Source organism: Podarcis filfolensis, assembly GCF_964270895.1.
Source record: "Podarcis filfolensis genome assembly, chromosome: 6".
NCBI classification, from domain to species: Eukaryota; Metazoa; Chordata; class Lepidosauria; order Squamata; family Lacertidae; genus Podarcis; species Podarcis filfolensis.
This window is the reverse complement of record NC_139609.1, coordinates 31279940-31424118: the sequence shown is the minus strand read 5'-3', so window position 1 is coordinate 31424118 and position 144179 is coordinate 31279940. Positions and strand designations below refer to the sequence as shown.

The 144179-nt window shown below is 44.3% G+C and overlaps 1 protein-coding gene and 1 long non-coding RNA gene across 7 annotated transcripts; one reads left to right on the top strand and one right to left on the bottom strand.

Annotated features, from left to right (window-relative positions):
• Nucleotides 1-54952: 54952 nt before the first annotated feature.
• On the bottom strand, nt 54953-134968 carry TTLL7 (tubulin tyrosine ligase like 7). Of its 5 annotated transcripts, none has more exons than XM_083620812.1 (21): nt 134853-134968; nt 103618-103795; nt 102664-102795; nt 100681-100802; nt 98713-98780; nt 93933-94091; nt 91916-92132; nt 90935-91099; nt 90297-90455; nt 86862-86956; nt 83743-83890; nt 83569-83642; nt 81098-81233; nt 79959-80045; nt 77921-78110; nt 76426-76700; nt 73244-73372; nt 70256-70336; nt 65275-65435; nt 63340-63513; nt 54953-55265 (listed from the first exon to the last, which is right to left on the bottom strand). In XM_083620812.1, exons 2-21 carry the CDS (start codon nt 103640-103642, stop codon nt 55151-55153), a joined length of 2712 nt encoding a protein of 903 aa, XP_083476938.1. In that variant the 5' UTR covers nt 103643-103795; nt 134853-134968; the 3' UTR covers nt 54953-55150. The 5 variants fall into 5 exon arrangements, with proteins under 5 accessions (XP_083476938.1, XP_083476939.1, XP_083476937.1 ...); XM_083620813.1 differs by having other exon boundaries at nt 76513-76700; XM_083620811.1 differs by lacking the exon at nt 134853-134968 and adding an exon at nt 128715-128942.
• Nucleotides 63521-66134, top strand: LOC310765639. Of its 2 annotated transcripts, none has more exons than XR_014549692.1 (2): nt 63521-63677; nt 65926-66134. It is a non-coding gene; the product is annotated as an uncharacterized lncRNA (long non-coding RNA). The 2 variants fall into 2 exon arrangements; XR_014549693.1 differs by having other exon boundaries at nt 63521-63701.
• Nucleotides 134969-144179: the final 9211 nt, after the last annotated feature.

Sequence of the window (144179 nt, the reverse complement as noted above, 5' to 3'; positions counted from 1 at the left end):
AGTTATTGGCCCATCTAACTCAGTATTGTCTATGCCCTATGCTGACTGGCATTGACTCTCCAGGAAGTCTGGATAAGCCCTTAGAAAATGGAGGACACAACATTCCATCCCATTTTGACTTTCTCGTAATGCAGGCCTGCATCTTGCCCACTAGACTCAAATCAGCTTGAAAGGCATGGGAGGGTAGAGGCTGTTTTCTTGGCTGTCACTGCAATCCTTTCTCCCTTTATCCCGAACTTATTGAGTCCGTCTCAATTAGTCAACACCCTGCACCATTATTATGAACTAAATTATTATGAAGTCCCAACTCTCTAGCATCTAGTTGAAATCTAATGACTGCGGGTACATAATATTTTGAGGGAGCACTCCACAAGTGTCCAGATTTTCTGGTGGTCAAATTGTTTTGGACTCTGTGTGTGTGTGTATGTATACCAAATTTCAGCTTTCTGGCTCAGGCAAGAGCCCCCAAACAATTTTGATGCCCAAGTGATTTGATTCCTGAACATTACGCTCATATAATATGCCTTGTTAGAAGTCAGTCCACAGGCTCTCTAAGGGGACGTGTATGAATTGTGCAGCGGATATATGAGTCCACCAGGAATTACTCCTTATCATTAAAAAAGAAAATAAAAGGAAACTACCCCTGCATATGGATTTTATGACAGAAAGAACTGGGCCTTGTTCTTGAATGCAATTTTTCACAGTCAAAGACACAGATCAAAGAAGGCAAGCAGGCAGACCCCGCAACACCGCTGACCCAGAGCTGGTTCCAAAAAGTAGTTGCAGAACTAATAACCCAGCCTGCCAAGGTATAGGCCCTAGTGATGGAGAGTGGGGAGAAAAATCTGTTCCATGGTCTCCTGCAAATGTCAGCATACACCCTCGCTCTGTTTGGGCACATCTGTTGATTCATGACTTGAGAATAGCAAAACCGGGGGGGGGAGGGGGGAGCAGCCAGCGTCTTGATGGTAGCATACTTTTTCCAAGCTCGGCTTTTGAGAAACACAATTGTGAATGAGTGAAAGTGATGCCTTGCAGGTTTGGTGAAGAAGATTGAGGACCATTTGGCATTGATCTGCTTTGCCTTGCATGTGGGTATGTGGAACTTCACTTCTGCTTTCTGCTCACACGGGCACCAGAGAAAGACGACACTCTGACTGCTTTTGCACATTTTCAGTCACCAGGATGGTGGGGCAGCTGAGTACAGGGAGAGAAATCTTTCATTTTCTCAGAAACCCATACGTTCAATATATCTGTCTTGCCTTTTGAGCCTGGTTTGTGAGAGGAAAACTCGCAACCTGGCACAGGGATTGAAGAAACAGAGAGAAAATCCCAATTGACACTTTAAATTAGACATGTTTTGCAGGCTCACCTGAGATGGCAATTACCCCAGCTGCAGATCCTACAGACGGATTGCAGGCAAGAGTACTGACTGCTACCAGGTAATTCTACCTGCTAATTACTTGGAAGGATTCAGATTCTAAACAACTGACCTGAATGTATTCTTGGGTTCTGGGACCTATTAAAGAGGGGGGGATACTTTTTAAAAGGCACACAGTGATGTTGACAGAAACTCTGGAGCTGTTGAAAACCTATCAAAAATGTTCTTGCCGCTTAATGATGAGAGTGCTTCAGCCAGCTGGAGATTCCCCAGACATTTGTGTTTGCTAGTAGTTAACAATAAGGAAAACTTTATTAGTGGCAGGCAGAGGGGGTTTTTATTATTATTTTAATGCTGACTGTTTAAAAATTAAAAAAACAAACAAACCACTAAGCTATGTTCAGTGTATGCCAAGTGCAGTGAGAATTGTAAAATGGGGAGCTTTGACTATGTGGTCATCAAGCTTTGCTGGGCCACAACCCAGAGATTCCCCCAATACTTTTAAATTTGCTACTGAATTGGGAGACGAAACAGCTCCATCTTCTTCCACAAGGACTGCCAGCTGACCACAAGGTAGACAGAACCAAGAGGTGAAGCATTTCAAAGCATGGAGTAGCTACAGTGTCAGACTAGGACTGGGGAGACCAGGGTTCAAATTCCCACTCAGCCATGAAGCTCACTGGGTGGTCTTGGGCCAGTCACTGCCTCTCAGACTAACCTACCTCACAGAGTTGTTGTGGGTACTACTTTCCCCCCACCCACCCCCCAAGAAAAAGTTGTGGCAGTAGGTTGCCAGGCAACTCAGAGCAGCCCTGAGCAGATGTCGGTTTGACAACAGCTGCGTTCACCGCCTGTGGTGGTGCTAAAAGCTATGGCATGCTTTCTCCCTAGCTTGTTTGGGGGGTTGCCCCTGGTTCTGGTGCAGGTCAAATAAATGTGCCCCCGCCTTCCTTGTTCTCTTCAGGCAAATGGCTAGGGCAGCTCAGAAGGGCCCTCACGCAAACACACACACAAGCAATGGTAGAGGCCTAGCTGGAAAGCGTAAAGCCCCTTGCCGCTACACGGGAGATGGATTGAAGAAAAGGAAATACAAATTGGCCCTGCCTCTTTGATTAAGCAATCACAACTAGGAGTGGCTAGGAGCTAGGTGGAGTCATAGATCTAAAAAGGAATGTAGAATCACACACACTGCCCAGTTTCCATTTTGACTTGAAATGTTTGTTTTGGGCTTCTCATAAGTACGTTAAGGCAAGAAGCAGGTGTGGCGGGAGTGCTGGCTCGCAATGGTGCCCACCTGAGAGGTGCCAGAACTGCACTATGGCCGGGAAAAAGCACTGGTTGTGGGGATTAAATGAGGAAGGGGATAACCATGCATGCCACCTCAAGCTCCTTGGGGGGAAGGTGGGCTATAAATGCAATAATTAAAATAACTAAATGGAAAAACCTACTAATGTCTGCAAGCCATGCTATTCTTGAAGGCACAAGATCAGGGCCTGGTTCAAAAAGTTGGCAACCTGTTTACCACTAGTATGGCCAGATGCAATAGGAAACAGGGCTACAACACCTTTAATAGTTGTGTAGAAGAGGGAATTGAAACAGGTACATCTTGTAATGCAAAGACTAGCGAAAGTTCTCAGTTCGCACATCCCTAAATAGCCAACAAATTCTACCTAAAGCAAAACAAAAAACAAATTCAGAGATTCCTGTTGAGGCAGAAACAACCAAGTGATTTCAAGGGAAACCAAGGGAATCTTAAGAAGACTAGTGAGACCCAGCCACAGCAGAGTGGCTTTGCAACGGCAACCATCCCTCAAACATAACATGATTTGGCCCTGATTTAAAACCTCACCTGTGTATTTGCCACCCAGACAGAAATTCTTCCAACACCCTATTTATGTCTTGTGCATGGAACCATAAGATGCACCAGGCTTGGGGCAAAAGAGGAAGGAGCAGAAAATCATTCATAGTTTCATCCCTCTGGAAAGGTGAGAACAATGCTGGACTCCTGCTCATCTGGTACCTCCTTGACCAGAGGTGCTCAATCTTCTACCACAGAGGCAGCCTGCTGTTTATAATCTCATAAGTATTTCTGAGTGATTAAGTACAGCAATGCGCAAGGGAAGGGTGCATTATTTACTGTGAAAAGAGACGGCTTGCGATGACAGTTATTACTTTTCAGTAACCCTCCTCAGGAAATACCAGAGAGCGACGCATCTCTCCACAAGGACTTGCCTAACATTACAAATTCACCAGACCAGTGAAGTGTGGGAGAATTTGTACACTCTCGCACTCTTCTCTCGCTGTTAGCCCGTTGAAAGACAGAATCACTCCCTTTGTGAAAGGAAATGTGCGAGCAAAGCAATGCAAAGGACGCAGTATCTACTTAACAGAAATTCCCCACTCCCCAAAGAAAATGCCCCTCTGGCTGTTGTCTATATGCTGCGCTCCTCACAATTGCACTGCTGACTGTTGTTTTAAGATTCCATTACCTGTTTTATGACTCATTTCCTACCTCCGTATCAAAAATGCATGTCCCGATACCTCTGAGCCAGCCACTGGAAATGGCCTGTTCAACAGCCTGCAAAAGTATTTACCACCTTGAACGTCTACGGAGTATTTAGAAACATTTTGTACAGCTCTAAAGAAGCACGAAGTTCAGGCTTGCGCTGCCTGGCAGAAATGAGGGTCCAGGAGAAACGGTGCGTTCATCTTCACTATTGCCCAAAGTTTTAGGTTCTGTTTGTGTTAGGGGGACAAAGAAGCCACAACAGGTGTATTTGTTCCCAATGTCTGCTCAGTTTGCCAGACTCTGGAAGGAATGGGTCTTTGGGGAAATACGACTTGGTTGTCATATCTGGTACCTGGATATTATAAATTTTGTGTGGTTAATGAGGGAGAAATGGGGGCGGGAAATTGGTGGGCCAATTTCCTTAGAACAATGAAGTAAAGTACTAGCTGGCAACCAGAATACATCTTCATCCACATGGTTGCAGCTGACTCTGTTCAAAAATGTACACAGACTGTAACAAACTCTTACATGAACTGCAGCCAAAGACCTAAACTACTGGCCTGGTAGAGATGCAGTACATCAGCAGATCATTGGTCCAGCTAGATGGATATCTAACTCCCTAAGGCCTCCAGAACATGCTTTCCCCCTGCTACTTGAGAGACCTTTAGGTTGACACCCCAGGTGTAATGATCTTTGGCAGGCAATCAAGCCCCAAAAAGAAGTAATGACTCTCCAGCAGTTTTAGGTACAGTGGTACCTCATGTTACAAACACTTCAGGTTACATACGCTTCAGGTTACAGACTCCGCTAACCCAGAAATAGTACCTCGGGTTAAGAACTTTGCTTCAGGATGAGAACAGAAATTGCACATTGGCGGTGCGGCGGCAGCGGGAAGCCCCATTAGCTAAAGTGGTGCTTCAGGTTAAGAACAGTTTCAGGTTAAGAACGGACCTCCGGAACGACTTAAGTTCTTAACCCGAGGTACCACTTTATGTTTATTTACACAAAGGCACATCCAGAGCACGGCTTCTCACCTGCTCGCATTGACGATAGTTGGTCAGTCTGAATTTTCACCCCACCCACAGCAGGAAGGACGCCAAACTCCTGTCTTTCCCCTCTTGCCCTTCCTTTGCCATCTGATCTCATCCAGACGCCTAGCACGGGGATTGAGAGGGTAGCCTGTCCCCTCCCCACTGCTACTCGACACAGACTCAGACCTCTGCTTATCTGCTGATTGCCTAGCAATGCTCTGGCTGTCTTCCAATTCTTCTTCTTCTTGCAAGCTAACAGAGTCTTCCCCAGGAAGGGGGTTGAACTGTCCTTTCTTGACTCTGTCAGCCAACTCTCATCTGCAGAGTCAGTCCCTCGTTCATTTAGTTCGATTTCTGAGTCTAACTCTTCTCCTGCGCTCTGGGGGCCATGTTCCTGACACCAGGGATCAAACCTGGGACTTTTCCCAAGTGAAGCATGTTCTCTAACCCTGAGCCTCGGTGTTCATGAGTTGCTCTTCTCTCCTGCTCCATCAGCAGTCGGTGACAGCAGCCACTAACTGTAACCAGTCCAACAGTACTTGAATGTGCTTAGTTTGGATGTGTGATCACCTAGATTCACATTTGTTTCAAAGCTCCTTTTCTGTTCCCCTCCGCCATTCAGAACACCACCGAGATGTATCTTCTTAGAGGAATCTGTAAAGAAAGAAGGCTTGGGGAGCAAACTTGCAGGGATACAAAATATGTGAGCTGGACCACGTAGCAAGGGAAGGGTGTGTGTGCCCACAGAACTTGTAGACAAGGTGAGGCTATGTTGGTTCAGAAAAAGCACATTTTCTGGGGGGTCAGATTTAAGTGAGGATTTTATATCTACTGCTTTTGGTTGTTGTTTTTTACTGTCCCTACGATAATTGCTTTTATTTCTAATGTTTTTGATCCGTTGCATATTTGCTTTACGGTTCTCTTTGGTAAAGCTATCTGGAAAATCTAGATTTAAATACACATTTTCAAATAAATAAAATAAAATAAAGATTTAAATGAGGAGAGGGGGCATACACAAAGGTAATTTTTGGCCATGGGCTTAACAGATGTATTAGACGGTATATTGCTTCACTTACTCCAAAAAATGTTGATAAGACAGCCTTGCTTGCTGCATGCTGTGGTCTTCCTGCTCATTTTGCCGATTATGAGGGTTATTATAATTTTCAAGAGCTTAGAGCTCAGCCAGAGCCTCCCAGCTCTTGTCAGTTTACTAGTACATGGTCTTTTAACCTGGGCTGGATCTACACCTACTTTTTGAACGTTGTTGGAATGATATTAGAAACAGCGTTCTAAAATGTCAGGACCAGGAAAATCCTCTTTGGTTTCTCTTTCGCTTTGTTTCCATACCATCTACCTGGTTTCTGGTAGCTGGTATCACATTTTAATAATGCATAACAAGAACATATATGATAGAATCATTCCTTTACTCTTTTTTAAGTATTAAAAACCAGGAGAGTAGATCCACCCCGGTGACTAAAAAGTATGGTGGGATAAAGGCATAGACTGGACTTAGGGTGTTGGTGGTGCACACAGAATTTAAAAAAAAAACAAGCCCCACATATTAAAAGCACTATCCTAGATGTTAAGAGGGTAAGGCAATAGGCAGCTTCCCTTTTCTACTCTGCGGGTGGCAGCCTTATCTACATGGAAATTTTGCTGGCAGAAAGTCAGGTACAAGGCTTCTAGCCTCTCTGCGACATCTACTGAGCCAAGTGCTACATGCAGCGGGTCGGTTGTGTGGTTTTCTGCGAACTCTCCACATTGGCTGGAATGGCAAAACTAGTCAGATAAAACATGACATATAAATCACTTAAAATAACTGGTGCGAACAAAGCAGCATTATTACAGTGGTAAATTGTGCATGAACCAGGTGACTTCGTGGAGCTTGCATCGTTCCTGGCAAAACATCTGAGTTTGCTTTCATCACTGCAAAAACATCTGCCTGTCACTGGGCTGTTGCACAGCTGGCTGCGAGGCCTGCAGCAGGGAGCATAGGAATGCCCTCCCATTAGACCGAAATGGAAAGTCTGTAAGCTTCCATGGCACAGGAACACAGGAAGATGTCTTGCAGTCCGTCAGAGTCATGGTCCCTCTTGCTCAATACTGTCTGCTTCGACTGGCAGAGGCTTTCCAAGGTTTTGGCATGAATCTTTCTGTGTGATATTTACAATGCAGTCAAACCAACAATGCATGTTTGCTAGATAGGCTCAGGATGGGAGCTGAAGCTCAAAGAGTTTTCCTGTAAGTGTGCTAGAGAGAACTCTGAGAGACACTCCCAATGTGCCCTGACAGGGGGAAAGCATAGCCACATATCATCTCTTCACCTGGCTGGGCACTTTCTCTTTGCTCTTTGCTCTTTCACCTCATTCCAGCAATGTAGAACATATGCTAAGTCTGAGCCACAGCTCACACTCAGTCTTGAACTAGGCCAAAGTATGTAACTGGATCACCATTTTAAGTCTGCCTAAACAAAGCTGCTGTATCTGTTAATCTTCGACAAGTATTCCGAGTGAGTGTATGTTACTTGTTGCCTTTTACAACAGTGCTTTCCAAACCGTGTGTCACGACACGTCAGTGTGTCGGCTGCAGTGTGTAGATGTGTCGCATGAATGCTCCTTGTGCTCCTCCCGGGAAAAGGAGTTAGTGTAAGGAGTTTGCAAGTAAAACTGAATTACTGTGTTGCGAAATGGTGCACATCTAAAAAGTGTGTCGCCAACATGAAACATTTGGAAAGCTCTGTTTTACAAGATTGTTTGTGTGATTATTGTTTTAAGGGGGAGAAAATGCCAGGAGAATCCAGTCTGCCTCAAAGCATCCTGGATTACTTAAGCTAAAAGGCTAAAAGTAGCCGGTCTAAGCTTCCCTTTTAAGCTGCAAAGGGATGTGCTCTGCTGAACTCACAAACATAAGGAAGGAAGGATCATATATGTCAGAGCTGCCCGAGATCCCAGCTCACAAAGGACCAACGCCGCTTCGTTGTTAAGTACGAAAGTCTTTATTGAAGTTCAGTTTCACTTCCACAGCCGCAGCGTGCAGCTCTACGTCTCAAACTCTAGACCGCTGAAGCTCCGCCTGAATCTCCTCCCCCCAGACACCAGTTTAAGACTCTAGCCTTGCTCCACCTCTTCCTCTGCTCTTTCCTCCTCTGGTTCCGCCTGTCCGTCGGGGTCTCGCCCTTTCTAGACTCTTCTGACGCTGAATCCCCTGAGCCTTCCCCCTCCCTCCGACGGGCTTTAGGAGCTGGTTCCCAATCCGGGTCTCCTGCTGTCCCTCGCGCCTGTACATTTGAACTTGGCGCGCGCGCCCAGCCGGCAACTTTCCTCCTGACCGTTTCACTGCTGCTGTCACTGCTTCCCCCTTCGGGGAGGCTAGCTGCAACTGACCTCCCCTCTGTTCCCCCACTCTCCGATGGAGGCGTGGTCAGCCCTGACTCATCTTCTCTCCCCGCTGGAGGAGACGCTGGTCCTGACACATGTGACTCTTCCCCCCCACTACGCTCTGGTGGGGAAACTGGTCCTGATCCCCCGCTGCTGCTTTGGGGGTCCCCGCTGGCTCCTTGTTTCTGGTGCGTCCCCCCTGGGACCCCCCTTGCCCTGACCATCGGCGCCCCCTTCTGGGAATCTTCTGATTCGCTGGAGAAGCTCATGGAATCTCTCGGGTCACTGTCATACTCCCCTACGCTGCCCTCGGATTCTTCCCCTTCGCTCTCCATTTCCTCTCTCCCCTGTGCTCCTGCTCCCGAGCCCCTGACAATATATAATAAATATATCTTCTCCTGGCATCTATACGCATCCCTACACTTTACCTGCCTTACCTGAAGATGCCAAGGACTGAACTTCAGACCCATTCATGCAAGGCATGCATTCTACCCCTGGACCACAGCCCTTCCCCCAAATGGCATTAGCAAACACTGTGTGATACCCCAATTCCATTCTCTGTTGCTCCCAGACTCACGCAGCTGGGGCTGCCAGTTGGCTGGTTCAGAAGCCCAGCAAAATTTGACATCTAAAGATGGTGGTGTGAGTGTGTTGTACTGTCAAGAAACAGATGAAACATAATTGGGGGAGCTGCTGGAAGTATAAACAAGTAGATGGACTTGTAAGAAAATGAGGGCATTTTGGGAAATGATATATGATGAGATGAAAAAGATGTTTAAAGTGCTTATACTTTTTAAAAAAACCAAAACCCTGAAGCTTTACTCTTAGGGATTATAGGGACAGAAGTTCAGAAAAGATTATTAAGCTTTTTATGTATGTAATGACAGCAGGTAGGATTCTTCATACACAAAAATGGAAGGAAGAAGAACTTCCCACCAAAGAAGAATGGATAAGTAAAGTGATATTTTATGTGGAATCAGCAAAGCTAACAGCTCAAGTAAGAGAACCAAATGATGATTGTTTTGTAAAAGAATGGAAGCCTTTTTCAGACTATTTAAAGGAATATTATAGCATGATGAATTCACAAGTAGGATTTTAACTGTGAGCAACAGAATGATTGATTGTTGTATTATTATTATTGTTTAAGAGAGAGAAGATGGGGTACAGAAAGGGGGAGAAATTAAAAACACCATGGAAAATGGGATGGGACGTCAACAAAGCAAAAGGTGGAAAACACTATGTATTGGAATGTCTATGTGATTATTTTAAATAAAATGTAAGTGGGGGGAAAAGAATTGGAGGGCATGAAAAAGAGGTATATTCAAGTCTGAAATAAATAAAATCAACAGTGCCTCTGCCTTACCACTTTCAATGCCCTGACCACAAAAATTGTCTCCAGCCAACATTCAGAGGCATTTCAGAAGCTAAATGCAATTAAGTATGTGTTGAGATGATGAGCGGCTGCATGGAAATGAAGGCTGGATTTCTTCTGTGTACATCCTCTCCATCCTGTGCTCATAGGTAGAAACTGCAAATTCACGGGTCCCAGGGCAGCACCATTCAATGTTAGCAGGAGTGCTCTGGTAGAAGGCAGCTGTGGGTTGCAGTTTGACATCCCATAACACATTATTCCAGGGAGATTGATTTCAACGGAACATGGAAACAAATTTGACTGGACTCAGAACTGCAGCCACGCTTTTTAAATCTCTTCTTGGGGTTTTCATTCATTTATATTGATATCCAGTGCTTTTTTTCTGGGGGGACGCAAGGGTACACATACCCCAAAACATTTTGTGAATCTAAGTTTGGCCTCATTTAGGGACAGTATTTCAATATGAGTAGGAAAATGAGAGTACCCCTAAACATTTTTTAGAAAAAAAGCATAGGGATTAAAAAAAATGGCTGCTGGGAAATAAAAAAAGAATCAAGCCGAGAGTACAGAGAACATGTAAAATAAAATGTGAGGCTCAGATCAGAAATGCCAAACACAAGACAGGGTTCTTTGTATTTAAAAATAATAATCATAAATTTAACTGTCCTGGCATCTTGTTTCAATTTGGGAGGCCTGGTAATTATTAGACAAATCCAGCCATATTTAGTCATGGCTCTGGGTGTACTGTCTCATATTCATTACGACACACAAGATGACAGACAAAACTGTGATTTTTCCTGTATCTGTGGTTGGCGTGTACGTGTTCTGGAGCTTCCTGAAGTTTCCGGGTTTTCTCCTCAACTGCTGACATAGCAAGGTGTGAGGTGATTAAAGTCTGCCTTGTTCTGTTCCACCCCCAGCCTCTCTTTCTCCACATTTATTTCCTAATAATGATCCTAAATACTACACGGGGGCAGTAGGGGGCTGAGTGAGTGGTTTGGCCTGCAGCTATTTAGCTGAGGGGTCCATTTGTCCTAGGCCCCAGAGACTCTTAGTTGTATGTAAGAAAGAGATTTATTTATTTTTATGCAAGGTAGGATACAGGCTGAGCAGCAGACACAGGGCCCAGGCATACAGTTCAAGAGCTCAAAAGGAGGGCAAGAAGCTTAGAAGTGACGAAGGTGTCCTAACAAGTTTCCATACCCTGCCCGCCAACTTTTTAAAGATGAAGTACGGCAGGCTCACTTGTGGGAATGTCGGGGTTGCAAACAAATGCTCTGTTGGGGTGCGTGGGTAGGTCTGCACCCACTGCCATAAACCCTAGAGAGGCACTGCCAGTCAGAGTTGACGATATGGACCCAGGTGGACCAATGTCCTCAATCAGTAGACGTCAGCTTCCTTATGTTCGTATCTCTTTTTATTTGACTGTATACCACCATCAGCACATATTAATGGCACCATAAGCTGCAGGCACACTTTTGTATTTCTCACCAAAAAGGATGTGACAGGTAAAATGTTCAATATGCTATTCTTTGCAAATAAACATTTTTTAATACAAAAAGCTACATGTAAACTTTTATTAACATCGTTCAATGTGTATGTCTACCAAGGTCCTGCTACAGCTGTGCTGCCTGTCTGTCCTTCTTTGCTTTTCTGGACCTTGTGCTGGATGTGCACAGAGGGCAGTGGACAAGTTGGTACATGCTGCTACTGAAAGGCAGCTCTCAAAATGGTTAGTTCTACCTGGGTGTATATAAAAACAGGCCACTTGCCAATCACAGCTCTGACACCACTCATTGGCTAAAAGCCTGGAAGGTGGGAACTACAAACCAATCATTTTACAGAAACTGTGGGGTGGAGGGGAGAACACATTTCAGCTTATAACTTTTGAGTATGTAGGAACTGACTTCTTAAAAAAATGGAAGCCAAGACTCTGAGGCACCTGTTGGGCTTGGGCCAATCTTTAGTAAATGCTGACAATAAATTTTCTCCGATTAAACATGGCAACTTCACCATCTCAGTCAAATCCAGTAATTTTAACAACCATTCCTCCACAGTTGGTCATGATGAGTCTTTCCATCTTCATGCATATAAAAGTCTCGCTGTTGTAATTGTATATTGAAATAAAGTTACAAAGTCTTTTTCTAATTGTATATAATAATAACAACAACAACAACAACAACAATAATTTATTATTTATACCCTGCCCATCTGGCTGAGTTTCCCCAGCCACTCTGGGCAGCTTCCAATCAAGTGTTAAAAACAATACAGCATTAAATATTAAAAATTTCCCTAAGCAGGAGTTATATCCATAACTCCTGGCAGGGTTCTGGTTTTGAGTTGAAAATTAGTCTTCAGAATTCTCTGTATCAGTGTATGCATTTGTATCCATTTTTTAAAGCTTTTTTACACGTCCACCAAACATGATAAAATGTCTCTTCATGTTCAGAAAAGGACAACAGTGACTTTGAAAAAGAGTGGGAAGCTTTTATATTATATCTGCAGAAACAAAAAAGAACATTGACTTGATGGCAGGATTTAAATAAACATACACATTTTTCATATAGAACATTTAAAACAAAAATCGGTGGATTGGTGGAAACAGCAGTATATGATAAGGGTGTAACAAACCAGAAATGGGAGCTAGGGGAAGCCTGGAAGGGAAGGGGATGAAGATTTGTAACATGTATGTTATTGATATGAGATGTTTGTTAAAATACAAAAGAAAGTTATAAAAAAATTTATTTTTTTTTAAAAAAATGTCTCTACATGTTCTTTACACTTCCTACAAGTATTTGAGATGGAATCCCATTTTCTATACTGTTTGCAGCTGCGAAGGTTTTGGGGCTGATCACACTGCTGATTTCCAACCACCACATGTCCCACAGCTTCATGCAGAAATCATGTAATATTTTATACCACAGATGTTTCAGCTTATTTTCGTGCCCTGCCTTTGTTGCTCTATGGTGCACACAGCAATGATTGCAGTAACACTGGGGAAGCACCACAAAACAAAAATTACAGTCGGATGGTGTGTGGACTTTCCACTATAAACCCAACACTATTATTGCATCAATGACATATTGCAGAAAAACGTCGGTCGGGGGGGGCACTATGGTCACATCCCTTTAAAGTAGAAGCTCCTTGCTATCAGGCATGGAAAATAAGAACAAATCCAAGTTATGTTTTGGAACTGCTGTTTCCAAGATCACAGTATATGTTGCCATGACACTGTTGTAGAGTTAAGCTTACGCAAAAGAGCTGGGTCACATAGTAGCGATGAAACAGATTTATCTCAGATGTGTGTTCTCCAGATTTCCCCTAATTTCCATTTCCTTTCTTATAAACCTTTCTTATGTATAGAATTCTGCTTTTGCAAAGCTAAGCACATATTCATGTTCCACTTGAAACCTTTGCAAATGCAAACTGCCAGAGAAATATAAAAGAGGAGTAAAAAAATGGATTGGGTGGGTGCGGGGGGGAGCAGTTGTTTCCTGATAAAATGATAATTAAAAGGTATTTCCCTCTGTGCTTCAGAGAATTTTAGAAGCACACAAAAAGGAAGTTGTTTTCCTTGGCTGTGTATTCCCAATACGAAAACAAGACGTGGGACAAAGATGAGAACGTGCAAACACTGAGGAGTGACCCTGCTGTGGAAGCACACACATAGAAGAGAAGAAGAAGAAGAATTTGGATTTGATATCCCACTTTATCACTATCCAAAGGAGTCTCAAAGCGGCTAACATTCTCCTTTCCCTTCCTCCCCAACAACAAACACTCTGTGAGGTGAGTGGGGCTAAGAGACTTCAGAGAAGTGTGACTAGCCCAAGGTCACCCAGCAGCTGCATGTGGAGGAGTGGGGAAGGGAACCCGGTTCCCCAGATTATGAGACTACCACTCTTAACCACTGCACCACAAAGGCTCCACACTGGTACATAGCAATGTACCAGCTTCTTCTCTGAATCCAGCTGCAGTGGGATAGTTGAGCAGAATTTGGATTTGTGACAGGAATTTTTGTCTGAACAGTGTGACAAGGCTTTTAAAATTTTTTTTTATATATATAAATTTTTTATTGGTTTTTCAACACATAATAAAAGACAATACAACACAATACATAAACAAACAAACATATAAACACGTATAATTTCTTAACCTTTCTTTCCTTAAACCTTCTTTCAGCGACTTCCCCATACCTCCCCTTTCTGCATCCCTGTTTTAAATCATTCCAGCAACCCCTAATTTCAATTTCTTATAGCACTTTCTTTAAATCTTTTTTCTCATATCCAATTGTTTATCACTGCAATTCTATTTTGCGTTACCCAAGACATTTTAACATTCATTAATTTTACAACAGTTCTTAAGATAAACTTTGAATTTCTTCCAATCTTCTTCCACCGTCTCTTTCCCTTGGTCACGGATTCTGCCAGTCATCTCTGCCAGTCCCATGTAGTCGATCACCTTGGTCTGCCATTCTTCCAGTGTGGGTAGCTCTTGTGTCTTCCAATACTTTGCTAAGAGTACTCTTGCTGCTGTTGTAGCATACATAAAAAACGTCCTATCTTTCTTTGACACCAATTGGCCTACCATGCCCAGGAGGAAGGCTTCTGGTTTCTTCACGAAAGTGCATTTAAGCACCTTTTTCATTTCATTATAAATCATTTCCCAGAAGACCTTGATCCTTGGGCACGTCCACCAAAGGTGGTAGAAAGTACCTTCAGTTTCCTTACATTTCCAGCATTTATTATTGGGCGTATGATAGATTTTTGCAAGCTTGACTGGGGTCATGTACCACCTATAAATCATTTTCATAATGTTCTCTCTTAAGGCATTGCATGCCGTAAACTTTATACCGGTAGTCCATAACTGTTCCCAGTCAGCAAACATAATGTCATGCCCAATGTCTTGTGCCCATTTAATCATAGCTGATTTAACCGTCTCATCCTGTGTATTCCATTTCAACAGCAAGTTATACATTCTTGACAAATTCTTAGTATTGGGTTCCAATAGCTCTGTTTCTAGTTTTGACCTCTCCACCTGGAAGCCAATTTTCCTGTCCAGTTTAAAAACTTCATTTATCTGGTAATAATGAAGCCAGTCTCTTACTTTTAACTTCAATTTCTCATAGCTCTGCAATTTCACTTTTCCCTCCTCATGTTCTATAATTTCCCAATATTTTGGCCATTTGGATTCCATATTAAGTTTTTTCACTTCCTTAGCTTCCATTGGTGACAACCACCTAGGGGTTTTGTTTTCCAACAAATCTTTGTACCGAATCCAAACATTATATAATGCTTTCCTAACAATATGGTTTTTGAAACCTTGATGAGTTTTAACCTTGTCATACCATATGTATGCATGCCAGCCAAATCTGTTATTGAACCCTTCCAAATCCAAAATGTCTGTGTTTTCAAGAAGCAGCCAGCTTTTCAGCCAGCAGAAAGCCGCTGATTCATAATACAACTTTAAGTCCGGCAGGGCAAACCCCCCTCTTTCTTTTGCATCAGTTAGTATCTTAAATTTTATTCTGGGCTTTTTGCCCTGCCAGACAAATCTAGATATGTCTTTTTGCCACCTCTTGAAACAATCCATTTTATCCAAAATCTGCAATGTTTGAAACAAAAACAACATTCTCGGCAAGACATTCATCTTAATAACAGCGATTCGGCCTAACAAGGAAAGTCTCAAATTTGACCATACTTCTAAATCTTTCTTAACTTCTGACCAACATTTCTCATAGTTATCTTTAAATAAATTCACATTCTTAGATGTCAAGTTAATCCCCAGGTATTTCACCTTCTTTGCTACCAAAGGCTTTTAAAAATCTTGGTCCTATCAGGGGCGGGTTCCATTTGGGATCCAGTTGCATACCCTCCAACATTTCTCCCATGGAAATAGGGGTGTCCTATATAATAATAATAATAATACCCTGCCCGCCTGGCTGAGGTTGTATAGCTACTTGGTTCAGGGGTCACATAACACCATACCCTCCAATATTTCTCCTCTGATTGGACTAAGGACGTCCTAATGAAAAGTGGGACATTCTGGGATCAAATTAGAAACAGGTATGGCTTTTGTAAATCTTGGACTGTCCCTGGAAAACAGGGACACTTGGAGGGTCTGCAGTTGAGTTAAGAAAATTATAAAGCTGCTGTATACTGAAACAGACCATTGGTCCATCTGGGTCAGAACTGTCTGCAATGAGTTGCCACAGCTCTTCAAAGCTTCAGAAAGGAGTCTTTTGCAGACCACCACCACCACCCCAAAAAAAGTCAGGAATTGAACTTGGGATTTTGGTGTGCTTTACCACTGAGATACAACAATTCCAATTCTTATTCTTAACAATAAATCTTAACACGTGTAGGTGTCAAGTGTTCTTCCAAATTAAACTCGGGGGTGAGGAGTGTTTGGTCTAGACTGGTCTAAAATACAAGGGATTTTAGCAGGGTTGCAAGCTTCAGGTTACAGCCCTCTACACACTTATGCTGGAGCATAGGTATATTATTCTACTGTCAATTGGTATTACTGGTTGGTTAACCAACTAGTTGACTAATCTATGGGATTGTGAATTAAAGACACTTGTTTGCATTTGAGACTCCTTGCTTCTGATTTGCAGAAAATATTGCAGATGGGTTTTCTTTCTAACAAAAAAGGCTTTTGTTATTTCACACTCGTTGCAATAGCTTAAACAGGCACCAGTATGGAGAATTTCCAACAGGTAGCATAAAAATCTACTTCCATTTAAGTAAACAATCCTCGGATTAATCAGTGTACAGGCTCCTATGACTTATTTGGGACACAAGGACTTAATTTGGGTTGTATAATTTGTATTTTACTTTTTCCTCCTTCCTTGAAACACTGTAACTTTTAAGTCGTTAAATAAGAAGGCTTACTTTGAGCATCTCTGTTTTTAACATAGAAGAAAAAGCAAAAAAAGTGTTAGAAATGCAAATGAGCATTCTAGCTAGCATAGGCTTGCATTCAAACTCAAAAACAAGAGTCACTTTAAGTCTTGTGCTTTATAATAAAACAAAAACAAAAAAACCCACCCTCAGGGCCTGCCCTACCATTAGGCAAACTGAAGCAACTGCCTCAGGTGACAGGAAATATGGGCACAAGAGAGATGTTGGAAAACAGCTGTGTCTTCCTGCCCCAAACTAGCCTGCTGGAAGAAGCTGTCCCTTCACTAGTGTCTATGATTCAACTGTCATTTTGGTCAGATTCCACAAGGGATAGGAGAGGGGCGCCATCTTGTCTTTCGCCCAAGCAGCAAAATGCCAACTCTGAATTCCCTTAGTTGCAAATACAAGTTCTGAACTGAGTTTTGCTCCAGCTGGCAGTTATTTGAGCTATATGAGAATGTACTTGTTGTTAGGAAGTAGAAACAGGCCTGGGAATTTCCAGCTGCTCTGGCAAAGAGTTATATACCAGTTCATCAAGCTGGGCAACTACTTTCAAGGGCAAAAGTTTCCATTTCACCTCATACAGGCCTCAGACATGAAAGAAGGAAACAAGAGGTATAACTCTAGATTCCCCCAAGCAGCAGCATGACAAGCCAGTTCAAACTTTAGCTCCTGCAATTATGGCACATTAGGACCTACCGCATTTCACTGCTTGCACCCCGCATAACTTCCTACTGACTGTGGAATAGTAACTTCCTGCAGACAATCAACATCCCGGGTACTCCTAGTTATAGGCTGTTGCCAGGCAAAGCCCATTTGCACTTTGCAGAAAAAGGGAGGGAGAAAGAGAAAAGCCCGCTTGCTCTCTCCGTCTAGTAAATAAAACAGAAAAACCCTGCCAGATTCCACCATTGTTAATCTGCTCTCCTCAAGAAAAGTGAGGTGGAAAGTAATATAGATGGTAAATTCTTTGTCCCAGCTGGAAAGCTCAGTTCAGCCGCACTCTGTGTCACTTGTGAGGATGTGGTGTGATTTGTTAACAGCCATGATGGGTTTTAGAAAAAGGGAAGAGCGGGGAGAGACAGAGAGAGAGATGCTTTCTCCAAGCAATACACAGTCAGAGATACATCTGCCTTGTTTGCATTCCCCCTGTTACTTCATAAGGGACGTCGCCTGCCCTGGAATCTCTCTTTTCTAGCCGCCAAGTGTTTGATGAGGGCCGTTCCTTGTTTAAGCTCAAAGAACCGGCAGGATTTTCATTCCCTCCTGCCGAGTGGCTGCCACGGCCTCAGTCGTCGGCAGAGTCGCACACATAAAACATACAGTCATGGTCCATTTGCACTAGGCATGAACCTCCTTCCTGGGATTTACCTGCGGCTGTCGCAGTTGACAAGCACTCGCTGTTGGGAACGTGCGGGAGTCAAGTGTCCAGAGGAGCTTACAAGCAGCCGCCGCTGCAGAAAGCGTGGGGCCTGACTCTGGAGATGAGCTCGACAAAAAGGGCAATTTCGTTTATGGGTATTAGAAGCCTGGCTGCGCTGAGGACTAAGATGCCTACCAAAACCAAAATGGAACGCTGAAACAGGGATTACATGGGATCTGGATGTTTATAAATTCCTGCCGTTTAGCCTCTTTCTGCGCCAACAGTGTTCAGAATGTTTAAGGGACGTGGTGCCAAACCAAAATGGCTTATATTCAATTCTGCTTATATTCTGCTTTTAAAAAAATATATTATTATTATTATTATTATTCATTCATTCAATTTATGTCCCTCCCTCCCGCCCCAAAGAGCCCAGTGTGGCAAATGCACAGATATGTGTATCAACTGGTTGTTCATATTTTTCACCTCAGTTTGTGATTATCCCCCCCACCCCTTAAGTACTCATAAAAATTCACCAGCATTTTAGTGCGAATTTCTCCTAAGATATGTGTTTGAATGCAATGCTGCATAACATAATTGATTTTGTATGTTATTTTCATGAATACATGAAGTTTATATATACTATACCACAGCATATGCATTTTTATACACATTACTTGGCTAGAGAACCATGTTGCAAAATTCAGAAAAAGGCGAATTGTGAAGGATCGCAATGTTTCAATTCACTTTTCCCCCCCAGAAAATAAAAATGAGACTGGTTTGCCTTTTGACGTGAAACAATTTTCTATCCCATCCTTAGTATCATCACTGTTCAATGGGTCTCAGTTATGCCGTGCATACAATTATGTACAAATATATGCCAGCATACTTTACTCTGCTTTTACTAGCAACTGAATGGGCAACTACTTAGAGAAGGCAATGAAGGCCACAGGCCACTGTCGATGTGCATTTGAAGCTCCATGTGATTTTTAAAATCAGAGGTCCTGCCTGGGGCCTGTTCATTTGTTCTATATGCTGAACAGCTATTGTTAAGAGCAAGCGAATGAGTCTGTCTACCAGGTATATAGTCCAAAGGCACAACCCCTCTCTGCTTTTCAAAAAAAGGAAAGAAAATGGAGGTGATTGTTTCACCGGTGTTGATAACATTGCTATGGTTACTAAGGGGTATGGAAAAGTAACCACAACAAATATTCTTCATACACTGGGGTTTTCGTCTGCAATTTGATTTTGAATCTAAAAGTGGACTTTTAAACCTTGCTGAGAATTATTCATTCCCACCACACACACATGCTGAAATCCAAAACTCTCACTGGTTGCCTACTTAACAACATAAAGCAGATTCAAGCCCAAATCCAGCTCTAAAAATGCTTCTAATCTAAGCCTTTGATCCTTTGAGGCTGCTTTAAGATGTCCTGTTCACCTAATGACTTTGCCAACCAACCACCACAAGGAAACTCAGGTGCTTCTATAGCATTATGCCAATTCATGACAGTTTTCTTCTCCTCTTCAATGCTGACGGCTTCTGTGTTTATTGGGCTTGTTCTGCACTGACAGACCAATCTTACGCATGCAGGCGCATACATAGAACTAAGACCCACTGAGTCTGAAAGCCTTCATTCCCAAACAAGGGCAACCTGGGATCTCTTACTTCCTGGTCCCATGTTCAATGGCCCCATATACCGGGAAGCTAGACATGTATACTTGAAGGTGCATGGGAGATTCCATTTTCCAATGTGCTGGATTGTATCTACTGGAGTTTGTACATTTAGTGATACATACATAGGCTCCATGCGAATGTGTCTGGGGAAAGGCCAGCAGTCCCTACTCTGCTGGTCAACTCTCTGGCCTCCATGCATTTCTCATGTACCCAAATAAATGCCTGAACAGAGCTTATGGTCCTTTCTTGCATGGATAATTCCTGGTAGATGTTTTTGTGAGCACCGCTTAATCTTTAGATACATCCAAGAAGCCACCTCAAACCAGAGTATTATTTCCACCAAATTAATCAAGCATCTACACATGAAGGAATGGAAACACAAAATCTGAAAGCCTATTAGTGCAAAGGTTCAAATCAAAGGACGCAGCTGTGTTCTTGCTTTCTAGACTGGAAATAAGAGTAAAGCATTGGGTTTAAATGAAAGATATTGAAAGGGAGAGAAGGGACACAATTTATGCCCGCCCGCCCCCAAAAAAGTAAGTTCGTGTTTAGCAGATCATGACATGAGATAAATAAATGCTGGGTGTGTGACATCACCCCAAGTACTGCAGTTTCAAAGTCAGCGATGAAGAAAGTAAAGACCAAACTAGATGGCTGGAGAGACCTATGAAAAATTCATATGTTTTTAAATAATTTACATCATTGGACTACTGACCTTAAAGTCTTGCGTTAAAAATTAAGAAGCTCGTGGAAATATTATTTCATATACTCAGAATTTGACCCTAAATGCATAATGTAGCTTTAGCAAAAATTAAATTTGCCTTTGTAATTAGAAAGAAACAGTTTGTTGTCCACAATCACACATAAACATATATTATTCTGGGCATTGAGACAAAACATTCCATGGTTGTAGTTTGTGTAGCTGTGTACGCAATACAGCTACAAATCTGAACAGTACAAATCCACGCAAATAATTGCACATGTGTAGAGAAACTTTGTGTTTCTACACATGTACAGATGGATATATCACAGAATAAGAATACTTTTAACCACTTTCATTAAAAGCAAACCTGAACCAAAATGTTTTTTAGAGACCATCTAAACTCTACCAAGGAGAACACTGATGGTATATCTTGTTGGAGGGAATTTCATGGCTGTGAGGACATGCAGGCCTCACCCTTTCTACCCACAAGCCTGACTTCCCTTCCTCTGTTGATTCTGCTCTAAAAATGTCCCCAAACATTTTATGATATTGTACATACTGGGCACCTGCAATTTTACTATTTGTACATTTGTTTCAGTTTTGCGATCCCAAGAGATGAGGGTGTTCCACTTGCCAGCCACTGCTCCCAAACCACAGTACCATGGCTGCCAAAGCTACCTTACAAGAGTGAAAACTCTTGTGCCGGCTGCTGCCTCAGCAATAGCAAAAGTGCTGTGCTAGGCACGAATTCAAGGTGCCTATTGATATGATTTAGTCTTGGTCCTCCTGACCTAAGAGACAACAAGCTTAGGGGCCGTATGTATTTGGGGAAAAGAGAGAAAACCACATTATAGTAGGAATGAAACATACGAACCAAATTAAGGGCACACGGGCTGCATTAGATTAAACCACAATTTTTCCCCCACATCAAAGTAGTCATCACTTGAAAGAAAGCTTGATTAGTCATAAAGCTAAAATTGTACAGGCAAAAAACAAAGTGTCAGTCCTTTATACATACTTCTGCCTGCCTTTTACAGATCTTTGTTGAGCAGTGCTATGGCCTACAGCCCTGGGCATACAAACCTGGCAACTTCCACGTGACCTATTTTTTTATCCCTACTTGTTCGCAGGTAGGCCATATGCATTAAGCAATTGTGGTCCCACATGTCCCCATAGCTTTCCTTACTCCAGAGGTTTTTGGAAGCAGGTTTGTTGCACAAGAGCCCCAAATCCCCTTTCATCGTGCCGTCTAAATTTCCTGGCAAGTGACTGAATCCCACCACAAAATAGTGACGGTCTGGAGGTGTCCTAAGTCTCACGGCTAGGTTAGGCAGGGCACGCTAGGCCCCCCCAAAACACAGGGCTTTAAACAGCCATGCCTGAAGCTCAGCTTGTCAGGTCTACTACATACATACACAAACATACGTCCTTCCCTTGGCCCATGCTCTGTGCTGGTGGAGATAGGAAAGGCAGAACATCGAATAATCATGCAAACTATAGTTTCTTAAGATTGCTGAGAGTTCTTAGGAGGTGAGGTTGAAAGAGCACGGAGTACCATCTTCGCTTGGAACTTTCCCCTGGTTTTGCTTCCTACAAATTGAAGTGCTTTACTATGTTAGGGAGAAATATTATGGGCCAAAGTCTCCAGATCTTAATCTTCCCTGGTTTCCTGTTTTGCTTTTTTTTTGATTATTTTTATCTTACATTCCTGTGTAGGTGGCTGCTGCTTATATAAAGAACTTTAGTTCTTAACAGCACTAAGGATCATTGAGAAATCCTGTCTGCAAAAGAAATCAGCATTATAGGATTAGCGTGCTCAAAAAATGCCAAGCCCTAAATGCTACAGGAAACATAGCAACAGGCCATCTGTAGCACCAAGGTCAGCCGCTGCATTCCTGGCCAGGGAAAGAAAGTGGGTTTTCTGTATATCATCAAAGAGACAACAATTGGTTTCTTAGTCTAGGAGAGGCACTTCACTAAGATATTTTCTAATATCATTAAATGATGTCCCAGAAAGCGAACCTGAGTGAAGCCTGCAAATCTAAGGTCTGCTCCCCCAAGCTCCACCCCCCAGGCCGCTGTGGATTGGTGGAATTCAAACCGAGGGGCAGCTGGGGAGGACCCAACAGTCAGGGCAACGTGGTGAGGCTCCAAGGGCTCACGGAGGCACCATGACGGGCCGCAACCGCCACTCACAGTGAAGAGGGGTAAGCGGCCATTCTAAATAACAACAGTGAGAGGGGGAGGAGAAAGGGATGCAGAAAGCTGCCGTTTGGTCTGCAATCAGCAAATTCAGGAATACTCAGAAATGTTAAACCTGGAGAACTTCATCATTCCTGAAGGGGGAAAGAGACAGCTGCTGTGTTTTAAACCATTGTGGTTTTATTCTTTGTCAATACGTCAAAATACCACATCACGCAAAAAATGTATGTTCTTATCTAGCAGTCCCCAAGTGGCTTAATCTAGCAGATAGCCTGCTGGATGTGTAGCCAGGAGATATTAATTTAGCTCAGGCTGCCCTAAACTCACTTGGTTATCAGAAGTACATCTTTCCTTTAGATTTCCTTTTGAAATTATCAGTGATCTACCTTTTAGGAATTTTATGAGAACGAAGCAGTTACTGTAAAGCACTGTTTATGCCACAAATGCACTGGAGTGCTGCTTGCTGGTGAAATTCTCTATGGGAACCAACATTTGGTTGGTATGGGAGCCCTGTTCTCCTTTCTAACTCATACAAATGCACTCCTTGAGCTGGGACCCAACTGCTTCACCAGAGGGTTCTTGATATCCACTGTGAGATAGGGGGCTACAGGAGTTGCCAGAAGGGGTCATACAAGGCGCAATCCAACTGTCTTAGGGACTCCCTTCTGGATTTGTGTCAGGTTACTCCTTAGCCCTTTCTTCTCCCAAAGATATCCTGCAAGGCAGCGGAAGTTTAGGGTCAGAGTTTTCCTTCTCCAAGATGAGCTACCTTCCCAGCTTGATGCCTCCCATCTGCCCCTTGCATCCCTCTACAGAACAAGCAGAAACCAACTTCTTGGTCATTGAACCCAATATTGGTCTCACCGGCTGAAGCCGCCAGAGCGGAGTTCCTAGCCCATTGATGGTTTGAGAGCCATCTGCTACCGTCACCTGGTTTAGCCAGCCAGTCGAAGCTGTTTCCCAGGGTGTTGCCGCTGTCACATGCTGACAGTTTCTAGGAGCCACAGGTGAGAGCTGAGTGCTGGGTGGGGACCAAAGGTGGACAAACTACCCCAGGAGGAGCATGACGTGCCCCCCACCAGAGGTACTACCCCTCCCTTAACACCCCATACACCTTTACTCTTTCTGGAGGAATCATACAACTGGATTTTAGCTATCTGACAATAATCCAGTAAGGAGGCAAGTACTGTCACAAATCACTGCAGGGGTTGATACCTTGAACATTGTTTCCCAGGAAACCAGGGTAAAGGGCTGGCCAGCAGCTTACATGTTTGTTTGTTTGTTTGTTTGTTTGTTTGTTTGTTTGTGTGTGTGTGTCTATCTGTCTGTCTGTTTTGCATTCAACTGAATTTTTTTGCATATGTAACATGTTTACAGATTTGCCACAAATAAAGATTTTTTTAAATGCGAAAGACAGGTAGGTGGAGGGAGGTTTGCAGAGAGGGCAGAGGGGAGGGTGGTGGTTCTGAAGTTGTCATTGTTGTTTCCAAGGAAATGAGTTCACTTCCAGGTGTGCTGTGTGCCTTGGATGTGCATGAGCTGTTGAAAGTAGAAGGAGGGACAGGTCTAAGGGTGGGCGGAAGGACAAAAAACCAAAATAAGCAAGTGCGCACCATATGCTCCTTGAAACTTCAGGTTGGAAAACTGGTGTGATTCGTGTGCAAAATGTTGAGGGCAAAAGAGGATGAATCAAATGTAGATTTTCAGTTGTAGTATGAATGAACCCAGGATGATGTCACACAGGTACATTTGCACCCTTCTGTCCGAGGAAGAGACTTCCTTCATTTTCCCTGTGTGGCATCTCATGGGCCATATAAAAGCCACAAAATCCAGAAGAGCTTTGGGGTGAACAGGCTGTGGAATGGCACTGGGTGCCTTCCATCTTCCGTCTGGCCAAGTAGGCAACTGTGACACAATCCAACCAACCCTCCAGACTCCACTGCTCCTATGGACAAAATATTCTTTGGGCTGCTCACGCTCAGTTTATTCGCTGGCGTAATCCTTCGCTTTCGTTGCGACTGTGCCTCTTTAAGTGATCATTAAATGGCGCACTAAGTTTGCGGACACCGAAGCAAAAGCCTAAATAAAAGAGCAGCATGACTTCCAGCCTGGCCTTTTAAGACGCCCACTATCAAAGGGCTTTGGGGGCTTAACAGGGATTAGATATCAAGGCCCATCTGCCAGATTATTATGTAAGCAAACTCAACATGTGTGGCCCCCTAATCGTATGGGATGTCTCAGAGGGCCTTCTGAATGAGATACAGTCAGGCCGCACGACATTTTCTGGAGGTTTATACATACTTCCCTCAATAAGTAAAGCCTGGCGAATTCCCTTAGCTGAGGACAGGAGCGCTGTGACAGCAAGGAAGTACATGGAGCCACGGGCCTGGATTTAAAGGCATACGTGCACTCTTGCCACCTACGGAACAGATTGTGTGGCAGGCTGAGGACTTAGGGGGTTGGGCCATCGCAGCTCTAGCACAGAGAAATCGGGGAGGATCATGATGGAATATAAAGAGCTAAGATGAAACATGAAATGGTAATTCACGTTATATTGCAGTAATGTGCTTAAAAGGTTTAATGTCTCTGTAAATCCTCTGAAAGCTTTCGGAGCCAAGCAAAATAATGTCACCGGACTCTGCCACTTTGAGTGCACAAGCATCGGGCCCTTCCCGGCAACATCTCTGTGCTTGCGGTAAAGGGCATCAGTGTCAGCCAAGGTGCTGCTGGATGCACTCTTCGTGACCGCCTGTTCAGGGCTTGCCAGAACAAAGGCAGGTGGCAGGAATGACTTCAGGCGCAGCCGACAAGCTGTGGCTTTATTAAAATACTCCTAAGGAAGCAAGCAAGCACCTGCCCTAATACATCACCTGGGATCTTGAATGTTTCAGCGCCTGGCTACAGGCTATCCTTCAGCGCAGATAATTCCACTCCTTGAGCTTCATCATTTTCACAGAATCATACACTTGTTAAAATTGAAAGGAACCTGGAAGGTGTCCAGGGAAGGCCACCCCCTGCTGCCGCCCTTGCAGAAAGGGTAGCTCTGACTAGATTAAGTCGTAGAACTCAGATTATGCTGTGTGTGTGTGTGCGTGTGCATGTGCATGTGTACATGTGCACATGCACACACAGATCAGAGCAAAACAATGAGTGACAAGCATCATGCCAGGTAGATCAATGAGTATATTTTGTGTGTGTATATATACATATCTACTTTAGTGCAGAGCTGTGTAAGTACACTGTGCTTTTGGTGTTGATGGGAAGTAGCATCACAATTCTGATTTATACAAGTTGGAGAAATGTTACATTCTGCAACATGTATAAAGCATGCAATATTGCATATTATTTTACATCTTTATTCTGCAATGTATTTCTTCTCACTCAGAGCAGCTATGTCAGGCACTAATAGCCTGCCCCCGCCGCCACCCCTTCACACCTGCCCCTTGACCTCTGGAAATGTCTTTCAGCGATCTTTTCCCTTCAAAGGTTTTAAACCACGTACCGCCACACACTTTTCAAGCACAGCATCATGATCGCAGTGGCAAATAACTTGGTTTTGAACAAACATGATGCTTTTCGGATTTGCAATTGAGCAGAACTATGGCGTGCCCAGAGAGATGCTCTATGCCACTGCCTAGGGAAACAGAACTTAAAACAGTGTAGCTAGCATAGGTGCCATCTCACACCAAAGGTTGTGGGCGCCCGCAACAAAGGGCTTCAACTTTGCCCATTGACTTGGGGGGCCCAGCCCCCATGAATATATTATTGTGGGTGCCAAAGCACCTACAGCCCCCTGGGTTGGCTGCAGTGGTAGCTAGTCTACTGATTCCACAGTTGTATGTCTCCTTCCAGCAACTCCTGCAGCCAATGGTGCCCAACATGTTCCTTTGTTTTCCTTTAGACCACTAATGGAAGACTGAGAAGAGAGTCTTGTCATCTGGGCAGACCAGGACCTCCATATACACTGCTCAGGCTTGCGCCCCAGGGAGCTCACTTTGGTTCTGCTAATGCAGCGGTTTGACTTCATCCCTGGAAGTGCACTCCATTGTCTCTTGAGACAGACAGATGCCAACAACAGCAACACATTTTATTTGCCTCATGAAAATAAGCCAGTGTGGTATGGTGATTGAGGTTGTCAAACTTGGACTGTGGAAAACGCAGGCTCAAAGCCCCACGAGTTCATTGGGTGACCTTGAATCAGTCACTCTCCCTCAACCTAGTCTGCCTCGTGGGATCGTTCTGGGGCATAAAACAGGGTGGCAAGAACTTTGAACAATACCCTATGCTCTTTTGAAGAAAGGTGGAACAAAGATGTAATAACAAATATATCAAAACTCGCAGGCAACGCTTTATGCTTAAAGGTTAATTAGATGGCTGCTATCATATCAGCATAATAAACAGTGGCAATCAACCATACTTTCCCACTTTGTGTAATGATAGATCTGCAAACCAACTCCAGTTGCTAGGAATACTTATCATTTAATTAGGATTTTTAAAGGACAGCCCTCCTAAAAAGAGTCTTGGAATAAAATAAAATAAAATAAAACTCCATTTTATTAACATAAGATACAGAACAGCAAGTATGACCTACCAGCTCCTACCTTTAAAAAAGAGTGTGTATTGTTTCTAGCTCATGTGAATAGAAGTAACTCTAGAATATTATGTGGTAGGCACTTGCAATGCTGTAGGACCACCCAGAGAATTTTTAGGCAGGTCAGCCTGTACCAAAATTTGATTTCGAAATTTGTCAGCATTCAAGTGCTATGACATGAGTAATAATTGTGCCGTGACATGAAAAGGTTTTTCTGAGCCACATGAAAGGGGGGGGGAGTAGAATTAGGAATTAGTGCAGTAGAGTCTCTACAGCATGCATGCTCCTTTTTAAGAGCATGCATTTAGCATTTAAGAGCATGCATTTTAAGAGCATGCATTTAGCATTTAGAGCATGCTACAAATACATGCATTTCACCTGCCAGACTTTGCCATTGATTTGTTTGGTTCCCTTTCCCCAACACAAGGCACCTCAAAAAGCAGGCCTGGAACCCCCACATTTGTCAGGGAAGCCTTTCCCATAGGAGGGTTAACCTCGTTCCAAATTAGAAATGCAAAAATTCATTGTTTTCCATTATGCCCTGCATTCTCACTATGCAGCGCTGTTTCCGTTCCACTGCAGTTTCTTATCTGTCCCGCTGTCCACTGTTAGGAAATTATGTAAATTGCATGCATCACAAGATCATGTTATTGCATTTGTTTCAGTGCAAAGGCAACGTGATACGAATGCAGCAGGGGGTGGAATGTTACATATCATTTACGGGCTGGAAGCAACAACAGCAATAGGTACTGACTGTTTTCACTGGAATGATTTCCGTTCGTTCCAGACATGGAACTTAGCAAGTTCCACTTCCATTTCTGTTTTCTCTGACTTTCCTAGTTCTGCTACTAGTACCTGATCCCATGTTTGACTATAAGAGGACCAATTTCCATACATTTTGGTACCAGTGGTCTATGTCTACTTCCGATATGTATGGGAAACTGCCCTACTAGAGAAGTTAACCAATGAACTTAGACTAGCATGGGGACAAGCAAAGGAAGACGCCTTCATCCCAGTATGGTTCCCAGTATGGTTCCCCTTCATCACATTCACAGCACAAGACAATGACCTATCCTCACCTCCACTCCACAGCATACAAACCAATATGGCTACCCTGACCCAACAACCCCACCCCACCCCTCACACATACAAACAAACCACACAGCAACCAACTGAACACAACCAACCAAACTCTGGACCCTCCAACCCCTTGCAATGCCAATAAAGATAAATAAATACATACAGTAAATTGAGGACCTACCCAGGTGATGCCAACACACCTCCCCACACAAGCACTAAGCAAAAGAAAACCATGCATCACAAAAGTGTCATGGTGCTCTTGCTGCACTGTCGGAACCCTGGAGGTCACGTGGCAAGGACTGATGGCATGAAAACAGTAGGTACCAGTGACATGGGAAGGGTAACCAAAACGACTGGTTAGAACATCATTCCTCCGAGGAAAAATTAAAGCACTGGGGGCATTTTAGCTTGGGGTAGGGGAGGGAGGAAGGGAGAGAATACCACTAAGCAAGAACATGAGAGAGGCTTGTAAAACAATGCTTGGAGTGGAGGAAATGTCTAGAGAGATGTTTTTCTATTTCATAAAAATAGAACTCTGGGTCATCCAGTAAAACTAACTGGCAGGAGATTCAGGATCAACAAAAGAAAGCAACTTCATCCCATAATACGCAACTAATGTTTGGAATTTGCTGCCACACTTTATAGGGATGGCTGCTGGCTAAGAAGTGCAACTGATCTACTCAACAGTTAACTCCTCTTGAGTTGAGTGTGGCTTAGTCCCAAATATGTCAGCACAGGACTGCAGGCTTGATGGCTTTCCCTTCTCGCCCCCCCCATAAGAAAAAACAGAGAACAGCATACCTGGTTACTTTCATCAGAAACAAAGAGTCCAAAATTAACAGAGCTATGCAATAATTTAAATTCCATGCTATTGCATTGTATTTGCTAGAACTGGGGGGGGGGGGGGGAATGGCCCGAGGGGAGAAACCCACACATTTAGCTTGTTCAGAAAATGCATTAACTCAGCATCAAATTGTCAAAATTTTCTGTTACTCTATAAGTATTCCAAAATTACACTAATAGATGTCAGTTTTGGGGGAGGGGGGAATCTCTGTGGAATCACTTCTTCCTTCCCATGCCTGCTTATAAGTCATAATCATGCATTTTTTCCTTTTCCACTTAGAGTTGGCATAACAGTTTCCATGCCCTGGCCTACAGAACATGTGTCATGATCAACCTAGATGACTTTAGAAGAAGAATTGACAAATTCCTAAAAGGCCATGTCTATCAACAGCTATTGGTCATGACAGTTATAGGAATCTCTCGGTTTAGAGAGAGGCTAGAGTATCCATTGACCATCCATTGTTAAGGAGCTACCATAGGACCTGCCCTTTGACCACGGAGAAATAGGCCAATAGGGACCTTTAATCTGATCCAGGTTGCCTTTTCTTGTGCATTACAGTGCAAATCCATTAACAGATTTGCAAGGCTAGGAGGGGTGTTTTTGTTTTTTCAGGTTCCTTGAGTATGTCTGTGTGTGACCAGAACAGCCGCCGTGTTTCAACAAACACATAAACACGTATCTTAAATGAAATCATAATGAACGAGGAAACATTGTACGTATAAAGAAAAGCTGAAAGACAAAAAATATGATCCATAAAACATACATCATCAACAGCTATAACCCTAACTAATAATTGCAGCACATCCATCAAATTCAGAGGCAGGTAAAATAATAACCTCTAAAAACAGCAAGCCGTATATGTTCCTGCGTAGGAGCGTGGAGGGCTGCCTGCAAACTGGTAAGTTTGCAAAAATGTGCTTAGATTGCTCTCTCTTGGTGAAAAGGGAGTACTGATCGAGTTTCTCAGTGGTGGCATTCCAGTCCTTTGTTCCTTGCATATTTCATTCCACTGTCTGCTTAACCCTATACACCATTTAAAAATTAATAGAGTAATGAAAGCTCAGACTCCAAAAGGTAAGCCTTGCTTCATCTAATTCTTTCCATTGCTAAGTTTTAAAAAGCTAGACTGCCATATATATGAATGACGTTAAGGAAGACAGCCACACACACACACACACACACACACACACACACACACAAATTGCCAGAAACACATACAAATTGGCAAAACACCCCAGACAAGCTGACGCCTCAACTCTCTTATAGATGCTATTGTAATGTTTCACCTCCATATTTCTCTCTTCACCCCGCAAAATCATAGGTACACTTTTTGAGGGCAGAAGGAAGGCAGCTGAGGATTTTGATGTGAGAGTGGCGTGAGAGAGCTTTGCTGCTGTAGAGGCAAGAAGAAACAAAGCAGTACAATCTGTAAACAATGATTTTGTAGAGACAGACACTTCGGAGATGTGCCACTTAAACCAAACTGTTCCAAACGCCACACACTCGAAATTATAGGGTAATTCGCAGCACTAGAGCACTTCCTTCCAAACAAGACCCTCTCTTCTTCTTTTTTAGCACAGACAGAGGGCATTTCCAGATGACCTATCTATGGAGCATTCGTCTTGAATTGTTTGCAGGAAAGTTAGGTGGCATTGCATCAAAGCAAGTGTTATCTCACACCGTTCAGGGCATTTTCCTCCTACTTTCCTTATCACAGAAAATCCAATCTTTTAGAGAATGTTGAGCAAGACCTCCCAATCTGCTGATGGGGGCAGATGGCCAATGCCTCTACTAAAACAGCTGCACAGGCGGCTCATACGCTACTAGTTCAGTGTTCAAGGCTTTTGTGTTGCTAAAGCCCTGAACAACCTGAGTCCAGAATACCTTAAGGACCACCTAAGCTCTTATATCCCAACTTGATCACTGTAAGAGCGTTGCTAACTGTTCTCCATGTTACAAAGACCTGACTGTCCTCAAGTAGAAGTTGGGCATTTGGTGTCACTGGCCCCGTGCTATGGAAAATTCTTCCAGCAAATATTTGAACAGGCATCTTGGTTTTTGACTTTCAGGCATGTCTGGAAGACCATTTTATGTCAACAGGGCTAGGCAGTTGCTGAAAACTTTCTCAATTAACCAGTCATCTTAATGACTATTTTGTACTGTTTTTTAAATGACAGTTTATGTTTCGTTATATACATATTGCACACTGCCCTGATATCTTAGGAGATGGCGGTGTGGAAATCCTTTTGTGCATAAATAAAAACAGCTACAATTGCACAACCTGAACGCGCTGATACGTGATCGAATCCCACTCTGAAATGCAGACCATCTGGAAGCACCCTTACATGCTAACACCCCACTTTTCCCCAAACCTATCACTCCCCATAAATTCTCCGTATGAAGCACCTGTCAGCTGTCGTCTTCCTGAGCTGCTTTGTCTGCTCTGTGCTAGACAGTTTGCATGTACTTTTGCTGCCCCTTCTCGGTAGTGGCACCCGCCCTGTGGAACGCCCTCTCCTCAGATGTCAAGGAAATAAACAACTACAGTGGTACCTCGGGTTAAGTACTTAATTCGTTCCGGAGGTCCGTACTTAACCTGAAACTGTTCTTAACCTGAAGCACCACTTTAGCTAATGGGGCCTCCTGCTGCAGCCGCGCTGCCGGAGCACGATTTCTGTTCTCATCCTGAAGCAAAGTTCCTAACCTGAAGCACTATTTCTGGGTTAGCGGAGTCTGTAACCTGAAGCGTATGTAACCTGAAGCATATGTAACCTGAGGTACCACTGTATCTGACTTTTAGAAGACATCTGAAGGCAGCCCTGCTTAGGGAAGTTATTAATGTTTGATGTTTTATCGTGTTTTTAATATTCTGTTGGGAGCCGCCCAGAGTGGCTGGGGAAACCCAGCCGGATGGGCGGGGTATAAATTTATTTATTTAGTTTGTTGTTGTTGTTGTTGTTGTTGTTGTTGTTGTTACAATTCCCCTTGTTCTTGCACTTGACCTCAGGCAGCTATTTCAGAACTGTGCTCCAGAGTGATTTCTCTTCACAGTGAGGCCTCATTCACCAAGGATAGCTTAGAAGTTGGGGCGCCATGTCCTGTTTCTCCACATGAGGCAAACTCACAGCTATTGCTTGCCTTGAATCGTCCACCAAAAAAGCATCTAGTAGATAAGAGAAGCCCAAGCATTTGCCTCAACTCTCCACATTGCACAGAGAGTCCAGCTGCCCCTATATACTGCGGCTCGTTTTTTGTTTCTCTGGTGAATCACTGTCTCTCGCTGTGTGTTTTGGGGAGGTGTTAGAGAAGCCTTTTTTAAACAGTGTTAGCTTGAATCGCAAGCCACTGTTTCAGAGCCCAGCTTCTGCCATTGAGGAAGGTCTATAGCTCAGCGGTAGAGAGTGCATGTTTTTGTTAAGTATAATGATTTAACTGACACAGAAATGAAAAACGTGTATTTATTAATGAAGGTTTAAAATAGCGAAATGTGTATTGCTAACACTGGGGTTTTTTCACAAGAGTTTTTCTAAAGGACTCTGAGCTCTTGCAGAGTTAATGATAAACTGATTTTCATTCTCCAGTAGTTAAAAAGTGAGGGCTCTAAATCTGGGATCATGTGAGAGGTATTGGGCTACAATCTCCATTTTGAAAGGAGTTGGTTTTGAGTCTTTTTTTCCTTCTTGAAGATGCAAATGGAGTCATCTCTCTGAATGCCACAGGGAGAACAATGTATGTAAATGGCTCTCCTGAAGGGAGAGCAAACAGCCTGGAGGCTGGAAAGCAGGCTGGAGAGAGACCTTTGCTTATACAGTCATACCTCAGAAGTCAAATGGAATCTGTTCCAGAAGTCCGTTCGACTTCTAAGACGTTCGGAAACCAAGTCGCAGCTTCCGATTGGCTGCAGGAAGTTCCTGCAGCCAATCGGAAGCCACGACGGACATTCGGGTTCCAAAGAACGTTTGCAAACAGCCACGCTCACTTCCAGGTTTGCGGGGTTTAGGAGCCAAAATGTTCAACTAGCAAAGTGATCAACTTCTGCGGTACGACTATAGGTCTGTTTGGATTATTTTATAAGATGCTGAGCCTGGGCTGGAGATCAGCCCTGAGTGCTCACTGGAAGGACAGATCCTGAAGCTGAGGCTCCAATACTTTGGCCACCTCATGAGAAGACTCCCTGGAAAAGACCCTGATGTTGGGAAAGATGGAGGGCACAAGGAGAAGGGGATGACAGAGGACGAGATGGTTGGACAGTGTTCTCAAAGCTACAAACGTGAGTCTGACCAAACTGCAGGAGGCAGTGGAGGACCGGAGGGCCTGGCGTGCTCTGGTCCATGGAGTCACGAAGAGTCAGACACGACTAAACAACTTAACAACAACAAATCAATGTCTGCTAGCTTTCTCTCAGTTCAGAGATTGGGGGGGGTATTGTGCAGCCCTATTTGAGCCACCCATTCCTGGCAAGCCTAGTGACAAAACTATTTGTAATTTTACAGAAGGGGTGGGGAGCAGGAAGGAAACAATCAGATGTATAAAAAAGCTGGACTATTCCTGATTCACTGTTACAATGGGTATAGGATACCTCTGCTTAACAATCCATTCGAGGAGTTCTGTCTTTACAGCTAGGAACTGCAATTAAAAACATCAAATACTCAGGAAGCTCAGCCAATTTTCTGTTTTTGTTTCTACAATCTGAGCTCAGATTTCTGTTGTTGTTAAAGCAGTCAGATAAGAAGGGGAAAAAATCTTCCTGCTTTAATTGCCAGTAAACAGCATCTCTTATCAAGACCAGAAATGAGGAACACTCCAATCATGAACACATTAACTTGAAAGTAAGCTCCACTGATTCCAGTGGAACTTAACTTCCGCAGAAGTGTGCTCAAGATCGAAGTCTCAAGGTCAACAGCAGTGGAGTTGTCTTCATATCAGATAGAGAACAAAAAAATCAAAGTAGCACAAAGGCTGAATATTAATATCTACATTTAATTAAAACCTTAAACTGCATAGTTGAGTACTTCTGTTTCAGCTTCTGCACTTTGTGAAGTTTAGGGATTTATAAAGAACAAAATATTTACTGCTTCTTAGCCCTGCTCCTACTAGGGGTGGGGGAGAAATTCAGTTTTGTTTGCCTTTTAAGGAGAAACTACCCAATTCACACTTTTTGAATCAGTATGTGAATGAAGACCATCTATCTTGCGAAATGTGCTCTGCTCTGAATTTTGCAGTGCAGTTTTCCAGTCAAGTAATGTGTACAAAAGAATGTGTATATTTGGGCATGTATGCATATACACAAGTGAAAATAACATACAAAAATGTGTTACACTAGGGAACACTGCTTTGCAAAATAAAAAAAGAAAAGAAAATGTATACAGCATTATGAAAACTGCCAACAGGTTCAGTATCTAGACAATCCAGTTAGGAAGACCAGGTATGAGGCAGTGCCAGCTTCAGATTGGCAAACTGTCTTCTGGAAGGTCCCCCTTTTATCTGGTGGGTTTTCCTGCTGGCAGGAGCTGCCACATTTCATGATCTGGGGCATTGTGAGAAATTAAAATGGCCGCCCTGAGGCCCAATCCTGACAGTAAGAGCTGTTCGACAGTGGAACTTCCTGACAGTAAGAGCACCAAATTTCTCAGATTAGTTTATATATTTGGATTACTCTAGGAGTTCCTTAGACGTATTTATTGATTTTATTTTCACTTTGCTACTTCTTGCATTTTAAAATATAAATGCAAGTTCGACTCCATATTGCGTGGTTTGTTTGTTTGTTTGTTTGTTTGTTTTTTAAAAAATTGTTTCATATAAACTTCTTTTGCAATGACTTATAGAGAAGATTATAATCTCATCGATTGTGCTTGGCATTCAAGTGATTTCCCCACTGTATTACTGATAGGAACATATTTCTCCTTCTCTGTCAATAACATTACAATCTTAATCTTCTTACGTCACTTGTCGTCCGTCTCTCTCTCTCTCTCTCTCGTCCCATCCCGCTTTTCATTCTGACACTTGAACGAAGCAGCTCCAGCTGTTCTTATTATTACAGCATATCTAACATCCTTTGGTCCCCAAAATGCACCATTGTTTTGATTTCTTTTCACAGTCTGTCACAAAGAAATACATGGAGTAATTAATTAAAATGGCTGTATTCCTGCCCCAGAGGTCTGGCGCTGTTTATAAATTACCCCACGATGCTGTCAGCATTCATGGCTTCAGCGAGATCATTTGACTGAAATATGGCTCAATTAATCTCTCTCTCCCTCCCTCCCTCTCTCTCTCCCTCCCTCCCTCCCTCCCTCTCTCTCCAGCCCCCCTCCATAATTTATATGTAATAATTAATTCATTTTAAAATTTCGAGCACTGGGATCGTCACATTGAGGCATAACATCTTCAAGTGAGTCCTGGGGCACGAGGTGCTTCTGGAATACTAAGCAGCTGAACAATCATACATTGGTGTGGCGGATAATCTCAGCTACAGCCACTTAAAATGAGCCATAACAAGTGTTCGTGCAATGACTCCGGAGTAAGCCTATTAAACATGCGCCGCCGATTTATTGAAGCATGGCAATACCCAAGATCCCTATGCGTTTGGGGCTACACAGCCCTTCATCAGGGAGGTATTGCTTATTAAATGTACGACAAGAGAAACGCTCTGCTTGGCATCACCACCTTCAATCAGAGACCCCAGGAAGGAACATCAGAAGCTGTCTTCTACTAGGTTAGCCTACTGGTCCATCTAGCGTCATATTATCTCTGTAGATTGGCAGCAGCTTTCCAGGGTTTCAGGCAGGGAGCCTTCCCAGCCCTGTCTGGGTATGCCAAGGATGGAAACTGAGACTTTTAAAATAAAAATTTGCCTATAAAACTGTTGCAGATAATAAATATTGTGTGATTTGAAGCAACCGGAAGCATAAGAACTGACTCCTTTGGAAACAAAGCATTGTCCAGGCCTGTAGGAAATATTCCAATTTTCCCCGGCAGAACTTTCTTTAAAACAGAATGAAAATATCCATACAATATCTTGTGCAAACATTGATAGACACCTGTCATTTATTCATCTCTTTCCTTTTTAAGGTCAACTAAGCCATCACACATATGGGCCCCATTGAGGTGCTATATAATCCCTCAAACAATAAGGGAAAGTGTTGATTGGTATGCTAGCCCTCTGCCCCCAGCTTTCCGTTGCCTTCACTGTTGCTTTCCATGAGTCAGATGGATAACTTCTGAAGCAAGAAGTCTTTTATATTTGTGTAGATTCTCCACATGATTTAGAAACCTTTATTTTCTAAAGCATGCAGGGAGCCTAAATGAGTACAGCAGCTACTCCATTGTAGACATTTGCCTCAAACTCATGGAAGGCATGGAAGTGAGAGCGGGACCATAAAGAAGGCTAATCACCGAAGAATTGATGCTTTTGAATTATGGTGCTGGAGGAGACTCTTGAGAGTCCCATGGACTGCAAGAAGATCAAACCTATCCATTCTTAAGGAAATCAGCCCTGAGTGCTCACTGGAAGGACAGATCCTGAAGCTGAGGCTCCAATACTTTGGCCACCTCATGAGAAGACTCCCTGGAAAAGACCCTGATGTTGGGAAAGATGGAGGGCACAAGGAGAAGGGGACGACAGAGGACGAGATGGTTGGACAGTGTTCTCGAAGCTACCAGCATGAGTTTGACCAAACTGCAGGAGGCAGTGGAAGTGCCTGGCGTGCTCTGGTCCATGGGGTCACAAAGAGTCGGACACGACTAAACAAATAAACAACAACAGCATGGAAAGCACTACTGACGGAAGCCGGTATGCATGGGTTTGTATCCCATCTCTCCATCAGGTGGTTCTAATCTCTCAGGGGATCAGAACTGTGGGAAATTGTAGTCAAGCATAAATATGCATGGATGCTAGTTTGTGCACAAAAGGGGTCAAGACCAGAGAGAGGTATGTTCCTAGACTCAGCTAGGTCACATCCCCTTGTTTCCACTGCGGGAGGAAGGGAAGCCTTCTTTTCCTATTCCTTCTCCGCACCATGTAACTGACCAAGGAAGACATGCCTAAGCAAGCTCCAAGCTTGGAGCACGTGTTTGAAGCTATCTTTCTGTATTTCCTACCCAAGTGTTCTGCCTGTGTTCTCCTTGCTGCTGCTTGGATAAAGACATGAATCTGACCTTTGCAACACTTTGTAAGTAAAGTGTTTTTAAACTTACTTAACAGTGTGTGGTCTGTTCATTGCAAGAGAGGTAGAAAGAGAGCTGCGCAGTTTGCAAGCAGACTAAAAGAATCTAAGAACCTATATTCCTAACGCTATACCGTTGCTTGCCTTTTGTGAGTTTAAACTCTGCTACTGAGGGCTCTCTCCTGCTGAAGAATGAGTTTAGCACTGTGTTTTGAATCCAGGCACCCAGCCAATTCTTTTGTTATTTACTCCATACATGTGGGCCACAGGGATTTGATTTTCCTCCCAAAAGAACACACAAAGGGAAGTAGTATGGCAGCAGCTTCCATAAGTTAGTTATGTATTGACTGAAGGAGTAGTTCTTTGCCTGTCCTAAACCTGCTGCCAATCAATTTCATTGAGTAACCCCAAATTCTAGTATTATGGGGGACAGTGACAAAAATTATCTATCCTCTCTTTCTCCTAACCACACAGAATATTATAAACTACTATCAAATTTGTCCCTGCTCCTCCAAACGTCTCCCCCCACTAAACTCCTCCACATGCAGCTGCTGGGTGACCTTGGGCTAGTCACACTTCTCTGAAGTCTCTCAGTCACCTCACAGAGTGTTTGTTGTGAGGGAAGAAGGGAAAGGAGAATGTTAGCCGCTTTGAGACTCCTTCGGGTAGTGATAAAGCAGGATATCAAATCCAAACTCTCTCTCTCTCTCTCTCTCTCTCTCTCTCTCTCGTAGTGTCCCACAACTCCTCCGCTTTTGCAGATAGGAAAGGTATTCTACATCATTTTTGATGCACCTACTTGTACATTCTCCTCCTCTACAACAATATGTTTTGGGGCATGTGGTGACAAGAGTCATACACAGTATTGCGAACATATCTGCACCATGGATACATGAAGTGGGATTACAGTGCCGGTGATCTTTTTCAAATACATACACACACATTAAATACATGGGATTTGGCACACAATTATATCTATCTTATTTCCACATTTCTCCTCTACACAGAATGTCACAATCCTAACACTTTAGAAAGAACATCTTTCAACAAGTACATTTTGCCCGCTGAGCAATGGAATTCACGCAAAACTTAATCATCTGAAGAGTTCAAAAGGCCTAGATGAGTTCCAAAAGGTCCTTCATTTTCAGGACATTTCAAGTTTCTTAAAAGAATGATGTCAACAGTATGGTGCCTTCAGACAACCGTAAAGGTCATTGAACAATGAGAAAATACTGTTAATCAAAATCTGCCTTTTAGCATCCAGAGAATGTTTAATAAAAGAGGTGAGCAGAAAAAAGAAACTTTGTATTGGGGAACATCTAGTTTTAGGAACAAAGAGCCCCAAAGCTTCCAGCATATAAATGAGAGAGTTGTGCTGTCAGCGTAACTTCGCAGCCTACTATCACTTGTTAAACAGCTTTGATTATCAGTCTTACAGCAAAGGAGCTCCCTCCCTCTCTCCCTAATCCATTTTCAAAGCATCTCACATTTTAAATGGCCTTAACCCACCCACCCCATTCCATGTCATGTTTTGCCCCTTTTTAACCACTGTGAGCTTTAGTGAGCCACTGTGAGAACAGGATGCCGGATCAAAAGGACCTTTGGCTTGATCCAGCAACTCTGCTCTTCTGATCTTAAGGACCACTCACCACGAGCCAGAGGGAAGTGGCAGGTAGCAGTCTGGTGCAGCGATAGTGGTGGGGCAGTCTTTCAAGGGGAGCACGTCACTGGCTCCTTCGCCAGACACGCTGGCTGCTGGAGCTCGCCCACAGTTGCAGCCAAATGTGCATGAGCTAGTGGCTCGGTTTGGGAGCAAACCAAAGGGGAAACTTCTTCCCTCTGGTCTGCTCCTTGACTATAATAGCCAGCAGCGCCCAGAACAGTAGGCAGCAGATAAGGAATTGGGTTGGATCCTTAGTCTAGGCGGATTGGTGGGGTGTTGGGAGCCCCATCCCACCCCACTCAACGGGTGTCCTGTTAAAGGGATTCAGGGGGAGGTGCTACTTTCCAGACACGCAGATGGGGGCTGACAGGCCATACCACCAATGGTGGTCTTGGATGAGTGGCCCAAATATGATGTATGTCATAGAATGATCCTTAACCCTTGTTGTTAACACTGTCAAATAATCAACCAGCAGATGGGTTAGTTAATTAATTTAACAACGACGACAATAATTTTATTATTTATACCCCACCCATCTGGCTGGGTTTCCTCAGCCACTCCGAGTGGCTTCCACCACATATAAAAGCATCAAACATTAAGAACTTCCCAATACAGGGCTACCTTCAGATATCTTCTAAAAGTTGCGTAGTTCTTTATCTCCTTGAGATTTAGTGGGATGGTGTTCCACAGGGTTTGCCACACACCCAATGTCTGTGCCAAAATATGCTGACATCGGTAATCAACAAAGCTGTGGCCTGTTTCAATCCCCAAAAAAGTTTGTCCTGTGTTTATTGCAACTTTACCATGCCTCGGCCCCGCCACTCACGGCATCACTGCGCCTGGACCTGCAATATCCAATCCACCCTTTCTCACAACGTTGCAACCTTTCTACCCACTGTTGATGCAAAAGCACATGTCACGGACGGTCCCCTGTGAAGGATGCTGCTGTATTTAAATTCCCTGGAGCACCATCTGGCTTTGCAATCAACGTTAGCACATTTACGAGTTACAGATCAAACCATTATGATGCCAGATGTCCACAACATCAGTTGGCCAAGGGGAGGGCCTTTGGACAACTGCTTTTGTTTCATCTCCTGCTTCAAACGCCAGCCTTTATTGGGCAGCTATAATAAAGGGGAGAAGGAACGGGATTGCACCTTGGGCCTCGTCAGAACACCAGATGGGATCACTGTTACTCTCCTCAGAGCTCACGAGCTGCATATTCTCTGCACCCAGTGCACATGTGAAATGCATTTCCTCCCAGCCTTTTCTGTGACCCTTTTAAAGCCATCTTACCCTAAACATTACCAATCTCTCGGCCTTCGCATTATTACGAGTCAGTAGAGCCTAACTAAATTTCTGCTGGCGATCCATCATGACAGCTTTCAGCGCAACCTGCTAGCTTTAGACTGAAGCCTTAAACCCATTCACACCTTCCGCACAAATGGGGTCCTTTTCAACAGCTTAGCTACCTATAGCTTTCACAGCCTCACCAAAGCTGTTCAGAGAGTGACATCACACGGTGACAGCTTAACAGGTGATTGTGCTGCTGCCAGGTTTAGGAGGCAGACAGACATTTATCCCCTTAAGAGCAGGCTTTGGTAGACAACGCCTCGTAGGGTGGCAGGGATTTCTAAAACTATTTCCACCACAGATTTGTCCACAAAGGCGCTGGATCATGAGAGTCAGGGTTGACAGCACTGAGCTGGAGAGACCAGTGGTCACAGCAACACCATAATTTTAAATAATTTTACACCATCTATGGCTTCCCCCTAATAACTACAGGTTGTATAGTTAAGGGTGCTGAGAGTTGTTTTGTTGTTGTTGTTTAGTCGTTTAGTTGTGTCCGACTCTTCATGACCCCATGGACCAGAGCACGCCAGGCACCCCTGTCTTCCACTGCCTCCCACAGTTCCGTCAAACTCATGCTGGTAGCTTCGAGAACACTGTCCAACCATCTCGTCCTCTGTCGTCCCCTTCTCCTTGTGCCCTCCATCTTTCCTAACATCAGGGTGGAGACGCCTATTTCCTTCCTGGAGCTACAATTCTCACAGTGGTTTAATAGTCAACATTTCTTCACAGGGTACTCTGAAAATAGTAGCTCTGTGAAAGAAATGGGGGGGGGCTCCTAACAACTCTCAGAACCCTTAACAAACTACAGCTCCCAGAATTCTTTGGGGGGGAGCCATGCCTGTTTAAAGTGGTATCACAATGCTTTAAATGTATGGTGTGAGTGTGGTCTCTGCGTAAGGCAATTTTCTGTGTTCCTTTGTCTTAAAAGCCCAAACTTATTTCCTGACCTTAGCATGCATTGCACAAGCAAGCTAAATTATGTTTCTTGCAATGGTTGTGTACCACTGAAAGATAGTCTTGGATGGAACAAAGGGTATGATTCTACTGTGTAGTGAATCACACCACGATTCAATTAAGGGGGGGGAGAGGCCACTTTCCCCCTCAGAATAATCTCAGTGGCAGCAATTCAGGAGTGGGGGATCTTCAGCCTTCCAGATGTTGCTGGAATTCAGCTCCCTGACTATTGGCCATAGTGCTAGGGGTTGATGGAAACTGGAGCCCAACAACATGTAGACGGCCACAAGTTCACCATCACAGCAGTTAAGTCAGCTGCGTAGGTTTTCTAGACCATCCCTCTTCCTTCCCAACAAATCTCTGCAAACAGCAGCCCAGACTACATCTTGACAGGAAGAGAAACATTTGTCTCTGGTCCGTCTTCCCAGAGTGACATCTGTAACAAAGCACTGCTTCCAGGTGGATTTGGAAGTGGATCTGCTTGGCTTCAGCTGCCTCATGCTAACTTCCAGAGTGATGTCCCGAGAGAGGAATGCCATATCAATGTTCAACCCAGTGCCAAACTTGGGTTGTCAGAGTTTCTGGTTAACTCTGTGGTGAGTGAAAACAAGCATGCACACAGAAAACAAACCCTGATGTGTTCCAAAGCGATACCATGGCTCTTTTGAGTTAAAAAAAATAAATAAACAGAAACACAGCAGATGGATGCCTGGTGCAGCGAAGGCCTTTATCGCAAACTAAAAGCAGCCAAATCAAGAAGACTCAACAATTCTTAGGCAATGTTCTCAGACAACAAGCTAATTCTTGCTTTTCTCCAGGAGGAGTGGTCCAATATATTTTCCAGACAGAGGCAAAGGACAATATGGCACCCTCCCTTCCATGTACAGATGCCCACCTGACCGGCAGCTTCTGCACTGGTGTCAAGACACCATCCGCTGTCATGCATGAGGGGAGAATACTAGCTTAGGGGGTGCAAGAGAGGCTGCCAGACACATGCAGCTCTGTGCTACCAACACCTCACCATTGCTCTCTGCAGCCAGCAACTGTCACCTGAGATTGCTGCCTCACTTTGTCTCCTGTTAGAACCGATCCTGTTCTCCAGTAGTTTGGGCCTGGTACATCTCATGCTGGCAGGAGATATTTTGGCTGCCACCAATAACAGTTTCATATCTAATCTCCCATCTCCCTGACAATTTCTAAGCATACTCACCATATTATATGATGCCATCACACTACACTTTCCCCCTAACACCTCACACACAGGGGTGCCATACGTCCGGAATTTCCCAGACATAGCCAGCAATCGGGTGCCGGAAACAGCGTCCAGGCAGAAATCGCTGGAACATCTGGGAAAATCTGGATGTATGGCAACCCATGTTGGCAGTGTCATTTTTGCCAATTTCCCTTAAAATAGCTCCAAAACTTCAGTTGCTCAGTCTTTGAAATATGGCAACCCTACTCAGTCATCAAAGAAGTGAAGTGAAGGTGGGAAGCTAGTGGTGAATATCCTAAACTTTACAGAATGAAAGGAAACACTAAGCTAATTTGCCATAATATTCAGTTCTAGCCTAAAGCCTAATGGGAATTACCATATTTTCCCATGTATAAGACAAGGTTTTTTCCCTAAAAAAAATAATGTCAAAAATTAGGGATACTTCAGTGTCAGGGAGTTATCCCATTGGGAATGGTTGATGGCTCACCCCATTGGGCAGCTGCACACAGAACTGAAGCTTCCTGATTCTAACCTTGGTGGTAACCAAGAGACACCAGTGACTTTATAATTGTCTGCGTGACTCAGGCTTTAGACCATGGGCAAAGCAAGCCGACCTTAAATCTACAATTAAGTTGTGTTTTTGGATGGCTTATTCACTATGCAATTGCATGATAGGATATAAACGTATTTCCAGCTGATACTTGGCATGTGCCAAATTAAAGCTCTTAACTCTTAAATAACAGAAATGCTGATAGCACAACACAATCTTTGGCTTAAATTAATTCTTCCGGGTGTTGACATTATGCAGACTGCAAAATGAAAAATAAGCAAGTGGCCTTTTGAAACAGACCCCATTGTAGCCAACGCATTCAGAAACCCATCCAATTATATTGGCTTTATAATAGCATTCAGAACTGTCCCCATAATGCTGTTTCAGGGCCTTATGAGAAGATGAGCATTACTATGAAATATATCACATCTGTCTGAATGTTTAATTGGAAGGCAAACGTTTTCGCCACCAAGAGCAATGGCAAGGGTTTGTATAACATAAGGCTGCTTGGGGAGTGGGGGCAGATTTCCTTCCTGTAACTGTATTTCACTACTTTGTGTGTAATTGAATAATTGAAATAAGCCCTCTCTTTCAATCTATCATATGCAAGAGCCTGTCAGAACTGTGTTAATTACATAGGAGGCTGACATTTCAAGCGCATTCTGAATATTCGTATTCCAACACCAGAAGGGATGCCCAAGGGAATTAAAAAACAAATTGCTATCAACTGTATGCTCAAATCCAGACTATGCAATAGGTTATTTCTTGCAGAGAATACCAGGGGTGGCCAGCATGGCACCATTCAGTTGTTGTTGGACTCTCAACTCCCATCAGCTCCAGCTAGCCAGGCCAATGGTGTCCTATTTAGAATCCATGTGGGTTGTTGTTGTAGGCATCTATCTTTGAGAGACAATGGAGTGCACCTCCGGGGGTGAAGTCAAACTGCTGCGTTACCAGCACCGAAGTGACTTCCACAGGGCACAAGCCTGGCCAGTGTGTATGGAGGTCCTGGGCTGCCCAGACAAAGAGACCTCACTCCTCTTGGCCCTGCTGTTGTGGTCCAAAGGAAAGCAGAGCAATACATTTGGCACCAGCTTGGCTGCTGGAGTTGCAAGAAGGAGGCATACAAGGCGCCATCCAAGCATCTTAAGAACTCCATTCTGGATTTGTGTAGGGTTTACTCCCTAGCCTTTTCTTCTCCCAAAGATATCCCACAAGGCATCCAGAAGCTCAGGATCAGAGTTGCCCTTCTCCAAGATGGGCTACCTTCCCAGGTTGGTGACCCCCACCTGTTCCTCATTCCCTCTACAGCACATGCAGAAACTGCCTTCTTGACCGTTGGACCCACTTTTGGTCTCGTCCACTCAATCCACAGGTGCCACTCCTTGCTTTCAGGGGAAGTCCCTAACTCACAGAGGGTTGGAAAGCTACCCTCACCAGGTTTGGCCGCCCAATGGAAGCTGTTACTGGGGTGCGGCCGCTGTCACATGCTGACAGCTTCTAGGAACCACAGGTAAGAGCTGAGTACAGCATGGGGACCAAAGGTGGACAAACTACCCCAGAAGGAGCATGACATGTCCCCCACCAGAGATACAAACCCTTCCTGAACATCCCACTGGTTGCTCCTTTAATATATTATAGTTATCATCTTATGCCCCAGTTTACCACAGGGAGGGTGTTCTAATGTTTGCTTGCCAAGAAGAAAATGAAATTATATTCAGATCTCTTTCCAACGTTACCTCAGAGGTATGGAAGCCACTACAACCACTTCCCCATTCCACACTTCTCCTATATGTCAAAAGTCCCACACCATATATTAAGAGGTTAGTTTCTTTCCATGCCAATATTGCCAATTGTGAGTAGCAGCCATTATAAAGACTCTTATATGACCTCAGATTTCTGATATTGCTGGACTGGTAAATGGGGGAGGAGGTGTACAGCTCAGTGTAAGAAGAAATTCCAGCCCATCAGATAAAATAAAACATTTTGGGGGCAAAATGACCACAAACCTAGAGGCATTCATTTTAAGATACACACTGATTTCACTCCAAAAATGGTCTTCTTAGTTGAGAAGCAATTTCAAACTTATGGGACGGTGTTTACTCTCTCTTATCTATATAGCTTGGAATGCCTTCAGGGAGTCAGTTGACCAGGCCTTGAAGATTATCTGGTCAGGTTTACCCAAGCCTTCCAAGTTGTTTATTTCTTAGTGAATAACTGGTGGTTAGCTTTCATCCTCTCTTCAAAGAACTGTTTTTTACTCCTTCCCCCTACCCTCTGTCAGCTTCTTTTCCAACCTAAAACACCCTTCTCCAATCTTCCCTCTTCAATCCTTTCAATTCTTTTAAAAGAGCATCTTAGACTAAGAATCTCAAATCATAATGGGCATTCAGACCACTGCAATATACTATCAAAGTCCAGTGCTTTTTTTTCTGGGGATACGCAGAGGTACGCATACCCCTAAACATTTTGTGAATCTAAGTTTGGACTCATTGAGGAGCAGTATTTCAATACAGTGGTACCTCAGGTTAAGAACTTAATTCATTCCGGAGGTCCGTACTTAGCCTGAAACTGTTCTTAACCTGAAGCACCACTTTAGCTAATGGGGCCTGCTGCTGCCGCCACACCGCCGGAGCACGATTTCTGTTCTCATCCTGAAGCAAAGTTCTTAACCTGAAGCACTATTTCTGGGTTAGCGGAGTCTGTAACCTGAAGCGTATGTAACCTGAAGCGTATGTAACCTGAGGTACCACTGTAATGTATTTTCTCTGGGCAAGAAATAAAAAAGGGTATCACACAATATTAAAATGGAATAACAAAGCCAATAGCACAAGAACATGCCCATGGGGGAGGGAGATAAAACCAGTTGGGCAGCACAAATACACAATATGCTACACATCAGGCATTGTAAGTGTCACAAATTTCTTTAGAGGGCCTTGGCTGTAGATGGTATTGCTCAATAGCATGTACCGTTGCCACATTAAGGTCTTCTGCATAGGGACATAGTGTCTGGCACCAACTCTGTATATATTTAGATGGCACGTAAAGCCGTACTTTTTTTACTCAAGCTTTTGGGAACGCTGAATGATGATTTATCCTTCTGTTTTGTAATTTTATACTGTCTATGGTTTCAGTGATTTAAATTGTTTTTCCATTATTATGAAATACGATATTGTTTTTCCCGTTTTTTAATCCACCCTGGGACCTTTTAGTGAAGGGCGAGTAATAAATATATGTAATTAATAAATGAAACAGCATGCTTAGTTCCATAAACAGATATACCAAGCAGGCGGCGGCAACAAGGCCCTGGTACCACAGCAAAACCAATTCTATCCAACCAGCTAGAGAGAACACCCAAAAAACATTTCGGGAGCTTTGCACGGATCTAACACTGTCCTGGGCCCATGCAGGAGGCAGAACGTCCAGATTAATAACTAGGGAGTATAGGTAACTATGGTGTGGTGTGGGAAAGGGCATGATATAAACCGACACAATTGCTGTGAATAAAAAACATTTCTAAACAGCTTCACAAAGCAAAGCTGATTGTAAAAGACAGTAACTGGTCAATGTGCCAGCCACAAAAGGCACCCAGCCCAATTCTTCTTCCCCTGATTGCAGCAATAAGCGATCTCTTACAAATCTAGTTGTTCCGGGCACTTTAGTTTGCCATGAATGAGAAATGTAGCTGTTCCCCTTCCTCTTTATCGTGGGAACCCTTGCTTTTTGCCTGCAGTGAAATTCCACCTCTCTGCAAAGGATCAGCACAAAAGTGAGCCTAGTGTGTGTGTGTTCTAAAGTGGGCTTGAAGCTGTTTTGGAGACCTTGGGGAACGTTTTCCAAAGGCACAAACGATACTTGAACGGCTCATCCTCTTTGGCATTTGCACTACCCATGGATTTTAGACTCCTTGGTTCTGGCATTACTTCTGTCCCCCATAAAACAAAGACACGTCAGTCAAACTTTTTAAGTTGTGAAGTGCCAATTCAAGCAGGAATAACATCTTACCAACAGGACAAATGCCAATATTTTTCTTGACAAGTAATAAATTGGCACTGCTTGTCGAAAGTCGGAAAATAAGCTTGAGCTAGCAGTGTAACGGTACCAAATAGATCGTTTAAAAACCCCACTGAGGAATGCTGCAGTGACAGAATGATTGTCTATCATCTAAATTGGCTGTGTTCACACATCATACAGAAACATGATTTTTATCTTCCTTTTTCATTATCGTTACAAGGATGATGCATAGCGAGCCACAGGCTCACACACTCCCTGCCCCCTCCCAGTGCAGATACAAGGAGATTGGAAGCTTCCACTTCTGTTTTGCTCAACCACAGTTTGATGTACCTTCTGAACCCTAAACTATGGTTTATTGTAACTAGGGCTTTTTATCAGCCAGAGCACCTCTCAGGTGGGCGCCATTGCCATTCTAAGAGAACAAGGGAGAAGTTCATGGTGAGCTTGGGCACCTCTTTTTTTCTAGAAAAATAGCGTGGATTGTAACTATGCGAGCTTGTATCTCTGGAATTTATCTTTAATTTTTTAGAAAGTTGCAAAGGCCACTGATGGAAAACAAGGGAAACTTACGGTATTGCACAACTATGGTTAGTGAAAACAGGCTAGTTTCATAAACCACAGCTGTGTCCTTGATAACAAAGTCCAAGGACTAACATCTTTGTAGCAAAAAAAAATGTAGATTTTTCTCAGTTTGGAATCATTGACACTCATCCTCAGCATGCAGATATTAATATAGATTGATTCTAGATCCTGCTTAACACAAGCACGGGTGCAGTTACTTGAAATGTATTTGAACTCCCTCTTAGTTAGGTTATCACTTTTCCTCTCTGTACATGCCTCAGGTGAATGAAGGAAGTGGAGATAGTGATCTTGGTATATTTCCACCCACAACACCATTGGGAAGGTATGGATACATCTGTTCCATTGCCAGACCTGCCTACATCTGTTTTCAAATAGACACACTGCAGTGTAAGGCAGGCTCCATCTTCAAGGAGCTTTTATTAATTTATTTATTTTAGAATGGAGCCATTTCTCAATAAGCATTTTACAGGGGCAAAAAAAAAATAGTCAACAGTTCTAGCCTGTGTATAGGTAAGCTAAAGAGACCCCTGACCATTAGGTCCAGTCGTAACCGACTCTGGGGTTGCGGCGCTCATCTCGCTTTATTGGCCGAGGGAGCCGGCGTTTGTCCACAGACAGCTTCTGGGTCATGTGGCCAGCATGACCAAGCTGCTTCTGGAGAACCAGAGCAGCGCATGGAAACGCAGTTTACCTTCCCGCCAGAGTGGTACCTATTTATCTACTTGCACTTTGATGTGCTTTCGAACTGCTAGGTTGGCAGGAGCAGGGACCGAGCAACAGGAGCTCACCCCATCACGGGGATTCAAACCACCGACCTTCTGATTGACAAATCCTAAGCTCTGTGGTTTAACCCACAGTGCCACCCACGTCCTTATTTGTTGTTTAGTCGTTTAGTCATGTCCGACTCTTCGTGACTCCATGGACCAGAGCACGCCAGGCCCTCCGGTCCTCCACTGCCTCCCGCAGTTTGGTCAGACTCATGTTTGTAGGCTCGAGAACACTGTCCAACCATCTCATCCTCCGTAGTCCCCTTCTCCTTGTGCCCTCAATCTTTCCCAACATCAGGGTCTTTTCCAGGGAGTCTTCTCTTCTCATGAGGTGGCCAAAGTACTGGAGCCTCAGCTTCACGATCTGTCCTTCCAGTGAGCGTTCAGGGCTAATTTCCTTAAGAATGGATGTGTTTGATCTTCTTGCAGTCCATGGGACTCTCAAGAGTCTCCTCCAGCATCATAATTCAAAAGCATCAATTCTTCAGCGATCAGCCTTCTTTATGGTCCAGCTCTCACTTCCATACATCACTACTGGGAAAACCATGGCTTTAACTATACGGACCTTTGTTGGCAAGGTGATGTCTCTGCTTTTTAAGATGCTGTCTAGGTTTGTCATCGCCTTTCTCCCAAGGAGCAGGCTTCTTTTAATTTCGTGACTGCTGTCACCATCTGCAGTGATCATGGAGCCCAAGAAAGTAAAATCTCTCACTGCCTCCATTTCTTCCCCTTCTATTTGCCAGGAGGTGATGGGCCCAGTGGCCATAATCTTCGGGGTTTTTGATGTTGAGCTTCAGACCATATTTTGCGCTCTCCTCTTTCACCCTCATTAAAAGGTTCTTTAATTCCTCCTCACTTTCTGCCATCAAGGTTGTGTCATCTGCATATCTGAGGTTGTTGATACTTCTTCTGGCAATCTTAATTCCGGCGATCTTAATTCGCGTCCCTATAGCCTGTGTATAAACTATGCATTAAAAACAAGTGTTCTAGTGTCCCTTGATTCTGGAACAAAACGTTTGTACGTAGCCCAAGTTTCAATATCCATGCTGCTTCCAGGTTTGGTTAGTGTGTATATGTATGACTGAGGAGAGGAAGGGAAAGGCAGGGCAGAGTCACTGCTAATCGTATTGACCCCCTTGCCTTGCAGAAAAATAGTGACTAGTTAGAAATGCAGAGTTCTACAATAGTAGAGGCAGCAAAATGAGTCAGAGGAACAGCTGTAGGTAGGAGGCGCCTCAGAAAAAAACCCACCCAGAAAGTTAAAAGTAACAATAATGAATATCATCAGGGAGTTTCTAGCCAAGTTCGTTCTGATTACAATGAGTTTTCACAAAGGGAAACATTCAAAAATGTGCAATCGCATCTGCATTTTGAAACGATAACAGTCTGTTCTACCACCTCAAGGGTTGATTTGTTTCATTATCCTGCAACTGGCCAGGCCTAAAAGGTGAGCAGGCATCATGAAAACAATTGCCTCCTCTCCCCGCTACAGTTATAAACCTTAGGAAAAGGTCATTCATAAAAGTACATCACACATCCAAAGGTGGGGTTGGGGAGAATGCAACACTTACTGAGAAGAGAAAATTGGAAATATGCATAAAAATGGAACATCGTATTTGTATGCTTCCTTCACCATCACAGCCATTAGTTGCTGACAACAGGACCCCGCTTTTGATTTGCAATACTGGTCAATCTCCCTTCTACTGTTGCCTCAATTCCGCTAGTTATTTTCAAGACCTGTCACAAACTGGCAGGATGACAGGGAGGAGGAAGAGGATCCCAGCGAGGGGCATAGCCAGGACTGGGACACACTGGAGCAAGCTGGGGATGGAGAAGTACTCACAAGCTGACAGAGGATGGCAAGGGGGTGGAGGTCAGCGCACATGAAGCACGGCAGCAGGAACCATCACCAGAGCCAGAGAGGAGGCCTTGTCTCCACAAACACAGTGGGCTCTGAGGCCTAGGGAGCAACAGGAGTGGTGCTCTAGGAGGCTGAGGCAGGCAAGGGCCCCCAGCTCAGGCCAGGTGGGGCTCGCTAGCTCTGGGAGGAAGTGTTTGATTCTTCAGCTGGAGTAGGCTCAGCACAGGTGAGGATCACCTGCCTCGTCAAGCCCAGATGCTGCAGTCAGCATGCAAAGTACAAAGGGGAAGCAGAAATAAGGTGCTCGTTCTGCTCAACTGCCCATGTTGGTGCACCTTGGCTTGGATGCTCCTGGACCTTTACGGGACTGTGCTTTGGGTTTGACTCTGGTCTGTATCCTGACTGTATCCTGACCCTGGACTGTTGTTTCCTGGACTTTGCTTGTGTGACTTGGCCCCCGGACTTAGACTAAGACAACTTTTTTGCTGCCAGGGGTTGAGGACAGTACTGCTTTGCTCCCCGGTGTTCCAAACCATCACACCAACACTTTACTTTCTCTGTAGAATGAGTATTTCTCTAGGCACACACTTTTTTTTTTTAAGAAAGTAAAATCTGATGTGATAATTTGACTTTGTTCACCTTTTTGTCCCTACTCCTGTCATGGGCAGATCTGAGAAAATGTTCCTGACTCTTTCACAGTGCTATATTCCCTAATATCAAGCAAGGCCATGTTCCTCTGAACCCGCCCTAGTTTCTGGAAATGATTCACCATCTGGAAACCGCTGTATTCGTTTATCAAGCCCTCTAACATGCCATCTTTTAGGCAAGGGCAAGTAACATGGCAGTTTTCTTGACCCTGCACTGGAAAAACAGAGCTGAAATGCGAGTTGCTTTAGACAGAGAGGTGCCATGTGGCAGTTTTCCCACGGGTCCATAACCAATTATGTGTTCTTTCCTCATGATGGCCACCATCTTCTGCTCATGAAGCTACTTTTCATTGGCATCTCTATGGCCAGCGTTAACACGTGACCTGACTCTGTCTGTATTATAAAACAGAGGTGAGCAGCCTATGCTTTTTGGCCTAATTTCGTGAGGCCGCCCCCAACCCAATGACACGTGGGCAGCAAGTTGGGGGGTGAGGGAAAGGGTGGCAGAGAGAAAGAAATGTAGGTATTAATATAAACCATGCTTCTTTTAAACAGCTACGATTTAATATTTGGCTATGCTGACAGAGGCAAAACGTTCAAGAGATTTGGCAGAACTCCTGTGGATGATTTGCAAACTACCTCCTGTCATTTCTGCACGTTGTCACCTATACCTTATGTGTCACATTCAATTCCTTAACCCGTTTTCTCATCTGGAAAACCAATTCTTTCTAAGAGGGGAAAAATAATCCACTAGACAATTACATTTCCAAAACCATTCTTCATAGTTTCTGCGAGAAAATGCCACGTCAGAGGATTTCTTCCACAACACAATGCAGCGCACCTCTTTGCACAAATACACTGCTTTATAAGATTTAAAGAGGATGTTGTCGGCAACAGCGTCGTTCTGGAAGATGTCTGCTTTCTCAATTAGTCAGTAGATATTTTGCATGATTCCAACGACATTGCAAATATCTACCTGCCCCGGGGAGAAACCAGAAAGCTCAAGACACACACAAAAAAGACAATAAGACATTAACCACTGTTGGCTGTTTTTATTACAAGGCTCCAGTTAGAAACTGTATGTCAGACCTCATGGTTTTGAATAATTTACCCAGTGGATTGTCGTCACTTAAGCTAAGAGATCTCAGCATGCCCTTACTGGGGGGAAATAAAATTACACATTTCTCATCATTCTCTTAACATTACAAAATATGCCAGAAAGTACACCAGATTTTGGCTTGTACCGGTTTCTCTTTAGGTAGAATCATAGAACTGTAGAACTGGAAGGGACCCCGTGGGTCATCTAGCCCAACCCTCTGGAATCAAAGAATCAGGAACCAAGTAAGCAATGGGAAGTGCCATATTTAGTAATTAACCACTTCCCTCTCTCCCAGTCCTTTTAGTTTATCCTGACAACACATGTGGAGACAAACAAGAGGCTTTACATAAATGTTTCCAGTCCAAAAGCATCATGACTATGAAATAATGTTACTGTAATAGGTTCCCCCCAAATCAATTCAACTGCGAAGAGCAATCCTATACTCAGCCGTACACCAAGACAAAAGAGATACCCCTCTGCTATGCCAGCAGAGCGGCCACCATATCCAATGCATGATCAGCCCAGGAGAGGCCAGGGAGAGAAATGGAGTAGGAAATACAAAAAGGCAAACAAAATAAGACCCACAAGCATCCCTGGAAACACTGCTGAAACCCACCACTCAGGTAGGGTGCTGGCAATGGGATCTGTGGAGGGAGCCAATCCTTACAGGCTATTTGTGAGGTCTCAGTTCAATTGGCTGGCATCCAGAGTACCCTGGATCAGAGGGACCGTTCTCCAACACCAGAGATGGTCACCCTGGCTGCTCCAGGCATGGAGGAACCATTGCTCTGAGCCATCCCCCTCACCTCCGCCCATGCAGATGACAGTCCCGAGTCCTTGCCACTCCCTTTCTATATGGCTATTCTCCTTCCCGCCCTGACCCCCATCTCCTGCTCCTCCCTTCCCTCCAACCAGTTATTTCCTCCAGAAGCTCTCTTTCCCTAGCAGCCAGTGTCTGGTTCTTTCCTTGGCCCAATGGCTTGTCTGTGCCCCCTTTTCCCAGGGTGTGTGGCCTGCCTAGTCGGTAAAAGAAGCATCCCTTCTTTTACGGTGTGCTTCCCTACAGAGCCAGGTGAGGACGATTTGGAACCTTCATCTCGCCTGTGTAGCAAGTCTCCTCTGCTACAATGAGTTGCTGTTTGCGAATAAATTGAAGTTCTCCCAACTCCTCCTGCGTCCTGGCCCATCGCAAGGTTTCCTCACACACCGAGTACCTTTCCCAAACCCATGGGATGCTCTACAACCAGCTTCCCATACAGGTGAGGCAGGATAGGTAATGGGCCCCTTGGGTGCAGTTCTTCCTGTGGCTTTTGCGCGCCTTTGTGAACCGCTAACAGCCCTCTGCTTACCCAACCTGGATTGGCCGTACTGCTCCAGCTCACACAACCCGAAAAGAGGTCCAGCACCTGTTTTCCTGTCTCATACTGAGGCAGCAAGGGAACACTATCCACGGTCTGTTTCCCCTTCGCCCTGCTATGAGTGACGTGATAACGGGGTTCCTTGCAAAACACCTTGGGTGGGGTGGTGGTGAGTCTGGAAACATTATAGACTTTTTTTCACCTATAGCTAAGTGTGTGGGACCTTCAGACTTTTCCCATCCCCACGCTAAGGGGAGTGTGTGAAGGTGAGAAAAATTATGGGGGGCAGTTGCAGCAGTTACAGTTTGCATCATGTGCTCCCCCTTCCCTGGCTTGCCTGTGTGAGTCCCAAGGAGCAGAGTGGAGTTTGGTGTTTGTGTCCAGTGCCCCAAGGCGAGTGACCTATCAGGGTTCGAAGCAGAGAAGAGCTAGCAAGGCGCTCAGCACCCTACGAGTGCTCTGGGGACAGGCTGTTTGCCAAGTGTTCCCTTTGTGGGTGAACTGTCTGTTTCCCCTCAACAAAGCTCCCCATTTTGGGATGTTAACTATGTGTGACTTGAGGCCAGAGAGCTATTGTTTGAATTGTGGGCTTCCTAGGTCCGGTCAATAGGCTGGCGGTGCTGTGCTGTGAAATGGACGCCGAGTTACACCCAATCTAGGACTCCAGAGTTTGTCAACATGGCACTCTCTGGACTGTGGGAAGTGTCAGGGTGCAGCTCAGCTTCCACTGTAGGCTGATGTACCTACATGAGAAAGGGTAGATAGAGAGGAAAGCTTCCTAGACTGTCCACCTTGTGCTGACGGATTAATCTTCCTTCAGTGTTAGGAGGATAATCTTAGGTTTGCTGATGTCACATCCTACCTTCCTTGTCTCCATGCCCCCTCTTAGAGCAGGTGTACTTGGAGCATTCTCTCTCTCTCTCCTCTCTCTCTCTCTCTCTCTCTCTCTCTCTCTCTCTCTCTTTCCTGTTGGCTCAGTGCATCTCCACCTTAGTTAGAGCTTTCCTACCAACGTGAATCCCCAAAAATAAACATTAGCTTTCCTATGCTCCTAGACCCAGAGTCTCTCTGTGATTGTATGCAGGGTAGAATGTGCTGCTCTCACAGGGATTCCGAATTCAGCTCAACGTCTGCTGAGCATTCCACTCCAAAGTCATACAGGTGTTGTTGTCAACAACCCTCACCATCCTTTGACCATTTTGGGCTGTACTGGCTGGGACTTCTAGGAAATGGGAGTCCAACAACAATCTGGAGAGTACCGCATTGGCTCCCCTTGCTATACTTTGCCATGGTTCTCAATATGGGAGCAGCTAGTTTTCCATTGTCCGCCTTCCATTAAAGCCAATGAGAGAGAAACTCCCTCCGCTGAGTCTGTGGCTGACGTGTGTTGCACTGTCGAAAGGAGTGTGGCAGTGGATTAAAGGAGTATATGATATAATGCTAAGTGTGCTCGCCCCCCTGAGCTGCCCATGCCCTGGCCACATCTTCTTCGCCAGTGAAATTACTCCATCAGTTCTGCCAACATATGAGGAGAGTTCGGCTGGTGTATCCGCCTGGCCAAGGGTGCATTTGGCGTTCCACCAGCATTTGGGAACGTCTTCCAGATCCTAAAGCTCCTTAAGCTGATGGATCTTTCGTATAGGATTGCGTCCTTATAGTGACTCCACAGTAAGAAACCTACCAAGATCTGGGCATTCGTATCTCTCTGTAAACATTTTGAGAAGGTTTATTACATTTCCAGAAAGGTTAAGTGTTTACAGCAGGTTTTTGCGCTACATTTTTATATACTGTAATAAATATATAACAGTGCCAGGGTTCAGTTCCATCGCACATTTGAAATTGAGAAGAAAAAAATAAAATAAATTGCCCATTATATATAACAACATTCCCTTTCGCTTCTTCATGAGTGGTCGTATCTAGGTGTAAACAAAACAGAGCGAGTCATTCCAGATGAGCTACATCCAAAACCGGTGGAGGGTTTCATGATGAACTGCAAAGGCCCTGGCAGTGAGTACCTGAAAGAAAGGAAGGAAAGCACGAGAATTCAACAAATATATTCATTTCAGTAACATGAAATCACTGAACAAGGGCACAACCCAGTAGAGGGATGTGTGCTGGTTCATTATAAGAACACCTGCAGCATTGGTTAAATAATACCTTCATTTATTGGCTGGCTAAAATAAAGGTGTTAAGTTACTGGCCCTGTCATTTTTAGGCACATCTAAGGGTAGAACAGTACCACATCCAAGCATGTGGAGATGAAGAGGTGTGGTGGGCACACGCTAGGTAGAATCCAATCATCTGTTTTTAAAAAAACAAAACAAAACACAGAAGTTGATTTCCTGCTTCCCACACTGGTGTGACCCCGATTTGGCAGCCTCTGCAACATGAGCACCTTGTCTTCAACTGTGAAGTGCTACTCCATCTAAAGTCTTTGTAGACATCGCCAGGACATCGAATGCAGAAGAAGCAGTGGCTATTTAGGAAAGTGAACTGGGCCTGGAATGCAAGCACAGGCAACGACCGATTTAGGCACGTCCGGAATGGAGCCTCCGGCAAAATGAGGATTGCCTGTCTGTACTGAGCAGAGTGAATGTATATTTACCCTGGAGAAAATGGCCCTCCAGATGTTTCTCAACTGGCATGCTTGATGAGGCTGTTGGAAGTGGTAGTTCAGCAGTATCTGGAGGGCCAAATGTTATCCGTACCTGATTTATACCATGTCCCCTGTACATAACATGGTTCGTCTGTGTGTTCCCCCTTTCCTGCTATATCTATATTTATGATCTACTTTCTTATTTCAAGGAGTTCAGGGTGGCATACATAGGGCCTACCCACGCTCCCCCACCCCATTTTATCCTCATTAGGAGGATAGGTAGGTGAATATGATTTAATAGAGTTGGAAGGGGCCATGACAGTCACTTACTCCAACCCCCTGCAATGCAGGAATCTTTTGCCCAACATGAGGATCAAACCCATGACCTTGAGATTAAGAGTCTTGTGCTCTACTGATGGCGAGATCTACTAGGATACCAAGTAGGCTTCAGGGCCAAGAGGAGATGTAAACTGAGGTCTCCCCAATCTATAACCAAAGCTCTTGCTACTATATAATTCTGCTTCTGTAGGAGGCACATAATGCCCTCGAGTCAAGGGGTTTAAGGGTACAGTCAAATGCTATACTTCCAATGATCCTAAGAGGACTCTAGCATGCCTACCTTTATCTGAGAGGAGCCCCAAATCCTGCATTTGCCGTATTGCCTTCATACCGCTGAAGAAATCATTGAAGGATAGAGCAGAACCAAATCTTTTTTCAACAAAGTTGCATAATTTAAAACATTGGTGTGTGTTTTTTGGTGTGGTGTTTTTTTTTTGTTTGTTTGTTTTGCATTGCATTCATTTTAATGTAAAGTTTACTTTACATTTGAAAAACTAGGTATTTGAAACTCAAAGAAGTCCTGGCCATTTTTTTATGATTTGCAATTGCAAGGTTATGAACATTGTTGATCTAACTTGCATTCAATTAAATTTTGTCTCCATGCCGACATAGCAACACAGGGCAATGTGTATGTAACTATTATAAATAACTATTATACCTAAAAACTATTATACCAATCTGGGGAAAGAGGGGAGGATTTTTTACGTTTCACAAACCTCCTTCAACACAGAGGACTAGAAGAATGTTTACTTCTGCTGCAATCCTATACCCGCTTATTGGGGAATAAGTCAATGAGGCTAACTTCTGAAAAGACAGGTATAGAATTCAGCTGTTAAATCTCTCCCTGCTGTGCTAATTTCCTAAGTATAAGGAATTTCAAATATGGCTAAGCATTCAAGTGGGCATTCTTCCCACCTGCTTTGAAGTTGTACAATCCCAAGAGGGATGTACCACCACATGCTTCTTCTCAACAGGTAGGTCTTTTTTCAGTCGAGGAGAATGGAGAAGAAAATTCGAGTGGAGATAAGTCAGGAAATTTGGGAGACGGGTGAAGGCTTCAAAGTGTTAATCACTTTGGAGAAGGGAAGGTGGGAGATGGGACATTGATGAGTTGAGATCAAAGGGGAGATTTTTTAAAACAACAACAACATCGTAGTGCAATGTATTTGTTGCCTACAGAACCAAGTCATTCCACACCTGTCATCTAGGGGCATCCTCCACACTTAAGTGTGCTAGACTCGCATGCAACCGCGCATATGCACGGAACCAGGAAATGATTAAATAATTCCATCCAAACCTGGAAATGGGGAAAGAGACCTGGAGAGTCTTTGTGCCTCATAAGGAGACCCTCCCCAGAGCCTGAAGAGGACATCTATGAAGGGGGAGGAAGCCCCAAAGAGACCTGAGGCACAATGGGGCTTCCCCGCCCCCACTGCTCAGCCTCCCCGCCTAACAGATGGCGAGGCAGTGCAGCAGCAGAAGCCGCCGATGCAATTTCCACGCATCCTCCAGCCCCCTGCCAGCCCCAGAGCTTCAATTCTAGTTGTGGGTATTTTTGGATACAGTCTTTTGGGTATGGATTGAAGAGAGAGCGACAGAGAGGACGTTTAGAGGGTGCTCCCCACTTTTTGCGATTTCACTTAGACACGTGGGGGCCCGGAAGTGGGGTGATGCCTGTACACCGCAGCAAGAGCCAGTCTCACCAAGTATTGCAAAGATGCATTCCTAGCAGTGTGAGAATGTTGGTGCCCATGCCATGAGCGCTGCCCGCTTGAAAAGGCCTCCTCTGGACCCTTCTGCACTTGGGAAATGCTAATCATACCTGCCAGTTTCAATACCTTGAAGACAGGAGCAGCTTCTAGGAATCCACCTGGCACTTACAACCTCCCCCCCCTTTTTCTGGGGGGACAGGGAATGCTGAAAATATACTCCCCTCCAGGTCACATATCTCTCACGTGGAATTCACCTTTCCACCCCTGAGCTCAAACCACAAATTGTGGTTTCTGCGAAAATACCATCTTTAACCCCAGCTACTGCACTCAGTGTGGCTGTCCTTGTGTAGTGCCCAGCATCACTTAGGACAAGAGACACAAGACTTCCATCTGCACCAAATGCCTGCACAATTTTTGTACTGCTTTCTGAAGTTTAAAAAACAGCCACCCTCTGCCACATCAGCCATATCTATATTGATCATCCATCCATCCCTCTTCCAATTCAAGAACCATTCCTCCAGTTTTGTCACACACTGAAATGCTTAACTCTCTTCTCTAATTTTATATAAAGGGGCAACCAGGCTTCTGTCGCCCTTTATCTTGCTGCAGCAGCAACAGGATCAGGTCGAGCGAAGGCAAAGAACTAAGGATCAAGCAGTTCCCGTTACGAAAATAAACAAATGCCCGCACAAAGCCCTACAAGCCAGAAACGCCATTAACACATTTAGGTACATTAGACTAAACCGGACTGTTATTTAATGAAGTTGTGACATAACCACCACCTCATTATCATGATTTTAGCAAATTGCTAATTTGCCATTCATCAATGACTACTCTGATTTATTTGCTTAAAAAGCAGGCAATAAGCAGAAGGGGAACTGGAATAAAATCCTACAAACAATAATTTATCACGCATTGTCTAATGATCACCCTTTAATCTATTTCCCATTACGGATGTACTATAATTACGGGCAGTTATTAGATAAATGCGCCAAAAGTACATAAAAATAACACCTACACTAAGTGGAAGCTGCGTGACGAGCAATGCATTATGCTAGAATTGATTGCGACCACCGCACATAAATAGAGCCCACTGTTAGAAAAGGGTTACATCATGGAATGGGAGCCCTATTGATGAATGAATACTGAGCACACTCTGAAACAGTCGCAATGATTAATCCTACAAAATTACTGGGCAGCGCCGTGAGACTGTATGATGAAGTCAAGCCATTGCTTCCCAAGGCCTCTCGCAAATTTAATGCAAACAAAGACCCCGTTCTAGTGGGACGTTGTGCATGTTCAGGGTTTCCTTCCTACCACACCAAATCCAACGAAGTGCGTAAAATGGCAGCGTTACTGACTCAGGGTGCATTCAAAGACCATTAAATAGCCAATGGAAAGACCGTATTCTTTCTAATGTCACTAGGTTAGGGAGGAATTCTGAGTTACACCAAAAGTGTGTGTGTGAGTGGGGGGAGCTCTGTAAAAAGTTGAAAAATAAAAGGGAGGGTGTTTTTAAGAAATCACACTGTCCTTACGAATGAAAGAACCCTCTCCGTGGGATTTTAGCAGGCGGAGTTCAATACAAGAGGTATCTTCATGCTTTTTGCGAATAGATGACGGTTAGCTACAGTGCGTAAGGCTGATCTGTTTGATCCGAGCACAAAATTTCCATTAAAATAATTCCTTTTTACATTAATGATGAAAAGCAAGAACAATCTTTGGTCACAGCTGATCAAAATTAGATTACTTCTCTACTGTGATAGCATATTAATACCACACATGTTTTGTTTTGCCGCAGCAGAGTTCTCTCTGCCCTACCAAATACTTCTCTCTCTTTTTTCCAGCTGGAATTAATTTACTTCCTCACTGGTGGAAAGAATTACACGATAAAACAGCAAGCAAACTTCGGATACCCGAGGAACAGGTCTGACACCTATTGTCTCGAATAATGCTAAAGCAGCCGGCTCAGCCTTAAAAAGGTTTTCGAATTTATAACTCCGCAAATAGATGCAATCTGTAGGAATTGCAGGTATCGGTTACCTACAGGAATTAAAATGGCTGCCCTGAATGCTCCCAAATAGCCTGGGCAAAGGTATTAAGCAGCATAAGCCATAACACTCCATGTCAATGCCTTTAGGTCACAACCACTGGTTAACCAGCGTTCCAGATGTCAAAAGGCTGAACTTCCCTTCAAAGCAGAAGCACTTTTATAGCTCCATGTTGATTCACTCCACCCCTGCTCAAAAACAGCGGACTTAAGAGCCGCCACACATAATGGGTGGTAGCCAACTAACATGTCCGGTCAGCTCAAGGATTTATGCTTGTGCAACAAAACTTTCCTCCCCTTGTCTCGTCCCCACCCCCACCCCACCCGTGCACACTCTGCACTTCCCCCCATCTGCTTCAGATGGTTGGGGAAACCCTGGAACAGATTTAAAGCATATACACCTGAAAGTGTACACTCATCAAATGTGCACGCTATATTATAGGCATCCCTACAGGCAGCTGTGGTTACAACTGCCTACTGACTTTATGTGCAGTGTCTTGTAACATGGCCCTCAGCTGAACTGAACGGGTTGGAGAAAAGGGATTCTAAAAATAAAAGTGAAAAAAGGCACCACACTTGGCATAAGAAAGACAAAGGGGAGTTCCTCAGGAGCAAGCCTAAACTCTGCTCCACTAAAGATTTTCATTAGTCCTTGTAGGCCAAAGGTGGCTCATGTAATCCGCAAAGAGCACCAAGTTAGGAAGCATCTTTGAAGAGAGGGATCAAGATGCATAAATAAGGACAAGAATGGAGATGTCGTGCAGAATAAATTAGACGATCCCATGAGCTGAAATAAGAGAAATGGATTAATACGACAGTGCAAAGCGTAGCTCGGTGCAGGAGGGAGCCTGTGCCATTTTTAAAAGCCAGCTCTTCAGGCACTGCAAAAATGTTTTCTCTGCAAATTTTTTCACAAGATTTATATACCGCTTGGACTGTAATAAAACCTCAAAGCAGTTTTAGGAGAGGCCACTTGAGGACAGAGCAGAACGTTCACCCTGTGCCTGCACACACATGTGTCATTTGCACCAGCACAGATGGTCGGGTAGAAATTAAACTGGAGTCAAACTTATGCAGAGTGGTAGAGCAGTATGAAGTTCAGCAAAAACAAAACCAAAAAAACTTCCTGAATTACATGTGGAGAACCCTGCATTTCGAAACCCTTAGATCAGGCATGGCCAAATTTGGCCCTGCACATGTTTTGGGACTACAATTCCCATCATCCCTGACCACTGGTCCTGTTAGCTAGGGATGATGGGAGTTGTAGTCCCAAAACATCTGGAGGGCCAAGTTTGGCCATGCTTGCCTTAGATGAACAAAAAGAAGGTACCTTATCCAGAGACAAACCACCGAGCCATATAGCCAAATCCTGTCTCTTTCAACAACCAGTAGCAATCCAACACTCTCTTTTCACTGACGATGTCAAGACCTTATTATGCAAAAAAATGCCTAGCGCCAAAAAATGACAGCCCATTTCCCAAATGCTCATTCGTCCACGAGACACACACTTCCACACCCAAATCTGATTTTGGCCATTTCAAGTTTACGATCCGCGAGACCTAAATTTGTCTTTTTGTGTAGTTTTGTTGTGCATGGGAAAACAGGAGGTGGGGAGAGAAAGTAGACACATACTTTCCTATGCCCACTTGAAAAGCAATTTGGCAAATGCACCTAGAAGACTATCTATTTTCCCTTCAATAAGAGCAAAGGCAGCCACGCTAGAATCCAGTCTTGAGATCTGAGAGTCAACAAACGACGATTAAAACTCATTTCCAATGGAAATGCTGGTGACTAAATGCATGGTTGATTAACTGCCAGGAAGAAATGGAAAAGGGACATATAACACTAAAATTTCTGAGTACTTAAGGGTGGGAGTGGGCATTTTGCAGACAGGAAGTTAAGGAGAGGAATCCAATGAGCAGATCTTAAAATGCTTTATCACATGATAAGCAGGTTTGGAGCAACAGGAATTCCATTTCCTCTCCTCCTGTACCCCCTCAAAAACACACACCATGCAACAGAGGGTCCCTCAGCACACTGGAGACTATTTTGAGGGCATTTGGGGAGCTGAAAAGGGTGGAAGAGGAAGCTGTGTTGCATTCATGGTAGTCTGTTGTGCAAGAGGAGCTGCAAGGCTGTTGCATGCAGCTCTTGTAGGTCATCTATAAGATGGTGGAATTCTGATCCCAACAGACCACTGCTCATCCCCGTTATCTTTCTTAAGGCAAACTTAAGAGTGTTTCTTTTTAAGCTAGGTTTTTCTATGAATTACTAGTGGAGCTGCTCTTCCTCTCCTCAGTTTGTTTGGGGAATTATTATTTTTTTAAAGCCAACATGTGGTATGGCATGGTCATTTCGAAATGCATGATGTTGCTACTTTATCCCTGTGTTGCATCTTCTGCCGGTTTTAAACTTAGGCCGCATCCAAAAGAACCACAAGTTACAGCGTTTCGTCAGGAAGCCAAGGGGCATGCACCAAACAAAACTGTAGGACCGCAGGCACAAACCCAACACCTTCATGAATACCATGCTGAATGCACAATAATGGGTTTTGTGTTTTTTTTAAAAAGATGTCTGGAGGGGCCCTCAATCTCACACACAAATGAAGCACCAGCTAAAGAAAAACAAACTCACACTTCACATAGCCTAGCCTGGAGTGGTTTTGCATCAAAAGGCTCCCTCATGTGGTGGAAGCACTCCATGACTTATGAGAAAGTCTAGACAGGAGACTGGCAGAGTCCCACACTTGTTCCTGGCAGTTCTAGAATGGCTCTCTGGGACTCATGGTCCTTTCCGACCAGGCAAGACAGTGCTTCTAAGCCATCACTATGTGTGCTTCAGGGCTGATTTGTTGAGTGCGCAGAAGAACATATTCATTTAAAATCAGGGGTGGGGAACCTGTGGCGCTCTATAGACTTCAAGCCCCATCCTCCCTGACCACTGGCTGGGTGTGATGGAAGTCGGGAATCCAACATCTGAGGGAGGGCATATCTCTCACCCCCATTTATATGGGCCTGTTGTTCCACAGTCTGTTTTCGTGAGGGAAGAAATGAGCAAGCTCCCTTGCAGTGGATTGCCATACGCTAAACCAGGGTCTCCAGCTGTTTCTGGACTACAACTCCCATCACCCCTAGCTAGCAGGGCCAGTGGTCAGGGATGATAGGAATTGTAGTCCAAAAAACAGCCAGAGACCCAAGTTCGGGAAACCCCGAAAGTATGCCCTGTAAACAACTGTTAGGCTGAAACATCTGTTGATGTGTTATTTGTGTGCTTTCCAACCTGAGATGGAAAAAAAAATTAAAACACATAGAGCAACCTAATCAAATCCTTGCCACCCTGCATTGCAACTAATGTTAGATTATATGAAGCCAAAATAAAGGAGGTGTGTATACCTTGTGTCATCCCAGTCTGGGTAAACTCCAGTGAGGGACCCTCTGGAATCGGCAGAGTATTTGTAAACCACTAGCAGGCACTGTTTACAAAGATCTACTATTCGTTGGCAACACTGGATCTGATCGTCAGTCACCGCTTCTGTGCTTCTACTGAATATCGTCTCCCAGGAGCTCCTGTTGGCATGGAAACAGACATGACCTCATGTTTTCTGTCACAAATAGCAATCTAAAAGCTTTACTGCTCTACAGGAGAGATTTAGCCATGGAAGAAGGAAGAGGAATAATGCACGACCTTGCCCGTTTACAGTAAAGAGCCTACCCTATTTCACCAGCAGACGGTAGGAAATATAAAACACAAATGAGTAAGTTAACCTTCGGCTTTCGGGGGGAGAGGGAGAAGCCCACAAGCCAGTTGTTCGGCGAGCGTCTCGAAGCTTCAATGGCAGAACCCTTTAGTGTCGGCATAAGATACGCCACACTGACGTTGCTTTCATAAAATGCAGGACGCAGATCAAGGGTTTGTGCAACCATCTGAAGTCTCTGATGGAGCATCATAACAGTTGCTAAACAAAAGCATGACTGGAATACAGACCTTCATGTTGGACAGCCATTATATTAGCTTATAAAGGGAACAACAACAAAAGCAATGTTTTACTGGAATAAAAAAACAACAACCCTAAATGTGATGTGTCTGTAAAGGATCCTTGTTGCTGAGTTGGATCCTCCGGAGAAGCATCCAACTGGATAAGCTTTGGTTGGTACATGCCAGTCATAAGAGCGGATGGCCCAGTTTTTGCTCAGCGAAGTCACAAAGCTTGCCCTTCTGTTCTTACCAATAGATTTCCCAATATATTGGTCTGATACATGGACCAATAGATCCCAACTCTGACTGCTTGGAAGCCTATTTTGGCATTGTTGTTTAGTCGTTTAGTTGTGTCCGACTCTTCGTGACCCCATGGACCAGAGCACGCCAGGCACTCCTGTCTTCCACTGCCTCCCACAGTTTAGTCAAACTCATGCTGGTAGCTTCGAGAACACTGTCCAACCATCTCGTCCTCTGTCGTCCCCTTCTCCTTGTGCCCTCCATCTTTCCCAACATCAGGGTCTTTTCCAGAGAGTCTTCTCTTCTCATGAGGTGGCCAAAGTATTGCAGTCTCAGCTTCAGGATCTGTCCTTCCAGTGAGCACTCAGGGCTGATTTCCTTAAGAATGGATAGGTAATCAGCCCTGAGTGCTCACTGGAAGGACAGATCCTGAAGCTGATACTCCATTTTTTCTAAGCGCTGTTTAATAAATATGTGCATGAACTGATGTTTACCAGAAAGAGTATTTGTGCAAACATGCTTAGGGTTGCACGGCCGGTCTCTCCCAAAAGATAATGTACTCCACAGTTGCCTTTTCTTCGCCACTGGTGCTCTAATGGCCAGGGGGGAGAGAAGCAACTGAAAAGTGGATTGAAGGAAGATTTGGATACTGCATATTCCCTCAACATATCCCTAAGAAGGTAGGGGAAATAAATATGCCAGGCCCTGGAGCTGCCACACTTCTTTCCCATCCAGCCACACATACACATGCCTCTCTTGCCCTAGCCAACATCCACTCTGCCTGCCATAGGGACAGAGCAGCAGGGATTCTGGTTGCAAAAGTTAAGGCAGCCAAGCAGTAAAACACCCTAATCTGTGCGGTCTTAGCGCAGACCATTAAATCGAACAGGACACAGATGCTGAGGAGTTCAAGGATGTCCCATCCATCCTTATCAAAAGTTCTAAACCATCACCATTCTAGGACTGGAAGAAAATTCTGAGAACATTTAAGATTTAGTAAGGAACTCACTATGAGAAAATAATAATAATAATAAACCCGCAGCACTAAAAAAAATGGTGCTTTTATGTTAAGGAAAGTCATGACAGTTACAAGGTAATATATTGCTTCTTACCCTGAATTGCAGAAACAGTTCCACAGACCTTGACCATGGCTCCATAGCAGGCGATTAAACACACGATTAAGGAGTCGGTACAAATGTAAACATTCAACATCTGAAACTCCCCAGACACGCTGCAGAACTGAGCGGGTGCTCGCTTTCACAATATCTAAAACCTGGGGAAAGAATTATAGTAAGCAGATAAATAAGTAAATAAAGGAATACTTAAAAAACAAAAACAAAAACTCGAAGACCAATGTTGTGCCAGCAAGCCTCTAGGAATAAATACTTAAAATACCAACGACAAAAAGACAACGATGAAAGGCTAGGTTTTAAAATTTGACACATGGTTATGACAAGTGCCTGCAATCGAAACAAATGAGATCAGATCAAAATTTTATTAGGCGTGTGAAGAACATTTTATCTCACTCATTTGCAAGGAGAATAACAAAAGTACTTTTTGTGGATAAGAAAGGGATATTCATAAGGAGGATGAACAGGTTTCGACAAACTCTGCGTACACTTTGATTTCTCTGAATTGTGTATCAAAACTTTCTACTAATCACAACTAATCACTCCCACAGGGGTGCTTCCAGACTTACATAACTTGAGTGGTGAGCCCATTTACCATGTTTTGCTGAGATGTGTTCATTTTTTTTCTTAAAGGATCGACTTCAAAGGAACCCCATTCTTCCTGTTTTTCAGCCTAAAGCAGCTAAACCCAGCACTGAGAAGCCTGCAATGTCATGAGATCAATTCCCCCTCCGTCTCCAGAGCAGGTTTTCAACGTTTACAAAACCTGAAATGCTTCTGTTGGCTGTATTTGCATGCGTTCTTTGTTTTTAAATAAAGCAAGGAATGAACGTTCACTTGAATTAATTTTGTGCTGCACTTCGTTGTTGTTTTTAAAAAAGGCAAACAGCCTGTGCTTGACACACAGAGGAAGGAACAAGATAACCAAGCAATTAATTAGCGTTTAATTTGCTGATCATTATATCGCTGGCATTTTAAGCACAGGTGAAAAATAGGCTCGCCCCGTTGCGAAAATATATACTTCCGGTTCCTGTTTTCTGTTACTCGAGTACCGGGAGGAGGTCTCCTGGTGGGACAGAACCACAGCAACAGCCCTCAAACAACAGCAGCACTGTTGCTTACTAGTAAGAGGAGGGAGAGGGAGGGACGAGAGGGAGGGGGAACGTCAGGGCTGCTTGAATGAATGCACCACTGCGAGGACCAGATTGGCTCTGCCAAGGCATTCACACAGCCCCTACCTAACCCCATTTTCTCCTGGTAGGTGGCAGAGGATGCTGCTGTCAGGAATCTATTGCTGTGGCTCGCCCCTCTGGGAGAACCACTCCTCTTCTGCACCTACCCTTAATTGCATTTTACAGACTAGCACTACAGTGCTTGTTTTCAAAGTTTCAGTGCTGTCTTTCCACCTAAAATAGTGCCCACATCCAGTTTAACAGAAGGAAACGATGGTCTAATGCAGCCAAACCCTATACAGTGGTACCTCGGGTTAAGTACTTAATTCGTTCCGGAGGTCCGTTCTTAACCTGAAACTGTTCTTAACCTGAAGCACCACTTTAGCTAATGGGGCCTCCTGCTGCCGCCACACCGCCGGAGCATGATTTCTGTTCTCATCCTGAAGCAAAGTTCTTAACCTGAAGCACTATTTCTGGGTTAGCGGAGTCTGTAACCTGAAGCGTATGTAACCCGAGGTACCACTGTATACTATTTTTTAAAAAAAACACAAATAAACTGAACTGGGAATTTCTTACCACTGTGTTCGGCTTATAAGAGAAGCCGGGGAGAAAAGAGCTGTAAGGTTCTCGTATAAACTCTAATTTGCCTTTCCTTTTTTTGTGTGTGTTTCAACATGTACCACACGGTCATCAAGCTCAAGCCAATCTTTTTAGCAATTCAGCGTAGTTCTACCTCTTTTTCCACAACCCAGCTAATAACGTAACTGTGGGCCATAGGGCTGGTTTCTTGGACTAAGGTTGCAATGCCAAACCTGCTTACTTGGGGACAAGCACCAAAGAACTCAGTGGGACTTAGTTCTGAGTAAACATCTATGGGATTGTTCTGTGAGTGGCATAGCAAGGCGCTTTAAACGGCGTGTGAACTTTTGCCACAGGAATCTACCCCGGGGATACATGCAGAGCTTGGGAAGATAAATTGAAACTCCCTTCACATGAAATCAACTCACTTTGCCTTAGGACACTAGCTTCCTCATTTCAATTCATTTCAGTGTGTTGACTACAAGTCACTGACTCAGTTCTTGGCACAATTAACTTATCAATTCCAATCTTCTGTAAATGAGGGTTAGAGGTTCATAGGCTAAACGCTGGACCAACAGCTTCCACTCAACATCAAAATGTGAAACCATAAGCATAAGATGATTGCAGGGACCATTCTGTGCCTCTAAGGCTAATTGCATATGAATTTAACTAAAGATTCTGATTTCAAGAGAAACTTATTTAGGAAGGCATTCAGCCAAAAAGGGGGGGGGGCAGGGAAGCTGGCAGGGTGGGGAAGGTAAATTAGCACTTCTTAAACAGACCAGTATAGATGGATGTCAGGATTCACAGAAGCCTGAACATCCACAGGTAAGTTTATATACAATGTACAGGAATTAACATTCACAAGGGGAAAGGCCACTGCACAATTTTTGCAATTGTGTTTTCTATTGTGATTTCCACCTTCTGCAAAAAGAAAGGATATTTCGCCCCCCAAACATGAAAGATTGTAGAACAGCACGCATATGTGCTTTGTAACTACAATCTGCTGTCATTTATAAAAGAAAAAGAAGGAAATTGTCCTTTTTTATTTAACTTTCCTGCAGATTGCAGATTACAGTCAAGCTGAAAGGTGCCGAAATCGGAATACAAAACCGCACTGGAATCCTGCTTGTGCAGAACCTTCACAAGAACAATCTCTCCACATTTAAGCGCCTACACAAGGAAGCCTTGCCCTTTTGATCCATCTCTATTTTTTTACGGCAGGCAGATTGTGAGGCCTGCTTTGCACAGCCATTTTTACAGTACTAAACCGTGGCTGATATTAATGGCTCTGCTTGTGAGTGGAAGGGATACGAAAGTCCTGAGATTCGCTCCCACAACGATCACATGTACCTCCTGTGCGCAAGAACCAGGAGAAAACCCTCACCCAACTATCCAAGCTTGCAAGATAACCTGCGCATAGTTTTCTTGCTAAGGTGACCTGCTCAAGTAATGCCGCCATTTATCCAACTATTAATACTTTCCAATGTACTGCACCTTTATACATCCTCTGGGCAATAATGCATCATCTCTAGCATTGCATCCTTGGGATAATGTGCACAGGCACATTCTCAGATTATCCACGTTGCCCAGAAGATGTGCAAAAGTCTGCTGGAGAATGCATGCGTTGAATCAGGAAATGTGCACAATGACCTGTTCGTGGAGAAACAATGTGCATATTCTCCTCAATAATATGTGCATATTAGTCATTCAGCTCACCTTACCCCTAACACATAAACCAGCAGGTGATGGACCATTTAGTGTATCTGCTAGATCACTCTGCAGCTAGAGTGTCTGCCTCCATCTTATATGCTATGCCACTACTAGCTACGCCCCTTAATTGAAATCTTTTAAAAAAGCCTTCGACTATATTTGTTACTGTTGCCTGCCCTTCTCCCCATCAGTTCCCTTCCCATATGGTGGCATATGGACAGGCCGAGCTTCTGTACTTTTGCGTCACGCTCGGAAAACCTTGGGCCTCAAGGTCAATGCGAAACCTTAAGCGATCTGTTTAACTGCATCCTTAAAAATGACTCTGATTGCTCAAAGAGGTTAGGATTAAACACACGGAGAAGCCTACGGCAAGGCACTGCTGCCAAAAGACGTCGAGAGCTCATCAGCGCTTCAGGTAATATTAGCCCCCTGAGTCATCAGGCATGTCTTTGCAAGCTGAACAAAGACATCCGCCATTTGCAGAAGTGCCATTTTTCTTCGTAATGACCTAGTATATCATCTTGACCCAGACTGTGTGCCTGGGGTACCACTTATACTTGTCAGAGGAAGAAAGCAGATACACTTACTGTTTGGGGGGAGGGTGTGTGTGTGTGTGTGTGTGTGTGTTCATCCTACACGGAAAACACAGTCTACAGTGCTTTTAAGAACAGCCTTGCACTGGAGAAAACTGGATGGTTGAATATGCAATTCTGAAGAGCTATGCAAGACGAAGCAGAACTACAGGAATCAGTGCAATCAGTGAAATACTTCTAACCTAGTAGTTCATAGAATAGTAGACTTGGAAGGGACACTGAGGATCATCTAGTTCAACCCTCTGCAATGCAGGAATATGCAGCTGTCCCATCAGGGGATCAAACCTGCAACCTTGCTGTTATCAGCACCATGATCTAACCAACTGAGCCATCCAGGCTGATCCCCCCACACACAAAAACCCTGCTGATTGTGACACTCCAGTTCCTTGGACCAGAGAACTACTTTTGGCTTCCAGTACTATAAACCATGGTTTGTTTAAACTCTTGTTAATAAGAGCAAGTCAAGATTAAACCGTGGTTTCGGGATCTAATTTGCTCACCAGCTAGAGTTGAAGCAAACCACAGTTTCCAGAGTTCAGGTGCCACAGGGAACAGTGTTGTAGAAATATGATTTTGTTTAAAATAAAAACAGTCTCCTCGTTGTAGGTGTGTCAGAGGAAGGAAAGGGAAAGGCCTGTGAACAAGATGCTTATTGCGGATCATTCTTCTAGTGAGGCACCCTGGTTTCTTGCTACATCTGAACTGACCTATGGATTTGGCAACCTAAACGACCTTTAAAAATGGGCACAATACTTACTGCTTCTTACTGACCCTCAAGAATACCAAATTTTTAAAAGTTCAACTGAGATAAGACATTACCAGATAAATGACCAATGCAGTTAAGAATTCATTAAAAGTGTTATTTCTAATGGCTAACACACTATGAGAGGAGTATGCACCACTCACCTTCCTCTGTTTTGCAGAGTCTAGTTTAATTAACCAATATGAGGCCACTTTTGATTTATGGAATTTCCAATTATCCATAATCTGTATAAAAGACAAAAAAAAATCAATTAAAATGATGTTATTTCTGAAGAAATCAAACTACTGCCATAGGTACAATAAGATGTTTCCCCATCGGTGCAACTGCTCTAATGGGGACAAATGCCAGCCACCATAAAGCAAGGGAAATGGCAGCCATGCACATGTGAAAATAGTCTGAAAATAAGCCCATACAGTTAGGGCCAAACTGCGTACCTCCTAATGCGTCCCACTTTTGAAACTGTTGCTTTGTAGCACACATTTGTGGACTGCAAGGTGGGGTTTTTTTAATGTGAGTCTTTTAAAAGAGGCCCTGTAGAACATGTGTATTCTGTATCCACAGGGCCTCTTTTAAAGGACTCACCCTGTACTTCGCAGTACAGTGGTACCTCAGGTTAAGTACTTAATTTATTCCGGAGGTCCGTTCTTAACCTGAAACTGTTCTTAACCTGAGGCACCACTTTAGCTTATGGGGCCTCCTGCTGCCACCGCGCCGCTGGAGAACAATTTCTGTTCTCATCCTGAAGCAAAGTACTATTTCTGGGTTAGCAGAGTCTATAACCTGAAGCGTCTGTAACCCGAGATACCACTGTACAGAAGCCTGTTAAGGATCTGTAGTTCTACCGAGTAGTATTTCAAGCTGCACCACCAGATGGTGCAAAGAGTAACTGAGAAAGATTGTGGGGGTGGTTTAAAAACTAGCCGTAAGGATGGTGGGTGAAGAAGGGAGGGGGATCATTTGAAATGTCCCAGTTTACAGGTCAAAGGGACGGAAGAGCAAAAGGAAAAGAAAAACAATACTGTTAGGCTTATGGACCTTTTCTGCTGCTAAACAACAACAGGAGGAGTAAAAAGCCACTGGGTGAGAACAGCCTAGCAAGGTTCGGAACTAAACTTTTTCCCCCAGGTGTCAAAAAAGGTTATTTATGTATGCCACTACTGTGGCCCGTGTTTCGTTAGCCCAAAAATGGAAAACGAGCAATGTCCCAACCAAAGAAGAATGGTAACTTAAGTTGACGGAATTTGCGCAGCTTGCAGACTTAACATATAGAATAAGGGAACAAGAAGAACATATGTTTAGAGAAGATTAGAAAACGTTTATTGGATATATGGGATAGAATTGTGTACAGCTGAAAACGCAGGCAGCATTAAGATAAATTCAACAGTGTAAATAAGTTTTGACGGATGCAATAATGGAATACTGAATGGTATAGTTTTTGTAAAATATGCAGGGCTTTATGGTATGTAAAATGAACCATGGGAAAGAGAAGAAAGGAAGTCAGAGATATTTTAAAGATGTAAAAATGAATACTTTAAAGTGTAAAACAAAAAATTCAATAAAAATTATATACCAAAAAAAAAAAAGGAACGGAAGTTTCAAAAAGATGCCAACGTCAGAAGAAGTGAACCGCAGGGGAGTACATTTGGCATTTTACAGAAGGTCAAATCGATAGCCTGGTGTCTGTTTTGTCAAAGGTATTAAGAAGTCTGGGAAGGGTGGCTGGTCTGATCAACTTGGTACCATCCTGTTAGCTCTCACTGCAATTCCTCCAGCACGTCAGCTGCCCAAACCCTGCCTTCCGTACAATCTTATGGGTAACATAGAGTGCCCATGAGTACGGCCATAGCAGTTGCTGTTAAGGGTGGCATCTAGAGAAAAGTTCTCGCGGTCACCTGTGAGTGTGGAAACAGCTGCATGTGTGCATGCATGGTTTGATAGCCGGCATGGCTAAGGAAATGGCGCAGCTGCTGCTTCCACATGGAGGGAACTATGTTGAACTGGCTTTTGGAGGGGCGGGTGCATCTACGAGTCATTGTCTAACCACTGGCCCAAAGTCAGGATCTTCTTCTGCCAAAATCTCAAGAGGGAAAACCTTACATGATCCAGATCTCCAAAGGTGCTTGAAGAACCAACCACGAAACATGGGAAGCTGCTTTATACCAGGTCAGGCTATCTGTCCATCTATGGGAGGCCAACGTTTTGTTCTCCTGATGGTGTTGGACGCAAACTCCTATCAGCCCAGTTAGTGTGGCCAATGGCCAGGGATAATGGGAGGACTAGCTAACCTACACTGGTCAGTTCAAGTGTTAAAAATGTGTTATAAAAATGTGACACCAGAGGGCACTGCAGAGCAGTGATCCGTCATCAATGGGAAATTGCATTGAGAGATACATTACAGGTTTTTTTAAGTGTTTTTTTCAAATCAGTGTCGATCCGGCTGTAGTCCAGTAATTATCTGGAGAGCACCACACTGGCTAAAATGAATCTGGCTCAATGTTGTCTACTCTGACGGGCAGCCTCTCAAGCAAACAAAAGTCTTTTCCACCCATTGATCCTCCCCCGCCAAGAGATGTGCCTAGCTTCGAAGTTACAGAGTTCCATATGACTCAGGCAAGTAAGCCAAGCCGTGTGGCCCAAGAAGAAGTTTATTAGGATTATTTTATTGTTTTGCTGTGCGTATTCTTATGCTATGTGCTATGTTTTCATTATTATGCTGTGTGAATTATGTTCTTAATACCCTGGGGGTCTTTGGATAAAGGGCAGGATATAAACTGTACCAAAAAAATGTCCTGGAGAAAATTCCTTTCCAACATCAAATCGTGATTTCAGCAAAACTCATCAAGCAGGATAGGTAAGGGCTGGAACAAAGGTTGCTTGGGGATGCTAAAGCCCCTCGTTTCTCTGACCATGTTTACTGTGTGAATGTTTTTCACTGTTATATTACACATACGCAGTGATGGCTATGGAGACAGTGTGGTGCAGAGGCAGAGGATTCTGCTACTGAGTGGGAACCCGGGGTGTGGGTAAGGAACATGTCCTCATTAAAGAGTGTCACCTCGTCCATCACCTTTGTAGCCTCGTCGTCAAATAAACACCCGGTTGCTTATAATTTTCCCTTCTCCGATACTCACGTCTTCAAGTATTAATTCTGCGTCTTCATTATTTTTCCCTGGGTATCGGATCTTCATACTAGTGAAAATGACCAGCGACTCCTTTGTGAGGGCCTCTTCTTGCTCTTTGGCTCTCTGTTGTCTTTCCGTCTGCCAAGAGAGAAGAGTGTTATCTGGCTGTGTGGCGGGGTGGGATTTCAAAGTCACATGAGAAGCAGAGGTGAGGAACACTTTTCTTGCTAATGTTCTGCTTAGAAGAACCGAGCAGGGAAATTCAAAACCAAAATACATAAACAAAATGTTGGGATTGCGGGGGGTATGCTACTGAATTCAATGGATCTTGGATTTCACTGCCTTTTGTGGAAAAGAACCTTTGCAAACATGAATCAAAACACAGACACATTCCAGGAGGAGGAGGAGGAGGAGGAGACTTCAGGCAAAGGCATGTTTGTATTGATCAGTACATTATAGTGCATAAAATGATTAATAACTTGGAAGATCTCTCTCTGTGTGTGCTGTTTTTATGGATCTTAAAAAGGGCCTTTGATACAGTAAATGAAATATATAGAATCGAAAGTATATGATGCATCTGCAAGATTTCTAATGCTGAAGCAAGAGATCGTAACGAAGCAATATATAGTACTGGACTTAACAACATGTTTTGTAGGATGTGTGTACAGTAAAACAGCTCTGAAAATGATGCAGAATGTATTGCTTTGACATTAGCGTCTGCTTTGCTGGCATTTATATATTCCTCAATATTTATAGCAGTGCCCTAACCACTTTTCTTCGGAGGTAAATCCAATTGATTTAACTGACACGTGTTTCCAACTAAGTGTGTTTGGGATCATCACCTCAGTTTCTGCTGATCTGTGGAAGCGGTATTTAATCTAACAGCAACGACTCACTAAATCTATTTTATCTCACAATTCACAACAAACATTTTATCTTTACCAAATGATTAGTTTTCCAGCAATCTAAATTTTTTTTAAAAAAATCGATTTTTTTTCATGCTGTTGGTCAGCTGCAGTACATTATTCTTAATTACACAACAATAACGTAAAACTATAAGCTCGTTGTCAGTATTTAGCCCTCCTACTTTGCAAGTGATTTTGTTCACATTATTAAAAGAAATACGTCTCTTGCTCTGTCAGATAAATAACACGGGCCTCAAGCAGGATCTCTCTACCAGAAGATGTAGCACTCCATATTTTTAAAAAAGAAGAGTCACTAAATATTCATTTAAATGGGCATCACATTTTCAGTACATTGTTACAATGACAGAAGGGTTCCATATAGGTGACAGACTTCATTTTAAAGCCTTGTTATACTCTCACCTAGAACCACATTAACTCATATGAAAAACCTCGGCTGGCTTAAAGATCGCTTTGGGTTACTTTTAACTTTCAATTTTCCATAACAGAAGGGTTGTTCTATTTTATTGTTGGTTACATTTATTTGCTGCAGTTGCAGTCCTCTGATTATCGCAGGAACCAATTTCTGTTTTTATCCTATCCTACAAGCCTCCATTGGGGTCCCATAGAACCATGAGGTCATAATAAAAATGTCAACATACATACACGGCCACACGGAATGATTCAGTCACCTCACACATTTGCTCCCTCACCACAGCAATTAGGAAGCCAGCCTCTGGAGAGAACAACCTACAAAACCTGGAGCTATAGATAGAATCACAGAATCTTAGAGCTGGAAGGGACCCAAGGGTCATCTAGTCCAACCCTCTGCAATGCAAGGATCTCAGCTAAAGCATTCGGCTTTAAGTGATGATTCCCATCCCCTCTGCAGTCCCAAATCTGGGTTGAGTACCAAAGCTCCACACTTGCTGGCCTCCAGCTCCACAATGTCATGTCCCTGTGGAGGAAGCCTATGGAGCAAGGCAGGCTGTTCGTTGCAGCACCACGGAGAGCTACTGGTGAGCAACTTGCTCCAGCTAAGGTTGGCAGCAAAGCAGTCCCCTTTGACCTTCTGTCTCCAATCCACCTCTCCTAGCCTCTGTCCCCTTGTGGAAAAGATAAGTTTCTTCAAGGGCCAACCCTCTGGTCTGAAGATGTCTCCTACATTCCATGGCCTCTATCCTGGTGCACTCCTTGTGGGAGTGTGGGAGACATGTGGTTCCTTGGGCCCACTGGAAGGTACCCATGGGGCTCTGGCTCAAAAGGTTCCAGTGCTCTGGCAGCTGGTTCAGTGGGCTCCTGCCTGCCAGCTTCAGGGTCAGTGGCCCCCTGATTACCAGTGTCCTCGTTATTGCTGGGCTCTAGAACCTGAACATTCCCTGCAGCTTCTTCACGGACCACTCTGGTAAAAGATGGCTTGAAGGAAGCTTGTGGGTGAGGGAGGTAAGAACATTTATTTGCATGCAAATATCATTCATCTTGCCTCATCCAACCTCCACCCCAGTGTGGTTGTGCAGCCATTGAACAATTGAGTATGTTTATATGTACTGGTGTAAGAAACCACAAGAAAATATTCTGCCACATATATTATTAGGAAATCTGTAGAACACTGGGCTGTAAAACACATATAATGGTTGTTGGGAAGATTTGAACGGATAAATGTGTCTTCTCATTCTCCTATCAATAACAACAACAACAACAACATCTCTATAATCATCATGATCTGTATTTGGTCATTTGGCTGTGCCTGAATTTCTGGCTTCCTTTGATTAAATTCTGTAATTTACTGTAGTAGCCGAAACAACAGCATCATTTTTCAATGTTCTAATGCTGTACATATAAAAGTAGCAATTGAGAAGCAAGGTTAGTTGTAATCACCAGTGCTACAGAACAAATCTATGCTGATTTGGAATCAGTTCAACAGATTTTTCAAAATAAACCACAACCAACATCACTTGAAAAATATTTGGGAAAACATCACCAAAATAACATTCAGACACAATAAAATCCCACACCCATTATCCAAACCGTGGCTGTGTGAATTAACCAAATTCAGCATATCTGAATAACACCTTTTGAGTTTCCAAAATGGATTGGATATATCTCATTTGGTGTGTATAATAGGATGCTTAAATAATCTTTAGTTAACATTTATGAATCTTAAACTCATTTGGGTTAAGTTACCTGTGAATTGCTGGTTGCAGAACTAGAAATTTTAGGCTTGGATAATAAGAGGACACCACACCAAATCCCAAACAATTCACCTCCAGGTGTGATTTGCTAACTTACCACAGGAGAATGTACAGTACCCAGGTTGGCAGTATGAGACATTTTGCCCGCAGATGAACCTCTGTTTAAAGAGTGTGACCTACTCACAGAAGACGGGCGAGAAAGCTGCACCAAATTCTTGGCTGAGAAAGGGCGGTTTTCGGCGCCTTGCATTTGCATAGACAAGACTGAAATGGAGCGAGGGCAGCTCACAGAACGCCTCATAGGACCTGACAACGGCGTGGGCGATACGTAAGAAGGGACTTTCTTAAGAGGCCGCTTCCAATGCATTCTGCCTGCAAAGAGATACAACGCAGTAAATGAAAAGCGAAACACCCCTTTTTCCCTTTCTCAAACCAATGTGTTTTTTGTGTGTTTTTTTAAACAGGGATTCCCAACCTCTTCACCTGTCCAGGACATTTCTGGGATCCCTCTTTTCCCTTACAGAGTCCCAGTTCTGCTTGGGTGCCTTGTCTACCCACACTTCTCCTGCTGACATGCGCCAGGCAAGAGCCAAGATGCACTACACTGCTGAGGAAGAGCCAATCAGAGGCATGTTCGCTCCCTTCCTGACATCCTTCCCCCTTCTTCTAACGCCCCAGTTCTTTGCCTCGGAAGTAAGCACTGAGCGGCGGGGATGGGTGAAGGAAAACCGAGAAGCCAAAGTTTCTGGTCCTTACGCAAAGAATTTGTTATCGCCTCTAAAGTCCAAAATGGCTTAGGACCAGAAGACTGCCTCCTCCAACCTCCCAATCAATCCCCAGCAATATAGTGATAATATATTGGTGAGGCCCTTCTCTGCATCCCACTGGCTTGTGAGATACAGTTGGCAGGGTTGTCCAACAGAGCCTTTTCTGCTGAGGCCCCCACAACATGGAAACTTCCTACCCTAGGAGGTTCACTTGGCCCTCTATTTACCAGTGTGCCACTGTAGACTCAAAACGTTGTTACTTGAGAAAGCTTTTGGTGTGACTAGAGCTTGAATTTCTTTGTTTACTGTCTGTTTATCGTTCTGTTTCTTTCTTTCTTCCCCCGCCCCCCCCCCCGATGCCTTTTGGCTGTTTCATCATTGACTGTTAGATTGGTTTTTACTGATATGAGTCACCCCAAGCGTTTCCTTAGAAATGGAAAAAAGCAAAATAGGTTTTCTAACGAAAAGACACATACAGGCAGGAAAGAGAAAGACGTGACTTTCCGTGAGACTGAAAGCAGGCAGAGCTGAAACTGTGAGACTCTCAAATTATAATGGGGCTGTACTCCATAGATATTTTGAGAAGCGCTAAAATGATTCAGGATGCATTTTTGTGTTATACACGTGGAAAGAGGTGGGGACACAGAAGAGATAGTTGAGTAAGGGGGTAGTTCAGAAGACCTCACATTCTCAGTATCTCAGATCCATAAATGGTCCCCAGTGGCTTTTTCAGATTTAGCAACCATGTGCACACATTTTGAAAAATAATAATAATAATGCATGCTTTCTGCAAAACTTCATTAGCTTTGTATTTATCTAACTTACTGGATCGTTCTATTAATTTTCTGTCTTCAACATCAAATGAGACATTCCTCTCTTTCTTTGCATTTTCATATTCTTTTTCGGGTTCCTCCTCCCATTCAGATAGATCACTGCTGCTTTCACAGCTACTGCCGCTGCTGTTGTTCTTGGTCTTTTTCAAGAACTGCGCACTCTCTGGCATGGAATACAAGGGCTGGAGAGAAATTTGGAGAGGGGGGAGGAAAAAAAATGTATTAACATTTCTCTCCCGCCACTTTCACTGTAACCTACTTCATTCTGGGGGGGTTGGGAGCCTCTGTGACACTGCAAGGGACTGGGTCAGGCCCAATACATTTTGCTTCCTGCACTGGAGAAGCAAATGGTGCCCCCTTCCCCACCCAAGTCAAGGTGTATAATTTTGGTACCTGAGGCAGAAAATCTCGCAAGTGTGGCTTCCCTGCCAGTAAAAATACTTCGGTAACAAATAATGACACACAAATTCAGCTGCCTGAGACCACCACCTTTCTCTGCCTAACAATAGGGCCAGCCCCAATGGGACTGTAGCATGGAAAAGTAAATAATCTCCTATGTGTGGGAACTGAATCTCTGTATTGTTCTCTCACACACACATACTTTTACACACACACTGATTTGATTTTACAGTTTGGTAACAATTGAAAGATTCAATAAATAGACCCAAACAATGCCAAGAGGGCTGCAGGTCCCCCAAAACTGCCCTAAAGTTTCCCCTTTCAAAATGTCAGTGTAATATTGGTGAGAGAAAGGTAATACATGTCCACTAGACCTCTTTTAGGAAAAGGGGTTTCACATGCTTAGTTCTTTAAGCCACACTCATTCATATAATGTTTCCAATGTAGGTGCAACACAAGGTTTTATAAAGCAGGTTTGGAAATAAAATAAAACAAACCAGCCAGACAGCACTGGGGGATAAAACCCTAAGCAATGAAAACAAGACTTGGCCCAGTAAGCCTCACTGTAATCCCATATGCACACGGGACGCTATATCCAGTCAGGGTCATTTATCTTTCAAAATATGAGAGAGAGAGAGAGACACAAAACAGCCACAGGAACCACTGACAAGGTCGGATAATTGTCCTCCCTCCCTCCATGAAGCAGATGCAAAACAGAACATCAGCACAAACAATCCTCTGGAAATGTAACATTTGTTTCAAGAAGACTGCCCCACTGGCCTTCGCAGCCATGGTGGTTAATCTCTTTACCAGCTGAGCTGTTGGGTTTTTATTTGCCTGTTTTCGGATGATTTCTAAGTGAAAAGTAGGTCACTCGAGATAAAAACGAGCAATTTATCTTTGCAGAGCTGTGCTGCACGTTCAGCTGAGGGTAGTGATGTACCCAGCTGTCCTTCAGAGAATCCTTAAGCCTCGGTCCTTAACCGGGTGCCCCAAAAGGGGTCACCGGGGGAGGCAAAATTAAAGGGTGACTAAGAGTCCAAGCTTTACTATTGGGACAAAACCTGCCCTAAAATGTCCTAGTTATTACTAGTAGCTGCCACCACCTACTGAATTAACAGAACCATATAGGACTCGGAGGTGAAACAGAGAGGAAGAGAATGCACTGGGGGAAAACGAGCCACAACACTGTCAGCCTGGGAGTTTGTGTGTCTGTTATATATAATGTGCATGTGCGTTATTTGACATCACGTTAACATGCAGTTTCTAAAAGAGATGCAATGCAAGGGAGTATATAAACAGATACAGCTGGCTTAGCATAAAAGTACTTCCTGTAAGAAAGTGAAAATGTGCCATCTAGAGGACATAAATGGCCAGTTCAGTGCAAAAATCAAAATAGGGAGGAAGGGAAGACAGAAGAAACATCCCGCTTGCAATCCATGTAGTTTTGGGATGTCTTTTGTTTTAGCAAAAAGTAAAGGGAAGTATTAGAGTCCTATTGAAATTGTTCCCCAAGGGCAGGGAACCCTCCTATCAGTCTGCGGCATTAACCTTCTTGTCTGCAGCATGGGAGTGCTATCCTGATTTTACCAGTCCCAAACTTCAGAGGTGTTTAGAATGCAGTGACATACCTTCGGGCCACGTGGCCGGACAGATTTGCCCATTAGCTTCTCATCATCCAGTTCACATTGTTCCAGAAGATCCAGTATGTCTTCTTCCTAAAAAAAGGGATGGGTGGGGGTTAAATCTCTGGATTAATATAAAAAGCCGGAATGCACACAAAATTATGAACATGGCCTCTTGCTTCTCATCAAGCAGAGGCTAGATTCCAAAAGGAAGGCATTATGTATTACTGTAGGCTTGCTGGAGCCTAATTAGGTTGGTACAGCTAACACAGATGCCCAATTGATGCCAAAAGAATCTTCTCGCATACATGCCTTTCAAGTGGTAAGCAGAAAATTATGCCAGTAGGTGTACACTAGGAGCAGGGATGATGGCACAGGGATTCCAGCACAGCTTTTCATCTGAATGCTATCAAAAAGTTCTACATGGGATGAGGCGAAACTGCAGGTTTGCGGTTGTGTCAAAGGACCGCTGCCAAGTTTGGAGACTAGGTTGTCGGGAGATGTTTCTTCCATCTCCCAAAACGTCTCCCTGAAGCTTTCAAAGACACATCATTACACAACCCCTCTCTTCTAGGAGCCATTTGAAAATGGGCAGACACTCACAGAGAAGGTACATTATCGGAGATAATGCTTAGTCAATGGAATGTGTTTGGGCAGATGTGTTGGAACATCTGGATGAATGGAAACTATCTCGGAGACACTTCCTCTCACACACCAGTCTTGAATGCTGTCAGTTCATTGCCATAAGCTGGAGGAATTGTGTGCTGGAGGGAACCCTACTGAAAAACTCCACCGTGCTTATGGGAAGACTTGGCACCACACAACATCATGGAACAAAAGAGGGGTGAAGAAGCTCTGGCCATCCAGGTATTTGTAGAATCATAGAACTGCAGAGTTGGGTCACCTGGTCCAACGCACTGCAATGCAGAAATCTCAACACACAGTCCCCCATCCAATTTGAAAACATACCAAACCCTGCTTAGCTTTGCAAATGTGCTAGTGGTTTTATTGCCGCACCACTGTTTGTCACATGACAACTCTTGCCATCCCTATTGGCCATTCTGCCTGAAACCAATGGGAGTTGAGGTCCAATAACATTACCCATCCCTGGAACAGAAATGCAAGTTGGGTGAATCAGTGGTCACCTTCATTCTTTTGAGGGGGTTGTTCATCTCTCGCTGAAGTGAAGCTGCTCTACCGGCAAGGAACGTCTGAAAGGCAGCGGCTAACAAGCCCTCATATTTTTCAAGTAGCAGCTTATCGTCAGGAGGGTAAATACGCCTATGGTTTAAACAGAAGGAGGAGGAGAAAAATTATGAAGTGTAGCCACAATCCAACAAGGTCACCACACACTGCACTGAAATGAACAGGAGTCATGTTAGAGTGGGGAAGTGAGCTTCCATTCATACCACGGGGATGTGTGTATTAGTTTGATCCCAGAGGCTTATGCGCAAAACCTCCGGAGGTACGATTTGTTCAGTGTTCACCAGCAACGTGAAGCATACACTGGTGGGGACTAAGTCTAGTCCAATTACTCTATGTGTGGTTTAACAGGGGTGTGGATAGGTGTTACGAGCTATAAAAAGCAAAGAAAAAAATGGGACAAGGCTAGTTCTTCTATGGATAGAGAGGAAGGTTTGAAACGTTGAATACTCACTGAAATGTCAACATCAGGTATGTGCAAGGCATGAAACATTAACAAAATATTGCATTCATAATTCAGAAGTGTCAAGGCTGAGTTCAAGGGGCAGGGGTGCTGCAAAAAGGAGTGGGAGATCCCATTGCTATCCTTGAAAAACAATAATCCATCCTGAGCCATCTCTTGCTTTCTATAAGGCTGGGAGAAGGGGGTGCCAGCCACCCCTCTTGCCTTGTCTAGCACCTGTGCTATACTATCCAATGGCCCAAGACTGCCATAGACAGCTGGGGGGGTCAGAGGAGCAGAATTCATCCAGACTTTGGGGGCTCTCTTTATTTGGGGGCAGGGACTTGTTGTTGTTCAGAAAACTCTTGAAAGAGCAATGGCCCCATATAAATAAATGTACAAAGGACTACAGGAATCCTGTGGACCTACCGTTGAAGTGCCCATGTCTACTGGACATTTCATTGCCCTAAATGAGCAGACCCAAGGATGCTCAATACCTCCCTGTGGCTGTGCGTTTCAAGGCAAGACTGACTACGGGGCAAGTTTCTGCTTGGGGGCAGAGCCCATGCTTTACAAACAGAAGGCTGCAGGTTCAATCCCTGCCGACTTTACTTAAAAGATCCAGGTAAGGTGATAAAGAAGATTCTTTGGGTGAAACCCTTAGATGATAAAGAAGATTCTTTGGGAGAAACCCTTGAGAGTAGCAGGCCAGTTGGAGTAAAAAAATAATGGGCTAGATGGATAAATATTCTGTCTTGGTGCAAGTCAACTTCCTATGTACCTATGATTGGAAAGCTGCCTTTCAAGGGTGGTTGTCCACCAATACCGATCTTCTGACTGTAAAAAGCTCCTGATAAGCTTTCCAGGTAACCTAGGGGTCTCTGGAATACAGTTTGAAACTGGACTGGGAAAGGCTGCTGCCTCTTCTGTGATTTACGGATCCAATCCTAAGTACGACTGGGAATAAGCTCCATTAAAACACACCTTACTTCATCAGGTGCACTATCAATTGATAGCAAAGCAGAGCATGATCTGTCTCATTAAAAAAAAATCAGTAATATTTCGCTTTCATAATTCAACCCTATTGTTCTGAGTTTGCAAAAAAAAGAAAAGAAAAGAAAAGAAAGAAATATATTCAGGGACAGAAATCACCAGAGCACCCAATGGATGTTTTCACTGTAGTGTCTGGAAATAAGTAATTTTATATTTCACAGTTAGTTAGAGTGGTAATCCAGGGTCTTATGTTTGTGTTAGTTAGTTAGTTAGTTAGTTATTACAAGTATTTTTCTGTCCACCTATCAAGTTCCTAACAAAGTTTACGAATTTAAAAGAATCATAATGTAAATGCCAAAACGAAAGCAAACCTGACTGACATTATTTGCTGAGTATTATAAACTAACAGTTCACTAAAACAATAACCTTTTCATCTCTAAGGCTGGGTGCAGGCTTCCTGAATTCAGTAGTTTGCAAATATGCAAATATGCAAAGCCATGGCAGCGCATGGTTCCCTCCTCGCCCTCCTCCCTAACCAGCAGCAAATTCCCCCATGCTTCTTATTACTTTTGATCATAGCTTTAGAATAATATACGCACTCTCAATAATCACGGTCGATAACCTCTCATCTTGACCAAGATTTAAAACCAGGGCAGGCAGGCAGAGAAAGAAATTCACTCTGGACAAAGGAAGGACAAGGAATGTCTGTCTCCAAGGACACCTCCTGATTCTGCCAAATCGCAATTTGCGGCGAAACAGCGCTGCACCTGTCCTCTGCACCAGATGTAAATCTTGCTGCTGGTGGTAACTATTTTTAAACTCAATAACTGGCAGCACTAGTCATATCCATGCCATCCCTTTCAGCCACTGACAGAAAAGCACCTTTGCACAAATGGGATTGAGGCACCACGCTCACCTGCTACAAAGCAACGGTACCCAAGATTTATTCCTGATAGGAAGCCCAGATGACATAGCTACCTGTAATTCCCCATGTGCCTGTTTTCGTGCTCTTCTTTAGAGATCTGCTTGCGCACTTGTGCCAGTCTCTCCTTCTGAAAATCAAGAACATTTAAGAAATGATCAAACATGTTCCTTGAGGAAGGACAGAAAACAGAGGCTTGCTTATTCATTTATTTGATAAAAGCAATCTACCAGTTCCTCTCTCCTCCTTTCTAGGGAACGGCGCTGTTTCTCCCAGTCGGAAGACACCGGCGACAGCCTTTTCATGGAGCCTTGGCCGTAAAGCCTCTTCTGAGCTTCTGCTTTCTGCTTGGCTAGGTTTTTTCTTTTATCACTTGTCCTGAAACAGAAAAGCACAGCGATGAAAGAGAAGCAATGTATCCAGTGCGGTGTAGTGGTTAAGAGCAGTAGACTCGTAATCTGGTGAACTGGGTTCGCTTCCCTGTTCCTCCACATGCAGCTGCTGGATGACCTTGGGCTAGTCACACTTCTCTGAAGTCTCTCAGCCTCACTCACCTCACAGAGTGTTTGTTGTGGGGGAGGAAGGGAAAGGATATTGTTAGCCGCTTTGAGATTCCTTAGGGTGGTGATAAAGCGGGATATCAAGTCCAAACTCTTCTTCTTCCATCAAAGAGGGGTGCCATCTGGTCTCACCTTCTCCTAGGCCTTTAAAACATTGGTGCATAGGAGCTACTGGGCAAAAAAATTCATGGCATAGGGGCCTGTCGGTGAGTTTGCAGTGGCAACTCACCTGCTGGGAGGCAAGGGAAGTGTCTTCCCCTCCCCCCACCCGACATCCACAGTCACCATTACCATCAGGGATGGTTCAAGGTTTCAGAGGCCTCTGAGAAAGGTGCCCTCCATGAGCTCCCTCAGAGCAGGGAAAGTTCCTTTCCTCAACTCCCATTGCCTGAGAAATGAAGAGCAGAGGCACTGGCAGCTGTACCAAGGAACTGACTGGCAGTGTGAGCAGAAGCTGCCTGCCTTCCCTTTCAATAGCAGCCACTCTTCGCTGATTGCCTGCACACTCTAATAAATAATAATTATAGTAATAATAATAATTCCATTATTTGTGTTATGTATTCAGCGGTCTGTTTGCCTGACCTTGAGTCTGGACTAAGGATTCTGAGTCCCTGTGTTCTGATTCGATACATGATATCCAATCGCAGAACATTTCAAGATTTGGGCCTCTGCCATTGGCCCTTAAACTCCAAGTGATGATTTGCAGCTTAGAAGTTTAGACTGCCAATCACGTTGGGAGTGGGAGTGGCCCAGGCCTTCAGAAATGCATATAAGCAGTTGCTTTGTCCCTGTTGTTCAGTTATGTAGTTCAATAAAGGTCCTTGCTGTTATCACTATGTCTTGTCTTGTGAGAACCCACCTACACTTCAATTTGTTCCCCACCCATCTGGCTGGGTTGCCCCAGCCACTCTGGGCAGCTTTCAAAGAAATATAAAATAAAACATCAAACATTAAAAACTTCCCTATACTGGGCTGCCTTCAGATGTCTTCTAAAAGGTGCACAGTTATCTCCATAACATCTGATAGAAGGGCGTTCCACAGGGTGGGTTCCACTACTGAGAAGGCCCTCTCCCTGTAACTTCACTTCTTGCAATGAGGGAACCGCCAGAAGGCTCTCAGCGCTGGACCTCTGTGTCTGGGCCGAATGGTGGGGGTGGAGACACTCCTTCAGGTATACAGGGTCAAGGCTCTTTAGGGCTTTAAAGGTCAGCACCAACACTTTGAATTGTCGGCCACATGTTCTGGTGTTCCCAAGAGCTCAGATACATACTGGAAATACATCAGCAGGAGACCAGCCTTGCTTTCCTGAAACACAGCTCTTTCCACTGCCAACGGATTGCTGGGACAGCCAGAAAAGCCAGGCCGCCATCCAAGAAAGTTGGAAGGACACTGAGGATCAGCTGCAGGCCAGGAGAATGTAGGGCAGGAGGGAAAGCAATGGCGCTTGTCTACCTGCCCTTGGGGACGAACAGGCAAGCAGCCAGCAGCAGTGGCAGGAATAGAAGCTGCCGCTTCAGCCCATCTCCTCTGTGAGCAGCAGTTCAGGAAAAGGCGGAGGAAGGTATTCAGGGCCAGGTACAGGGAAAAGAGCTTGACTGGAAGAGGAGAATTTAAAGGCATGGAACTGGAAAGCTTCCTTTGGGGAATGTAAAAGCTGGAGTCAGCAGAAAGGATCTTGGAACGGGAATGTGTCTGCCTTTTTCTATTTCGTGGTGGTGTTTTATCAAGTTGTGGTATTTTATTGCATCTTTATTACAACAACTTAAAAAATAATAACTACACAAGAAACCTATTCATGCCAGAAGGAAAATAAAGCTAACTACATTTCCGCTCTGATTCTAGCTGTCAATCATTCTCTCTCTCTCTCTCTCTCTCTCTCTCTCTCTCTCTCTCTCTCTCTCTCTCCCCCCCCCACACACACACATATATATATATATATATATATATATATATATATATATATATATATATATAAAACCAAATAAATAATCCACACCAATGAGGACAGCGAAGGAAATGCATCACATGGGAGGAGGCGCCCATAAAACATTTACAGCTGAAAGCATTCTAAAAAGTAGGATGGAAAACTGCAAAAACTTTCTTCTCGTTTGCAGTTTTCTCTCATTTATTCATTACTCCCATAGCACTGAGCTAACCCAACAGAATGTGCACGTCTGAAGGAATTTGGATTTCAAACGGCACCAGAAAGCTTCTGTTAAATGAAGTTGTTTAGAGGTCTCAATAAACAGCCAAAGAGCACCAAATTGAAATGAATAAAAGAAAAGAATGAAGACAAATTCATATTACTATAGCTAAAAAGAAAGAAAGGGAGGGACGCAGTTCGTTAAAAGTCTGTAGTATTGTGCGCCAAGGAAGCAGAATTTGGGAGATAAGGGTGTGCTCCCTTTGATGACAGGAAAAGAGCAAGGCTTTTTCCTTTACCATCTTTATGGTCACTATAAAAGTGACTCCCTCTCATGACTTAACTTAGCCCCAACATGAGATCTTCCTACTGTGGGTAGCAAATTTAAATCAGAGTGCTGTCTGAAGAAGTTGCCTGGGCCTTCTACAGCTCCCGCATCAAACAAAAGATTTAACTAACATATCTTCTGATGAGGGAACAATGTTAATTTTGGCTCAGAAGAATTTAACATAAGCCACAAGTTTCCTATGGAGCATTTACAATGACTTTGGTACATCATGATGTAAATGTATCTCTATTCCCTCCCCCCTCCAAAAAAAAAAAAAACCAACTAATGAAAAGAACAACAGGGGAAATGTAATTTTACCTTATATTGAGCAGCTTTAATGCATTCAGCAGGACACCTTTTTTCACATCATAGTCTATTTTTTGGTCAGTACCAAAGCTCGGGGCTCGGTTAATCTGAAAAAATTATAGAGGACAGAACATCTCCAGGAATGTCTTAATCCACAAAATAACCATGAGGTATGCTCTCACACAGACATAACACTGGGGCCCAGTTTTCAAATGCCAAACACCCCCTCTCTCAAGCATTATTTCAAACTATTTGGTAATAATTGGGGGGTGCATGCATGCAGGCCCCAACATCCCCGACCCCCCCCCAGCTTCACCCCCAAGGTCTGAATGGGGATTCTTCATGTGTTCACCAAAAACACACACTTCGAATCATCCCCATGAGTGCAAACACTGAGAGGAACCAGATTTCTTGATTATTGAGGGTTCTTAGCCCATGGATAATTCCTTCCTGTTCGACTTGGGAAGTTCACTGTCTTGGCATCACTGCGAAGAGGGCCCTGTCTCTTCTGTCTGTCCGCCCAGGGACACAAGGGCATCAGAAGATTATCAGGGTAGGTTTGGATACATCTGAACTGTGTCATTCAAACTGTCCGGAACATTGAAGTCAAAAGGGACGCCTTCAGTTTTTTTTTGTTTTTTGTGTGGAAACCAGTAAAAAAAAAAAAGGTAAAGGACCCCTGGACGGTTAAGTTCAGTCAAAGGCAACTATGGGGTTGCGGCACTCATCTCGCTTTCAGGCCGAGGGAGCTGGTGTTTTCCACAGATAGCTTTCCGGGTCATGTGGCCAGCATGACTAAACCGCTTCTGATGCAACAGAACACCGTGACGGAAACCAGAGCGCACGGAAACGCCATTTACCTTCCCACTGCAGCAGCATCTATTTATCTACTTGCACTGGTGTGCTTTTGAACTGCTAAGTTAGCAGGAGCTGGGACAGAGGAACGGGAGCTCACCCTGTCCCAGATTCAAACTGCCAACCTTCTGATCGGCAAGCCCAAGAGGCTCAGTTGTTTAGACCACAGCGCCACCCGCGTGGAAACCAGTGCATAAGATGTAATATTAGGACTGTAGGTTTAACTTTGCCAGCTTCAGTTAACAGTGTGGCAGCTGCATTCCAGAGCAACAGAAGCTTTCAAACCTGCGTAGGGCATGTTAACAATCCCACTGGGACATGACTATCACATACATTATAAGCTTCTTGAAGAAAGGATGTGTGAATGGTGGACGTAGATGAGCACTCCTAGCCACTGCTTCCACCTGTCCATCTAGGATCAAGGCTGTATCTAGAATCTGCTTCCAACCCGCCATGTTCATCATCCAGTTTTCATCTGCACACTCTTCCTTCTCTTGCCCTTAATCTCCTCTGTCTTCTTCCTCTCTGGACTCGCCATTTTGCATATCCTCGACTTTTGCATATCCTCCTTTGACAGCACACCATATCATTCTCTTCAATCTAGTCCTGTGCGAGCCAGCTAGGACAATTTCTTGTGTTGACAAGGGCGTTCTCTCTCCCACTTACAAGCAAAAGATGTCATGCTACCACTGCTCTCACGAGGAAGCTCTGGAGGACCGGTTCATTGATTTCATGTAGGACATTTCTGTCCCACTCTTATGTACTACACAGTGTTCGCATAAAACAATGCGCCCGATAAAAAATACAAAAATAAAAATAAATCAACGCTTGAACCAAAGTTCAGTTCAGAAACAACGGGGAGTCTGAAGAGGCATGTTGAGATGCGTTCAACACAGAAACAAAAGGACTGTGTCTCTGAAGAAATGCAGCTATTGATGTATTAGGCTATGTATATATTACCAGCTTTAAACTAGGTTTTCTCATTTCGGATCAAAGGTGGTTTTGGGGTAAGTGCATCAAAACACAGTATTTCATAAGAAACTACAGGATAGGCATGGATGGTGACCAATGTGTGAAAACTGCTTCCCAAGCCAGTGGTTAATAAAATTAGTTAATAGAAATGAACTAGCTAATAAAATGAATGTTCCAGATGAGAAACTATTGCTCTGCTTGAAGAATAATCTTCCATGTTTCTTCCACTAGATGGTGCAAGCACTTCCATCTTTAAATCAAAACACAAGGCCAGGACAAAGAGGGAGCAAATATTTGACTTGTATACACTTGCTCCCTCTGAAAGTGGGGGATGTTTCGTGAAAAGGGAGTTCCCGAGCATTGATAAAACCCATTCATATTTTAAATCACCATCTCTTTGGAGCTCTTTTATGCGCTGTGAAAAAGCTCTCGTCCAGGAAGGCCTTCTATGATTAGCTCTACTGGGTATATGCTGGCTTCGAGACACGGCCAGCCTTTTGAGAACGTAAGAAGATCCACCAAGTCCAGCATCCAAACAGATGAGAATGATGGAGAGCCTGGAGGAGCAGCCCTCTGCACTCTTCTCCTGCTCCCTGCTCCCAGCAAATAAAATGCAGGGCTGTCGAAAGCCATCAATTATGATATGGGTTAGCTTTGCTCAATGACCTGGCTGTTTTCGCACATGGTTCATTGCATTGCATCCTTTTTGTAACACTTACAAACTCTTAAGAATGTCTGGTCTCTAGTGGATCAGACCAACGGCCCATCTATTTTATTTTATTTTTGGTAATTTTTATTACATTTTTCTGTTAAAATATCAATGACTTCCCTTCTTCTCTTTCCATGGTTCATTTTGCATATCGTAAATCCCTGCATATTTTACATAAACTAAACCATTTGGCATTCCATCAAAACTTATTTACACCGCTGAATTGATCTTAATGCTGCCAGCGCTTTAAAGTGTACACCATTTCCCCCCATATATTCAATAAGCGTTTTCCAATCTTCTCTAAACGTGTGTTCTCCTAGTTCTCTTATTCTATATGTTAAGTCTGCAAGCAGCGCATATTCCATCAGCTGAAGTTGCCATTCTTCTTTAGTTGGGACCTTGCTCAGTTTTCCATTTTTGGGCTAACAAAACACAGGCCACAGCAGTGGCATACGTAAATAACCTTTTTTGACACCTGGGAATTTCCGTCTGAATTATCACCCAACAAAAAGGACTCTGGTCTTTTTGGAAATGTATACTTTTAAACATTTTTTCCCAATTCATTATGGATTATTTCCCAATACCCTTTACCATTTTACAGGTCCACCACATACGAAAGAATGTTCCCTCAACCTCATTGCATCTCCAGACCCATGGTCCATCTAGTCCAGCACAATGATCTCACTGTGGCCAACCAAAGCGAGACCTGAAAGCAGCAGAGCTTTCTCCAAATGTGATTCCTAGCAACTGGTGTTCTACAGTGGAGGTAGAACATAACCATCATGGCTAGTGGCTGATGATAGTCTTCTCCTCCATGTCTGGTCCTCTTTTAGAGACCTCCAAATGGGCTTTAAGTATCAAGCCCTTTAATGCTCTTGTCTTATTATTGTTACTATTTTAAAGCAGCTTACCTCTAGGAGCCATGGCTTGAGTTTTCTGTCCAGCAGGATATCAAACCCCAGAACTTCAAAGCAAACACTGTCACTTCCTGGAGACTGTCCTGGCCTACACATACGGTAAGCGTGAAGGACATGGGGCTCTGCTACTATGAGAGTCTTCACCACTAGTTCCTGGGGGATTGTGCAGAGAAGAGAGAGATGGGGGAAGCAGCATCGTTATTTATCCAGGTGTTATTTTGTTTCGTTTCGTTTTAGATCACCAAAAGGCATTAAGCAACACACATTCAAATACAAGAGACAAGACTGGCTGTGCAGAATTAAGGAATCTAATCAACAGCTGGTTTCACTCTAAATTACAAGAGCACATAAACAAACTGAATTTTGTTTAATGCGTTTGTCACTCGGCTGAAACAATCTGATTCTTGTGTCAATTTCCCAGCCTCAAGCCTTGAAATAAGGCCTTGTATGAAACATCATCGGGTTTGCACTCTGCCAAATAATTTAGCTATATAAAAATGTGCATCCAAAGAAGAACCTGCAATGAGTCAAAAACCAGATTGCGTCCCAGTCCAAGTCAAGAAGTGAGGAGCACTCGTAATAGGCCAACATAAACATTGAAAACAGCTATTGCATTATTAGTTTTCTCTTACTGAAATATCATTCCAGAATTTGGAAACGTCAAGGTGATTTGTTTGCAGAAACTCAGTAAACCACTTTATAGAGCGCTTACTGCCTTTATCTTCTGTTTCGTCCCGCTCAAAACGCTCATTATGCTTATTCACAGAGTAGTTGGTCAGGTGCATAAACAGCTGGCTCTGAAAGGAAGGGAAGATAGGAAAGGGTCGCTACTGAGCTACAGGTACAAAGACAGTTCACGGACATTAATCTGACATTAATCTATTGGGATAGCAACAAGAAAATGAGGCAAGGCCTTTCCACTGCAAGATGCAAGTATGTAGCTTAACGGTCCTTTCTCAAGGCACAATTTGTATTTTCTGTATCATTGCAACTATCCCAAGGCCAGAGAGATGTCAACAACATAGGATTCTCTTGTGCTGGAGTTTCCAGGGCAGCGGGAACATCTGGAACTTCTTCCAAGGACAAGTGTCTCTTCCAGTTTGATATTCTCTCTCTGAATTTACAGCCACGAGGGTGAAAAGTTAGAGCTGAAGGTCATGACACACTCGTGTTGTCCACAGATTGGAAAAAGGTTTGAAGAGGGGAGTCTATTCTACTTGCATGGTTCCAAGTCACAGTAGAGATCACACATTCAGAGAAAGCTCCCCATCTCCCATTTCAGACCTTCCCAGTACATAGATGGGGGGCAAGCAGGGATGGTTAGGGGGTGGAGTCTGCAGGCATAGCCTTGTTTCCACACACAACAAAATGTTAAACGTGTGATCCTGAAGGAACACGTGAACAGCGTTTTCCGAGTCTGTATCTTATTAGCTAGCTGATGTGCATCACAGGCTCCAACACACGGTGGCCCAGGTAAACAAGGACTAGAATTTGCCTAACTAAATTGTGCACTGTTTTTTTGCTCAAAATGTCATTTCCTTTTCCTCTTCTGGCACCTAAACTATTTTGTGCTGCACTCAGGAGTGTTTCGTTTGATCCTAACAACCACTTACCAGATTTGAATCATTGGGGGGATGATATAGCTCTGTGCCCATCCTCACTAGCCCGTCATGATATAAAAATATTTTTAAGGGATCACAGGAAGTCACCAGAATGTACACTCTTAGATCAAATTTGTAGCCTTCAATAAGAAAGGGCTTGTCAAGATATTCCTGGACTATGAGGTGTTCCTGAGAATGAAGCTTCTCTGCATTTCTTGTGAGGGAGATCCTGGTTAAAAGGCACAAAGATAAGTTTTAAATACAGAAAGTTAAATAAACCCTCAGAAATACAATTACAGCTCTGACAGATCATTTGACCCCATCAGTTACAGGTTTGTATAGCAGGTTTGTAACTTGCTATAACAAGACATCAACTTGGTGCTCTCCAGATGTTGTAGTCCGGTAATGTCTAGAGGGCACTAGATTAGCAAAGGGTGTCTAAGGCCATACACAACTAACAACAACAACAACTTATTTATATGCTGCCCATCTGACTGGGTTACCCCAGCCACTCTGGGCTGCTTCCAACAAATTATAACACAATACGACAAACACAAAACTTCCCTATACAGGGCTGCCTTCAGGTGTCTTCTAAAAGTCAGATAGTTCTTTATCTCCTTGACATCTGATGGGAGGGAGTTCAACATGGCGGGTGCCATTATCGAGAAGGCCCTCGACCTGGTTCCCTTTAACCTCACTTCTCTCAGTGAGAGACGTTCCTTCAGGTATACAGGGCCAAAGCCATTTAGGGATTTAAAGGTCAGCACTAACACTCTGAATTGTCGGCCACATGTTCTGGTGTTCCCAAGAACTAGGATAAATCCCCTTGCTTTTGAAGCCTGGTTTTACACTAAAGCAATGCAAAATGATCTCCAACACATTTAGGACCAAGGGTGCTATGGTGATCCCTTCATGTGTGGCTTTATTGTCACCACTGGAGATTGTGCTCATTGACTGCAGTAAAATCAACAAGTTAAGGAATTAAATTAGCTTTTTAAGTCATAAGGTTCTCCAGACAGTCTATCCAGCTGCTTTGTTATGAGTGCCATCAATTACGTTTCTATGGCCTCTCACATAAAAAGGTAAAGGAACCCCTGACCATTAGGTCCAGTCATGACCGACTCTGGGGTTGTGGCGCTCATCTCACTTTATTGGCTGAGGGAGCCGGCGTACAGTTTCCGGGTCATGTGGCCAACATGACTAAGCCACTTCTGGCGAACCAGAGCAGCACACGGAAACACCGTTTACCTTCCCACCGGAGCAGTACCTATTTATCTACTTGCACTTTGACGTGCTTTCGATCTGCTAGGTTGACAGGAGCTGGGACCGAGCAATGGGAGCTCACCCCGTCACGGGGATTCAAACCGCCGACCTTCTGATCGGCAAGTCCTGGGCTCTGTGGTTTAACCCACAGCGCCACCCGCGTCCCTTTGGCCTCTTACATATTTACCTTTAAAAAAATCCTGCCCTGGAAAATGGTTGAAGATTTATTTAAAAGAAACCATGCTGTAAACAAGCATGAATTATTTCACCCTATTACACCATTTCATACTAAAAAATGACTAAAAATCATTTATTGCTGCTAAGCCTGGGCAAACAACTTTAACTATGTTGGGTATTCTTGTAAGATAAAGAATTGACCTGAGCTGCGTATTTGTCATATTCGAAAAGAGAGAAAGAAAAAGCAAAGAAAAAAAGCAAATGAAAACGAATGCGTGTCACCGTTTTTACTACTGTATGAAAAATCCGATTTACATCATTGTTGTTATTTCTAAATCCATGGGTCATATTTACAAAGAACAATATAATCTATATTCAGCGCAATTCACAGTAACAGTAACAGCAGGTGACACACAAGATTGAAGAACCTGTAAGCAGCCTTCGCATGAGCCCCAGCCTCCACCTCCCATCAGCCCCAGCCAAGGCATCCAATGATCATGGACGATGGGAGTTGTAGTCCAGCAACATCTGGCAGGCATCAAGTTGGAGGAGGCTGACTTAAAGAAGCATCTTTAAACCCTGCACATACCCATGCCCCATTGCACCGTTAGCTGGTTTGACGATGAATGTTTTCTGTCTACGTTTTCTCTTGAGTTCTTTTACATAATTCTGGAATTGTGTGTACTCTGCTGGGAAGATCCACGTTCGAGGAATAAAGCTGTACTCCTGAGGCTGAGATTTTATCATTCTGGGGAAAAGAAGAAGAATTGCCAAAATGGCAAAACTTACCGGAACAATAAGAAACCAAGAAAGAAAGAAATTTTTATTAAAGAATTGGGGGGGGGGGGGAATCTGTGGAACACTGAACAAGTTTTTGTAAACATGCAAGTTCGTTAGCAGGAACGAACCACAAAGGTTTGCTGACGTAACAGAGAACATTATTAACTTAACAACAGCAGGATTACAGAAAAGTCAAGAGGGGTTTTGCTATTTAATATTTGGGTGCATGGGTTTCTCTCTTTTCCTGAATTCAATTATGTATTGCACAGTCTGAAACTTCCTCCAACAACTCACAGGGAAACCCTTAAGGGATAGAATTTTCATTTGTACCATTTACACTATTTGCAGTTTATTCCTTCATTTACAGGGGACTAAGGCAGGAACACATTCATGGGAATTATCGCTCATTCCATTCACTGATACTTCTGATGTAAAGGGGAACCTTAATATGCCTAATGTTTCAGGTATTTAAAGAGTTGCTTGTGCAGGGAAACATTAGAAGAAAGATGTGCAGTACCACTATGCCACCCCGTGCGGCATGTAGACAGCAAACAAAAACCTAAGAGCTTTGGATGCAATGTATTAATTCCACAAGGAGATTACACAGGACTGCCATTGGAAAGAAGGTCTGTGCTTCAGATTTCTTGCCTCGTTACGAAAGTTGAAAAAACTGACAAGCACATCTGCAAAACCAGGACTGCAGCCAAGAACATCAAGGCTTCAGTACAATAGATAGCCTGTCACAAAAACTACTCGCTAACGGCGCAACAAAACACAATTGCCAATGTAGTTTTTTTTATTGCTGTGCTCAGGATCATTATAGATCCAAATACTGGCACTGCAGTGACTCAGATTACAACCGAGGTATCACACACAAAATTGTATTAGTCTCGTTTAGCAGCTCAGCTAGGTTTTTTGATGTTTGTACTTCTACAAAAGTGACAAAGGGACTTATTCTTTCATTCAAACGAAATGCCAATTCATCTCACTCAATCCGGGGTGTCCATCCATTGAAAGGCATTCCACATGAGGCGATATGAACCCTCTTTGTGATTTGAGCGTGATTTGTGATATCTTTTGTGCATGCTGGTCATCAGGTGATAAACACGGTTGTAGGAACGGGGTCAATGGCTCAGTATTGTATCATCCAAAGTATGCTATCTAACAGATTAGACTCACATACACTTGGTGGTTGTTTCAGTAACTCAGAGCTCAGGGATGCTGATGCACACAGCTGATCCTCTTTCCCACTTACTAATCCACAAGACAAAAGATGGGGAAATCTCATTAGCAGCAAAAGTGACAATAATCCACAGAAAGAAAGAAGCCCATATATGGGAGCTTTCTTTTTCCTAGGAACAACTCCTTCCACCAGTGAGCTGAAATACTGATGCTTTCAATCTTTGCCTGGGCCTCAGGCCACTTATGTAAGCCCCTTTTGAATGAAAGCTAATGGAGCTCATGCCAGAGAGCTTTCCTCTGTTCCACCTTCCTTTCTTGCCAAGAAATTAACTTGCAAATGTGAACATTTCCCTCTCCTATTTGGGACCAAGTTTAAACTCAGGATACCTCTCTGCACAGAACAACAAGACTCATCAAAAGAGGACTTATACCTTTCGAAATCAAGGTGAGCATACTATGAGCACCTAAAATGGAAAGATGTGATCCTGTTCTTATTCCCATTTGAACCAAGAGGATGGCTGCTGCACATGTGTAAAATATAAAGATGTGCTCAGAAGGGGCCTATGTTCAATTTAGGCCCAGATTTCCTACCGGGCCAGAGCTCAGTGGTAGACCACATGCTTTGAACAAAGAACGTCAAGGAGTTCATAGAATCATAGAGTCAGAAGAAACCTTGATGGTTTGTCTAGTCCAGTGGTGGCCAAACTTGGCCCTCCAGCTGTTTTTGGGACTACAACTCCCATCATCCCTAGCTAACAGGACCAGTGGTCAGGGATGATGGGAAATGTAGTCCAAAAACAGTTGGAGGGCCGAGTTTGGCCAACACTGAATTAGTCCAACCCCCTGCAATGCAGGAATCTCAACTAAAGCATCTAGGGTTAGGAAAGATCCCTACTGTATCCTTCGGAAAGCTACTTCCAGGGTAGTTGATATTGGACCAGATGTACCAATAGTATGTCTCAGTATAAGGCCACTTCCTATATTCATTCTGGTGCTGCTTCTGGTCCTCTCTTCTTGCACTTACATATTACTGGCCTCATGAGTCTTGGCAGCCCTTTCTAATATAATAGAGATATGAAAAAGCAAGTGACTCTTTTTCGAGAGCTGCTCTAAGGCCTTGTAGATTAGACGGGATGCCCTATATAGCAATAGAAGGCATTCATTCTTTCTCTCTCTCTCTGTCTCTCTCCCTCCCTGCAAAAGGCAAAATGGAAGCAGGTACCTTAAACCCAAACGCCGACTGCAACAGACGACAAAAGTCTAAGCACATCTACTTCCTTATTTTATAATAGCTCTGAATTGCACATCAGAATGTATTAACTTTTTGAAGCCAAGGCGGGGATGAGAAGATAAGAGATGAAAATATGGGGCAACGGGGCTTGTTGCCGAATCCAATTTTCTCAGCTGGTGTCCTCAGATACATTGTCATGCCTGTCACTGTTCGCTTTTTTTTTTCATTCACACAGTTGCCTCTAGACATCCTCTTTAGAACAAAAGCGAGGAGATTTGTTTTGCCACTTCTACAGCATGCTTTCTTAAAATGAACTCCCAGCTACGCTATAATTAATGGGTATGATTCAATGTCGCACAAACGTTGGATCTGCATGAGCATTTCAGCCTGCCAGACAGAACAATCCCCCGCCTCTCGCTGCATGCTGTTCTGGGGGGGGGATCGCCCAACCCGCCTGACCCTATTCTGAGGGGCACAAGGCAAGGAAAGGGGGGTGAGCTCTGCTGAGCAATCGAAAGCCCATGATTCAAAATTGTTCAATCTGCCCAAGTCTTTTTTTTATTTGTTCTAGGGCTAAGCTAAATGCCAAGGTGGCAGACCCATGTTTTAAACGCAGGTCTGTCCCACCCTCATAGAAATGAGGGTGAGTGGTCCAATTTTAAGAGAAAAAGGAACACGCAGTCAAGAAATGCTAACCACCTGCAAGCAACCTATGCCATATCCCCTCCTCACAATTCTTTCCCCCAATACTACTTTTTCTCTGAGTTGGGCTCCAGAACCAGAAATGATCTGTGTTACTGGAAGGACATAATTCCACACCCCTAGCCTGTTTTCCTCTCTCCCCCAAATAATTTTTCTTTCTTTCTGCAGATCTGCATTAAGCTACATGGTCTTTAATTTGAAAAGCTCAGACTCTTGGGAATCTAACCAATACACACAGTTCACACAAAACAATTTAGGTGACCATCCCTGCCTTAAGGAGCTAGATAGCAGGTGTTGCATTGGTCTATATCTTTGTTCAAAATCCTAATTCTTCACACACAGACACAAACACACACAGAGAGAAAAAGAACCTGATATCAATAAGGGAACTGATCTCATAACCTTCACTTTATGCAGGGAGCTCTCATCAAGACCACACAAAGGACTCTGTGCAGAAAATTGCCTTTTGGCAATATCCCAACAACAGCAGGGACCAGGGCCGCTCAAAGCTCCAGACATTGGTCCAAGAACCAAACAGGCATTTTGCCCTAGTTGAGGAACACATGCACTAAGACATACCTGGGGAAATGGTTACATACAAAACCCATCTTTTTATTTCTTGTCTGCTGCTTGGAAAGATTTCCCTACTTCTTTGGGGGTAAAGCTATTGGAATATATATAGAGAGAGATATCATCCCTTCTTCTCTTCCATGGTTCATTTTGCATATCATAAATCCCTGCATGTTTTACATAAACTAAACCATTCAGTATTCCATTATTACATCCATCAAAACCTATTTACACTGCTGAATTTATCTTAATGCTGCCAACGTTTTCAAGTGTACACAATTTCCCCCGTGTATTCAATAAACATTTTCCAATCTTCTCTAAACGTATGTTCTTCTTGTTCTCTTATTCTGTATGTTAAGTCTTCAAGCTGCGCATATTCCATCAACTTCAGTTGCCATTCTTCTTTTGTTGGGACCTCACTCGTTTTCCATTTTTCGGCTAATCAGCTATTGGAAGCTTTTTACCACGCTAATAAGAATGTGCAGAGCAGTTCCCTAACCAGTCAGGATCGGGCCACACTAATAACAAGATAAGGAAAGTCCATCAAAAAAAGAGCCCATAAGAAGGCCCATCTACTCCAACATTGTGTTTCCTACAGTGGCCAACCAGATACTACTGAGAAATTCACAGAAGGGCATGGAAGGAACAGTCCTCCCTTTTTGTATCTCCCATTCAAATGATATTCTAGAGAACTGCTGATTCTGAATCAGAGCGTTCCCTATAACTATTGTGATTACACAGACATCTCACTCACAACAGGGTCTTGATAAAACTCAGGGGCTAAAACTGACCCACAAGGTCCCTAGATGTCAGAAAACAATGCTACATTACCAAAAAAAGAAGAAGAAAGAGAGAGTTTATTAACCTGCATTCCTTTACACACAAAAATTAAAAAGGAAATTACTTGGTCATGTTTCTTGCTAAGAAATCCTTCCTACAGATCTCGCCCATTCCTGGAAAGTGGTTAATTCTCTGGCGGGAGAAAAGAGGGAAGACATACGTTAGGGAAGGGTCAGCAATTGAACTTACTATAATTTATTTTAGACTTGTAACGAAATCAGTACCTACAAGAGACCGCTATTAATTATGCTAGGTAGATGCTGGAAATCTATTAGACAGCATGGACCTGTTTAATTATTACAGTGGTACCTTGGTTCTCAAACTTAATCTGTTCCAGAAGTCTGTTCCAAAACCAAAGCGTTCCAAAACCAAGGCATGCTTTCCCATAGAAAGTAATGCAAAATGGATCAATCTGTTCCAGACTTTTAAAAATAACCCCTAAAACAGCCATTTAACATGAATTTTACTAATGAGACCACTGATCCATAAAATGAAAGGAATAAACAATGTACTGCAGTCACACAATCAACCAATCAGTAGCTGAACTGGGTTCCACACACTCACAAAAACAAAACAAAAAAGCTGCAAAAACAAAAACGCAAAATAAATAGCAAAAACAGAAAGACCTCAGCGTAACACTCAAAACAGAAGTGTGGCACTCAAATTGGAAGCGTAACACTCAAAACGGAGCACTTTTGGCATCCGGAAAAAGTTCGCAAACTGGAACACTTACTTCCGGGTTTGCAGTGTTTGGGTTCCAAGTTATTTGAGTACCAAGGCGTTTGAGAACCAAGGTACCACTGTACTGGGTTTCAGGCACTCACTCTCCACCCCACCCCACCCCGCCAAGCACTGAAAGACCATATAAGAGAGCTATGGGGCTGCATGAGCTGCTCCTAACTTCTGCTGCATGCAAGAGCCGTATCCCCACGTTCCACTGCTGTGTCAAAAGGAGGAATAAGATTAGGCGTGTAGTGGAGATGCAGTTAGCCTTCACGGCTCCACAACTGCCCTCACACGAACTTTTGAACTGTGCAGTGATGTGACCCCCTTCCTACTTATAGCAATGTATGGGGCCTTATCGTTCCTACCCCGTTTAATCTTACAGCAATCGCACGTGGAGGATTATCAACATTTTCCCTTTAAATGAAGCAGCATGAGAAGCAAAGGGGCACCATGTTGGGTTCACAGCCGTGCCAGGATCTAGACTTGGGGTAGCCAACATGGGCCACAAGGTGTGGGAAACAATTCTCATCAGCTCCAGGGGCAACGGCCAGGGAGGATGGGAACTGAAGTCCTCAACTTCTGGGGAGAACCATGGTGACTACCCCTGATCTCCCAGACCTACATCCAAGCACACTAGTTACTGGGACCTCTTTGTGAAACTCCATTAAGTTCTGGGCAATCAGATTTCCTCTTAGGAAAACTGAAGCAAAAACAGAAGAGCAAAAGCACGTTGATAAGCACAGAGGAAAGGGTGAATCAGTGGGCTGCTCTTCAGGTGGGCATATCTGGGTAAACTCATGTACAGAGAAGTAGTGACTGACTTATAGGCATGCAGATCGGTGCGAGGGCCCATTTGAATGAAGACATATAATCAGCATGCCAACACTTTCACTTGCTTACTGTATTTAACCAATGCACAGAAGGCTGAGAGTGCTTTTCTCATGTTACCAGCTTTTGGTTTGGGAACAAGAAAGACTGAAGCTGTCCTTCAGCTTCAGATGGTGCAGCAGTAGCAAAAAGGGATTTTTATTTGTGTGTGGAGAGAAATGTGCAACCACCAAATGCAGAATCAATTTGCACATCAACCCCCCCCCCCCAATGAAATCCAGCAGACCTCTGCAAACAGGAAAGTCAACTCTTGCTTCCCATTATGTCAGTAGAAGGTAATGGGCACATAATCATGAATGCACAATCAAATATACAGATTTCTCCCACCACCAAAGTTTGAGCAATACAGAAATGTTATTATTTCTTCTACTGTCCTGATCAAGGTGCCCAAGGCTACCTAGTTATTTCTTCTTTGTACCTGGTAGTTTCGGAGCTCAGCAATCTTTTCCTGCTGCACAGCGCAATCACTCCAAATGAGATTTGCAGTCTCATCGTCGTCCCGAGTCTTTACATAGCCCATTTCTTCAATTACTATGCGTACTGCAAGAGAGGAATAGGTACATGGGGAGGGGAATCAAACTAGACTCTGAGGGAAAGTACACATAATTTAGTCATACAGCAGTACTAGCACACAGGCTATTATTGGGTTTTTTTAAAAAAAAACTTGTGCTGCTCACCTTGCAATATTTAATTTTGCAAATCTAATCCTGCCGATTGCATAGTTTTAATCATTGTGCTGCTGGGGCTGGGAGCAAACATTAGCTTGCTAAAGGAACCGACAAGAGCTTGTCGCTCAACCAAAAATGATTGAGGAATAACCCATTTAGTTCTCAGCTGCACCTCTGACATGAGATCGGCAGCAATATGTTGGCTGTGAAACGGGATGAGAAGGTTGACCTCACAAGCAAGGGTGATTTCTTATCTAGGCATAAATAATCAAACAGAAATCTGTTGGTGTGCACACAAGAGGTTGGAAGAGCGATTGCTCATGCCTGACATACCAAAGCAGGGGGAGAGGTCACAGCTGTAAAACGAGCAAAGGGGAATCACAGAACTGTAGAGGTGGAAGGGCCATGTAACCCCCTGCAATGCGGGAATATGCAGCAGTCCCATATGGGGATCAAACCTGGAAGAGCCATAGCTCAAGGTCAGAACATTGCATGGCATGCAGATCCAGTCCCCAGCATCTACAGGTAGATCTGGGAGAGAACCCAGCCTGAACCCCTGGAGGGCCACTGCAAGTCAGGGTAGACAATACTGAGGTCTGCTTGGGCTGCTTCCTGTTGTTTCTTCCTATGTATCTAAAGGCAACAGAGCGATGCTTGAGTCTTATGATGAAACAGAAGGGCTATCAAAAGACCCAGTTGCATTTCTACGGGAATGGAAATCTTTTTACAGAAAGGGCAGCTGGAGACCTGCCATACAACCCCCTCCAGAGAATGATGTTCTGAATGGTAATTACAGGAAGACTATTCAAATGACAGCGCCCTCGTCATAAGCCCCCAAGACCTAATTTCCTGTGACTAAACTCAGAAGGTAAAAAGCCAACCTCCGGCCCAGCAAGAAATGCGCTCTCTGCTCTTTTGCAAGCCATGTGTAAAATTAATGTGAAATGGGTGAGGCGTTGAGCTTAATGCACTGTGAGTAGTCCTGTTAAACGTTAGACGCTGGGATGGTTTAATAGAAGGCACTTAACGCACACATTCCAGCAAATGTGCGAGCTCTTACAGAACCGGGACTAAGCCTTTAAGCAGCTATTCTCTCTCAGGTGACATTTCAACCAAGCATAAATAAACCAGAGTTTTAGGGTGCTAAGACTGGCTGCTGACTCTGCATCCAAAACATCTGGAAGTGCGACTCATACAGAAAAGGTTGATGCAAGCTGTAGGCCTGATCAGTGCCTGGGTGGGGAAATATTAGGAGTTTCATAAAGGCAGTCTGGGTTTATAGACTCATAGAGTTGGAAGGAGACTCTGAGGATCATCTAGTCCAACCCCCTGCAATTCAGTTAATACTCAAGTGTCCCATATGGGGATCAAACCTACAACCGTGGCATTATCAGCACCATGCTCTAACCAACTGAGCTATTCTCTCAGTGGCTAATTATAATAGTTTTTTTAACTTAAATTTGTATATTTCATCCGAAGATCCCAGGGTGGTTCATCAATTCCCTAAGAACATAATAAGATCAGACCAGAAATTCAGGTAGCCCGGTTATTTCTCGCAGTAGCCAACAAGATGCCCATGGCAACCCACAAGCCACAATAGCAATAGTATCACGTTCTATCATACTTTGACCTGGAAGCTTTTTTAGCTATGTAACTGTCCTTGCTCCATCCACTTTTCTTTATTCTTATCACATAATTTAATTGTAAGGTAAGCAGAATATGTAGCTTGCTACCAATCTCATATTTTGTGCCAGCGACATTCGCAGTGATTGCTCCGTGTTTTTTCTTCTCTCTGACTTTCCTCCTTATTGTGCTTTGGTAAGGCAGCTCCGAGCTCAAAGTCAGAGAAGAGGTCCCTTGGTTATCTGTTTAAAAATAGGGAGGGTGGGATAAAATTCTATAATACCATCACAAAGTTCTTGCACATAGTTACAAAAGGTGAACCGAACACACAGGTAAGTTTCTTTGTCACCTGGTCTTAGGAGGCATAACAAAAGTACAAAAACCAAATTAAAAAGGGAGGACTTCCCTTTGGTTTAGGTCGATAAGGTATTGCAAACATCTTGGAGCAATTTACAGCTCACTCAGTCTCAGTCCTGCTCCAACAAGATGCAGGCGCAGGGCTATTTTATACTTTTAGGTGCATGCCCAAGACTATTTCAGGTGCCCAGGCCTTTTCTGAATGGCATTTTAAAATTACTGTCCACAGCTCACCTTCCAGTCTTGTACCGTTAATTTTATTTTATTCTTTTGGGTAAACATATTGCACTTTCGTTTTTTTAACACATCTCCTCTCTGAATTAATATAATGTGAGCGTTTTATAAAATCTCTTAAAATACAAATTAGAATACACCTTGGTCATATGAAGGAACAGTGAGACCGTGTGTGGTTCTCCCACTTTGTATACACAGCATAAGCGTGGGAACACGGTGTATATGCATGTACATCAGGAAGCACATAATTCAGGTAACCCTGGAACTAGCCACTCCCACCCCCCTTTTAATATGAAAGAATGGCAGGGATCTGAAATATGGTTCATGCCATGCATTATGGCATATGCAGTAGAGGAGGTGCATGTGTGCTGCGCAATCCCGTACATGGCATTGGCAGGCCTTGGAATTTTGCACCGTCCGTCTTTGACCAAATATAACCAAGATACGAGGCTTTTTGCAAGATGGAAGCCTACCTCCTTCATTGGGCAAGGATGGCATGGTCACTGGTAGGGTGCAATAGCTGAGCCCAAATCCTGCTGCACGCACTCAGGAAACTTCAAAGGCCCTCCAAGCCAGTTCTCTGAAAGCTCTTGTCATACCATGTCAGTTCAAGACTGTGGCGAAACTCAGTTCCAAAAAAGAAACAGGTGCCTGCATTTAATAAAGACATGAACCCATTACGAATAACTTTGGACAAAGTAAAATGCAAGGTTAGAAAGCAGTGGGTTTTTTTTTTTTTAAGGTACAGATTAAGAATCGGATTCTAGGGTCAAAGGAAGAGAACCTTCAGATCCAATCCATAAACTTCAAGATGGAATTTTCCAAAACGTGTTTCAGTATTTATTGCATTAAAATTTGATCTCACATATTGTTTTAGAAAAGACATGCAGAATAATCATTACAGCCACTAAATTCTCCGGATGTTGCCCAGCATAGTTGAAGGTTGGGTGTCTGAGGTGAGTCTGAACCAGCCGAACACCATTGACCTACTCTTGAGTAAAACTTAGCTGACTGTCACCCATGGGCATTCTCTTTATTCCAAAGTTACATCAAGTAGCATTGTGGAAAAATGTAGCTATGATGTAAAAGTACCAAACCTGTCAAATTCAAGCCACAGCCAATTTAAACTTGCTACATGGTCACAGGAAGGGAGGGGAAACCACATAACTATCAGGAAAGAAACCACTTTTTTGCTAACATGACAGATTAATACTGATGACAGAAGCTCTAGTATGCTCCTGACTGATGCATAATATATTACAGTTTTAAAAGGGTAGGAGGAATGCCATGTCTTGAGTGCATTACAAGCCACAGTGCTTTTCTGGCCAGTTATGGACTTGACTACACATACTGTACTCCCAATAGCTTATCTGGACTATAAACAAAAAAGCTTGCAGATGACAAGGAACAGGCACTCGAAGAACAGCTACAGAATGGCATTAATGTAAATGATGAGCAGGAAAAACTTGGCCTCTTGCACTGAAGTGCATGGGACGCCATCGACACAGCCTATTTTGTTCATTCAGGAGGATTAAAAATATACAACGGGTAGATGAACATAATGCTCATCAACACTGGGGCAAAAAGCTCCATTCTCTATTAAATCTTCAGCTCTCTGAAAAAGCTTCCAGAAAAAGAACTGAGTCTTTTAAGATTCCCACTCATGATACAGTGGTACCTCGGGTTAAGAACTTAATTCGTTCCGGAGGTCCGTTCGTAACCTGAAACTGTTCTTAACCTGAAGCACCACTTTAGCTAATGGGGCCTCCTGCTGCCGCCGTGCCGCCGGAGCACGATTTCTGTTCTCATCCTGAAGCAAAGTTCTTAACCTGAAGCACTATTTCTGGGTTAGCGGAGTGTGTAACCTGAAGTGTATGTAACCCGAGGTACCACTGTACATGTACTTGACTCACTTTTGCCTCTGGTAAAAGCCTTTTGCATTGTTTCAGAAGCCCACAGACGATAGAGGGACAAAAGTACGGTAACATGTGTGTTGTTTGCCACAGAAAACCATGATGCTGCTCTCTTGCCACTTCCAACTCTCTTTTAAAAACATTGCCTGCCTCCAGTCTTAATCAGAATGCAACAGTGCCAAGGTAGGAAATGTTGGCTTGGTCCCTGGATGTTCATGTTGGATTATTAAGCTGAGATGTGCAGATGCCTTGTGCCACTCCTTACCACCACCATAGTATGCTATGGTTGAATACTTCCTGGAATAAATTACTGTATCTTTCCATTATGTCCAAATCAGAGCACTATGGTTACCAGAACTGAAGGAAAGCAGGATTTGAAACCATCATTTCAGATCACAATTTGCTCCAAAACAGTTTGGACATAATGGGCAACCAAGGTTAATTAACCCAGGAACTCTTCGACCACGGAGTACCAAAAAGGGAGGGTGAAAGCAGTGATGTGAAGAGGGAGTATGCAAGCACAGGGCTGGTGCAAATCTTGGCTTACTAGGCAAAGATAGATCTCCAAGCTGGGTCAGCTTCAAACAAACCATGGTTAGCTGGGTCAGAGTCAGAAGTAAAACAAATTAACTAACCCAGTTAAACAGACCATGGCTTATACAGAGTGAGAGAAAAGGTATGACAACATGACTTTGGGCCAATACATTATCTTGTCTCCCTTTACAAGTTGCTAGAACCAGGCAAAGGCCAGAGAATGTCTCTCCAGAGCATCTCTGATAAGGTCTTGGGCTGGGCCAAATTATTTGATTGTTGAGATCTGGACTTGTCCACTTCCAGGGCCAAGCCCACCCAAAATGTAATAACATGGCATATGCAGTATCAGGCTAATCTGAGAAAGGATTTCAGCAATGCATATCTGGCCTTTCAACTGATTAGTTTTAATGGAACACATTGCAAATCAGCCAGCCATTCTTAGAACATCACCTTGGCTATTTTTGCAAAGGGTTTCATGTTTTCAGTTGCTGCCAGCAGATTGCAGGAACAACATAATTGTTGTGATTCAACTCATTAGTTCAAAAAGTGTTGATTATGTAACAAAAGGAAAAAATCAGAACAGCTGCTAACAAGCAGCCTTCCCTTGCCCTTGGAGACATAGTTCCTACACCCAACTGCAATAAGCTCCTAACTAGAAAAAATATTGGTGAGCCATTTTCAGATGGCCCATTCCTTTAATTCCACCCAGCACCCCCCCCCAATGCAGCCAAGTGAATTGGATTGGGACAGCAGGACTAGGAGGGGTGGGGTTATAATTTCTCCTTATATTGTTTTCCTAAAGTGTAGTAGTGGTAGGGCTGGACTAGGACTTTGAAGACCAGGGTTTAAATCCCCACTCAGTCATGAAGCTAACCAGTTAACCTTGGGCTACTTAGTCTTCACAGCATTCTTGTGATGATGAAATGGTGAATAGGAGAAAGGTGCAGATCATCAAGAGGTCCTTGGAGTAAAGGTGGTATATGAAAGGTGGGGTATGAATGTCATCATCACCATCACCAACATTATCCCAAAGACATTTGCCTCATTTTGAAGCTCCAGCCCCAATTGTTTGCTCCAGTATCACTTAATCAGAGGTAAACTCCTTTTTTTGTATATAATTTTATTAAGTTTTCTGTTTTACAATTTAAAATACGCATTTTACATCTTTAAGATCTCAATGACTTCCCTTCTTCCCTTTCCATGGTTTATTTTACATATCATAAAGCCCTGCATATTTTACAAAAACTATACCACTCATTATTCCATTATTGCATCCATCAAAACCTGTTTACAGTGTTTTCAGCTGTACACAATTATTTCGCATATATTCAACATTTTCCAATCTTCTTTAAATGTATGTTCTTCTTGTTCTCTTATTCTATATGTTAAGTCTGCAAGCTGCGCATATTCTGTCAACTTAAGTTTCCATTATTCTTCAGTTGGGACCTCACTCGTTTTCCATTTTTGGGCTAACAAAACATGGGCTGCAGTAGTACCATACATAAACAACCTGGGAATTTCAGTCTGAATTATCTCCAACAGAAAGAACTCTGGGTTTTTTGGGAAAGTACTTTTAAACATTTTTTCCCAATTCATTATGGATCATTTCCCAATACTCTTTTACAAGTTCAGAATCAGAGGTAAAGTTTAGAGACACAGGAACACAAACTTATTATTATTATTATTATTATTATTATTATTATTATTATTATTATTACCACCACCACCCACCCTTCACCAGAAGGTACCAGGGTGGGTCACACCAATGTAAAAAAAATGGATCAGTTTAAGCTCCTGAGTTGTCTTCAGTGATAGGCCCATTTAGAGCACATTGCAATAGTCCGATTTGGAAGCAAACAGAGCATAGAGTACCGTAGCCAAATCATCTATGTCCAAAAGGGCTGTAGCTGGCCATAGCTGGAAATGGGAACTCCTAGTCACCAAGGCTACCTGAGCCTCCAGGGATAAGGTTGGATCCAGTCCCCAAGCTATGGACCTGCTCCTTTCAGAGGACTGCAACCCCACCCAGAGCAGGGCATCTTACCACTTCGCAGATTTGAGAACTCAGAACGCATAACACCTCTGTCTTTTCAGGAGTCAGCTTCAATTTATGAAGCTAAGGAGGTGCCTGTTCTGTGCTGGATCACAGTGGTTTAAATTAGGGGTCTTTCCTAGCCCTCCCTAGAGATAATAGACACTGAACCTGGAATCACCTGAAAACAGACAGGCCAAACCAGACTTCAAACATAATATGGCATCTTAACTGCAAAACAAATGGGAGGGTCAAGCAAGGAATTAACTCCCTTCCCTGCATTAATGGAAATGGAGGGTCTGTGTATTCAGAAACACGTGTTTCTCGACCTCAATTACCCCGAAGCAAAGCTATGAAAAACCCAGCTCAATTTACAAGCTAACCTTCTGCTGCCTCCAAGCGACAAGCATGACGACATTGCAAGGTCCACTGGATCTGTAATTTCAAGTCACTGCAAACCCTGACCTCAGGGTGCCCAGTCTTCATCATGCCTTGAAATGCTGGTGCCAGAACTCAGCACCATGCAGGAAGAGCCACTCGCGAAGTTAGCATGAAAGCTTTGTGCTCATGTAGTTACTAAAACCAGCATTTAAGAACAAATGTGATCTGGTGACCGTGTATTTTTATGCACGAGGAATTCTCCGATGCTTGGAAGTGAGAGAAATATCTTGCAATATGCCAAAACAAAAAAATTTTTTTTCCTTCCAGTAGCACCTTAAAGACCAACTAAGTTAGTTCTTGGTATGAGCTTTCGTGTGCATGCACACTTCGTCAGATACACTGAAACAGAAGTTGCCAGATCCTTCTATATAGTGAGAAGGTGGGGAGGGGTATTACTCAGAAGGGTGGTGGGAATGGGTGGTTGGCAGATAGCTGAGATGAGCCTGTTGACGGCTCTTAACGACTGCAATAGGTCTTACAGGAAAAAGCAAGGGGTGAGAAGGTGAAAAATGGCTTTGTCATGTATAATGAGATAAGAATCCAATGTCTTTGTTCAGACCAGGTCTCTCCATGGTTTTAAGTTTGGTAATGAGTTGCAATTCAGCAGCTTCTCTTTCCAGTCTATTTCTGAAATTCCTTTGTAGTAATACAGCTACTTTGAGATCTTGTATAGAATGTCCTGGGAGATTGAAGTGTTCTCCTACTGGTTTCTTTGTCTTGTGATTCTTGATGTCCGATTTATGTCCGTTTAATGACAGTTCTCTTTCTCAAGCTCTGGGAGGAAGACCTTTCATTGCCTACAGACAGCCACCCAATCTTAAACAACTCCTAACCCACAATAATACTACAACCAGACGTAACACGGACACTGGCACCAGAGCCTGCAATAAACCCAGATGCCAACTTTGCTGCCACATACACCCGGACAACACCATTACTGGCCCCAACAACATCACACATACCATCTCGGGACTATTTAATTGCTCATCGTCTAACATTGTATATGCCATCAAATGCCAACAGTGTCCCTCAGCTCTCTATATTGGACAAACAGGCCAAACCTTACGCCAAAGAATAAACGGACATAAATCGGACATCAAGAATCACAAGACAGAGAAACCAGTAGGAGAACACTTCAATCTCCCAGGACATTCTATACAAGATCTCAAAGTAGCTGTATTACTACAAAGGAATTTCAGAAATAGACTGGAAAGAGAAGCTGCTGAATTGCAACTCATTACCAAACTTAAAACCATGGAGAGACCTGGTCTGAACAAAGACATTGGATTCTTATCTCATTATACATGACAAAGCCATTTTTCACCTTCTCACCCCTTGCTTTTTCCTGTAAGACCTATTGCAGTCGTTAAGAGCCGTCAACAGGCTCATCTCAGCTATCTGCCAACCACCCATTCCCACCACCCTTCTGAGTAATACCCCTCCCCACCTTCTCACTATATAGAAGGATCTGGCAACTTCTGTTTCAGTGTATCTGAAGAAGTGTGCATGCACACGAAAGCTCATACCAAGAACTAACTTAGTTGGTCTTTAAGGTGCTACTGGAAGGAAAAAAATTTTTTTTGTTTTGACTATGGCAGACCAACACGGCTACCTATCTGTACTTGCAATATGCCGCAAATGTCTTCCATTTCAGAGACGTCTGCTCTGCCAGACAACATTTCTTTTAAATAGATGGGAAACTGCAGTACAGTGGTACCTCAGGTTAAGTACTTAATGCGTTCCAGATGTCCATTCTTAACCTGAAACTGTACTTAACCTGAAGCACCACTTTAGCTAATGGGGCCTCCTGCTGCCGCCGTGCCGCCAGAGCACAATTTCTGTTCTCATCCTGAAGCAAAGTTCTTAACCCGAGGTACTATTTCTGGGTTAGCGGAGTCTGTATCCTGAAACGTATGTAACCTGAAGCGTATGTAACCCGAGGTACCGCTATACAACGGAAGATTTAGAGCTGAGCCGAACATGCCTCTTCCACCAACACAATTTCCCCACTGCTGAATAGGAGGCAAATTCAGAGAAGCCATTTCAAAGCGTGAGCATCTGCAAGAGTTCCCCAAAGTTTAGAGGGGTGCTTAGCATTTAGCAATTGTATTGTAGCCTTACTTGCTCTGTCAGAAAGAGCTCTGCTGTTTATCACTTGCAGGAAATAAAAAAAGCAAGATGGAGGGGGGAACCACCCAGAAAATGGCACATGTACACTCTCTAAACCTTTCAGGGACTTTTGTGCCTCTCTCACCCAAACCCCACCCCAGGCTTGGGGTTCCTTCTTCCTCTTCCTTTCCATCCAATTTAGAACCAAAATGTCACCACAGAAACACAATATATTTCTAAATATGCATTTAAAAAGGTAAAGGGACCCCTGACCGTTAGGTCCAGTCGTGACCGCCTCTGGGGTTGCGGCGCTCATCTCGCTCTATAGGCCAAGGGAGCCGGCGTACAGCTTCCAGGTCATGTGGCCAGCATAACTAAGTCACTTCTGGCGAACCAGAGCAGCGCACAGAAACGCCGTTTACCTTCCCGCCGGAGGGGTAACTATTTATCTACTTGCACTTTGACGTGCTTTCGAACTGCTAGGTTGGCAGGAGAAATATGCATTTACCATATTGCTAATGTATTCTGTGGGACGCGGGTGGCGCTGTGGGTTAAACCTCAGCGCCTAGGACTTGCCGATCGCATGGTCGGCGGTTCGAATCCTCGCGGCGGGGTGCGCTCCCGTCGTTCAGTCCCAGCGCCTGCCAACCTAGCAGTTCGAAAGCACCCCCGGGTGCAAGTAGATAAATAGGGACCGCTTACTAGCGGGAAGGTAAACGGCGTTTCCGTGTGCGGCTCTGGCTCGCCAAGAGCAGCTTCGTCACGCTGGCCACGTGACCCGGAAGTGTCTGCGGACAGCGCTGGCTCCCGGCCTATAGAGTGAGATGAGCGCACAACCCCAGAGTCTGTCAAGACTGGCCCGTACGGGCAGGGGTACCTTTACCTTTACCTAATGTATTCTCTGAAGGTGAGAGTGGCTCAGTCGGTACGGAACGAGACGCTTAATCTCAGGCTCGTGAGTTCGAGCCCCACGTTGGGCAAAATATTCCTGCACTGTGGAGGGTTGGACTAGATGACCCTTGTGGTCCCTTCCAACTCTACAATTCTCCAAATCAAAACTTGCAAATGCTTTGCTACGGCTGGCGCAGCATTACAGTCTGGGAAATGCATAAATGCCTGCCTCAACTCGCAGCTGGACCATGTTTACACAGAAGGTAGGTCCCTTCAGGCAAGCCTCTCCTAATCAGCCACAGGCATCTGCATGGCAATGTGGCAACAACAACACATGGTTGTCACAAGGATTACTGACACAGTATTCGTGAAACACTCTGCATGGTCAAAAGGAACTATTGAATCATTTAGGATGAGGGTTCAACCATGCTCCAACTCAGACAATTCCAGCCCAGAAGCCCTAGGAAGACCAGATTCTCCCCAGCACCAAGACTGTCGGTGTGGACTGGTCCCCTTTAACTGGAAAGGCACCTTTCGGGGAAGGCACAGCTTGCAGTTGGGACACAACTGCTCAGTCCAAGTTTGACTGCCGCTGAAGCAACATCAGAGCTCTGCTCCCTGTTAGAATTTAGCCTGAACTCTGCACAAGGTAGCCTTGCCGCAGTGTAAAACAGATGCAATGCCATTAAGACAAGTAAATGGGTGCCCAAAGGATCCTTTTTCATGAACCAAAGGGGCTGGATTGACATTTTAGATGAAACGTCCTCTTCTCCCCTCCATCAAGCCTTAGTTATGATGATTAGCGCTGGCCGCTGTACAGAATGAAAGCCATAATGGCAGCCCAACGCGGGATCCTCGGAAATTATCATCTTTAAATCGCACACCATGTAGGCATAGTCAAAATCCGAGTGAAATGCATTTTGTAGAATTAGAAGAAGAAGAAGATGAAGATGAAGAAGTCACGCATCACTGCTGCCTAGGAATCTTGGTCACATGTTTAAAAATCCCTGTATTCATAAAGCAGATATCTGAGAAGGATTTAGCTGTCAAAAACAGAGTTATTCAAACAGCCTTGCTCTCTACTGGCAAAGGATGATCTGAAGGTGAGCACATCTTATGTGCTTTTTCTTCAAAATGTGCTCACTGGTGTTGGCTGTACTGCTGCCCCAGCATTTACTTCAGAGTCTAGCAGATCGATTTTTCTAAGAACAGAATTTCTTCTTCTCACTGGTACAACCACTTAAGAGAGCACTGCAGATACATCAAGGAGAAAGAGCATCAGCAATAACTTCTCTCTTTCTCTCCCTCCCTCCGCCTCCCTCCCCCTCTTTCAAACTAGGTCACTTTAACACACACACACACCCCTCTACCAGTTTTGCGCTTTTGTCCTATTCTGCTTTCAACTTTGGAAGGAAGTAGTGCACCGTGTTCGCAGGGTCAGTAAAAGGAAATCTTTTTATTAGAAGGCTCACGATGAAGCACATCAGCTTTTGTGTTGCACACAACTCTTCCTCAGGGTAGATGAAGAGGGGGGGCACCATGTGGCATTGTATGAGCTACTAGACCACACTTCTCTAACATACCCTCCAACATTTCTCTGATGAAAATAGGGACATCCTAAGGAAGAGCGAGTTGGGACCTGGGTGGCGCTGTGGGTTAAACCACAGAGCCTAGGACTTGCCGATCAGAAGGTTGGCAGTTCGAATCCCCATGACGGGGTGAGCTCCCGTTGCTCGGTCCCTGCTCCTGCCAACCTAGCAGTTCGAAAGCACATCAAAGTGCAAGTAGATAAATAGGTACCGCTCCAGCGGGAAGGTAAATGGCGTTTCCGTGCGCTGCTCTGGTTCGCCAGAAGCGGCTTAGTCATGCTGGCCACCTGACCCGGAAGCTGTACGCCGGCTCCCTCGGCCAATAAAGCGAGATGAGCGCCGCAACCCCAGAGTCGGTCATGGCTGGACCTAACGGTCAGGGGTCCCTTTACCTTTAAGGAAGAGCGAGACATTCCGACTTATGTAAATCCAGGACCGTCCCTGGAAAATAGGGAAACTTGGAGGGTATGCTCTAATTGTGTGCTGCAAACACCTGCAGCCCTGCTACCTCCCTCCTCCTCCTCTTCCTCCTCTCTCTCTATCTTCATGTTTCAACATTGCTCCAGAAATGTGGAAAGAGAAAGAGGGGAAAAGATGGAAGAGAGAGAAAGTGATTTCTGAACACACAGAAATGATGCTACTGTTGGAAACTCAGACGAGTGTTGACAGGTTCCTAATGTATCTTGTGGGCGTCTGAAAACTGACAAGTTTTCCTATGTGTGGGAGAAGCCACTATTAATACCAAAACTTGCATAGCTGTCAAGTGTCCCTTATTTGAAGGGACAGTCTCTTATTCCAGCGCCACGTCCCGCTGCTGTCCTTTGTTGATGGATGTCCCTTAACTATCCCTTAAATGATGTCCCTTAAATTTCAAAGGAAGCAGCTCCTCTTCCTCCCTCCCTGCATGCCAGGGAGGAGGGAGGCTCCAACTGTGTTGCTTGGCTGTGTTGCTCACCCAATAAGAAGTCTAAGAACGACTGGGGGGGTGGAGCTTGCATGCCTTGTGTATGGCTAGTTAATGCAAGCTGAGGGGTTTTTTGAATGCTGGACGCCATTTTGTTGCACGTGCTGCTGCAAACTTTGCAGTGCAAAGCCAGGCCGGGGAGCCATCTTAAGTTGAGGCTGCATAGGCCTTGTGGTGCATGTGATTCAGATTCTATTCAGTTGAACCTCTGGTTACAAAGTGTTCTCGAAGCTACCAGCATGAGTTTGACCAGACTGCAGGAGGACAGGAAGACTGGAGTGCCTGGAACAGGTGAGGCTGCAGGTCCCTTATTTTGGCTGCTGGTCCCTTATTTTCAAGGCTGCTGGTCCCTTATTTTCAAATCTGTAAGTTGACAGCTATGAACTTGCCATCTTCCCCCTGCCTTTGGGGACATTCACAAAATGTATCCAAGGTAGGCAATATCCTTGCGTGGATACTTCTGGTATCAGCCACACATCAGGTGGAAAATTAGAAGTGGATCTCGTATTTCCAGGTAGGGTTAAAAGTTGGGCCTCTGAGTCACTAATAACCATTGAAGACTATTTTATAAGCTTCATTTGCATATTTTAAGTCCCCTCTGTACTCTGATGGTTCATACTCATTTAAAAGCTGCAGGCCATGGAGAAAGGGAAACCTATTCCATCCCTGTGAACAAAATAAGCGCATGTACCAGCAAACTAGGCCATAGGTGCTTTCGAAAACAAAATGAAAACCTTCACAATAAAGCATGTAGCTATGCTTCTTAGCAGCTAAAAATAGAAGCAAATGTCAGTCCAAGGACAAATTTAGAAGTAAACACAGACTAATGTGACCATAGAAGAATATAGCTAGTATCCTCCACACACACAGCAAATGTAAAAATAACTTTGTTGACACATGGCTAAATTTGTGTTACATATGTCTTCCTTCCGGAAGACTGGTTCATTTTCCAAAGTGTGTATTCCATATTGTCTCAGAACACAGCCCAAAAAAACAAAACAATTAAGAACTCTCTCGCGGGGAGGCAGTTTCCACTGGGTCACAATCCTGCCCTTGTCTTAGTACCACCTCCCAAGCAAGCTCAGCGCTGGCAGCAATGTAAGAGGCAGGAAATGAGAGCCAATCCAGGGAGGGGGGGGTGAGACTTCCCTGCATGGAGAAATAAGCTTGAAAATTACATTTAGAGCGTCTGTGAGGAAAAAAGACTGACAATCACAGCTCTTGGCAGGATATATTTGCAGGTGAAATAAATGTATGCTTCCACTTCAAACACTAGTTTTAGAGCATATGCAAAGCAGATCTATAGTGTGTACCCATTAAAACATAACATGTCAACGAAGCCTAAGGCTGCAATCCTACGCACCACTGAACTCTCGCTGAACTCAGTCGGATTTGTTTTCAAACAAGCATGCATATAGGTTGGGCTGTAAGCTGCTGAAGCACTGAAGGATGTCTCAGGCCAATGCTTATAGAAAGGGTTATTTTTCATTTGGGGTGGGGCGTTGTTTTAAATTTATTAGGTTTATTGTCTTCCCTTCACCATAATGTCCCAGAAAGGGTCACAATGATTCAAAATACATTGTTGGGTTTTTTTTGGTTTTTTATTTTAAATCATTTTCCCTTCTGATACATACGCAACTAAGTTGTGAAGCCGGCTGAAAACATCGTATTAAAGTTGTCAACTGTATTATTTTTCACAGCTCTGGGTATTTTAGCAAATTGCGAAAATCTCCGTCCTCAAAACAGTCTAATCATAATGACTGCAGATCGAAAGTCTGAAATGAAGACAGATTCGTTCTCCATGCGTTCAAAACTAAAAAATTGTGCTTAGTTCATCACTAAGCCAGTGGTTATTGGGTAGGGTGGGCACATAAGCTGCACTCAGCCCACCAAAATCTTTCCCCTAGAAAAGCTTCTTGCAGATGGCGATGGAGATGCATAACTCAATGGTTGCCTGTACAGTTCTCCCTTGTTTGACACGACTGAATGCCTATGGCCTGGTTCACACAAAATGATAAGCCATGGCTTGTTTAGCCCACTAAGGGTTTGTTTGAATGTGTGTATGCAGTCCAGCAAAATAACCATGGTTTGTTTTCTGCCAACAAGCCACAATGTTTGTTGTTCCATATCTATACATTAGCTATTATGTCTGAGCCTAAAGCCTTTCTTCATCCCATGATTTGTTTGACCACCCAACACCAAGATCCTCACCAGCCTGCAAAGGCCTTTGAAACTGGCGCAACTGGAAAACAAAACAAAGCATGGTTAAAACAAACTATAGCCAACAGCAGAGAAACGAGAAATGCACTGGGAAATGCAGACACAGCAACAGAAGGAACACTAAAGGAGAATTATAAATTGAACAGCATTTCATATGCCCATTGTTCCAGACAATGCTGCAAGCAGCAAACAGAGCTGCTGGGGGATCTGGAAGTGAAGAAAATTCAGCACTAATAAGGTTTACACTGGCCCACCAGATTTAATTTTTAGCCAGAATCCTACGGTCAGTTCATACAAAGCATTTCTGCGCTCCGTTGTGCATGCTCAAACGGTGCGGAAAGTGTAAATGTATGTGTGCATTACTACGCCTGTTCCGCCTTAAAAAGGATGCAGTCAACCTTTATCTCATGCACCTGTGTTACAAGAAGGCAGGTATGAGTTACATTTGATACCTCAAAGTCGCATTCTGCAAGTATTCACACCCAAGTACAAACGCTGCATGGAAATCAATACTCTGGTGATAAAAATATGCTGCTCAAGCAGCCAACGTACATCATGAGCGTACATCAACATATCTGCAGAAAGCAAAAGGAACTCTTCTTTCCCATTATGTACTGCTGAATTCAGGAGGTGGCTTTTTTGGGGGGGGGGGCAACATGTTAATGTACCACCAGCCCATTCTGATGACAATCCGCATTGAAAGACACAACAAAAGGCAGAAACTGCACAGCTAAAAGTAGATTAAAGAGAAATGGCAGGACATATGCAGACTATCCTGACACCACTTTCCATAGCCTTGGGCAAACTGCAGAAATATCGTTGCTGTTTTGCTCATGCTGCTGAACTTCAGAACGATGTCAGGGATGTACAGTGGAAAACAAAGAGATGCCTCTTGACAAAGTTAAAACTATGGGTGTCAAAGAAACAAATGGATCAAGTGTCGATGCCAATTCATTTTCTTGCCAACATTCTCAGTTCCCAGCACTGATGGCAACGCTTAAGCGTTAAAGTAGAGGCGGTCACCATGACCTGGATATGCAGAAATCAAACATTGACCATATGAAATATCATATATTTCAAAACTTTAAGAAGTATGCATTGTATACCAGCGCAGTGGTGCTTGGCTTTGTTTGTTTGTTTTGTTTTTGCTGAATTTGTCGAGATCATTTTAAGCATGGCCAGAGACTGCCAAGTATACATGGATGTAGACAGCAGCAGGCTTTTCTGCAGATAAAATAAATATATTTGGACATTCATTCAGAAATCAATTGGCAATTGACAAAACAGGAAAGCATGCTCCCTTTTTTCAGTCTAGCACTCCTATCCAGGAAACTACTGACCCTGTACAGTGGTACCTCAGGTTACATACGATTCAGGTTACAGACACTTCATGTTACAGACTCCACTAACCCAGAAATAGTACCTCGGGTTAAGAACTTTGCTTCAGGATGAGAACAGAAATTGTGGTCTGGTGGTGTGGCAGCAGTGGGAGGCCCCATTAGCTAAAGTGGTGCTTCAGGTTAAGAACAGTTTCAGGTTAAGAACGGACCTCCGGAACAAAATAAGTTTTTAACCCGAGGTACCACTGTATAAGTTTGCATCCTACACTGCTGTGGTTATGGAGCTCTTTCTCCACCAGATGCCATCTGTACTGCTGCCACCATGCAGCCTTCCTCTCAAACTGGCTGGTGCCCTCCAGATGCTGCTGGACTTCAACTCCCATTAGCCCCAGCTAGCATGGCCAATGGTCAGGTGTAAGGAGAGCTGTAGTCCAACATCTGGAGGGCACCCGGTTGGGGAAGGCTGATGCAAGGTAAGGGGAGCTCAGGCCAAGTAGCTTGAAAGCAACAGTAGTGGAAACCTTCTGTTTCGAAATTACTGTGCAACCAAGAGCGCAGAAGCCCCTGATGAAGAGGGTTCACTCAGAAAACACTGGATCTCCTGAAACTACAGATGTCTAGTTCACCTTGGAGGCTTCTTCTTCTTCTTCTTCTTCTTCTTCTTCTTCTTCTTCTTCTTCTATCAATTTGGTACAAGTGCCTTTCCTTCCTCTTCCCCAAGTGGCTTGAACCGTTTCACAACTGAGGAAGCTTACTGTCAGGGGTTCAGGAGCAGAGGGAACGGATGGCGAGGAATCGGAAGGAGAGGTTAGCGATGATAGCCGTCCGAGATCTCTAAGTCTGTCCAGCGAATCGGAGGATTCACAGAAAGGGGCTCCCGTGGGCAGAGCTGGGGGGTTACCAAGAGGGGCACCCCAGGAAGAAGGGACCAGAGGGGATTCAGAGAGCAGCAGCTGGAAATCCGGACCAGCTACTCCACCAGAGAGCAGCAGGGGGGAGGAGTTCCAGGCACCAGCGACAGGCAGCTCTCCGGCAGCAGCCACGCCTGCGTCAGAGAGCGAGGAAACGGTAGAGAGGAGGGTCGGAGACAGCGCGCGCGCGCCAAGTTCAAATGTACCAGAGGGAGGCGCAATGAGCAGCCCGGAAAGGGAGCCAGGTCCTAAAGCCCGCCGAAGGGAGGGGGAGGAATCCGAAGGGTCCGCATCCGAGGCATCCAGGAAGGAAGGAACCCCGGGGGGTGGTAGGACCCAGAGGCGAAAGGAGAGACGCAAAAGGTGGAGCAAGGCTAGGGTCTTGAACTGGTGTACAGGAGGCGGAGATTCAGATGGGACTTCGCCGATCTAGGGAACAGACGTAGAGATGCACGCTAAGATGTGGAAATGGAAACTATACTTCAATAAAGACTTTATTCTGTTCTACCGGCTAGCGTTGGTCCTTTGTGAGCCGGGACCTAGAGGCAGTCTCTGACAGTAAGTCCCATCTCATGTGAAGTTTTCATCAGTTCTCTTTGACTCAAGCGGCGTGTGGGGAGCGAAGCAGGGAGGAAAGAGGACTGGTGCCTTTGGAGCTCACAAAAGTCAAGCGACATGTCTACTGAAGAGCAAATTGCTTCCCTGCGAGAAGCGGTAACGCAGCTCAGCGCAGAGATAATCGCCTCCAGGAAAAGAGAGGATGAAGCGGCTGCTGCATGCCGAGATTTCCAAGCCAGGTTGGAAGTGCTTACTAAGCAGGCACAAACGGGTTCCAGATCCGAGGGAATCGGGTTGGGAAGGACTGGAGGCAGCATTGTATCTCACTTTGATGGGAATTTGCAGCAGTACCCCAATTTCCGAGCAGACGTGCAGTTTGCGCTGAAACTGCTGGAGAAAGAGTTTAGAGATGAGCAAGAAAAAGTGGGGTTTATCTTGTCTCATTTGCATGGAGACGCGAAAGCATGTCTGCGCAATCTGTGGAGAGATATGGACCCAGCGCTCCAGAGTTCAGCTGCATTCATTAAAGCGATGGATTCTTGCTTTCTATCGAAAATAGACATTGACATTGCCCGTAAGGACATATTTGAGCTGAGACAAGGGAAAGCCAGCGTGAGGCAGTATCACTCCCGCTTTTTTGCATTGGTCAATGCCTTGGGGTGGGACAAGGATTCCCCCCCCGTTAGAGATCTTTATTGGGAAGGATTGAACCCCCAAATCAAGGATGAGATTGCGCGGGGGGAGAGACCCAAAAGCACCCAGGAAGTGGTGGACAGATCGCTTGCAGTGGGGGTGAGGCTGGAGGACCGCCCTTGGGACAGAGGAGAAGGGCGTTGGGGACGCACACCAGCCAGAGTGCCCTCCCTCTTGCCCAGGGATGTCGCGCGTGCGCAATCAACGCCTCCGCAAGCAGGGGGGGAGGAGCCAATGGAGATCGGCGGTGCTAGAGCTCAATCAGCCACCAGAGCCTTAACACCGGGAGCAGTCAAAACAAAGCAGCCTAGAGGGAACAGGAAGTGTTACATCTGTGACAGTTCGAAGCACATGGCGAAAGAGTGTCCCCAGAGGCTCCACAAGCACACTGCAGCTTCAATGACAGTAATGGGAGCAACTCAGCAAAGTGAACCACGGCAGGGAAACGGAAGCACTGGGGGCCAGCCAGGCGAGTCAGTGAAGAAGTCCCCAGAGATTTTGAAGCCCACGGATCCCCTCCCGCCCAAACCAGTGGTGCAGCTCACCGCAGCGCTCCAGCTGCCCAGTGGTCTCACTTTAGAAGTGCCGATTACGATTGACTCTGGCAGTAATGCGGACTTTATCGCACTGGAATTCCTTCAACAACACAACATAGCGCTACTGCCAGCCACACTGCCCCTGAACGTGGTCACAGTGGATGGCAGGGAACTGCTAGGGGGGCAGGTGGTGCAGCAGACACCACCTATGGTGATGCAAATTGGGAATCACCGAGAAGTCATCAGCTTCAACGTCACCCAATTGTCGGACACGCCCATAGTGTTGGGCATGAGTTGGCTGGATAGGCACAGCCCGGCATTAGCGTGGTACCAGCGGCAATTGACCTTCTGCTCTTCCTACTGCGCAGCGCACTGCATCCAGACCTGCCAGGAAGGAGAGGAGCGAGAGGATGCACCGCAGCTACACCTAGGCATGGTGCAAGCGGTGCCCAACAAGTACAAGGAGTTTTTGGAGGTCTTCTGCGAGAAGGAGGCGGACAAACTGCCCCCCCACAGACCCTATGACTGCAAGATTGATCTCCTGCCGGGGGCAACGCTGCCAACAGGGAAACTGTATTCCATGTCTGAGGACGAACTGCAGGAACTTAGGGAGTTCATAGACCACAATTTGAAGCGAGGGTTCATTCGGGAGTCGAAAGCTGTAGGGGGCAGCCCAGTATTCTTTGTGAAGAAGCGAGACACGCCCCAGAAGAGGCTTGTAGTTGACTTTCGAATTTTGAACTCGAAAACCAAGCCCTCGTCCTTCCCCATGCCCAAAATAGACGACCTGCTCGCGACGGTAAGGAAAGGACGCGTTTTCACCAAGTTGGATCTGCGAGGCGCGTACAACCTGATTCGTGTGCGGGAGGGCGACGAGTGGAAGACGGCCATGTTCACACCACTGGGCACCTACGAATACAGAGTTATGCCCTTCGGATTACAGAATGGCTCTCACTGTTTTCAAGCCTTTATGCATCACGTGTTGGCGGGACTCCTTTACAAGAAATGCGTATGCTTCCTGGACGACATCCTGATATTTTCTGAGTCGCGAGAAGCGCACGAGAGGGATGTCAGGGAAGTTCTGCGGAGACTAAAGGAGCACAGGCTGTACGCCAAGCTGGAGAAGTGCCAGTTCGACGTGACGGAGGTGGATTTCCTGGGCTATAAACTGTCGGACAAGGGGCTCGCCATGGACAGCGCCAAGGTTCGCTCAGTATTGGACTGGAAAAGCCCGCGCAATCGGAAGGAAGTCCAGCGGTTTGTCGGCTTTGCCAACTTTTATCGCAAGTTCATCAAGGGGTTCGCTATGCAAACGGCGGCCATCACCGACACGCTCAGCTCCAAGAAGAAGAAGTTTATCTGGACGGAGGAAGCGGAGCAGTCCTTTCAGAAACTCAAGCGTCTCTTCGCTTCTGAGGAGCAGCTGCTGCATGTGAATCCCAGCAGACCGATGAGGGTGGAGACGGACGCCTCAGACAGAGCCGTGGGAGCTGTACTGTTGCAACAAGACCAGCAGGGGGACTGGAGACCGTGCGCCTTCTACTCAAGGAAGCTCAGCAAGTCGGAGCAGAATTACACCATCTGGGACAGGGAGTTGCTAGCCATCCATGCAGCGTTCAAAGCGTGGCGGCACTTCCTTATCGGAGCCAGACACACAGTGCAGGTCCGCACGGACCACAAGAATCTAGAGTACTGGCGCACGGCGAGGTTCCTGAATCAGAGGCACATTAGATGGGCAGAGTTCTTCGCGGACTTCGACTTCAAGATAGAGTACATCCCGGGTGACAACAACATCATGGCGGATGCCTTGTCCAGAAAGCCGCAATACCTCGAGGAGGAGGCACCGTCGGCAGCCAAGCACATTTTCGCACCGGAAGCGTGGGCTTGCGCCTCGGCGACCGTGGATCTGGACGCCGTACGTCGAGCGTTGCAGGAGGACCCCTTCGCGCTAGCCAAGATGGAGGAGGTGCACAAGGGCACGGTGAAGGACGACGAGTTCCAGATCAGAGACGGTTTGCTCATCCGCAAGGGAGCACTCTACGTGCCGGGGAATGACCTCCGCGCAAGGGTGCTGCAGCAGCTACACGACGCCCCCACTGCCGGGCACTTTGGCAGAGAAAAGACTGTAGAACTAGTGACCAGAGACTTTTGGTGGCCCAAGATGCGGGGGGAAGTAGCGGATTACGTCTCGAGATGCGACACCTGCCAAAGAGCCAAGTCAGTGCACAAACCGCCGGCGGGATTGCTGGAACCGTTGCAGACGCCGTCTGAGCCGTGGGAACGGGTGGCCCTGGACTTTGTCACGGATCTGCCCAGTTCGAGGGGAAAGACGGCAGTGCTTGTGGTGGTGGACATGTTTACCAAGATGGCACACTTCATTCCGTGTGCGAAGGTGGCCACGGCAGAACAGACCGCCAAACTGTTCATAGACCACGTGTTTAAGGTCCACGGTCTGCCACGATCTATTCTATCCGACCGGGGGCGGCAGTTCATCTCGAACTTCTGGCAAAAGTTGATGGGCATCCTGAACGTCAAGATCAATCTAGCGTCGGCGAGACACCCGCAGACCAACGGACAAGCGGAGAGGGTCAACGCCATCATGCAGCAGTACCTGAGATGCTACGCCAATCAGCAGCCTAACACGTGGGTGGACTACCTGCCCCTCGCAGAGTTCGCTTACAACAATACGAAGCACGTGTCGACGGGGGTGACGCCGTTCTTCGCCAACAACGGGAGGCATCCCAGAACCTTCCCAGGTTTAGAGAGAGTGGGGGAGGGGGAGCCGCAGGCAGCGGAAGAATTAGCGTCAGAGTTGCAGGAAGTCCACGAACAGCTTAGGAGGCAGTTGGAACTGGCAAAGCACGCATACAAACTGCAGGCGGACAGACACAGGAGAGTAGGGGAAGACATACAGGTGGGAGACTGGGTTTGGTTAGCAGCGCAAGCAGTGCCGACCAGATCGTTGGCCAAGAAGAAGCTAGGCCATAAGCAGCTAGGGCCTTACCAAGTCCAGGCACAGGTCAATCCAGTGGCCTTCCGGTTAGCGCTTCCGGAGGGTTCCAGAATGCATCCGGTCTTCCATAGATCGGTACTCACGCCCTACAAAGCACCGCATAGATTTCACGAGCCAGGCACAGCACCAGATCCGCCCAGAGAAGGACCCAGGGAAAGGGGGTCGCCAAGAGGGGAGCGCATCAACGAAGCCACAGAGATTTTAGACTCGAGATGGGGGGAAGAGGGAGTAGAATACCTTCTTGCCAGAGAGGATACCCCGGCCAGCGCCAACAGTTGGGTGCCGGGCTATGCCTTGGACGAGCCTCTTCTCAAGGAAGAGTTCCATGCCATTTTCCCACACAGGCCCATGCCAGCCGAGTATTTCGATGACTGGCTCTTCACACCCACACTTTCAGGCAGCACGTTCCAGGGGTTCGACTCGGACGAGGAGACGGCACCACACATACGCTCTCCGGAAGGTTCACCCTCGGGTTCTGCCTCAGACCGCTCCTATTGGTGGGATAATCAACCAGAGGAGCAGTGGCGCAGGAAGTGGCTGGGGGGTCCCTGGCAGGCATCACCCTCAGAGGGGAACGGGGGAGAGATGGACATGGACGTGTTGGGGGAGGACGTGGGATTTGAACACGAAGGCAGGGAGATGGAAGCAGAGGAGATCGACGTCGACGAGCGCACGGAGGACGAGCCAGACCTGCTCGATGTGATGTACGACACGAGGGAAGAACTGTATCCGGCACTCACCCCTGCCACGACGGAGCACCCAGAACCCACACCGGAAGGAGGGGAGGGGGGAAGGGGGGGCTTCGAGGGGGGGATGGATGTCAGGGGTTCAGGAGCAGAGGGAACGGATGGCGAGGAATCGGAAGGAGAGGTTAGCGATGATAGCCGTCCGAGATCTCTAAGTCTGTCCAGCGAATCGGAGGATTCACAGAAAGGGGCTCCCGTGGGCAGAGCTGGGGGGTTACCAAGAGGGGCACCCCAGGAAGAAGGGACCAGAGGGGATTCAGAGAGCAGCAGCTGGAAATCCGGACCAGCTACTCCACCAGAGAGCAGCAGGGGGGAGGAGTTCCAGGCACCAGCGACAGGCAGCTCTCCGGCAGCAGCCACGCCTGCGTCAGAGAGCGAGGAAACGGTAGAGAGGAGGGTCGGAGACAGCGCGCGCGCGCCAAGTTCAAATGTACCAGAGGGAGGCGCAATGAGCAGCCCGGAAAGGGAGCCAGGTCCTAAAGCCCGCCGAAGGGAGGGGGAGGAATCCGAAGGGTCCGCATCCGAGGCATCCAGGAAGGAAGGAACCCCGGGGGGTGGTAGGACCCAGAGGCGAAAGGAGAGACGCAAAAGGTGGAGCAAGGCTAGGGTCTTGAACTGGTGTACAGGAGGCGGAGATTCAGATGGGACTTCGCCGATCTAGGGAACAGACGTAGAGATGCACGCTAAGATGTGGAAATGGAAACTATACTTCAATAAAGACTTTATTCTGTTCTACCGGCTAGCGTTGGTCCTTTGTGAGCCGGGACCTAGAGGCAGTCTCTGACACTTACTATTGTTGATATCGTTTATTATCACTATTGTTATGCCTACTGGCGTGGTTGCTCAAGAGCGAACAGGCAAGATCCCCACTGGTCTTTTCAAAAGGCTTTATTATTGGTGCAAAAACATTTACAGTGCAGAACGTCTCAATTCCACGTCTTGCTCAGTCACTAGCAGAATCTGAGAGTGGGCGGTCTTTAAACCTTCCCCAGCAGAGTAGTCTCTTGACCCCCATCTGATGCCTCCCCTCTCTGCGCGTAAACCTACTGCGCAGAGAGGGCGTGGGTAAAGGGGGACCTGCCTACCCTCCCCGCTTTGCTCATGCACGGTATCTTGGCTCTCTCTTGCATCCTCTGAGCCCTGCATCCCTTCCCCACTAGAGGCGGGGCTTCCCTCCTCCGCGGAGGAAGTGCTGCTTCTCACGATCTTTGGAGGCTCCCTGTAACCCAGCTGCCCTTCCACCTCTCGCCTCTGAGCTGATGGCAGTTCCCTGACAGCTATAAAGTCATCAATACACATGATGCCACCCAAACAACAGGTTTCTTAGGTCTTTGCCCAGAAGAGGCATACAATCAGTGTTTGAAATTAGCCAGGCGCATTTTGCACTTGGCTATCAGCCACTTGCAACCGTGGCGCTTGACATCTCCATCATCTGGAGGTGCATACCTGGGGGTCATTGGCTCCTGACTCTTTTCGCACACATATACCACATCCTGTAGAATTCTACCTTTTATATTTCATCTGCACCATCAGAATGAATTTCAGGAACCAAAGTGCCTTTTCTGTGTGGCCTGAGCAAGAGCAATAAACAACGTTATAGCTAATTGCTGCCGCTCATCTTCACTTCCCCCACCCTACTGCCCTGCTCACAGTTGTGAAGAATATTCTTACTTTATGACTGGTCTGTGTCACCATTAAGAAAAAGAGGTAGGACTGTCCCTGGATAAAGTGACTTTTCTTCTTTAAGTTCACAAAGCTCTTAACCTAGCCAGAGGTTGTCATCTGAACTTGCCAGATGTTTAATTGAGGATCAATCACAGTCAGTCCATCATTGAAAAAAAGACTTTAGAGACGTCTTGCCCCAAAATGGCGACTAGACATTCCATTTTGGCGACTGTAACCTTTGTTTAAGGAGCCATTTGGCCCCTAGCTTATATATCTGAGTTTCTAACACTGCTTACAATCAAAAAACGGAAAGAGAGACAGGAGTAAACAGGGGAGGCTATGCAATTGTTTTGATGATGCAGACTTTGGCTTAGTTACAACAAGCCAGTGTTCCCCAGTCAGATGTTGATGGACTACAACTCCTAACATCCTTGACTCAGGCTGGAGTTGGAATCCAACAACATATGGAGGACACATTAGCTTAGGGGCAGCTGCAATAGGCTACTGAGACCAGGGGAGACAGGACACTTTTCTCTTGCACAAAGGCACTGTTCTTTGGCAGGTAGACAGCCTTACGCCTGAAGCATCAAAAATAAGAGATCGCTACTCTTCAGCACAAGAAATAGCATGGTAGGAAAAGAAGGCGGCTTGTGCAACAGAAACATCAGGACCTGGCCAGAGCGATGTAACAAAACTACAGAAATCAGTATCTAGAAGATCTTGCATCCGGAGACACTAACTGCTATAATCACATATGATGTGGGACCAAGCATAAGCTTCTCAAACTGTATTCTACAGAAAACCCTGGGGTTCTGCAAAGCAATTCAAGGAGCTCTGCTAAGAAAAAACTGCAAAGGCAGATTTTTGTATGATTTCTACTGAGCTGCAGCCTGGGGATTAAATGCAACTACTCAAGCAATTGCCCTAGGAAGGAATCCCTGCCTCTCCTTTCCCCTTGTTGTACTTTCCAGAGTTTAAATTTCAGTAGTGGCCAGCAGGGCAGCCAGAGGGAGCATCATGGTCTGTTTCCAAGAGAGGAGGGGCAAGCAGTGGGGAATTTGGTGGGGTGCAGGTGCAGCAGCGGAGCCGATCCTCTGCTCACTGCTGTACAATGCTGGGAAGTCAGGTAAACAATGCTTCCCTGCCCACTAAGGTCACTGCTTTTAAAAGTTGCCACTCTGGCTGGCTCTCCCAATAACCAACACCCTCCCCTGCTTTTATTTTATTTTTAATCATGGTAAAAGAAATTTACTCAGGCAAGTGTTCTGCCAAAGTTCTGTTTAAAGTGAAGGGTTCTGCCACTGGAAATGGTTCTAGACAAAAGCTGATGGGTAGCCCTGCAGCCCAATGAGAGAGTGCTTTAAATTCTACCCAGTCTACAACACCAGGGGTTTTATGAAGATGCCATCTCTCTCCTTTAGATCTTTAACTGTTCAACAGACCTAAAAGTGATCTGCCTTACATGGCTGTTTTAAGGATGAAGACAACCAAAAAGTACTTTTGCATATTAGCATAGGATGGAGAAATTGAGAATAATCATGGATTGCGTCATAGTTGTACAAATTGATAACAGGGTGCCCTCTGCCCCTCTCCCATTATTTACATTCACTTTCTCAGGCACATTCTGCACTTGAATTCTGCATTTTCCAAGACTGGCCGTGCAAACGGATACATGTCCAACCAGAACTATGTCCCAGTGGTGCTTTCTCCTAGGTAGTAAGTATATGTAGGGCTGCAGCGGGGGGGGGGGGGGGTTAGGGGCTGCACTCCCCACTGAATTCAATAGGACTGACTTAGGACTGCAATGTAATCTCCTTTTTTGCCTACAAGATTGGGCCCTGGCACTACAGCAACCACAATTTCTCTGAAAGAAAGAAAAGGCATTTCTTCCCCTTGAAATTGAGCCCATTAGCACTTTTCTCCCTTATCTGAAAGCCCCATAGAATCTTCTCAAAATAACTGTATTTCTCAGCTCTTTTAAAATAGCACATCATTGCCCTAAAGTTTCCACCTCCTAAAATAATCCCATCACATTCTGCTGTGTAATCAGGGTGACAGCATCCTTGCTCAGAACATGGAAGTCGTAACAAACCCATTTGTCCTCTAAAGGATTATTTGGCTTCCGCACGATGGAGGTCACTTTAACCATTTTTTCTTTCCTGCACAACAGCTTAATATTTCTCCTAACCTAATATTACACTTAACATTTGCATACCTAATTGTAATCCCTACAACCACAGTCAGTGCTATTATCACCCATATCACAAATATTTTCTTCTGAATGAAGGGCAGCTTTTTCCATATGGTGCTTCTCATTTATTATTGTCAACAACCTGAGTTAGCACAGCCACATTATCCTAGGGAAATTTTTTGCATGCTTATACTTCAGAAAAGAAAGCAAAAAGCCATAAACATTCATTTTCTATCTAGCTGGAAGACCAAGGGGAGTGAGGAGTGCACAGCCAATAAATTGCCCCCTCTTTCTATCCTACTCCATTTCTGCAGGCATAAGCCAAGCAGTTCATTTCTAGTTTCTATCACACAGGTGCCTCCGTCTTATCAAAATGAAGACACCATCGTACATGCAAGCACATTGTACCAAAGCTGAAAACTTCCAGTCATTGTGGTTTAAAATAAAAAATAAGAAATGTCTTGATCTGACTTAACACGTTCAGAAAGATTCAGACGACATTTATCCAAATGCATTTCATCATTTAGGCCCAACACATTTTTGATTTAGGCTCTCCTCCCTGTAACCTCCCATTTCCCTGACACGGGAAAAGAAAACCTCTCCAGAATTATTATGCCTTTCTTTCTTTGTCTTTCTTTCTTTGTCAGCAACGGTGCCACAAAGCCCTTGGGCACAGCTAAGCCAGTGCAAATCAGAGCAGCACCCCTCTCTCCCCCAACAGCAGGGGAAGGAGAACAAGAAAATAATAATAATGGCAATAATCAGAAAGAGCAAAGCGCAGCTGAGCTCTGGGCGCACATGACAAAGCAAGGTGAGCGACCACTGCAGATCTTCAGATGGCTTAGAGGCATCACCTTCCAATGGGGCTTTTCCTGCAACTGGGGAGAAGGGCTCTCCCGGGGTCCTTTTCCATGGGGCTCCCTTCTTCAGCTCCTCTTTGCAGAAAAGGATGCTGAATCATCAGCAGTTTCAGCCTGGTCTCTCCCCTTCCCTGACACCCGCCCCTATTTGTTGCAGCATCAGTTTCACCCATGCAGCCCCCCACCCCCCCAGCTCTTCTTTCTTTCCTTTTTGCAGGGCACAGATAGGGAGAGAAGGGGCGTTGGAGCTATATAGCTATTGTGCTTAGAATATGCCCAGGTTGGCTGGTTGGCTGGCTGGCTGGCGGCGAGGGACTGGGAAAGCTATGATCCCTAAATGATGCAACGGCTCGCTGTCATTTACCTGCAATGGGTGGCGGGTCTCTTCAACCTCCCGCCCCCCCGGGCCGTTGTCGTCCCGGGCACCGCCGAGATCCGGCAGGCTGCTCCTCGCTCGGGGCTGCCCGGTGCCAACGGCCAAGGAGACTGGCGGGTGCGCCTCGCGTCCCAGCTCGCTCCCCCGGCAGCGGCGGCAGCATCTGCTCCGGAGCCTGCCAGGGCTGGACACGCTCGCGAGGAAGGATGTTGCTGCAGAGCGGGGAGGCCGGAGCGAACCATTCCTCAACCGCGGGGGAGATAGAGCAGAGGGAGGGAGAGAGCCATGCGACACCCGCTGCCCGACCAGGAAACTGCAGGGCTACTGTGCACTAAAAAGGGGCGGGAGGCGGATTGCTGGAGAAATCAGATACCTAGACAGCAACTTAAAAAGCAGAGGCATCACCTTCCCAACAAAGGTCCGTATAGTTAAAGCTATGGTTTCCCCAGTAGTGATGTATGGAAGTGAGAGCTGGACCATAAAGAAGGCTGATCGCCGAAGAATTGATGCACTTGAATTATGGTGCTGGAGGAGACTCTTGAGAGTCCCATGGACTGCAAGAAGATCAAACCTATCCATTCTGAAGGAAATCAGCCCTGAGTGCTCACTGGAAGGACAGATCCTGAAGCTGAGGCTCCAATACTTTGGCCACCTCATGAGAAGAGAAGACTCCCTGGAAAAGACCCTGATGCTGGGAAAGATGGAAGGCACAAGGAGAAGGGGACGACAGAGGATGAGATGGTTGGACAGTGTTCTCGAAGCTACCACAGCATGAGTTTGACCAAACTGCGGGAGGCAGTGGAAGACAGGAGTGCCTGGCGTGCTCTGATCCATGGGGTCACAAAGAGTCGGACACGACTAAACAACAACAACTGTACATACAGTATATATGTATATGTGGTACCAAGGCGGCAGAAGAGAAGATCTCACCCACCTACCCCTCTCCTGCCGTGGAAATGTAAAGGCCCGCCTCGGCTGCCTCCGAATTGCAAACAGTTGGGATGTAGCAACCAGAGAAGCAGCGATTCTGGTCTCTCCAGTCGGTGCATCGGCTGCCCATCTTCTTCGGCTGCAGCAGCAGCAGGGCTGACTCGGTATCCCTGCAAGCAACAGCAACGAGGTGCATACGGGAAAGGTTGCTCTTGCCTGGGCTTCATGCACCGCATCATCAGGGCTCCAGTGAGCAGATGACAAAGGCAAACTCTGGTCCTCCAGATGTTTGGGACGACAATTCCCATTATCCCTGACCAGTGGTCCTGTTAGCTAGGGATGATGGGAATTGTGGTCCCAAACATCTGGAGGGCCGGAGTTTGCCTATGCCTGTGCTAGATAGCTTTACTTGGAACAGGGTTTCCCAAGCTTGAGTCTCCAGCTGTTTTTCGACTACAACTCCCATCATAACCTAGCTAGCAGGACCAGTGGTCAGGGATGAGGGTAACTGTTGTCCAAAAAGAGCTGGAGACCCAAGCCTGGGAAACCCTGATTTGGAAGTAAAGCCTGCTAGTTTCTAAAGGATTTGCACCCAAGTAAGAGCATGGCACTGTGGGTTAAACCACAAAGCCTAGGACTTGCTGATCAGAAGGTCAGCGGTTTGAATTCCCGTGACGGGGGTGAGCTCCCGTTACTCGGTCCCTGCTCCTGCCAACTTAGCAGTTTGAAAGCACGTCAAAGTGCAAGTAGATAAATAGGTACCGCTCTGGCGGGAAGGTAAATGGCATTTTTGTGTGCTGCTCTGGTTTGCCAGAAGCGGCTTAGTCATGCTGGCCACATGACCCGGAAACTGTACGCCGGCTCCCTCGGCCAATAAAGCGAGATGAGCGCCGCAACCCCAGAGTCGGCCACGACTGGACCTAATGGTTAGGGTTCCCTTTACCTTTTTAAGAGCATGTAATAAGGATCGCAACACCGCCCTGTTCCCAATTATAATCATGCAGCGTCACACGCACAAATAGGCTGCTTTTCCTTGCTGTTCTCTTGCTAATATTACTTCTCCAATTCCCTTCTCTCCCTCCTCACTGGAGAGTTGCACCCAAACAAGCACCATACTTGCCCCGGCTTTCCTATAGCCTTCCTAGCTCCTTCCAGATGTTTTGGATTACAATTCCCATTGACCTTGCCCATTAGCTGTGCTGGCTGGGGGCTGATGGGAGTTGTAGTTCAATAAGCTTCCACGAAGCTGGCTACCCCTGCTCTACATACTTAGGAACATCGCATTGAACTCAGTGAGGCTGGATTCTGAGTGGGCACATACAGAATTGCATTGTTAACCGGCCATTATAAGGAGGGCAAAATGTTATCCCTTGCTCGTCTCTTTTCCAAGGCCTGACAGATAGAAGATTCTAATTTGCATTTGAGAAATCATGGCTTACACCACCCAGACTAAAATGGCACATCCCTATTTATTTATTTAAACCACTTAATGTTTTGGGTTTTTTTAATCTGTAAGTAGTGCCCTGCGCTGGTTGTTGATTTGCTACCACACCAGGTTCAAGGTACTTGTATTAATTCACAAAGCCCTAGACCAGTGTTTCTCAACCATCAATCTCCGAATAATGCGAGATTCCAGGGGATTCCATGTTTCCTTTTGAAAATGAGGCACAGCGGAGACTGTGGTGTCTTTATGATATATTGTTTATTTACACACATATATAAAACCTGAGCCGACAATGGAGGGGTTCACAGCATCAACATCCCAAAAAGGCTGTGTTTCTCCTATAGCCGCAGCTTTAGATTCAAGCAGAAATCAGCCATGGCTGGCGCGCGCGCTCTCTCTCTCTCTCTCTCTCTCTCTCTCTCTGCCTTTACAGCCTGCTGTTCTTTTCTAGATCACATCATACACACACTTTTCAACTCTAAATTCTGGGTTTTGTCCGTCTAACTATCTAAGAGCTGGAGTAGGGGCCCCACTCATTTACTATCCGGCACAAAGCCCCCTTTCATTTGTTCTTTTAATGTCCCACCACCTTTCCTTTCTTTTCTTAATGACCCGTCACCCCAGGCAGTTACCGCAACACAGGAAGCTAGCCTGGTTTATTTAGATTTTAATGCTTGCTGGATCCAGGGATTAAAGAGGTCCAGCGCCCAGTTTAACACCCAAAGCCTTGATTCAACTCAAACACTTACTGGGTCCAGGGATCATAGGTGTCTGGCACCCACAAACTCACAACAGTACCTTGTGTAGGTGACACAAGCAATGTACGCATGACTCAACTTGTACAGACAAACTATTATTTCTTCCCTTTCCGCTGCATGGATGCCTAGCAATATATGATGACTGAGTTTTCTCCACCAGTTTCCACCTCCTTTACATGCAAGGAACAAGAGTAAAGCACTCGTCTTAGCACTAGGCAGTGGACATCCCTTGTATTTCATCCTATGGTTATCACCACGCTCCCTGTGGCATCACAATGCATCCCACCATGGTTCCAAATCAACCCTATTCCTGATCCCATCAATGATCAAAGTATGCTAAGCGCAACCTGAGTGCTATGGCCGGCCTCCTATTAGAACCTTCTGATCACACAAATAGGTATCATATAACTTTGCCAGTCATCCTGCTATGCTTAAAATGATACAGAATGGATAGTTTAAGCAAGCAGGTGTCACCAGCATGAATAATATTTATTCTGCTCTTCTATTTAATCTATATCTTGAACAGTGGATGGTGCAAGTGTAAAACCATATACGAGAAAGTTTAACACCAAACCCATCTGAATCAGAAGGAAAATGCTGAGCAGGCAACTGTTGAAGGAGTACTTAAACTAGCCCATAACCCGTTTTTCACAGTTGCTAGTCAGATGCTTATGAGAAGCATGCAAGGCATGTGGACACAGCAGCCCTCAAGTTAGGGAGAGTTGTTTTGTATACTGCATTGTTTTGACTTTTATGTAGTTTTTCTTCTTTAAATTAGATATGTTGTAAGTCACCTAGAAGGGGACGCGGGTGGCGCTGTGGGTTAAACCACAGAGCCTAGGACTTGCTGATCAGAAGGTTGGCGGTTCGAATCCCCGCGATGGGGTGAGCTCCCGTTGCTCGGTCCCTGCTCCTACCAACCTAGCAGTTCGAAAGAACGTCAAAGTGCAAGTAGATAAATAGGTACCGCTCCGGCGGGAAGGTAAACAGCATTTCCGTGCGCTGCTCTGGTTTGCCAGAAGCAGCTTAGTCATGCTGGCCACATGACCCGGAAGCTGTCTGCGGACAAACGCCGGCTCCCTCAGCCTATAGAGCGAGATGAGCAGCGCAACTCCAGAGTCGGCCACGACTGAACCTAATGGTCAGGGGTTCCCTTTACCTTTACCTTAAGTCACCAAACAAGCACCAAGTATGCCATAATATAAATATGACTGCTCTACTGATGCAACACTTGGTGAAGGTTTTAGGCAGTTTAAATGGGACATTTGTGAATGATGTGCGAATTGCAAAACAGACATGCATCACTCTAATTACAGGTAGGTAGCCGTGTTGGTCTGCCATAGTCGAAACAAACTTAAAAAATTCCTCCCAGTAGCACCTTAGAGACCAACTAAGTTTGTTATTGGTATGAGCTTTCATGTGCATGCACACTTCTCCAGATATCTGAAGAAGTGTGCATGCACATCAAAGCTCATACCAATAATATACTTAGTTGGTCTCTAAGGTGCTACTGGGAGGATTTTTTTTATACATCACTCTAAATATTGATGTAAAATTGAAATTTGGCTAAGATAGTCTTATTACAAGAATTTGTTAGTGCTTGGTTTAAAAGTTATTGGTTATGTTCAGGAATTTACATAATAATGTTTCTATTTATTCTTGTAAGTTATTCTGAATGCTTGTAAAAAGAGCAGGATATAAATAATAAATAGCAGCAAAATAACAGAATAGATTATGGAAACAGAGAGCAGAGGATTCTCATTTATTTTAGGACTCTGTTCATGCTGCAAATTTTAACGCAATATGGCAGAACAGTTCACTGCAGGGTTCCAACTTGTCTTGCATTCTGAAGAATTTGTGTTAACTCACAAAAAGCCTAAACAACGTGGGCCCAAAGTACTTTACAGACTCTAATTCCTTATTGCAGCACCTTGAACACTGAGATCTTCTGATGGGGGGATTTTGGTGGTCCCCTATACTCCTGAGTTTGTGTCCTGCCTCCTTAGATTGTATGCCTGACAGCAGGGACTATCTGCACACTGCCAGGACAGCCCATTTTGGCTGCAGGGTGAGATAAAAAAATCTTTACATAAATAAATGTATTCTATTTATTTATTCATCCATTTAACAACATTTATATACCAACTGATTGTAACAAAACCTCCAAACAGTTTAGATGACATTTGGTCATGTTTATTATTGAATGATACTTCTACATCGACTGCTGTTTAATATTTATAAAGCACTTGCTAGAACTGTTCTAAAAACTAGTTAAGATTCATGCCTGGTTATCAGTGATGCGGAATGGCATCCTCAGAGCAAGTGATATGCAAAAAGTGAGGCAAGCTAGAGTCTTATAAAACGATATGGTGGCGTTTGTTTCTGCTTTGCGGATGAAACCTCAAGGAATACACACCCACTTGGATACACAACGTTTTCTTTGTTTCCTTTTTCTCTTTAATAAAGGAAGCAATCACATTTTCTAACTCTGTAAAATAAAATAAACCCAAGAGGAGGAACCCAAAGGTTTTTCCCCAAGTAAGTCACATTTGAACCCTTCTTCCTAGTGAGTATCTGTTGTTCTTCAGCTAACCAGATCTGCCTATTCTATTGTGAGTTCACAAATGCCTGGCAAAGGAATGATTTATTTATTGTCTTGGCTGCCATTACAGAAGCCACAATAATATGTGAAGAGTCTCGCCTAAACCTCTTTTCTCCCTGTATATCCTTCTCAAAAGTGTACACACTTCAAATGGACTGGGGAGCTGTAATTTCCTACAGCAATACGTTTTCTAATATTTCTTGAGGTGAATGTCTTTCTTCCCAGTGCTCTCTAAACGCTCTGTTTAGCAGATATTATGCAGAAAAAGTCAGCGTACTCTAAAGGTATTTTTCTCTCTCTGCTGAGTACTTTGAAAGTAAAATTCGTAAACATAAAGCAAATTACATCACACGAAGCAAAGCTGCTGCCTCCTACAGTAAGGGAGTACTCACAGTCTGATTCACGCAGCTCTGAAATGACCTAAACTTTCCCATCAGCTTCAGGCCCCAGCTTTTTTCAAAGGCCACATGTAGGTTCACTGATGTTTACAAGAGTTGTCCTGGGCAACCAAATGGAACACAGAGATTTAAAGGGACAACTTCCAGACTAGATACTATCTTCTCCAAATATTATTTTACTACTTGTCCCATTCTTGAAAAAGAGAGTTATGGGAAGCCGTTGATGTGAAGAGAAACAAAACAAACTACAATTTTTTCTGTATCTGTATCTCCTCCCATGTATCTCCTCCCCGGGGAAGAAAAGTTGCCCTGTTTTCAACGAGTATGTGGAATTTCTTAGCACGATAAAGGTATTTAATCATTCAGAAATAATTAGAAAGTCACACCCTTCCCTCTTTGTACTTCACAATATATTTCATGCTTCACCTGCATTTGGATAGCAAGATCAGCTCCCTCTAGTGACAAACATATAATGTATTTGTCCATACAGAGGTCGTATCAGGATAACATAACCAATTACAGGTTGTATGCTGTTTGTGAACAGACTCCTCCACCTGCTCCAAGGACTATTAATGTCAACAACAGGTTGCCAGAGAAGAGGCAGATGGGACTGAAAGCAAAAGTGCTGCAGCTCCTTGAATGCAATCCTATACCAACTTACAGGGAAGTAAGCCCAGTTAAACTCAGTGGGACTTACTTCTCAGTAAACGTACTTAAGAATGCAGCGTTATGATCTCCTCAAACAACGACTGGGCTCAAAGCAATGCAACAGCAAACAAACGCTCACACATTTAATGTATTTATTTATCAAGGCTATTTCTAACCTGCCCTTTATTTCACAATGGATCTACAGGTGAGGTAGAATACACAACCATAACACATAAAAACTAATCAAAACTAACCAACATAAACCATAAAAGCAGCAAATAATAAGAACAGCGGCTCAAATGTTTGCATGCATTTGCTTCTAATTGGAGCTGAAATTGTCTAGTGGAAATTGATATTTTACATATAAAATACAGTACTGCTAAAGCCAAGTCCTTGAAAATAACAAGTACAGTGGTACCTTGGGTTACATATGCTTCAGGTTACATACGCTTCAGGTTACAGACTCCGCTAACCCAGAAATAGTACCTCGGGTTAAGAACTTTGCTTCAGGATGAGAACAGAAATCTTAACCCGAGGTACCACTGTACTCAGATCTGAAAAGTCAACAAACTTCAAAGCATGATTTAAATAGTAACAACAACAACAACAACAACAACAACAACAACAACAACAACAACAACAACTATTGTTTCCTGTTAACCCCACCATGCAGATCTCCAACGATGACCCTATGGGTTTCATCATAGGTCCACCCTTTCCCCCCACCAGATCCTGCCCTGGTTCTGTCCCTAAGCACATATATTTTAACCCCACCCAGAAGATCAGGGTTTTTCCAATGAAGAGTGGACAACCCAGTTCTTCACCATGATAATAAACTGTGTGCACCTATCCCTTGGCACATGATTCATCAGAGAAGTTTTGTTTATTTTGTAGGGCAGTGTCCAAGCTGAAACTTCCAAATAGCACACAAGTGCACACAAAACAGCTCGCCATTGGCTTGGAGCCAAGAAAGCCCCCTTCTATGGTGTCTGGGGTATCAGCTTCATTTCCCCCACAGAATGGCAAGCAGAAGCCCAAACTTCACTCAAGAAAGGACAATATTGACATCAGCCCCCCTGCTGGCAGGATCCAACACAAGGACCAACAATTCAGCAGGGCAGAGCTGAGCCAGCCACTGATCCACTGGATCCTATACCAGTCCATCTCTCAGAGAGTGATTCAACCTAGGCTTCTAAGCTGTGCCAGCCTGGTCCTGGTACAGCACACCCACCCCACTGCAAAAAGATCATCTCCACACCACCATTCTGATCTGTAGAAGGAAGTAAGCCTGTGGATGTTCTAATGCAGCAGTGGCACTGCCACTCCAATTATCCCTTCAATTGTCTCCTATTGGGCAATTGTCCCCTGATTTGTGATCCAGTCTTTTTATGGAATAATAATTGCACAGTTCTAGAAATGGTTTCCCTGCCTTTAGTTTATGGAGTTTGCAGCTTTTTTCTGTTTTATATTCTATCTTATTTTCTTCTAATATACGCCATTTCCATAAATTTTGTTTGCAAAGTGGTTTGTTGTTGTTTAGTCATGTCCGACTCTTCGTGACCCCATGGACCAGAGCACGCCAGGCACTCCTGTCTTACACTGCCTCCTGCAGTTTGGTCAAACTCATGTTGGTAGCTTTGAGATCACTGTCCAACCATCTCATCCTCTGTCGTCCCCTTCTCCTTGTGCCCTCAATCTTTCCCAGCATCAGGGTCTTTTCCAGGGAGTCTTCTCTTCTCATGAGGTGGCCAAAGTATTGGAGCCTCAGCTTCACGATCTTCCAGTGAGCACTCAGGGCTGCTTTCCTTAAGAATGGATAGGTGTGATCTTCTTGCAGTCCATGGGACTCTCAAGAATCTCCTCCAGCACCATAATTCAAGAGCATCAATTCTTCGGCGATCAGCCTTCTTTATGGTCCAGCTCTCTTTATAAAGTGGTTTATAAATCTGCAAATAAGTAGCTTGTTGTTTGGCTTTTGAGATATCTGGATATCTGTTTCAATTATATCTGGATATATGTTTCAATTATAGCAAAAGGCAGCAACATAGAAGCAAAGGATGTGATGGCCCTCACTGCTTCTTAACACCAAGAGCGAGTGGGAAAGCTAGAGGAGATGTGTGTACAAGGATGCCCTCTGTTGTGCTGCACTGCCTAAACTCTGACCATAAACAGATTTATCTTTCAGAGTTCCTCAGTCCATTAAAAACCACAAGGCTCCTTTAGAAGTGTTTGTGGCTGCGGTCTAATCCTCTGCATTTCTTGCATGTGTGGGGTATGGCAAAATGACCAATGAGCCCTAGCCTGTCCTCTGCAGATTTCCTCTCTCTGTGTCCATAGAAGGTGGAGGAACATCTGTTGCTTTTACTATGGTTTTGAATTTCCCATGGGAAATTTCCTTCCTCTTTGGGGCTGAGCATGCATTGGATACAGCACCTTATTTGAAAGCACAGCAGTGGCGTATCTCTGATCCTGGCTTGAAGCATGGGTAAGAATGCTTCACTCGAGCCCAGGCTGAAAACAGGCACAAAGGTTGAATAATTGGTTCACGGGCCCCAGAGACCAGGAGATTTGTGGGAGCTGCGGTGTGCTTTGAGCAGAGGTTAACCTTTCTCATATTCCAATCTAAATAATTTACCCTCTTCCATTTCCCCCATCATTTGGAGCCCTCTACTTAATTTGTTGATTCCTCTCTCTCTCTCTCTCTCGCCATCATCCTTATGTGAAAGATGAAATGATTGATTGATATGCCTAATGAGTGGCTAAAGAAGATGATGGTTTCTGAGTATTTCAAAACAAGCCAAGCCCTTAGAGCACTGACTGAGGGAACATTGAAAAATCTTATCAGTTGACTATTCTTTCTGGGATCTTGTTGTGGTTTTTTTGTTAGTTTCCCTACTTCTGGGTTTTCAGAGCAGCTCTTCTGTCTAAATGCATTAACACACCCTCCAACATTTCTCTTATGAAAATAGAGGTGTCCTATTCAAATAATAATAATACCCCACCCATCTGACTGTGTTGCCCCAGCCACTCTGGGCTTCCAGCATTTATAAAAATATAATAAAGCATTAAACATTTTTAAAAAGCATTTAAAAAAACTTCCCTATGAAGATGGTTCTGATGGTTGTACTGTATCTCATTTACTTGGCTCAGGGGTCACATAACTCCATACCCTCCAAAATTTCTCCAATGAAAATAGGGACGTCCTAAAGAAAAGCAGGACATTCCGGGATCAAATCAGAAACCGGGACGGCTTCTGTAAATCTAGGACTGTCCCTGAAAAATAGGGACACTTAGAGGATCTGCATTAAAGGTGTTGCCTAAATCCTACTACGATGACCCTGAAAAACACCCATCGTCCCCCAGTTCTGCTCTTGTAATGTGAAACTCCAGGCAATGAGGAAGAAATATTGCCTCAGTGTGAGTCCTGTTAAATGCCGTTTGCTCAGGCCATGGCTTGAAGTGAAAACAGGCATCCATTTTCCTAGCAAATGAGACTAAGTGGCAGAATTCATTAATAATTTATACGCTTAGCCCATCGATTTTGACTCTCGTCTCCAGCAGGTTGTCCCATATTGCGTGTCAGGAAGAATCAGCTTTGCCCCTTAAGGTACATCATGCCTGCAATTTGTTTCCTGCATTGTTTCTCTAAAAGGAAAATTGTGAGTTTTTTGTTTTTGTTTTTTAAATAATTACTCAGGATAATCTACATGGCAAATAAAACAAAGCAGAGAGCAAATCTGGTGAGATCAGCTCTTTCTCTGTAACAGAAGCCATACAGAAAAAAAAAGTTAATTTATTATCTCTGGGATAGTTCAGTCAGTAGAGCATGAGGGTTGGGCTAAATCTCAGGGTTGCAGGTTTGAGCCCCAGATGGGCAAAAGATTCCTGCATTGCAGGGGCTGAACTAAATAACCCTCTCATAGGTATCTAAATCAATGAAGATGTATTTTGACTATGATTGTGAAGTACAAGGAAAGCGGAATTGGCAAAAGGAATTTTTCTGGGGAAGATGCAGCAAAACAGGAAGGGGAATCCTGGCCTATTCATATACAATTCTCAGTCTCCAGTTTAAGTTATAAAATATATGACTCATAATATCCTGTTAATAGATTAAATAAATAATACCCCCTCCCCCCAAGAACCTGAGGCTGCAATCTAATGGACACTTACTTGGGAAACAATCCCCACTGTAGTCAGTAGCACTTACTTTAGAGCTAAGCATGCTTAAATCATGCTACCATTTTGAGAACCACAGATTTGTAGAGTTGGAAGCGACCACGAGGGTCATCTAGTCCAACCCTCTGCAATGCAGGAATTTTTTGCCCCACATGGGTCTCAAATGGGGGGGGGGCAAGGCGCACTGGGCACCACACTGCAGAGGTGGCACTTACCGTGGGGCCTGCAGTGCTCCCAAGCCACGCATCTCTCCTGGGAGTGACGTGGTGGCTTGGGCACTGGCTGGCTCCACACTGCCCGAAGAAGCAACGCGGACCTGCAGACCACCAGAGCGCAATGCGGGATTCCATCATGCCCTGCCCCGCCTCACCCCAGGCACCTAAGCAGCTAGCTACGCCGCTGCCTCAAACCCACAACCCTGAAATTAAATCATTTCAGCACAGTGGGAATCGTTTCTGAATTAACATGTCTAAGATCAGACTGTAAGAAATTCCAAAGAAAGCCTGTTGAAATAAGCCAACAATTACGAGCTCTCTAGGGAATGGCTAGATACGTCTCTGGGGGGTTACTTAGAGTGAGTCATTATTTGGAAGAGAGCTCCCAAGATCACTTTGTTACAGGATTTGATGCCAAAGTGTTAAGAACAATCAGTTTTCGCCTGTGCAAGTGCCCTTTGCTTGTCTCTCTAATCTACCTCATTTAAGGCTATTCCATTAATTTCCTTAAACACATATTTTAAAAAAGGAACGTTTTAATGTACTTTACACTGCTTGGCTTAAGTAGAAGTGAACTGTAAACTATCTAATTAGACTGGCCTAGGAGCAAATTATGCTACATGCAAATGCATATAATGAAGCCCCAAGTTTTCATTTTCTTTCAGTACTGTAATTAAAACCCCCTCTAAATACTGGTGGAACAGAAAGGATTTTTTTCTGCTTAAAAAATGCCCTCGGTTGCTTTTCCCTCTGAAAGGTACCAGATTTAAGAAGTCAGTGAATTTTAAATACTTCTGTAAGAGTTTAACCAAAGAACTCCAACCAGCATATCTGGCTACCAAAGGAAACAGAATGTTCACATACAGTCTTCAGTTTTGCTTCCCCATATCTAGTCTCCCTCAACTGATTTCTCAGTCAATTTTCTAATAAAATATGAAAACCAATAATTGGTCTAAAAGAATATATATCTTATCTTTCCAACGTTATAGGATAAGAAGAACCTGTACTCCTGGTCAGTGGTGTAGCGTGGGTTGTCAGCACCCGGGGCAAGGCAAGTAATTTGCGCCCCCTAACCCGTGGATTTGCGCCCCCTAACCCGTGGATTTGCGCCCCCTAACCCATGGATTTGCCCTAACCCCAGATGTTGCGCCCGGTGCGGCCCGCCCCCCCTGCACCCCCCACGCTACGCCACTGCTCCTGGTGTTTTCACAAAGCATCTTTCTTGAAGAGACCTAGAGAAATCTAGCCTGTTCTGTTATTTTTAATATGCAATAGAACAGAGACTACATTACTTTTATACTTTTTATAGGAACAAAGACACAGTAAGGGCTTACTTCTGAAACATGTCTAGTATGATTGTCCTGCAAGGCACAACTGTCATTTCAATTTATCATGTTTCAGTCTTCAGTTCTCCACAGAAGTTTGTTATTTTCTTTTAAAGGTTCTCATGAAAATTCAACAGCACTTTATTGTGAATATATCCTAATGTGCACATTTTTGCAAAGCCATTTTCCCTTCCGTGATGGATTTTTGTATGTCATTTTCATGAATATATGCAATTTTATGCAGACTTTTATACACATAACGTGGCTGGAGAACTGCACTGTAAAATGGTGAGAAGTTCCAATTTATAAAGCTGTATTTTGTCTTGCATATTGTTTTGAAAAGTGCAAATCAGGCAGGTTTGTCTTCAGCTGAGAATTGAATTAAACTACTCTCCATCCCTAAATCCCAGGCATACTAATTTGGAAGAAATTCATCCTTTTGATACTTTGACAGTAATACAGAAGTCACTTTTCCATGACTTCATCATAAAATACAGTACTATTTTAACATCAGCGTAGAACAACGTGACAAGTTAGGTGGTAGAGAACTGCTTTTAAAATATTCCAGTGCTACTACTGCACTATAACATCTAATGTTTAACACCCAAGTGAACACAGGAGTGGACTATGTGCCTATTCGGAAAGTATAAGACGGACCCGCAATAAACTGTTGTGGAGTACACTGCTCTTGTTCAGAATGCCTGCCAGCTTTTCCAAGCTAGTCCATTCAAATGTCCCCTTCTAGTTTTCTGTCTCTCTCATCAAACATAAAGAGTCAGAGTCAGAGACAGAGAGCATTCCATGACCACTGAGCATGCTCAGTTATCATTGTGCTTTTTGCTCCCCTCCCCTAATCCCTCCCCCATATATATATATATATATATATATATATATATATATATATATATTGTACTTCTACAACTTACAACTTTTGGAGTTTTTCAGAGTTTGCTCCCTCTTGGGCATGGATACTGCTGCATTTGCTTTGTAAGGATCACACTTGGAGAATGAGTTTGCTCTTAAAATAGAGGAAAGAGCATTTTCAAGTTTGATTGACACTTATGTCTTTAACCATCTTCTAGAATAGATGACAGGCAGCCTCATGGATAAACAGCACGCTTCTGAAACTGGAATGGAATGCACCACCCAACCCCAAGGAACAAAACCTCTCTCAATTTGAGGACGAAAGAGGAAAAAAGCAACCCTGAGACACAATAAAGGTTGCCAGGCATTGCTCATGGTACAATATTTTATCGTGGAACTGGGAAAATGTAATAAAAAACACATCAGATTAAATATTTAAAAGCCTGCCTCCTATGATACATTTCCTTCTGAGTGGTTTAGATAGGCAAAAACTGAAATTTCACCAACTATATCATAATTTCACAAAATTTGCAATCATCCAAATATTAATCTAAAGGTGATGGTATAGCAGTGTGGATCAAAATTATTTTTTGAAAGATGTAGAAAAGGCAGTATACTGAGGAAAGTTGAAAAGAAAGTCACCTAGCTATGAGTGCAACTACAAGGCTACTTAACCATACTTATGTTGCAGTCCAGTACCCATGGGCCTCTCAACACAGTGCAACTTAATTCTAGCTACAGAATTGTACGTACCGTTAATTTCCAAAATTCAAAGTGTATCTCCTCAAGTTCACAAGTGTATCTACACATTTGAGGCGCCAATCACAAATACACTAACAGTGCAATTCCAATCATATCTCCTCAAAAGTCAGTCCTATTTATTGTACAGAGTTTTCTCTCGGGTAAATGCAATTAGGATAGCAGCCTAATTGAACTTGTTTCTGGGTACTGTAGTTTGTTAAGGGTTGCTATAAATAGTAACTGAGGAATAAACTACAGTGCCCATAATTGTTTGAGGAAAAGAGTGTGCTTAAACGTTATGGTATGTACACAACCAAAATAGAATTCCTCATAAGAATAAAACCTTGATCTCTAATATCAGATTACTAGAGAGCAAAAGGGTATAGTTACTCAGCAATTTAAAAAATGTACACTGAATGTGTTCAAAGCCACTTTTTTTTACCGCAATAAATAATTATCATAATCATAACAGTATTCATGTGTTTGTGTTTCAGGTTTCAGGCCCTAGCTCAAAAACAAGCAATCATAAAACAACATGAAAAACTCAATATATAGAAGGAGCAAAAGCATCATTAATCATTATTTTAAAACTGTAGCAACCTTCATAGCCACAGATGTAAATCGTGACTTTCATCATTGCAACCCATATCTAAACAAGAAAGGTGTAATTGCCTATTTTATTTTTTATTTACATTTATATAAACCATCCCTCGTCCCATAGGATCCTAAAACAGGGAACATATAATAAAATTCATATATCAATGTAAAAATTCATTTATAAAGTCCCATTTAATCAAGCAATTCAAAACAATTCAATTTGCCAGCTTTCCACAAATGCCTGTGCACACATGCATGTCTAAAGCCATTGTTTGAACACTGTCAGTGAGGGAGACAGCCACATCTCCATAGGGAGGGAGTTCCACAAATGGGGGCCACCACAAGGAAGACCCTACCCCTAGCTGATTGTTTTGTGGCAAGGTGTTAAATAGCCTGTACACTAAAAGAAAGATCTTGTTTGTTGCACCCTCAGATGAAAATAGCATCCATAGCAAGGCCTCCTCTGAAGACCAAAGTGTGTGGGCAGATTCATATGGGCAAAAGTAGCACCCCTCCAACTTCCAAACTGTCCAGGCCTGGAAAAGGGGTAACAACAACCACACTTTGAACCGGGCCCAGAAAGAAATCCAAAACTGGCGAAGAATGCACAGTATTGGTATGGCATGACTGCTGCATTTTGCATCAACTAAAAAGCTTCTGGGCACTTTTCAGAACCGTTCCGCCACATACTGCACATACCATGACCTAAATATTAAAGGCGAACAAGAAACCTGTAACTGCAGCAAGATCCATCT

Excerpts from the sequence above, each read along its gene's own strand:
- TTLL7 (XM_083620812.1), bottom strand. The coding sequence starts at position 103,642 with ATGCCATCCTTGCCCAATGAAGGAG. Across the intron at positions 83,643-83,742 it reads AAAGGAGGAGAGAGGAACTG|AAGGAGAGACTGGCACAAGT; the intron begins GTAGATTGCTTT and ends CTTGATTTTCAG. Across the intron at positions 70,337-73,243 it reads CAGAATTAATACTTGAAGAC|ATTATGGATAATTGGAAATT; the intron begins GTGAGTATCGGA and ends TCTTTTATACAG.